Consider the following 121,906-nt stretch of genomic DNA (forward strand, 5'->3'; position numbering starts at 1 on the left):
AGGAAGTTTCCCTGAGCAAGTTTTCCCCCACCAATAATCTACTAAATTGCCTAAATCCTGAATTATAGTGACCTCGTGCTATTGGAGTTATGAATCTCTCTGCCACAGAATGTTTCAGCATGCCAAATTGAGTAGGGCTTCTGTGGTGTGGAACAATGGAGCCTATATCAGGCCTGCTAATTGTATTTAGATCCAAAATTGCGCTGAGCACTTCAAAAATACCAACCTAGTGCGCTTGTCCTTTACCTCACTGAGCTCCTCAAGAAACTGTTCTCGTAATAAAAATATGCCAGAGGGGTATTCTCATATTGAAATTTGTTATTGACCAGAAGGGCTTTAATGATTCACCATAGTAACACACTGAAATTTATTAAACTTGTTAGCCTTTTCCATCTGCAGTGAGTCTTGATGGCTGAAATAACAATTGAATTGGAGGATAAGAGAGTAAAGTTCCCTTAGCATAGAATTAACCTTGTGTAATTGACATTTCAGAACAGGCAGTATTCCCTAAACTTGTGTAAGTTTACAGTCATTTATATCATCATTTTGGGAGACCTGAAGTCCTTGGAGAGAACAGACAAGGATGAGTGGGGATGGGGGTACTTTAGTACATTTGGCATAAAATGCTATGCAAGCCCACAGTTTTTGACTCTTGGAATCCTTAAGAAGATATAGCTTGTCACCTGGTATCTCCCATCTCCATTATAAGCAGAAGCTTGGGTCTGAATAGAAATATACTGGAATTTGGATCCTACCCAACTGAAATTCCATTCCTAGTGTAATATAACCTTGTAATGTAAGTCTGCCCACATCGGGCTCTGTTTGGATACAAAATAACTCAGCACAGCCCAAAATAACACCTGATGATACTTTGAAAAACCTTTTGTAGAGCTCTTTGTAGCACATTAATAGGAAGGTGGTTCCCAGCCAGTGAATATATACCCCCTAAATACCTGAGATTGAGTCAAGTTTATGACTCATCTGCCTTAGCCTCTGTCTCTTAAATACCTTCCTCTGTTTTACATTATTGGTAGAGGTAATGGTAAGACATTACCCAAGATCAGACATGAAACCATACAAGACACTATAAGCATAACAATTAGAATCTCTGTGTGAAGCCCAATCGATTAAAGGGACCCATAAGTAGAAATGCAGTCATTCCAGCTACATGCCAAGATGTTAGTATTCCTGGAAATCTTGTGTCTGGTGTTATATTAGGCTGATGATGTGCTTTTAATATTTTCCTGCTGAGCCTAATTCCACCTATCCATTTTAATTAGGAGATATGCAGAAAAGGTAGCCCTTTTCATTCTCAAGAAGGGTACTTGGTAGGTAATAATTCCTTTACACTGGACCACCATATTTTCAGATGAAAAAGGTTTGAGCAAATCTTTTTAGCTCCAAAGTTTGTGTCTTATATATATGTAAAAATCATTGGTTGGTCCAATATGAAATATCCCATTCTGTACCATCTCCAATGAGATAGGCACTGATAGCAGTAGTAAAAGAAAGTGTGTATATACTTCAACTGCAGAGCAGGGTTACTTTACAGATAAACTCGTCATAGAAAAAAAATTCCTGTTACTGAGACAGATTTCATGCTTCCAGCCAAAGATCATACACAGCTCCCAAAGTCTAACAGGATGTCGGAATTCCTGCATCTTCTTCCCCACAAGGCATATGTGAGGTTAAGCTAAGTAACAATCTGGTCTCTTGTCATGGGCCAAATAGGTTGGATGGATTCTTCTCCTTGCAAAGTGATCTTGATGACTGCCCCCTTTCCATACGATTTCACAGTTTGTTCATATATGATGACACATCACTGTGGTGAGATCCCAGTGTTGATAAGATGGCTTCTCGTGTCCAGGGCCTTGAAGAGATTTTCACAAATGACTGAAATAAAATAATTGAAATTAAATTTGAACTTAAGGCAAAGATGAAACCTTGGATAAGGGACTGAGTGGCTGCTTCTTTACACTATCACTGCAGAAGTATTTTAGATCAAATGCCCAGATACATATTTGGTATGAATTAAAGTCTGAGTTGATATAATTTGAGTTGCTCTTTTTACTGGAAAGTAATAACAATATAATAATACAAATAATAATACTTTGCCCTTCTGCAGCATTTTTTATTTTGCCATTCTGCAGCTCTGAGAATCTCAAAACACTTTCCATACATTAGATTTTAAGGTCAGAAGGTACCATTATGATCATCTAGTCTCACCTCCTGCATTGCACTGGCCATAGAATTGCACCCAGTGATTCCTACAGGAGCAATTTGGGAGTTTGTATCTTCTTTATCAGCTATACCATATATTTTAGAAAAAACATCCAATCTTGATTTAGAGACTTCAAAAATCCACCATACCCTTAGATAAGTTGCTGCCATGGTCAGTTGCCCTCACTTTTCAAAATGTATGCCTTATTTCTACTCTGAATTTGTCTAGCTTCAGCTTCCAACCATTGAATCTCATTACACCTTTTTCTGCTAGATTAAATCTCTTCCCCAGGGAGTACTTTTAGGCTGTGATCAAGTCTCCTCTTAACCTTCTCCTGGATAAACTAAGTAGACTAAGCTTCTTAAGCCTCCCATTATATGGTATGTTTTCCAGACTTCCAATCATTCTCGTAGCTCTTTGCTGAATGCTTCCAATCTTTTTAACATACTTTTTTGACACAGCGTTCCAGAATTGGACATTCCAGTATTGGTCCCACTAATTCACATGAGAGATCGAACTGAACTCAGTGGGTTTTCTCATCTGAGTAAGGCAAGTAGGATTTGACCCAGTCAATAGCAGAACTGGAAATAGAACCCAGAAGTTCTGACTTCCACTCCCCTACCTTACCCGTTAAATATTCCCAGGGCCGTCCTTACCCATACACAAAGTACACAGCTGTGTAGGGCACCAAGAAATTTGGGGCACCAAATTTCCTGGTGCCCTGCATGGCTATGTGCTGCTCCAGCCCCTGCTCTGCCTCTTCCCCATGGCCTCCACTCCAGCCTGGCCTCTTCCTGCCCCTGCTCCGCCACAGCCCTGCCCCCACTCCACCCTGTCCCCAAATCCCCCACCTCTGCTCTGCCTCTTCCTGCCCCTGGTCCACCCCAGCCCTGCCCCCACTCCCCTGAGGACTGCAGCAGGGCTGGGCCTGCACTCACCGGTGGCGGGAAGTGCAGCAGCCCAGCCCCAGCCACGTCGCTGGTGAGTGCTGAGGGGTGATTCCCCCATCCCACAAGCCAGCCCTGCCTCCCCGGCGGAGGCCTGAATCCCCCCACCTCCATGGGGAAGCTGCGTAGGGCCCCAGAATAGCTAGGGATGGCCCTGGATATTCCTACCTCCATTCATTACAACAACATGATCTGATTTATTGTTTAGTGTCTTTCATACAAATGTATCACTATATACTTCACAGCCAGTTACAGTCTTTAGATCAAAGGTGGGCAAACTACGGCCCATGGGACCTTCCTGCCCAGCCCCTGAGCTCCTGGCCTGGGAGGCTAACCCTCATCCCCTCCCCTGCTGTTCTCCCTCCCCCACAGCCTCAGCTCACTGAGCTGCCGGTGCAATGCTCTGGGCAGCAGGGCTGCAAGCTCTTGCTGGGCAGCGCAGCTGCAGAGCCACAGCCTGACCCGGTGCTCTGTGCTGCACAGGTGGCGTGGCTGGCTCCAGCCGGGCAGCACGGCTGCCTGTTCTGGTGCTTTGGGAGGTGCGGCTGCAGTGCTGCCAGCCACCAGTGCTCTAGCAGCACGGTAAGTGGGCAGGGAGTGTGGGGGGGGAGTTGGATAAAGGGCAGGGGAGTTTGAGGTGGTGGTCAGGGGGTAGGGGTGTGGATAGGGATCGGGATGGTCAGAGGGCAGGGAACAGGGGGTTGAATGGGGGCAGGGGTTCTGGGAGGGGCAGTCAGGAAGGAAAGGGAGGTTGGATGGGGCAGCGGGGGGCAGTCAGGGGCAAGAGTTCCAGGGGTGGTCAGGGAGAAGGGGTGGTTGGATGGGGCAAGGGTCCCGGTGGGGGCAGTCAGGAATGAAAAGAGGGGTTGGATGGGGTGGCAGGGAGTCCAGGGGCAGTCAGAGGACAAAGAGGAGTGGAAGGGGCAGGGGTCCTGGGGGAGCTTTCAGGGGACAGGGGATTGGATGGAACAGGAGTCTCGGGGGAGGCCGTTAGGGAGCGACAAGCAGAGGTCGGATGGGGGCAGGTGCCAGGCCATGTCTGGCTGTTCGGGGAGGCACAGCCTCCCCTAACCGGCCCTCCATACAATTTCAGAAACCTGATGTGGCCCTCAGGCCAGAAAGTTTGCCTGCCCCTGCTTTAGATACTACTGTAAACAAACAATACAGATTTACAACTAGAACTGGTTGAATTATTAGTTGAAAAGAACTGATTCAGTACATTCCCCCCCTGCTTTATTTTCTTTTTTTCCAAATTATCCTTGAACAAGGCATGCATTTTATAAATTTGTTCATTAACTGCAATTGTTTGATGATTATTTGGTGCTAACAAATTTTAGTCTATGGTTTATTCATGAACTAGTCACTATAGGTATTCACTAATTCACACTACATTATTGATCTCCTAAGTCACATGGTATTGTTTCCATTCCTCACTCAGCAGTATATCCAGGCTTTGTGGGAATGCCTTCTGTGGTAGTGTGGAAAGTTTCTTGGGTACAGGACAGGGAGGCACAACCAATGGATACATGACTATACAAATTTACTGGTCTCTTCTAGTCCCATGGATTGGTTCTGCTCATCTTCAGCAGCCCAGGGAAAGATTCTGTTCCCTTAGCCTATGTGTAGAACCCGTTTAAATTAGTTCTGCACAGGAAAAGCTTTGGCCCTTAGTGATATTGTTTTGGTTTGTTTCCTCTAAACATAGAAGAATAGTGCCTCAAATTAAAGGCTGCAAGTTTTCTTCACAGTTAGTATAACTAGAAATTTAATTTTCTTCAGTGAAAATTTAGATTTTAGGGAAAGCAGTAAAATTCATGGAAAGACTTTAAACCCACAGCATTTCTGGATTATTGTCCCTGCCCATGAGTGTAGGTGGGATTAATCATGCCTCACAGGCTGATCATTTTCAACTAATCACTTTCCTCTGCAGCACTGGGCACAGGTCACTTGATAATATTATCTATGTATTAATTCCCTGCCATTGCAAGGGCCTCAGGCATTGATGCACCTTGGTCCCTCCTTTTATTTGCCTGTGGCAGACAATAGTTTCGTTTCCTGAGGACTTTACTACTTTGGTCTGGTTCTGGCTATTGGTTTGGTACCTGGCCTGTGATATACAGGTGAGACTAGATGAACTAGGTTTCAGAGTAGCAGCCGTGTTAATCTGTATTCGCAAAAAGAAAAGGAGTACTTGTGGCACCTTAGAGACTAACAAATTTATTTGAGCATAAGCTTTCGTGAGCTACAGCTCACTTCATCGGATGCATTTGGTGGAAAATACAGTGGGGAGATTTATATACACACACAGAGAACATGAAACAATGCGTTTTATCATACACACTGTAAGGAGAATGATCACTTAAGATGAGCCATCACCAGCAGCGGGGGGGGGGAAGGAGGAAAACCTTTCATGGTGACAAGCAAGGTAGGCTATTTCCAGCAGTTAACAAGAACATCTGAGGAACAGTGGGGAGTGGGGTGGGGTGGGGGGGAGAAATAACATGGGGAAATAGTTTTACTTTGTGTAATGACTCATCCATTCCCAGTCTCTATTCAAGCCTAAGTTAATTGTATCCAGTTTGCAAATTAATTCCAATTCAGCAGTCTCTCGTTGGAGTCTGTTTTTGAAGTTTTTTTGTTGAAGAATAGCCACCCTCAGGTCTGTAATCGAGTGACCGGAGAGATTGAAGTATTCGCCGACTGGTTTTTGAATGTTATAATTCTTGACGTCTGATTTGTGTCCATTTATTCTTTTACATAGAGACTGTCCAGTATGACCAATGTACATGGCAGAGGGGCATTGCTGGCACATGATGGCATATATCACATTGGTAGATGCGCAGGTGAACGAGCCTCTGATAGTGTGGCTGATGCGATTAGGCCCTATGATGGTGTCCCCTGAATAGATATGTGGACAGAGTTGGCAACGGGCTTTGTTGCAAGGACAGGTTCTTGGGTTAGTGGTTTTGTTGTGTGGTTGCTGGTGAGTATTTGCTTCAGGTTGGGGGGTTGTCTGTAAGCAAGGACTGGCCTGTCTCCCAAGATCTGTGAGAGTGATGGGTCGTCCTTCAGGATAGGTTGTAGATCTTTGATGATGCGTTGGAGAGGTTTTAGTTGGGGGCTGAAGGTGATGGCTAGTGGCGTTCTGTTATTTTCTTTGTTGGGCCTGTCCTGTAGTAGGTGACTTCTGGGTACTCTTCTGGGTCTGTCAATCTGTTTCTTCACTTCAGCAGGTGGGTATTGTAGTTGTAAGAATGCATGATAGAGATCTTGTAGGTGTTTGTCTCTGTCTGAGGGGTTGGAGCAAATGCGGTTATATCGTAGAGCTTGGCTGTAGACAATGGATCGTGTGGTATGATCTGGATGAAAGCTAGAGGCATGTAGGTAGGAATAGCGGTCAGTAGGTTTCCGATATAGGGTGGTGTTTATGTGACCATCGCGTATTAGCACCATAGTGTCCAGGAAGTGGATCTCTTGTGTGGACTGGTCCAGGCTGAGGTTGATGGTGGGATGGAAATTGTTGAAATCATGGTGGAATTCCTCAAGGGCTTCTTTTCTATGGGTCCAGATGATGAAGATGTCATCAGTGTAGCACAAGTAGAGTAGGGGCATTACGGGACGAGAGCTGAGGAAGCGTTGTTCTAAGTCAGCCATAAAAATGTTGGCGTACTGTGGGGCCATTCGGGTACCCATCGCAGTGCCACTGATTTGAAGGTATACATTGTCCCCAAATGTGAAATAGTTATGGGTGAGGACAAAGTCACAAAGTTCAGCCCCCAGGTTAGCTGTGACATTATCGGGGATACTGTTCCTGATGGCTTGTAGTCCATCTTTGTGTGGAATGTTGGTGTAGAGGGCTTCTACATCCATAGTGGCTAGGATGGTGTTTTTAGGAAGATCACCAATGGACTGTAGTTTCCTCAGGAAGTCAGTGGTGTCTCGAAGATAGCTGGGAGTGCTGGTAGCATAGGGCCTGAGGAGGGAGTCTACATAGCCAGACAATCATGCTGTCAGGGTGCCAATGCCTGAGATGATGGGGCATCTAGGATTTCCAGGTTTATGGATCTTGGGTAGCAGACAGAATACCCCAGGTCGGGGTTTCAGGGGTGTGTCTGTGCGGATTTGTTCTTGTGCTTTTTCATGTGCCATCATGTGCCAGCAATGCCCCTCTGCCATGTACATTGGTCAAACTGGACAGTCTCTATGTAAAAGAATAAATGGACACAAATCAGACGTCAAGAATTATAACATTCAAAAACCAGTCGGAGAACACTTCAATCTCTCTGGTCACTCGATTACAGACCTGAGGGTGGCTATCCTTCAACAAAAAAACTTCAAAAACAGAGAAACTGCTGAATTGGAATTAATTTGCAAACTGGATACAATTAATTTAGGCTTGAATAGAGACTGGGAATGGATGAGTCATTACACAAAGTAAAACTATTTCCCCATGTTATTTCTCCCCCCCACCCCACCCCACCCCACTCCCCACTGTTCCTCAGATGTTCTTGTTAACTGCTGGAAATAGCCTACCTTGCTTGTCACCATGAAAGGTTTTCCTCCTTCCCCCCCCCGCTGCTGGTGATGGCTCATCTTAAGCGATCACTCTCCTTACAGTGTGTATGATAAAACCCATTGTTTCATGTTCTCTGTGTGTGTATATAAATCTCCCCACTGTATTTTCCACCAAATGCATCCGATGAAATGAGCTGTAGCTCACAAAAGCTTATGCTCAAATAAATTTGTTAGTCTCTAAGGTGCCACAAAGAAAAGAAAATTCCTTTTCTTTTTAGATGAACTAGGAGTCCCTTCTGGCCTTAAACTCCATGCCTCTGTATAAAGACATAATATTCCAGGCTGGAATTACAAAAGGATTCACAAAGTGTTCACAATTCACAAGTAATGGTGTGCAAAAGCAACAATTTTATTGAAAAATGTCACAAAATAATATTGGCATACTAGTTCTGCACACTATTTCCCTGCTGCAGCAACACACTCTTGGGGGCCAGCCAGGTTTCACCAGCTCCCCCTTCCCTTACCTGGGCTGCGACTGCACCCCTCAGTGCCTACAGTCACAGGCTGACAAGGCCAGCCACACCACCTGTTTTGTGTGGCTGCTTGAAGTTCAGATTTCAGAGCCTCAGGCACAAACACACCCAGAGACGGCTGAGCTTTTCATATGCGCCAGGCAGGTTCCGGGCTGCTGAGGAGGCGGGATGTGCTACTCAGCTCCCGGGGTGCAGCAGCGACGTCCCCGGCAGGCCAGGGGCGATCACTGACGAAGCAGACAGGGCTCAGAGTAGCAGCCGTGTTAGTCTGTAGCCGCAAAAAGAACAGGAGGACTTGTGGCACCTTAGAGACTAACACATTTATTAGAGCATAAGCTTTCGTGAGCTACAGCTCACTTCATCGGATGCATTTGGTGGAAAAAACAGAGGAGAGATTTATATACACACACACAGAGAACATGAAACAATGGGTTTATCATACACACTGTAAGGAGAGTGATCACTTAAGATAAGCCATCACCAACAGCAGAGACTTGTGGCACCTTAGAGACTAACGAATTTATCTGAGCATAAGCTTCCCTGAGCTACAGCTCACTCCATCGGAGTAACACAGCCCGCCTCCTCGGCCGCCCCGGAATCTGTATGGTGCATAATAAGCAAAACTTCCAGGGGAAGCCCCGCCTCGCTCCCAGCCGGGCCAAGCGGCAAAGCCCCAGACACAGCGGAGCTGGACTAACAAGCCCCCAGACCCGCGACGCTGCGGCATTGGAAGCGGCGTTTCAACAAACCCCGGGATTCCGCTTCCCGCCAGGGGACTCGGCGATCGGAGCCCCCGGGGGCGGGGCCAGAGACCTGGCTCGCGGGCGCGGGCGCGGGCTGGAGCGGGGGCGGTGACGTTTCTGGCACGAGCGCGCGCAGGGCGACGGGAGAGGCGGCGGCAGCAGCGGCAGCAGCATGGAGGCCACCGCACGTGTCTCCGCGCTCTGGGTCTATCGCTTCGCGGCGGGCCCCGGGCTCTCGGTCTCCCTGCGGAGCAGGCGCATAAAGAAGCGGCCCAAGCAGAGCAAGAGGGGGATGTCTGGGGATTGTCCCGCTCCAGCGGGGCCCGGGAAGGGGAAGCAGCCCGGAGCCCCCCTACCCGGCCGGGGCGCAGCAGGAGGGAAGCTGGGAAGGAGCCGGAAGGGGAAGCAGAGAGAGGGGTACTTGGCCGCCATGCAAAGCCAAACGTCGGGGCTGCAGGGAATCCCCACACCGCCGCTGGCAGGGGTGGCACCAGTGGGAGCAGTGAGGGGGGCCAGCAGCCCGGGGCCCCAGGAGCCCATCACGGGCCCCTCTCTGCATGGCCTTCTCCAGGAGCTGGGTCGGGTCCAGCACAGCAGGCAGCGGGCAGCCAAGCTGTTTGAGTGGCTGATTGCGCCCATCTCCCCACAGCAGTTCTTTGAGCAGAGCTGGGAAAAGAAACCTCTCCTGATTCAGAGACACAACCCAGGATACTACCAGGGGCTCTTCTCCACAGCCACCTTTGATGCAATCCTGCGGGACAATGATGTCCAGTTTGGGGTCAACTTGGATGTAACAAGCTATGTGGATGGGACAAGGGAAACTCACAATCCTGTTGGCAGGGCACTGCCAGCTGTCGTATGGGATTTCTACAGGAATGGCTGTTCCCTGCGGATGCTGAACCCGCAGGCCTTCTCCACCACCGTTTGGCACTTCCTCTCCATCCTACAGGAGCAATTTGGGAGCATGGCTGGAGCAAACACATATCTGACACCCGCGGGCACACAGGGCTTTGCTCCACACTACGATGACATTGAAGCTTTTGTGATCCAGCTTGAAGGGAAGAAGCACTGGCGGGTTTATGGTCCTAGGGATGATACAGAGGTGTTGCCCCAGTTCTCGAGCTGTAACTTTGCTCAGGAGGTGATTGGAGAGCCCATTCTGGAAACAATACTCGAAGCTGGGGACCTGCTTTATTTCCCCCGTGGATTTATCCATCAGGGGGACTGTCTTCCTGATGCACACTCACTCCACATAACTGTTTCTTCATACCAGAGGAACTCCTGGGGAGATCTGCTGGAGAAACTCCTCCCAGCGGCCTTGCAGATGGCCATAGAGGAGGATGTGGAGTACAGGCAAGGACTCCCTATAGATTACTTAGAATATATGGGGGTCCTGAATTCAGATGTGGTTGATTCTCGCCGAGGTGCTTTTATAGAGAGAGTACAGAATTTGATAAAGAAACTGGTGGACTATTCACCAATTGATGCTGCGGTGGATCAGAAAGCTAAGTTGTTTCTTCACGACTGCCTCCCTCCCATGCTAACTGAACATGAAAGGGCACTGAGTATACATGGTGTTCCAGCCAGGTGGGAAGATGGAGATGTTCGTGATGCTGATATACCGATAAAGAAAGGGACTCAGGTACGGCTGCTCCGTCAGGGCATCATTAGGTTGTGTAATGAAGGAAATGGTGTGCTGCTGTATTACACAACAGAAAATTCAAGAGTGTATCACAAGGAGGAGCCCAAGTACTTGGAGATAGATCCTGAGTTTACAGATGGTATTGAATTTCTGCTTTCTTCGTATCCAAAGTATGTCTGTGTGGAGACCCTTCCATGTGACACCTTGGATGATAAGATCTCCTTAGCTACCTTCTTGTTTGAAAAGGGCCTGCTGATTACCAAGAAACCTCTGGTGCCTACATAATTGTTAAATTGTAATCAAAATAAATACACTGATTGTTTAGAAAAATTCTGTTGTTTGCTACCTTACACTTACTGGTAAATTTGAATCAGAGGTCCAGATCTGAGACTCCATCCTGGTGGAACAGCTTTGACCTGGGTAGACAGATTAAACACTTTCTAAAGGATATGTACACAAGAAGTAGGTATATAGCCTGTCCACAATAGCATAGAATTAAACTTTGTTTTCCCAGCCATATTAGTGCATCTGCAATACCCTCTGTAAGTTAGTTTTATATGTTCTTTTCTTTTTATGCGATAAGGTGTAGCAGCCTATGATTCCTTTATAGCAGGGGTGGCCAAACCGTGGCTTGCGAGCCACATGCAGCTCTTACAGTTAAAGTAATGCTTGTGGAGCCCCCCTCCCATTCTCCGCCTACCAGACTGGGGTCAGGGGGAGCTCAGGGCTTCTGCAGTGGGGTGGTGGGGCTAGGGGACAACTAGAGACAACTGGTGTTTCTCTCCCCCCAACAGCTTGAGTCACACCCTTCCGTGCAGCTCCCAGATGTTAGCTCCACATGGAGAGGCAGTGACAAACAGCTGTGAGCTGCAGGAAGGGGCCGCTGCTTTAGCTGCATGGGGAGAGGCAGCCGCTATTTTGCTGCGGCTCTCCCTGCAGCTCCTAGCTGTGTGCCCCTGCCTCTCCCTAGGATCCTCGCTTGCCAGCTCCAGCAGCTGCCATGCATGGAGGGGGTCTGGCAGCAGCATGTGACCGAGTGGGGCCAGCAAACCCTGGTAAAAATCTGGGGTCACATTCCCCCCCAACGTGTTCCTTCTGGCTTCTGCCCTGTGTGTGTGTGGGGGGGGGGGATGTCTCGGCGCTGCAAGAAGATCAGGGTATTGGATTACATATATTTTTATACCTTAATTGCACTGACTTAGTCTCATCTACTGATTGACTTATGCATTCATTATCACATTACAAAGGACCTCTGAATTTCTCCTATGGTGTGTATCAGACTATAGTAAATATGCACAAGCTTGTAACCTGAGATGTTAGCCGGTAAGAGTAAGAAGATACTATTAGCTTTTTATTTTAGTCTTACTCTGCGTTATCTGTAAAACCTTAGAAATTTGAAAAGTAACATCCTTGTTCCTGGTATCTCTCCTTTTTCTATTTTGTAAAGAAACACTCCTCCCCACACCATCGCTAAGAGTGGAGAATTTTTTCACATGGAAGCATCATCACTGATGTTTGCGTAGTAGTGGAAGTAAAGTAGCTGCTGCAACACCAGTGGAAGGAGCTCAAATTTTTTGCTGGTGCTAAGACAATGATGGGTTTTGGAAATGACAGAAATTAATTTTGTGAAGATGAAATATTTTGTGGCTTTTTTTTTTTAATGATTAAGCATTTTGAATCCAGATAAACCTCCCCATTAGTTCAAATGCGGAGCCCAAAGTACTACACAGTTTATAAATTTCTCATTATGGGTGAATTGGTTAACCAACGTTTGCAACTAGCAAATGTGAGTGCAGTCAAATCTATTTCATATACGGTAGAATTGAAACAGCTTAACATAAGCGTTAATGTAATGTAAACACCTAGAACATGCTGTTGATTGATAATTTTAGTACTGAAATGACAAAGTCCAGCCCAAATTTTTCTCTCCCTGTACTGCTGGTATTGTACCAGTCTAATTCAGAGCACAGGGACACCCCCCATTTACCTAAATCTCAACTTTGTTTGCCCTCTAGCCCCCACATAAAGATTGCATAAAGAGGGAGTGACAGGTTTCTCTGACTGATAGGTTTCTGGGTTCTGTTGATCTTGTCACCACTCTAGTGGCAAGCCTAATACGATCATTGCAGGGAAAAGGGTCATTGGGTTAGGGGAAGGAACCCACTTTTTATTGACTTGTTAGCACCATGGAAATTGTGGGACTTTGAGTTTGTCTCCTTCATGCTAGGACATCACTTGGGTCTTGTCAGATGCCCTGATCCCTCTGACCATTCCCTGTCCACGCTGTCAACCTTGTTCCAGTCCTCAAACCCACTTACTCAGCAATACTAAGATATGAGTGAGGAAACTCTTGACAGATCTGGGTTCTGTTCCAGCTTCTGTAAAGTGGGGGGATAGTCACTATCAGCAACTTTTTTCTATAAGGAATTGATTTATATGGATGGTTCCTTTTCTTCCTTCCTGATGACACTGGGCAGTTTCCCCTCCACATACCAGAACCTTTTTACTCAGCACACGGTACTCTCCTGACTGAGAAGTGCTTCTGTATGTGTTCTACCCAACACTGCACTAGCAAGTTGTAGTAGGAAGTCAGTGTTCTTGCACCAGTGGGTAGGGAAACAGCCATGAGTCTCCAGCCCACGCCTCTAGCTCCAGGTCTCCATATGGAAACTCTGAACACTTCTGAATGACAGCTGTTGCAGATCCTTAATCCTTGGCCAGAAGGAAGTTAGACTAGCAGGCAACCTACTCCTACCTGCACCACTGGGACAAACTCCAGAATAGACTTCATGCCAATGTGGAGTATCATTCCCTGTCCATGCCAGAACGTGCCCGGACATCCCCTGTCACACCAAGGGTAGGATTGTGGGGAGCAGCTAGTGTAGTGTAGCTAGGAGGTGATGGAGAGTTTTCCCTATGCAAGGAGAATTCTCTACTGACTAGCTCCAGCCATTTGAAAGCCAAGCAGTGCAAGGTAGCCTTAGCAGCTCAGAGAATTTTGTAATGACTGAAATCAAGTTTTATATCTTTTGCATCTACAACTCTCCTATCCTTTGAATGATATGCAGGATCTGCTGGGAGAGCTATTGAATGATATATCCTCCTCCCACTGAATAAGTAACTCAAAAGACTGGTATGATCTCTTCCGAAAGGAAGCGATCCATGTAACACATCCCTTCTAATACACACACACACACACACTACCAGAGAAAGTCAATCCAAGGACAGCCATGAGGTTCTGCAGTATATCCTTGTGGGCAGAGCTATGCTCCTTTGCATGATAGATTCGGTTGGCTTCCTGCCACAGATGACCTATAATCTCTTCGAGTTTCAGCAGTTTCCGGGTCACCAAGTCCTTTTGGCTTAGCCTGGAAATCTGGATAAAAAATGTGGAACAGGAGACCAGTTAGTCTGATGATAAGTCTTCAAATTTTTAATTGCAATATTCGACTTGAATGGCATGAGCAATTTTGGGGGCCAGGCAAATAGCAATTAGTTTTTTCCATTATCAATCATGGAAAAGGGGTGAACAAGTTTTTTTTTTTTGGCTGGACTGTTAAATCTTGCAAGGTTATTTTCATTAAGTCCTGGAGCCAGAAATTTGTGAGTAAGCACAGTGGATAGTTATGAGTATCTTTTGTGAAAGTGAGCGCCACATTTTCTTGCCCGTAAGAAACTCAGTTGCTCAATCAGAAAAATAAAAGTATATTAAATATGGGACAGGGGACTGCTATAGTTGCCATGACCTATAAGGAAAATCCACGAATGATAGCTTTTCCATTCAAACGAGCAAAAACTAATTATGTAAGGCTCCATATATTGCACAGGAAACTAGATACAACTTTTGGCATACTGGGCAGCAGACTGGAATTTCTGGAGCAGCTCCAGATTAAATTAACAAGAATGTCCATTCAAAACATAATATGAAAATAAACGAAAATACATTGCTATCATCCTTCTATTGTTTAGTTATTAATTTCAGTTTTTCGCTTGGTCCTTAATTTTTCAATATGCAAAAAGTGTTCGTATTGCCAAAGCACAGCTGCTTTGTAGAAGTTGTTAGGAGGAGCTATATAGGGGACAACTGGGGGTTTTGACACTTTGAAGATTATGAAATAAGCACACTGGCACTTCTGCAATAACATCCTGCTGGACTGTGATACACTAAGGCTATCTCTACACTGGCACTTTTGTTAGTAAAACTTTTGTTGGTCGGGGTGTGAAAAAACATGCACCACTGACTGACAAAAGTTTCACCGATAAAAGTGCCAGTGTGGACAGTGCTCTGGCGGCGGGAGACACTCTCCTGCTGGCATTGCTACCGCCACTCATTGGGGTGGTTTAATTATGCAGGCGAGAGAGCTCTCTCCTGCTGGCATCAAATGGCTACACAGGAGACTTTAGAGTAGCGCAGCTGCAGTGATACAGCTGTGCCACTGTAAAGTCTGCAGTGTAGACATAACCTTAGTGAGAGGGAGAGAGAATATGACTCTAGCCTGGTGGTCAAGGCAGCCGCCTGGGAGACTCAGAATCTAGTTCCCCTACTCCTATGACTCTAATGATTTATACAATGAGGGAAGTCCTGTAACAGAACATCTCAGTGGCTAGCGCACCCTCCTGAGAGATGTGGCAGACTCCTGTTCAAATCCTCTCTCCTCTGGCCAAGGTGGGAAATGAACCTGAGTTTTCTACATCCCCGGGGAATGCTCTAACTACTACTGGGCTGAAAGTTATAAGATGGACACCACCATCGCTGCCTACTGGATCAGAGCCCACAGGGGAGATTCGCATTCCTCTGCCTATCTGGTTAGCTAGGAGATAGGATGCCTAGTGAGGTAGCAGTGTGCATGCCCAAAAGGCAGCTGGGAACTTTTACAGTGAGTTTAGATGCATACAGGATTAGGCAGCAGCTGAGCAGGGGTTTGGTGGATCACGGTGGTACCAAAAACTGAGACTTAGGTGCTTAAATATGGGGTTTAGGTGCCAAGTCCCTTCATGGATCTGGGCATTACTCCCCACTTAGTCTTGTTGACTTCTATAGACCTACTCATGCTGTAAGTGCAAGGTACTGTTCAGCATGGGTAAATTTATCATAATCTGGCCCAAATTGAGCAGCAGTGAAACAGCCAAAAAAATGGTCATTTAAATTGTCATCTTGAGGTTTCAGAGTCAATACCCTAATGAGATGAATGGGGCAGCTCAGACTTTTCTTAGAGCTATTTGTACAGGATGACTACAGACCCAGGAAGACAACACTGCATTGGGTACATTCAGTAGATGTTTGAAAGGTTTTCATTGCAAGTTCAGATTTTGGAACATCTGCAGAATACAGCAGTGGTGTAGCTAGGAGTGGAAATCTGGGTGGGCCCCAACTTTTGGGTGCACAGGCAATGACAGACTGTGCTAGCTCAGCTTCTCCCCTGACACCACGTCCTCTTCCTAGCCCTGGTGCCCCCAGACACAGGGCTTCACCTGCCAAGCTATGTATGCGCATGGGGCGGCTCAGAAAATGGCAAGGCAGAGCTGCTGAAGCGTAGATTTCTGAAGGGCAGGTGCATAGCTCTGTCCTGGATTTCAGGTGTCCAAGTGACGCTCTGGACTGCTGTGGCAGCACTACACCCCTACTCAGATTTGGGTGGGCCTGGATGCTGAGTGGGTGGGCCGTGGCTCACCTAGCCCCACCTGTGGCTATGCCCCAGGGGGAAAAGATGGAATGATGAAGTACAGTCACATATTACACAGGGCCCTGAATATATTTTGAACTACATATAACTAGGAGAAAGCATTATTTGACAATTTAAAAAGAATCCCCATTTATAAGGAGGAAGATGAGAAATACTAGCTCTACCACAGGCCCTGCCCCCACTCTCTCCCCCACACACAGAGCTAATAAATTTGAGGGGAAGGAGGTGTTACCATCTCAGCTAGAGGATGGATGTTCCATGGGGTGGCCAACCTGTGGCTCCGGAGCCATATGTGGCTCTTCAGAAGTTAATATGCGGGTCCTTGTATAGGCATCGACTCCGGGGCTGGAGCTACAGGCACCAACTTTCCAATGTGCCGGGGGGTACTCACTGCTCACCCCTGGCTCTACCACAGGCCCTGCCCCCACTCCACCCCTTCCTGCCCCCTCCCCTGAGTCTGCAGTGTCCTCGCTTCTCCCTCCCCACCCCAGCCTCCTGCATGCCACGAGACAGCTGATCGGGAGCTGCGGGGAGGGAGGGGGAGGCGCTGATCAATGGGGCTGCCAGTGGGTGGGAGGTACTGGGAGCGGGTTGGGGGAGCTGATAGGGGGCTGCTGACATATTACTGTGGCTCTCTGGCAATGTACATTGGTGAATTCTGGCTCCTTCTCAGGCTCAAGTTGGCCACTCCTGCGTTAGAGCTTGGTCAAGAGATAGTAAATGACATCACTTAGGTGAGGGAACAAGATCCAACGTGGATAAAGTCTCACTGTGACATAATGCCCCAGCATCTGCAGCTCAAAACTGCATTGGCCTTTTTTTATCATCTTATCACACTGCAGCCTTGGATTAATTTACTGACCGTTTCTCAGAATTGGATTATTAAATATTGCTTCAGGGAAAAGTCAGCACAGAGAAGAATTTCAAGTCTCTGTCCCAGGTGCATGTGATCACTCATACTATGTGCACTATACAGCATTCTATCTAACATTAGGCACAACCACATTCAGAAAGAACTGAATATAAAATGACAGATTTCAGAGTAGCAGCCGTGTTAGTCTGTATTTGCAAAAAGCTAACACGGCTGCTACTCTGAAATCTGTCATTTTATATTCAGTTCTTTCTGAATGTGGTTGTGCCTAATGTTAGATAGAATGCTGTATAGTGCACATAGTATGAGTGATCACATGCACCTGGGACAGAGACTTGAAATTCTTCTCTGTGCTGACTTTTCCCTGAAGCAATATTTAATAATCCAATTCTGAGAAACGGTCAGTAAATTAATCCAAGGCTGCAGTGTGATAAGATGATAAAAAAAGGCCAATGCAGTTTTGAGCTGCAGATGCTGAGGCATTATGTCACAGTGAGACTTCATCCACGTTGGATCTTGTTCCCTCACCTAAGTGATGTCATTTACTATCTCTTGACCAAGCTCTAACGCAGGAGTGGCCAACTTGAGCCTGAGAAGGAGCCAGAATTCACCAATGTACGTTGCCAGAGAGCCACAGTAATATGTCAGCAGCCCCCTATCAGCTCCCCCAACCCGCTCCCAGTACCTCCCACCCACTGGCAGCCCCATTGATCAGCGCCTCCCCCTCCCTCCCCGCAGCTCCCGATCAGCTGTCTCGTGGCATGCAGGAGGCTGGGGTGGGGAGGGAGAAGTGAGGGCACTGCAGACTCAGGGGAGGGGGCAGGAAGGGGTGGAGTGGGGGCAGGGCCTGTGGTAGAGCCAGGGGTGAGCAGTGAGTACCTCCCGGCACATTGGAAAGTTGGTGCCTGTAGCTCCAGCCCCGGAGTCAGTGCCTATACAAGGACCTGCATATTAACTTCTGAAGAGCCACATATGGCTCCGGAGCCACAGGTTGGCCACCCCATAGAACATCCATCCTCTAGCTGAGATGGTAACACCTCCTTCCCCTCAAATTTATTAGCTCTGTGTGTGGGGGAGAGAGATCAGTTGCCTTCTAACCACCTCTAAATATGAAGTTGTATTCCCCTATCTTCCAAGCAAAAGCCCTGACCACATTTCCTCTATGAGCTAGACTCTCAATGTCTCTTCACCTCATTCTTGATCTTCTGAATCATTTTCTGTTCCTCTGTATGTTGAAAATTGAGAACCTTCATAGCTTTATTCATTTCCCTAAACAGAAGTGATAGAAGACTTGTTACTTATGCACAGCAGAAGCTTGAAGAAAAAGCAAGAGCCACAAAAAGCAATGAAGTTAACATGCTACCTGGGAACCAGCCAAGTCTTCCAATCCGTGCTGCCTTCTCTCATTTGCCTCACTTACACATGTGAAGCGGTACAAGCCGCAGCTATCACTGTGACCTGATGAAGGAAGGGATAGTGTTCCCACACTGGCATGGGTTGGCCCACCAGTTGGTCCGGGCTTCAGAGGATTGGTGGGGGAGCGAGTACAGAATTGCATAGAGGTAGTAGATGAGAGAGGGGAGCAAGGAGGTAAGATAACCAGCATTAATGATTTGTTAAGTGCTCCTGGAAGCAGTGTTAGTAACTCAATACATATATATTTAAAAATGTGATTTAACAAACATATTTAAGGATCCCCCCCTCTCTTTGCATTGGTACTGAAGCAAAGCCGTAGCATGTTAGGGGACATGATGCTGGGGCACACTTTCAGATGAGAAGTAAAACTGATGATCTTGACCACTTGTGGCCCTGATCTCAGTTACATAGGTATAGCTATGGTGTAACTATTGAAGCCAATAGAGTCACACTAATGTAAAACTGGCAACAATGAAAACAGAATAGGACCCTGGTCTTTAATGATCTGATAGCATCTTTTGTCAGCACAATTTAATAAAGAGATTTTCCTATACTTACCTTCCTGTTTGGGCCCTCAGAACATACCAGTGACTACTGTGACAATCATTTATATGAAAAAAAATCAATATTGGGAAAAGCTTTTTTGCTTCATTTAATGTTGGACAAAGATAATAGCTGACACCATATGAGTTGCCAACTCTCCTCAAACCACTAACAAGTGCTCCATGGACCACAGTTCAAGAATCATGGAATTGGGGTATTGATAGTCTGTCTCCCTTGAGAATTTATGTTCAAATAGAAAAGTCTGCCCAATCCTCCCTACTTTAGTAAGACATCCAACGTCAAGTGTGGAATGGGCTGGACAAGCTGAGTGAGAGGAGGGATTTAATTATGGTACCCATGAAACTATTTCCAGAAGTCTTGGCAGATATTGATTCTAAGAGCTTCATGAAGTGGGTGCGGAGAGTTGGAAGAATGGTGTGATAGAACACCTGTGCCTCCTTCAATCTTCTCCCAACCCCAGCTGCCATATGTCAGCTGCTTTGAAAGGTAGGTTTTAGAGACAGTAAGAGAAGAGTTAATGTGGGGGTCACTAAATTAGTCTTTAGAAACCCCTTAGCAATTGACTAAAGAAGCATCCTGGGAGGAAATTATATGTTGCACCATCCCTGCTATGTTGTGAGCATGCAGGGTTTATTAGGAAAGAAATCAGCATCCCTCAGAAGGAAGTAGAGCACACTGCATATGCTCAGAGTCCTGGGGAGTATCCACTGACAAAACCATAATGAGAGAGGGGATTTATTTTGCCCTGAGCATGTTTTCCTTTTGGAGCCTAGCTACTTACTCTCTGACCATCTCATTTGACTCCAGAATCAACCTCTCCAATAAGATGGCCCGAACAGTTTCATCTTGCAGCTGGAGGGTGACGATGCTACGACAGGCCTCTCTTCGTACTCCAGGTTCCTCCTCATGATGAACAGCCCAAAGAAGATGATGTTTCAGCTGGGGGGTCACATGGCCTATTTGGCCCAGTGCTGCCATAAAAGGGAAAATCAAGCTCTTTTCTTTGTTTGAATTTTTTCATGCCGGGGTTTGGTTGTGTTAACGGATGTGCTTCTTTCTATTTATTGGGATTGCTAATGGCTTCCTGCTTGTGGAATCTTAGGAACAGAGCATTTGCCAAACAGGGCAGAATAAACCTCCAACAAGTAGCTAATTTCTCATGCTACAGACAAATGTTAAAAGACAAAAACAAAAAACCCCCAATGTGCTTTGTCAATTGTGCAGTGTTGCTTGGGAAAGGGGAAGAGGTGGGGATTCTTTGCTTACCTCTGTAGCAATCAGCTTATATCCTGAAGCATGGAATTTTATTACACCTATTTTAAACTTACACCCACCTACAAATATCACCATCATAATGTTATCCCATTCTTATTAGAAATCCAGTTACAGTTTGATGTGTTCACATTCTATGGTATCAAAATCTTCAAGACTCTAGGGTGCTGAAAATAACATTTAAAAACATTTGTTCTAAATTTATTGCTTTCTAATTTTAAATTGAGTGACTGCCTATGAGAAGGAAGTTCTAAGATAGTAATACAATATGTAAATAATAGGCTGACAAGCAGACAGAAAATACAGAAAAATGAGGTGTTCAGGGATATGTAAAATACACCATTTTGACATTGAGTATTGTGGTCAAAAGGCTCAGCATCCTCCATGTCTAAAAATTGCATCTAGTGCAATCATAACATCATAGCTGTGTTATGTATTCCCCAGAGAGGAAGGATTTTCCAGTGGTTAGGGCACTAGCCTGGGATTCAGGAGATCTGGGTTCAATTGCTTGCTCTGCCACAGACTTTGTGTCTAACTTTGAGCAAGCTCTTTGTGTCTGTGTTGTGAGGATAAATACATTCAAGATTGTGAGGCACTCAGACACTACGGTAATGGGAGATCACTACTTAGGACAGACAGATGTATGTACCCCAAATCACCACCAGCCCATGGAAAAACACAAAATTATCCTGGAATTGTCCTCTCTGGTTTGAAGGACTGTACATTTTTGTTCCCTCACAACTCTATGGATCTAGGGGGGGCCACATAAGGAAGGGACCCTGCTTCAGTGTGAAAATAGGAGTTTGCCTGCAGGGACTGCTGCTGCTGCTCTTCTGGCTCCGTCTCCCTGGCAGCTGCCATAGCCCCAGGGTGATGTGCTTTTGATGGCTGGAGTTAGATAATCTGCTGCACTGAAGATTAACTGATATGTTTTTTTTTTAAAAGGTTTGTGGGTTCATCTTGTATCTAACTGTAGTGACCTGCAGTAAATCCAACTTGCACTCTACGTCACACAAATGTATGTATCATCATGGCCAAAGGATTGGGTGCAATCTTCTAACTAGCCTGAGGTGGAAGAAGGCATTTTTTGCAGCTGTAGCTCTTTGAGCCTGTGGTATTAATAAAGAACCCGAGGCTGCAAACTGATTTGACAATCTAGCAGCAGACAGCCTCAATAGAGGGGGATGGGATACTAACTCTTCAACATGTTTCCTTCTTCCATGCAATATCACCTCCATCGTGCCTGGGTTCAGCTTCAGCCAGCTGCCCTTTAGCCAGGCACTGGGATAGTTGGAATATGGTGTTATCTGCATCCAGATGAAGGAGATGTAGAGCATGGTTCTTTCTGTGTATTGTTGGCATTTGAGACCTGAGACATAGATCCTCATGCTTCCCCTCTTGGCTTCATGTAATGATGAAAAAAGAGAACTCTGAGGACCCCGACAGGTGAGCATTCTAAAAATGGAGGAACAATCACCCATCACCATTTTCTGGGAGGTGTCTGGAACAAAGGGAAGCCACATAAGCTCTCTTTATCTGTTTCCCCATCTACAATATGGAGATAGTACTTGCCGTAGGGTTGCAAGACTTAATGAATGTTTGTTGTGTACATTAAGGATTTGGGCCTTAAAGATATTTAAGTTCCTAACTTCCATTGACTTCAATGGAAGTTAGGAGCCTAACTACCTTTGAGGTTCTGGGCCAAAGCCCGTAGAGGAAAGCTGAGATAAAAGTATGAAGGATATTATCATTCATATGATATTTTTAGACTAATGCTTTCTGGCCCTGGCACATGCACAGTTTAGACTTCTCAGCCAGCAATAATATTGCTTCCTTGAGTCAATGTATTTTTAAAAACCAAAATAAATCTACCCAAGTCTTCTTGTGATGTTCTAAACCACTTACAAACTTTCACAGAAGGGAGAGAATGGCAAAGCAGATTGAGTTCATTTACTGCACTGGATCCTGATACTTAAATATTGGTTATTAAGGAATTTGGAGAAATGGAAGGATTGTTCCTCTTAGTGGATTGAGAAGTTTGGGGGTACCACTGTGCCCCATTTGCAAATCCACCAGTGAAGAAGCTTCTTCTTCTGGTATGGGATCCATGGAAGTAGTTACATTTAAAAAGTTAAAAGCTACTATTTGCTGGCCATGTAGCAGAGGTTCAGAATTTGTGTACTTTGTTAGACTAATATTCTATTTCAAAGATGCTGATGTAGTATTTCTATTACCGTTAGAATTGTTGTCTGTTCACATGTGACATGTCTGACATTAAACTTGCAAATTTTGAAACCTTAAATATAATTTAAAAAACTAAAATATTAAAATCCTCACAATAAACAAAAAATATCCTATTAAAGCAACGGGTCTTCAGCAACTAACTACAATACCTCTGATGGCAAAAGCCTTGATTTTCCAATGAGGGTCAGTCTGCATCATCTTAAAGAGGCACGTTAGCACCTGAGGTGGAAGGATATAGCTGTTAGTAGATATTATCATCATTCTTTATTATTTATATAGGATCATATAAATGTGTGATACTATACAGGATGTGACCCACACCAATTAATGAACAAGTCACTGTCCTAAAGAGCTAACAGCATAAAGGCACAAGTGAAAACAATACTGGACAGAACACACATACAGTCATACAGGGTAGAGATGGTGATTTGGAGAGAAGATCCAGAAGACCCCTCCAATTGGGTTGTATTCCAGGGGCATACCAGGTTTGTGTTCATGAGGGATGGCGAACAGTGTGACCTCATGAGTGTTTTAATTTTTACAGGCAGTCACTTATTCTAGTAAAAGCCCCCATGGCCCTCCAGATCTGGCACTGCTTCCTGCAGAATCCAGTACCTGCCTGGATAGTGCTAGAATTACCAGTCTGGTTTATTTTCCCTGTTTTAATTTGCAGCTGAAGGCCACCACCTGCATTTGATTTTACAGCAGGGCACACACATACTGTTCCAAGAGCCTCACTTCCAGGCTTCTGCTCCAGGTTCTAACCAGGGACTGCAGAAGTGAATGCCAACCTGAAAAAATGATGATTCTAAAAGTTAATCAAACTTTTCCAAGTCTTGAAGAAGTTCCTGTTTGATTAGTGTTCTAGGTGAAGGTTTGTGTAGGTGGAGTGAAAGGAGGCAGTTCTTTTTGGCACAAAGAGATTCATTGTCCACTAGATCCATTTTATGTACCTGTGGGCAGATTCCCAGCATTCATATTCAGGACCAATATTTTGGAGATACATGGTTTTCCCTATTCCATATGGGAAGAAATATTCACAACCCACAATAATTTGACTCTTTAGCACCCTCAGTCCCCATCATTTTGTAAGCTAGAAGCCTGCATCCCAAGAAAGGGGAAAAAATTATAGGCAGGAGTTGTAGACCAAGCTGGATGAGCAAGCATCTCAGAGAGGTGATTAAGAAAAAGCAGAAATCATACAGGGAGTAGAAGATGGGAGGGATCAACAAGGAAAGCTACCTTATTGACGTCAGAACATGTAGGGATAAAGTGAGACAGGCTAAAAGTCAAGTAGAGTTGAACCTTGCAAAGGGAATTAAAACCAATAATAAAAGGTTCTATAGCCATATAAATAAGAAGAAAACAAAGAAAGAAGAAATGGGACCGCTAAACACTGAGGATGGAGCAGATGTTAAGGATAATCTAGGCATGGCCCAATATCTAAACAAATACTTTGCCTCAGTCTTTAATAAGGCTAATGAGGATCTCTGGGATAATGGTAGCATGACAAATGAGAATGAGGATATGAAGGTAGATATTACCATATCTGAGGTAGAAGCAAAACTCAAACAGCTTAATGGGACTAAATCGACAGGCCCAGATAATCTTCATCCAAGAATATTAAAGGAATTGGCACATGAAATTGCAAGCCCATTAGCAAGAATTTTTAATCAATCTGTAAACTCAGGGGTTGTACCATATGATTGGAGAATTGCTAACATAGTTCCTATTTTTAAGAAAGGGAAAAAAAGTGATCCGGGTAACTACAGGCCTGTTAGTTTGACATCTGTAGTATGCAAGGTCTTGGAAAAAATTTTGAAGGAGAAAGTAGTTAAGGACATTGAGGTCAACGGTAAATGGGACAAAATACAACATGGTTTTACAAAAGGTAGATCGTGCCAAACCAACCTGATCTTCTTTGAGAAAGTAACAGATTTTTTAGACAAAGGAAACACAGTGAATCTAATTTACCTAGATTTCAGTAAGGCGTTTGATACTGTGCCACATGGGGAATTATTAGCTAAATTGGAAAAGATGGGGATCAATATGAAAATTGAAAGGTGGATAAGGAATTGGTTAACAGGGAGACTACAGCGGGTCATACTGAAAGGTGAACTGTCAGGCTGGAGGGAGGTTACCAGTGGAGTTCCTCAGGGATCAGTTTTGGGACCAATCTTATTTAATCTTTTTATTACTGACCTTGGCACAAAAAGTGGGAGTGTGCTAATAAAGTTTGCAGATGATACAAAGCTGGAAGGTATTGCCAATTTAGAGAGAGACTGGGATATCATACAGGAAGATCTGGATGACCTTGTAAACTGGAGTAATAGTAATAGGATGAAATTTAATAGTGAGAACTGTAAGGTCATGCATTTAGGGATTAATAACAAGAATTTTAGTTATAAGCTGGGGACGCATCAATTAGAAGTAATGGAGGAGGAGAAAGACCTTGGAGTATTGCTTGATCATAGGATGACTATGAGCCACCAATGTGATATGGCTGTGAAAAAAGCTAATGCGGTCTTGGGATGCATTAGGTGAGGTATTTCCATTAGAGATAAGGAGGTGTTAGTACCATTATACAAGACACTGGTGCGACCTCACCTGGAATACTGTGTGCAGTTCTGGTCTCCCATGTTTAAGAAGGATGAATTCAAACTGGAATAGGTAGAGAGAAGGGCTACTAGGATGATCCGAGGAATGGAAAACCTGTCTTATGAAAGGAGATGCAAGGAGCTTGGCTTGTTTAGCCTAACCAAAAGAAGGTTGAGGGGAGATATGATTGCTCTCTATACATATATCGGAGGGATAAATACCAGAGAGGGAGAGGAATTATTTAAGCTCAGTACCAATGTGGACACAAGAACAAATGGATATAAACTGGTCATCGGGAAGTTTAGACTTGAAATTAGACGAAGGTTTCTAATCATCAAAGGAGTGAAGTTTTGGAATAGCCTTCCAAGGGAAGCAGTGGGGGCAAAAGACCTATCTGACTTTAAGATTAAACTTGATAAGTTTATGGAGGAGATGGTATGATGGGATAACATGATTTTGGCAATTAATTGATCTTTAAATATTCATGGTAAAGAGGCCAAATGGCCTCTGATGGGATATTAGATGGGGTGGGATCTGAGTTACTACAGAGAATTCTTTCCTGGGTATCTAGCTGGTGAATCTTGCCCATATGCTCAGGGTTCAGCTGATCGCCATATTTAGGGTCGGGAAGGAATTTTCCTCCAGGGCAGATTGGAAGAGGCCCTGGAGGTTTTTCGCCTTCCTCTGTAGCATGGGGCACGGGTCACTTGCTGGAGGATTCTCTGCTCCTTGAAGTCTTTAAACCATGATTTGAGGACTTCTATAGCTCAGACATAGGTGAGAGGTTTATCGCAGGAGTGGTTGGGTGAGACTCTGTGGCCTGCATTGTGCAGGAGGTCAGACTAGATGATCATAATGGTCCCTTCTGACCTTAATATCTATGAATCAAAAGTGAGTTATGCACATAAGTACATCCCATCTTGAACAAGGGAACACAGAAATTAGAATTAGCATTTATAAAGAAAAGAAATCTTTTTTTCCTTTGTGTTCAGGATCTTTATCAGGCTTTTTTTTTTTTTTTAAGAAACACTCCTACTTACCATTTCATCTTTGATCCTGAGTGCTCCAGCTGTAAGGCAAGCTTGTCTTCGGACTGCAACAAAGTCATTGGAGAAGCACTGAAGGAAGCCCGGAAGCAACTTCTTTGTCATAAGCTGTAGCCAGCCAATCAATGAGAGAGCTTCCACCTTCATCCGGCAATCTCCTTTGTTCAGCTTCACCCTGAGAGTGCAAAGGAGTTTTGAATAAGCAACTGCTGGGCCTGGTCTGCATGGTCCAGATAGATGCACACAAAAATGGGAGGATTATCCTGAATGGGCAAAGCCCCTGAGACTCATTACATCCCTATTCAAAGGTTCCTCTCCTGTTCACTGCTCATTTAAAAAAAAATAAGACTCAGCCCTTTAGTCCCACTGTAATGAGTCCCAAAACTCCAGGGGTCACTCCATGTAACAGACCTATATTTAAACACTTCACATAGAATCAGGCCTGTTGTAGCATTGGTTATGCCTAATGTGAGCATTCACAGACTCCTTACTGCTGACAAGTGTCTTCTCTGAGTATAGAAGAGCTGCCTGTGAATACTTATCAATATATTCACGTATATCCCACACATAAATTGGACAGAGCCCATCATTTTATAAGATAGAATCTAACAAAAGTGAGTGATTCATGTAAGTGGGCTCCACAAAACTTGCCCCAAACTCCTCTCTCTTTTCAGCTGCTGACCCAGGACTTGTCTGACTTTCAGTGTTGCCTGGGTCCCACAGGTTTCTTTTCAGCCACTGGATTGGTTATTCCCCAACTCTGCCATCACCTTGCTCTCTCATGCTTCCGATCGGGGTGGTAAGTGGATCAATATAATTGATCTACAATACTAGGCCCCATTATAGGCTGAGCCCATGTTAGTAGGCTGAAATTTTAATGTAAATATCTTATGCACAAGTATATACAGTAACTGCTTTTCTATGATAGTTTCTAGGTAAAGTCAAGAACAGATGTACACGTGCAAAGGGATGCACTTGCAATTATTATGGCTGTAATTGTAAATAAAGAAGACCCTAAATACAGTATGTAATTCCAAATTATACAGTGCTTTAGCAGCCCTGAGGGTAGCCCATTGCCAATCTAGTGTCTAACTAGGTTCCACCATTTAGCAAAGGAAATACTAGTGCAATTGTTGCTAGGTAGTGCTACACTGATGGCACAAGTGACCAAGAAATATGGGTAATAGTAATTCAGAAATCCACATCCCCATAGCAAAGCTACCAAGATGGTTAACTTTCACCTGAGCTGGTCATGAACTTCTTTCCCAAGCTTCATCTGCCCCAGTGCCAGGGCAGCTGCCTGGCGCACCTCCACGTTCCAGTCATTCCACATCAGCTGCACAAGCTTGTTCTTCAGGTCCTATACACAAGATCATCACAAGGGCTGAGGTTGACTCACTGCAGCATTAATCAACCATTTTCTTTGATTCCAAAGACACTACTTGAGGATGGAATTTTCCAAAGGGCTTGGCACAGACCTAATTCTGCTGCCATTGAAGTGAATGGTGGAACTCATATTGGCCTAACTTTGTTCCCACTGAAGTCAGTGGGAATTTTACCATTGACTTCAGTGGAAGAAAAATTAGGCTAACACTGGGTGCTTTACAAATCCCACCCTTAATGCACTGCCTTCCAACAGTATGTGGTGAAGTCTGAGTCTATCCAGGCTCACACTGGCCAAGAACCCAAGGGTCACACTTGGAACTCAGTCTTGCAGGGTGGTGAATGTCCAGTTCCTAATGACATCAGTGGGCACTCATCACCTTGCAGCATTAGATCTCAAGTTTGTTTGTGTCAAAAATAAAAACCCCAATATGTTGGGAAACATTAGGAAAGGAATAGATCATAAGATAGAAAATATCATATTGCCTCTATATAAATCCACAGTACGCCCACATCTTGAATACTGTATGCAGATTTGGTCGCCCGATCTCAAAAAAGATATTGGAATTGGAAAAGGTACAGAAAAGGGCAACAAAAATTATTAGAGGTATGGAACAGCTTCCATATGAGAAGAGATTAATAAGACTCAGACTTTTCAGCTTGGAAAAGAGATGACTAAGGAGGGATATGACAGAGGTCTATAAAATCATGACTGGTGTGGAAAAAGTAAATAAGGAAGTGGTTATTTACTCCTTCTCATAACACAAGAATTAGGGGTCACCAAATGAAATGAATAGGCAGCAGGTTTAAAACAAACAAAAAGGAAGTATTTCTTTACACAATGCACAGTCAACCTGTGGAACTCTTTGCCAGAGGATGTTGTGAAGGCCAAGACTAACTGGGTTAAAAAAATAACAAGATAAGTTTATGGAGGATAGAGTCCATCAACAGCAATTAGCTAGGATAGACAGGGATACAAAACCATGCTCTGAAGTATCCCTAGCCCAAGTTTTCCAGAAGCTGGGAAGGGTGACAGGGGGATCACTTGATAATTATCTGTTCTGTTCATCCCCTCTGAATCACTTGGCATTGGCCACTGTTGGAAGACACAATACTGCTCTACATGGACCTTTGGTCTGATGTAGTATGGCCATTCGTATATTTGCTAGCACTTGGTTGATGACTAGAAACTTCTGGTTAAGTTCCATCCCCCTCCCCGCCTCAAAAAACAAAAGCAAACCCTCTGCAGTTGATTGCCTTGTTCTCAATTATACAGGCAGAATGGGGCTGTGACCACAATTTATTTGTTTATCAATTTTGAAACCTGTGCCTATCACATAAGTCCCTAGGCATTGAATAAAAGACATAACAGCACTTTCACTAAGCTCCTGAAAATAGACTGTGCACACCTTTAACATTCGCTATAGCTGGTCAGAAAATTTCCAGCAGAACGTTGTTTAAATCTATAAGTAAACAGACTATTATTGAAAAAGCCATTATAACTTGCTTTAGCAACACAAGTCACTGTGTACCAAACACTGAAGAATTAATCGCCATTCCTGTTATAATGAACATTCTTTTATAAAATTAAATCTGAGTTCTTCTAGTCAATGGATTGCATAAAAAATAAAAAGGGTTGGATGTACACATAGCTGTACCAGCTCAGGATGGAATAATTATTTATTTGTATTACCCTAGTGCCTAGGAGGCTTAGTCATGGACTAGGACCCCATTGTGCTAGGTGCTGTACAGACAGAGATCTCTATTCCTTCATGCTAATGCAATCATTCAGTGCAGAACTGAAAAGCCTTTCTTATGCAATTAGTCCCGAAGTTGGAGGAAAAAACATCAACACTTTTTGTGAAGTTGTGTTGAGGAAAGTCATAACAAGAAATGATGCCTATTTCATAACAAACAAGGAAAACAATTGCTGGGTTGTTTTTTGGGGTGCTTCTGTTGCAGGTTTTTTTTTAAAATGCCAACAAAAGTTTCTGAGCAGAAAACAGCATCCATATCTTGGCACCAAAGTAGGTGTTTTCCCTCCATATTTGATAACAGTAGCAAATTGGGTGTTGTTGGTTTGGCATCAGACATGTTGGCTTGTTGCCTGAATACACTAGTGAGGTGATCCTTTAACAAGAGATCACATCACCACCATTTTGCTTAGATTAAAACACAATTTAGTTGATATTTTTTACTCTGCTATGTAAACCTTTCCATTTAGAGGAACATAAAGAGAAAGCTGCTTCCTTTAGCAGCAGCTGTCATGAAGAGCAGCGTCCTGACTGAACTGTGTAACCTGCCGCTGAGAAGAAACTACTAGAAGCATGGGCAGTAAGAAGGCCCAGTCCTGTCCCTACTGAAGTCAGTGGGAGTCTTGCCACTGATTTTAAAAGGGAGCAGGATCAAGGCCATAAAAATCTGTGAGTAGTCAGTACAGGAGAGTCACAAGTGTGTATCTTTAACTTCACGTTTGTGGAAGGTCAAAAAAGGATCCATTTTTTCTATATCTAAAATACACTCTGGTCATAGCAAGTCAGTTCCATTAGGACCCAATCATGCAAGATATTGTGTACCTCTTGAGAGCAGCTGAGCACTCTCCACTTGACTGACTTCAGTAGGAGTGGAGGGTGCTCAGCCTCTTCCAGGTTCAGCCCCTTCAAACCACCAGAAAGAATTAAACTTTCCTTTTTCTTCCAAAGATCTTTGGACAAAGAAATTATCTAATTTTATTTGATGTTCATATTTGTATATCCCTCATTCTCAGTCTTCTATGGAATCATCTGTACCCAACAATGTGTGTTTTTAGTGAAACGCAATGAGGAAGACGGTCCCGGGGAAAATATTGATCAAGAAAAAATATTAAGTTGGTTGGGTTCAGCTATTTCCGTTAACACGCTGTGACAAAGCTCTGTCCTTGCCTCCGTGGATCCCGCATTTCCTGGCGGATTTCGCTAGCCTCAGAGGCTCACTGTGACCCTCCACGTAACCCTTCTTTCTCTAGAGACAAGGGTCACAGTCTACTGAGCCATTTTCATCATAAGCCAGAGAGGGAGGTGAGGAGAAGTTATCCTACCTTGCACAGTCTCTGTTGTCTCCCAGTCTCAGTGATTAAACAGAGGGCAAAGGTGGGGGTGGGGGAGCCCGGGGCAACCCTCTACTCCGGGTTCCAGCTCAGGGTCCCTAATAGTATCAGCTATGGTAGCTGACCTTTTAGAAACATGACATGTACAATTCCCTGGGCTACTTCCCCCACAGCAGCCCTCATTTCCTCAAGCTCCATTTCACCCTTACCTCAGGGCCTCCTTCCTTGTGCTGATATGGTGTGTACTACTCAGCCTCTCCAACAGCACAACTTCTTCCCACAGCTCCGACTAACTGGGAGGTTTTTAACTAGTTTCAGCCAGCCCCTGATTGGCTTCAGGTGTCCCAATCAACCTAGCCTTCTCCTTGTCTTCTGGAAAGTTCTTAATTGGCCCCAGGTGTCTTAATTGACTTGGAGCAGCTGCCATTTCACTTATCCTGGTACCAGGGATTTGTTTAGCCTGGAGCTAATATATCTATCTCCCACTACTCTTCCATAGCCATCTGGCCTTGCCCCGTCACAATGCCTTTCTCAAGCCTTCTAGGCCAATATGGAGATCTCCTCTTCCAGGTTAGGGAGGACTAACTGGAGCTTCATAGATACTGTCCTTTGTGTGTGTGGTGTTGGCAGGGGTTGCAAAAGAAGGTATCAATGCGTTTTTGGATAATCAGGAAGGCACTTAATCAGGATAGGTCGTCCACTGGACCCTCTTGATTAGAAGCAAATCCAGCCCTTCTTCCATGAGTGTGGAGGACTCCCAGGCTATAGCGTAGCACTGCTGTGCAAGAGAGGGCTGGATGCACTGGGGGGGCGGAGGGGGGGAGGTGTTGGAGGTGCAGTTGCCCCGCAGGAGCTCCCTGCATTCCAGCATAATGTTTAGTTATGTGTAGGAGGGGATGGGGCATGGGAAGCCCAGTGAAGTGGTAGAGTTGGAAGACCCGCTACTACATGATCCTTCCATTCCACCCTGGCAGAGCTGCATAAGAGGGTCAGAATGTACTGGCCAGAATGTCTGTAGGGTTGTTCTGCAGACTGGGGAAGGGGAACCTTCTCCCCAACCCCACATCTCACAGCAGCCACCTGTGTGTGAGAGGCCCCAGAAACAGGAATGGCCCAAATCTGGAGATAGTCCTCATGCACGAGGAGGCAGATTTTAGTTTGGAATTTTTTGTCTTGTGAGTCCTTGATTTCTTGTCCCTAATACTAGTTTTTGCATATAATTTAAGTTATAGATCAGCAGAGAGAGAAGCTGATCTGATTGGTTGAAATACATTACAAGTCTTTTCTCTAGGCTTAGTTCTAAGGGAAAATCTGAGCCCTTACCTTGCTGCACTGATTTCTTGATCTCCACAGCACAAGATTTGCAACACCAGTGCCTGAGGCCTCTTTGGAGACAGGCATTTGCTTCAGAAATTGACAGTGTTACACAGATATAGGAGGCAGGCTCTCCAGTTTCTGAAGGGCAATTTGGGAAAGGCTTAGCCAGGTTGCTAGTAGAAAGCACATTTTGTTGGTGGAAAGGAGAGGAACTACTGTGAACAGCTGAAATATGCTAACAGACTTTGAAAGTCACTTATGTCTAGGGAGCTTGAGACAAGACTTACCTGGCTTACATACCCACGGATACGAGAGAGCGCCCTGCAAGCCAAAATCCGATCTTTCCACTGGCAGCTGTTCAGTTTGGCTGCCAGTAGGGAGTAAACCAAGCTCTGGAAGAGGGGTAAGTTGTTTACAAACAGTGAAGGGTAAAACAAGCACAGTATGAACTGGCATATCATCCAGATCATAAAGGAAGAGCTAGTGGAGTGGGCTCAGGCTCACCCAGAAGGGTCAAGGGTTGCCCACAGTATTTTATAGAAATGTTGCCTTATGCTACTTTGCCTAAGACTATTGACTGACCCTTGGTTGGCTAGAGAGGGAAGGTTTTTATAATACACTGTATGGAAAAATCACCTAATAAAAAACTCCAATAAAGCCATCATGGCAAATGAGAAGAGGATTTTGGCTTCTTTAGAAAGACCAAAGTGAGGGTTATGAAAGAGGGTTAGAACTCTGCTAGAATCTCTTTTATTGTAAAGGAAGCATCATGGCCATGGCTCACAGACAGTTGGGGGAAGGAAATGATGAACCTTTGTACCTTTTAGGGCCTGGGAAATGAAAGCATCAGAAACTTTTGCTGTGGGGAGTGACAGATGGATAAATAGCAAAATTGGTTTTTCAATTTAATTTACTTTTATTTTATTTTTACTGTATTTTCCTATCCAATAATAAATTACATTAAATGCAGAACCAAGAGACAAGTTGTGCCTGCTCTCAAATGACTGAGGCTATGTTCTACACTGCACACCTCTGCCTCCCCTCAGCCAGAGCCTTTCCCTGCTGCCAAAGTCTTTCACTATGGCAGGGAAAAGCTCTGACAGTTTCCTGGGTGGAGAAAGACTCAAGAAGTGGGGAGACAGCAGGACACTACACTGCTAAAAATAGCAGTACAGAAAGGGGAGGCACTCCTTGGGCAAGTAGAGAGCCCTGTAGGGTAAATACCCGGGAACTTACTTATAGGGTTCAGATGTGTCTTTACTCACCTAAACAGTGCCTCACCATCTACACTGCTATTTATACTGGGGTGGATTTGATTTAAATCACTAGTCAGGAAGATTCGATTTAATCATGGATTTCTACATAAAAGTGCATTCTTGTTGGTTGTTATAACCTTAATACATATTCTTCACAACTCAGAGATAGATGTAGGCTTCATTTTTAGAAGGTACACACTATACATTTTTAAACAGTGATTTATTTTGAAAACTTTTCAGATTAGGTCTACAGCTATATCAGAAAATGAATGATTGTTTGGTTATTTCATTTACCAAAGGTAATTGAAGCAGATATTTATGAAGTCATTGGGAGGTGAACTATCTCCAATTCAACAGGTTAATCATTAATATTTGGAAGATTTTCTTGCCATTCTGTATTAGGGGGAGAACATCAGCAGACAGACATTTCAATTGTTTTATTTAACTAAAACAACAATGTTAAGTATTCTGGATTTTTTTCTTCAACAGCAAACATATAATATTTTAACAAAACAAGCATATGTCCCTTGCTTCTCACATTTATCTCCAGACTTCTTCTCCTTGTCCAGATCTATTCCGCCCCCAACAACCTTCTATTCATTGAACTTTTTGAAACTTTGCACTTTTAGAGAGAAGTAGGGGATTGACTCTGTGTATACAAATTTTCAGAGGGACAATAGAGTTGAGGTCTGTTATTTCTCACCTCTATATATTATTTATTTATTTTAAAACATTTTTGCTGTTAACAAGCATGTTACCTCTGGAGACACAAATCCACAGTTTGAGAACGGCAAAACTAAGCATCTCTGATGGTATCTTCTAGACTGAGCACTGAGTCCCATTGGGTAGATAGAAAGATTAACCTAAATAATCTATACAGAAGCCTGTGGAACCCCATAAGATTGGGTCCCTAATCCATGAACTATTGCAACTAATTTACAAAACTTTTCTTAAACATTACATGAATATATTGTCTCATATTATAGAATTAGAATTTATAATCTCCATTCCATGATGAGATATCTTTTAACTATAGCGTATCTTAGTTTTTTCCTCAAAAAGCATTTTATCAAAAAAATATGATTTAAATTAAAAAAAAATCCAATTTTTAAAAAAAAAATAATTGACTTTTATCCACCCTTATTTATACCCACGCTTGAGGAGGACATGCAGCATTTGTATTCTACACACCGCTGAAAGGAGCATGCAGTGTAGACATACCCTGAGAAGACCTGAGATAGAGCTTTGAATAAAGAAAGAAATAAACCATAGCAGAACAGACTCTGCCCAGTCACTTCTTGTTGAGTGTGAAAATCAAACCTGTGCAGAGGTTCAGGACAAGGGGTTAAGTGCTGCACAGGTCTTGTGCTGGACCTCTGCATGGGGTGAATTTCACCCAGGGAGATAGAGCCAGAAGGCAGGGCTGATCCCAGCCACACAGATCCTTCCTTTCTTTCTGTGGTGCTTCTCTCCTCCCCAGCAATGGTACCTACCGAGCATTCACTGAGCTGAGTTAATAGAAGACACGCCTGCTCCTCTGTGGTTCCGTCGTTCTTATCAAACATCTGGGAAAGGATCTTCTTTACTACAGGGAAAGTGGCAATGCCCTCCAATGCCAGGCACTGTGCTGCTGCCCAGCTGTCTGCAGAATTACCTACCAACAAGGGGAAAGAGAGAGAGGAAGTTACTGTACAGCAGGATATATGAAGTCAATGCTCTTCCCGTTGTGCTTTCTTTAGTACATCTCAAAGCACTGAGAGTTCAACCCCCCGCCTCCCCCGCAATGTTCCAAACTGCCTTGTACAACAAGTTTGGGCAAAGCCCCAGGCTCTCACTGCCCAGGTCCTGCGGAGTTGGCAAGCAAGTAGTGATGAGGGCAGAAATAGCTTATGCCACTCAACAGTGACCCCATGAGGCTGACTAAGCAACTCTGATGTGCTCCTAAGGGAGATATGCCCCATGACATACAGTAAAGTGAGGCCTCTTATTGGGTGGCAGGAAGTGTTACTGGGGTTACAAGAAGTTGTGGTGTGGGGAATTGTATGGGATCCTCTGTTTCTGATGTGAAAGCTCACAGTAGGAGGGTGGGAAGGAGGGAGTTAGGCCACACAGTGTAAGGCCTGGTCTACACTACGAGTTTAGTACCTGGTCTACACTATGAGTTTACGTCAAATTTAGCAGCGTTATCTCGATTTAACCCTGCACCCATCCACATGACAAAGCCCTTTCTTTTTTTCTTTTTTTTTTTTTTTTAACTTAAAGGGCTCTTAAAAAATCGATTTCTTTACTCCACTCCCAACGAGGGGATTAGCGCTGAAATCGGCCTTGCCAGGTCGAATTTGCGGTACTATGGACGCAATTTGATGGTATTGGCCTCCGGGAGCTATCCCAGAGTGCTCAGTTGTGACCGCTCTGGACAGCGCTCTCAACTCAGATGCACTGGCCAGGTATACAGGAAAAGGCCCGTGAACTTTTGAATCTCATTTCCTGTTTGGCCAGCGTGGCGAGCTCACCTGCACAGGTCACCATGCAGAGCTCATCATCACAGGAGACCATGCTGTCCCAGAATCGCCGAAGAGCTCCAGCATAGACCAAACGGGAGGTACGGGATCCGATCGCTGTATGGGGAGATGAATCTGTGCTGGCAGAACTCCATTCGAAAAGACGAAATGCCAAAATATTTGAAAAAATCTCCAATGGCAGGAGAAGGACAGAGGCTATAACAGGGACCTGCAGCAGTGCCACGTGAAAATTAAGGAGCTCAGGCAAGCCTACCAAAAAACCAGAGAGGCAAAAGGCCACTCTGGTTCAGAGCCCCAGACATGCCGCTTCTATGATGAGCCGCACGCCATTCTAGGGGGTATAGCCACCACTACCCCAACCCTGTGCTTTGACTCCGTCCAAGGAGTGGGAAGCAACACGGAAGCGGGTTTTGGGGGCGAGGAAGGTGATGAGGAGGAGGAGGTTGTAGATAGCTCACAGCAAGGAACCGAAGAAACCGGTTTCTCCAACAGCCAGGATCTGTTTATCACCCTGGCCCTGGACCCGGTACCCCCCCGAACCCACCCAAGGCGGGCTCCCGGACCCTGAAAGCGAAGAAGAGACCTCTGGTGAATGTACCTTTGTAAATATTATACATGGTTTAAAAGCAATCATGTTTAATGATTAATTTGCCCTGGCATTCGCAGCCAGTACAGTTACTGGAAAAGTCTGTTAACATGTCTGGGGATGGAGCAGAAATCCTTCAGGGACAGCTCCATAAAGCTTTCCTGGATGTACTCCCAAAGCCTTTGCAAAGGTTTCCGGGGAGGGCAGCCTTATTCCATCCTCCATGGTAGGACACTTTACCACGCCAGGCCAGTAGCACGTAGTCGGGAATCATTGCAGAACAAAGCATTGCAGCGTATGATCCTGGTGTTTACTGGCATTCAAACAACATCTGTTCTGTATCTCTCTGTGTAACCCTCAGGAGAGTGATATCATTCATGGTCACCTGATTGAAATAGGGTGGTTGTAGTAAGCAGACATTCAGAGGTGCCCGTTCCTGCTGGGCTGTTTGCCTCTGGCTGAACAGAAATCTTCCCCGCTGTTAGCCACGCGGTGTGGGGAGGGGTGAAGCCATCATCCCAGAGAATTGGGTGTGTGTGTGGGGGAGGGGAGGGTAGTTGGGTTTCTGCTGCACGTGAACCCAGAAACTACAGCCCCTCCTTTTAAATTGCCAACCTATTTTTAAATGGCCAACCAAACAGCTACTTTGTATGGGAAATGAGGGCGCTGCAGTTTGAAACCATTCCTACATGTTATGAAGGTTAAAGAAGCCAAAAGACTGTGGCTTACTATGGCTGCCTGCAAGCCGAATTCTGTTGCCCAGCCCTGCGTGAGTGATCTCTCACATCAAACCGGCATACCCTCAATAAGAGGCAAAATGCAACCTTGTAATGAAAGCACATGTGTGATGTAATGTTAAGAGCAAGGTTTACTGTGAAAGAGTGTACCCATTGTTCTATAAAACGTGCCTTTTTAACTACCACTCTCCCTTTTTTTTTTCTCCATCAGCTGCATATGTTTCTCCTTCCCAGAGGCTAGTGAAGATTAGAAGGTGAAACAAAACGCACTCGTGATGAAATGTTCTCTGACCTCATGCTGTCCTCCCACACTGACAGAGCACAGCAAAATACATGGAGGCAGACAATCTCAGAGTGCAGGAAAACACAATATGACCGCGAGGAGAGGTGGCGGGCTGAAGATGGTAGGTGGCATCAGCTTGCTGAAAGAAGGCAGGAGTCAATGCTCAGGCTGCTGGAGGATCAAACTCATATGCTCCAGCGTATGGTTGAGCTGCAGAAAAGGCAGCAGGAGCACAGACCACTGCTACCGCCCCTGTGTAACCAACCGCCCTCCTCCCCAAGTTCCATAGCCTCCTCACCCAGACGCCCAAGAATGCGATGGGGGGGCCTCCAGCCACCCAGCCACTCCACCCCAGAGGAGTGGCCTTGTCCTTCCCTCCTCCACCACTCCTCCTGGGCTACCTTGGCAGTTATCACCCTATTTGTGTGATGAATAAATAAAGAATGCATGACTGTGAAGCAACAATGACTTTATTGCCTCTGCAAGCGGTGATCGAAGGGGGGGAGGAGAGGGTGCTTATCTTACAGGAAAATAAAGTGAACCCAAGGCGGGGGCGGAGATTTCCATCAAGGAGAAACAAACAGAATTTTCACACCATAGCCTGGCCATTCCTGAAACTGGTTTTCAAAGCTTCTCTGATGCGTACTGCGCCCTCCTGTACTCTTCTAACTGCCCTGGTGCCTGGCTGTGCATAATCAGCAGCCAGGTGATTGGCCTCAACCTCCCACCCCACCATAAACGTCTCCCCCTTACTCTCACAGATATTGTGGAGCGCACAGCAAGCAGTAATAACAATGGGAATATTGGTTTCGCTGAGGTCTAACCGAATCAGTAAACTGTGCCAGCGCACTTTTAAATGCCCAAATGCACATTCTACCACCATTCTGCACTTGCTCAGCCTACAGTTGAACAGCTTCTGACTACTGTCCAGGCTGCCTGTGAAGGGTTCATGAGCCATGGCATTAAGGGGTAGGCTGGGTCCCCAAGGATAACTGTAGGCATTTCAACATCCCCATGGTTATTTTCTGGTCTGGAAAGTAAGTCCCTTGCTACAGCTGTTGAAACAGACCAGAGTTCCTGAAGATGCAAGCGTCATGTACCTTTCCCGGCTATCCCAGGCTGATGTTGGTGAAACGTCCCTTGTGATCCACCAGTGCTTGCAGGACCATTGAAAAGTACCCCTTTCGGTTTATGTACTCGCTTCCTTGGTGCTCTGGTGCCAAGATAGGGATATGGGTTCTGTCTGTGGGCCCCACCACAGTTAGGGAATCCCATTGCAGCAAAGCCATCCACTATGACCTGCACATTTCCCAGAGTCACTACCTTTGATATCAGCAGCTCAGTGGTAATGTTGGCTACTTGCATCACAGCAGCCCCCACAGTAGATTTGCCCACTCCAAATTGATTCCTGACTGACCGGTACCTATCTGGCGTTGCAAGCTTCCACAGGGCTATCGCCACTCGCTTCTCAACTGTGAGGGCTGCTCTCATCTTGGTATTCTTGCGCCTCAGGGCAGGGGAAAGCAAGTCACAAAGTTCCATGAAAGTGCCCTTACGCATGCAAAAGTTTCACAGCCACTGGGAATCGTCCCAGACCTGCAATACTATGCAGTCCCACCACTCTGTGCTTGTTTCCTGGGTCCAGAATCGGCATTCTACACCATGAACCTGCCCAATTGACACCATGATGTGCACATTGCAGGGGCCCGTACTTTGTGAGAAGTCTATGTCCGTGTCCTCATCACTCTCGTCACCACATTGCAGTCACCTCCTCCCTCGCCTGGTTTCGCTTTTCTTGCAGGTTATGGTTCTGCATATCCTGCTGAATAATGCGCGTGGTATTTATAGTGCTCATAATTGCCACGGTGATCTGAGTGGGCTCCATGTTCCCAGTGCTATGGCGTCTGCACTGAAAAAAGGAATAAAACGATTGTCTGCCCTTGCTCTGATGGAGGGAAGGGCAACTGACAACATGGCTTACAGGGTTGGCTAACAGGGAATTAAAATCAACAAAGGGGGTGGCTTTGCATCAAGGAGAAACAGAATGGCCCCCTCAAGGATAGAACTCAAAACCCTGGGTTTAGCAGGCCATTGATTTCACGGAGGGAGGGAGGGAGGGAGGGAGGAAGGGGGGAGAAAATGAATACAAAACAAATCTGTTCTATTTCTTGTTTTGATCCACTTCATCTATCTTTATACATCTTGCTGGCAGCAGATGGTGCAGTACAACTGCTAGTCATCGTCATCTCCTGGGTGCTCGGCCTAAGACGGGGCAGTATGACTGCTGGCCATCGTTGTCTCCTGGCTGCTCATTAGAAGACAGTGCATTGGAATCCTGCCAGCAGGACTGAATCACCATGAGACGAAACTTAAAAGGGAAATGACCTGGCTGAGTCACTCCCATGTTTGCCCAGGCGCCCCTGACTGACCTCACCGAGGTTGGCTAAAGGAGCACCCTGGAGTACAGCGATGATGGCTACCAGTCATATTGCACTGTCTGCTGCCAAAAGGCAATGAGCTGCTGCTGTGTAGCAATGCAGTACCGCGTCTGCCAGCACCCAGGAGACATACGGTGACAATGAGCTGAGTGGGCTCCATGCTTGCCATGGTATGGCATCTGCACGGGTAACCCAGGAAAAAAGGAGCAAAATGATTGTCTGCTGTTGCTTTCACGGAGGGAGGGAGGGAGGGAGGGAAAGGGGGGCCTGACACGCGACAATGTTTTTGCCCCATCAGGCACTGGGATTTCTACCCAGAATTCAAATGGGCGGCAGAGACTGCAGGAGCTGTGGGATAGCTACCCACAGTGCAATGCTCTGGAAGTCGACGGTTGCCTCGGTACTGCAGACGCACTCCGCCTACTAAATGCACTTAGCGCATTTGTGTGGGGACACACACAATCGACTATATAAAAACACTTTCTACAAAACCGACTTCTATAAATTTGACCTAATTTTGTAATGTAGACATAGCCTAAGTCTAGCCTTCTAGCAGTGATGTCATGATTCCCAAGGTTAATCAGGACCAACTTTGAATGAATCCTTGTTGCTAAATTCTGTTGCAAACGATAAATCCAGTAGTAGGTCTACATGTTAGGCCCACACACTAAGTCTTCCATCAATGTCAGGGGGTAAGCAGCATTAATGTTTAGTGGGGGAAATGCCTAATTCCTCTGCTCAGCACCAGGAAGGAGTGTTTAATGACTGCACTAGGAAACTGGTAGCCAGGATTTCCCATTTCTATTGCTGACTCTGCCAGTAACTTGGTCTGGGCCCTTGTACTCCATGATTAAGTTATGTGCCTCTGTTTACTCTTAAATAAAATGGGACTGATACTTACCAACCTCAGAGGGTATTGTAAACTGTAGTTCATTAATGTTTGTAAAGCTTTGGGAGATCTTATAATTAAAGATACTAGGTAAATGCAAAGAGTTGCTATGGATTGGGCTAAATCTTCTTATGGGTCAGGCACTGCTGCTGCCTTCCATTCAGAATAAATGTACAGAAGCCATTGTAACCTGGTAACTGAAACAACAGCATTAGCAACCAAAACACAGGCGCATGGAAACACCTAAGGAGAAGCTGAATCATGTAACCTAAGGGTCTTAAAATGCCAGGACTAGGCTTTGATTGGTGAAATTGTATGTGTGCATGCACACATGCACACCAGAGTGAGACTCAAGATGAACTGAAGCAAGACAGACTGGGAGAGACAGAGACCGCATGGACAAGCACAATGTATGACCCTGGAAGGAGCCAGAGAGGGGGCTCCTGAGTCTGAGCAAAGAAACCATCTCCTTTAGTTTTTGGTTCTTCGCATAATCACCAACTTCATGGGTGCTCCAGGAGTGGAGCACCCATGGAAAAAAATTAGTGGGTGCTCGGCACCCACCAGCAACCAGCTCCCCTAGCCCTAGCACCTACTGTCCGCCGGTCCCCACCGATCAACTCCTCCCCCTCCCTCCAAACGCCTCCTGCTCGCCACAATCAGCTGTTCCTCGGGGGGGGGCATCCTTGGGGGAGGGGCAGAACTGGGTGGGAAAAGGTGGGGCCAAGAAGAAGTGGCGTAGGGGTGGGGGCAGGGCCTTAGGCAGAGCGGGCAAGTTACATGCCCTCTCTTTGCCTTTGTGCACCCCCGGGGCCCAGAGGAAGCCAGCGCCTGTGGTTCCTCATCTGTTTGGAGAAGCAGGGGTTTGCACATTACTAGTAAATAACAAGATTGCATAAAAAACAACAACAACCCACCACCAAGATCCATCATCAATTTCTACTCCCAAGTGGAACACCCTCAAGGCTCCAAACTGTGACTTATGCTTGGGTCAACAGAATTATTAATAAAACAGTCCAGAAAATGGCACCAAGCGAGTGCCACTGCTTCAACTAAGCCTCTTAGAAATGACAGAGCACTAACCACAATGTCGCCTTTGAAATGTGACATGTGTGATGCACCCAGACTCCTGAGATAACTAATTTAAAAGGAGTTTCCTCTTTTCGTAGAGCAAAATTAATAAATACCAGACACCTGTTTCTCTTCATAGGAAAGTCACAGAAAATATCTGCAGTTAGTTGCTGGGGCCACAAACTTCTTTCCAAAGTATCACTGCAAGGTGTCAGCTGGACACAGAATTCTTCACTTCCAGCCTAAAATGTAATGCAGTATTGCTGTGCACAGCTGAACAGCTGAGAAGTCCCAGCCCAGGAGGAACTGAATGTCTTTCAAGGATCAACCAGATCACCTCCCTTCGATCTTGAATCAGAATGATATGAAATGGGTGTGTGGAAGAACTGGTGGTTTAGCACATTACACTATTTACAGAGGTTATCAATTCCAGTACCAGGCTCCTTGGGGCTGGCAGGGCATGTAATTTTCAGAGGCAGCACACTCCAAACTGGGACAGGCCCCCTTCCCTCGCTTTCCAGTGACCCACTTTGCTAATAAACTGAATGGCTCTGGCTGGTTCTAGAGGGAGCTGCATCTAGCTGTCTCAGGCTGAAGTGTGTAGCTGCAAAGCAGGGATTTTGAAGTTGATGAAGGTGTGTAGGAAAAAAGTAAACAACAGAGGGAAGCAGCAGTAAAGCCCTTACCATGTACCAGAGCTTCCTTCATGATCATTTGTGCCTCATCATTCCACATCCCTATGGTGTAGTGGCACACGGCAGCCGCCATTCTCACATGGGCATTCTCATCCCTCAGAGTCTTTCTAAGCAAAGGCAGTAGTTCCACAGGCACATCCTGAATAACTGGGGCCTTTCCAATGCCATGTTGTCCTACAACTCAGGAAATAACGAGCTCTGAATAAGACAGCAGCTTCTCTCTCTCTACCTCTATTACCCATACAGAAACAGCAACATGTTTTCTATGCATTTGCCATATGGAATGTTTGACTAAATGTTCAATTTACAAATATACTGCAGCAACAATACTCTGCCCTTCTCAAACACCCCCCCCCAAGGATCTCAAAGCATTTCACACCAATAATGAATTAAGTTTCACAACCCATGGAACGGTAGCAAAGCATGATCATCCCCATTTTATAGACAGACACACAGGCAAAGAGAGGGCATGTAACTTGCCCAAAGATGCATTAAGAAGTCTGTGGCAAACCTGGGGAAGCAATCTTATCTCCTCACTCCCACCCATGTGCATTAACCACGAGATCATGGCACCTCTCATATTTCAATATATGCAGGATATCACATCTGGAGCTGAGGGGACGTGTTTAGAATTTACATATATTTGAAAATAAGATTAATAAAATCATTTGAATTTAGGGTACTTAAAACATGTCATTTATGAAATGGCTTTAAAAGACTAGGCCCAAATGGAGCATTCTTATTGGCTGTCAGTGAGGTCCTATAACACTGCTTCCAATAATATTCAGTAACTTCAGGGTCAGGCCAGTCCCCTTGTTTTCATTCATAAACTATATTTCATAACAACAATATGATTCCTCACATTAACAATGCAAGTCAACAATGTCAAATTAGGCTTCTCTCACCTGACTCCTGACTGTCACTTTCTAGTCTGGGTCGCTCCAACACTGCAGTGGCACAGGTTATTAGAGCTGTGACCCGAATGACATCATGTATATCTGTAAGGGCCCTCATTAAGCCTTCAATAGTTGCATTCTGCCACCGGGGAGCTGTGCAGTAGAAAGGAAGGAGACAGAAGAAAATGTGTTCTGATAACAAAGAACGGGAATCTTTAACAGATCTATCAACTATGAAAAAGTCTCCTAGGGGAATTGGTGGAAGCCTCACCTCTGGATTAATTTTAAACTGGACAGAGCATTGGAGAATACACAGGAGAGAACAATCCTACACTGAGGAGACTGGACTACATGACCTCCTGAAATCAAAGATATTATTTATTGTTAACCTATGAATAGGAAAGAGTTTTAGAGAGGTGATCAGAGACTGCCAGTTCTTCTTGCATGACCCACCAAGCAGACTAACGGCTACCTTCAGCCACTATAGACTAGAAAGACTGGAATTTCAATAAGCACATCTACTCACTCAGCTTCCAGGCGTTCTTCCATTGCTCCAGCATAGTTTTGAGGATATGTACATGCTGAAGCAGGACTTCTTTAGGTTCCTTGTGCTCATTTCTCCCTCTCCTGGCCTTTGCAGGAGATGACTCCTGGCCCCTTTGTGCAAAGTCATCAGCAAGGGTAGGCAGAGCAATCCAACGGAAGGCTCCCCTCACAGGCCTCAGAGCTGCTCAGACAACATTATTAGAAACAGATTAGCACCAGCCCACTTTATCCCTTGCCCAAAACAATCAGCTAAGAAAGACCACAAACCTTAGTGCTTTTGAAACAAGTTGTACAATCAACTTCTTGTACCTAGCCTTCTCTCAGTAGCCTCACTGATATTAAATATTTTAAAAACAAAAAAAATCCCCTACAGAATAGGGGGGAGTGGGAGAAAGAGAGAGATCTTGTGTTCACTTCAGTAAATCTGTAGGGTGATGAGACAAAAATCTAAGTGGATGGAGAGATATAAAGGCAGGATACTGGATACTTTAACATAGGGAATTTAAGGGTGGATGAAGGCTTGGAAGTTGCCCCCTTCGAATAGAATTAAGAGTCAAACAGTGTGTTTTCCAAAAACATAGATAAGGCATTTTTCTAAGAAAAGAAAAAAAAAGGTGAATTTAGGGTTTGTTCAATAGCTCGGAAGACTGAAGCCTCCATACACTCATAGAACAGGTGCAGCACAGGTCGAAGCAGTGCAAGGGATACTCATGTGATTAGAGAGGTGTTTCCTCTGTCCCCATGAAAGCTTGTCCATATTTGGCCCAGTTTCAAGCTCCAGAAAATTGCCAGTTGCATATGTTTAGTAGAACTTGTTCAAGACTTGTCCTTAATTTTATGAACATTCCAATTGCACTACTTGTGCTTCCAGGCTCCAATGAGCTTCCTGCATCATTCTGGAGGGGTCTCAAAACACTACCTCCCTCCAAATACGACAGAAAAAGAAATGGACCCTCCTCCTTCTCCTCTTACTATTTGTCCCCCTTGAAATATTCTTTGACATAGGAGAGGATACACTGAACTGTCCAGAAGACCATAAGTTCTAGATCCACCTCTTCTACTGACTGATGTTAATAATTTTTCAAACTTAAGTTTTTATTGAGTATGGCCTCATACCTCTACAGTAAGAGAGAAGTCTGTATCAGTACCTTTTCATTTATAGAGGGAATGTAAAAAATTGCAAAAGCTCACAGAGCAGGGAAGGAATGGAACCCAGGTCTCTAATATGCAGATCCAAGTCACATCTATTTAGTCACACTACCTCTCTGAAAGAATCTGCCAAATCTGTGTACTTGGGTATGCTGGCTGTAACAGGGAGCTACTCCTGCATATATAACTCATTCTTTCAGTGTGCTTAAATATCCTCTTCAAGTGGCTATTTCATGGAGGATAAAAGTCTACTGCTGTTTCCAGCTAAGGAGTTATTCCTTTAGCTCCAATTGTAAAGATTTGTGCTGTGAATCTAAAGGTACTAGTGTCCAAAGTCTGATGATGACTCTTGCGGGGATCATTACAGTTGCACATAATATAATTTATTGTGGGTTCCTCCTCCATGCTTTTTATTATTACATTAAAAGAACATTATTAAGGTTGCAAACTCAAGCACTCAAAAGTTAGGAAGTGTCTATGTGATCTTAATTTTGCCCTTTTGTGGATATGCATACAATTTTCAATTACACGATAACATATTATTACAGGACTTGATACAGGATGGGGGTCTTGCTGTAAAACAGTGGATGAGTAAAAAACTCTTGCTGAAAGGAATCCTCCACTTCAACAGACTCTGGCTATAAAAAGCCAAATTCTTTGCTCAAAAGACTGTCACGGCAGGAATCTATATTTGACCTGTAGAGGTTCCTCAAAAATCAAATGGAGTTGAAAAGTCTAACCTACAGCAGGAGTACTCATCCTCTTTCATACCTTGATCCCACATTCAGCTCCTCTCAACTAATACTTCTCAAATGTACCCTAGAATCCTTGGCATTAGCTCGTCTGGCACTTCAAAGGCTATACCACAAAAGTCACCACATTGCTTTCTGTGGTACTGCTTAGGAGAACTCAGTTACAAGTAACCATGCAAGTCTACTTCAATGGAAAGCCAGAGACAAGAAATGGGAGTGATTGCCTCTAAACAATCTCCTTTGAGAGTCATGGTCAACTTGTTAAGAAGCAGTTCTCTATTCAGTGTCCCCCAGGCTGGCACAGGTTTCTTACCTGCCCCTTTCTGTGGCTTGAAACTCCAATGCTCTGGAGGTCTCGGGAACTGCTGCTGGAGGTGTTTGTAGTACTCATCACGATTCTCCATTATGAAGTGATCCTTCCCCCTCTCATCTACCTGATGGACAATCTTGACTGTCCCTAAATGTACATAGGCACAAATAACTACATCAGAGAGCTTCACTGTCTATGTACACTGTCAGGCTTTGTAGATCAGAAACACATATCAAGAGAGAGATAAATCCATTATTTCTCCCAGTATTTCTGAGAATGCTCTGGAACAGCTATTGTTGCTGCTGAGAGGGCCCTCACAATGTAGCCTAGGGAGAGTTGTAGGAATCAATTACAATGTAGCTGTGGTTTTGGAGCTGTTGGGTCCATTTCAGCAATGAATTTTACAACTTTGACCAGCATATCAACTTTGCAACAAAGCCAGTTCAGAGGTCAATTGACCAGGGGTCACTCCTGAAGCTAGATCTCTCTCCAGCAACACACAACTGGTAGGCTTGCTACCCACTATTTTGTCTCCTTTAAATATGGATGGAGGTCTTTTCCCACCAAGGAAATAAATAATAATAAGTAATAATAATTCCCAATAAGGAATTATCTTATCCTGTGGATGATGGGGCAGATCACAACTTTGCAGGGTCTACACAGATAAGAGTACAGGGCTCATATGTTAGCAATACCAAAAATAGTTTCAGGGACTGTCCCAGTGTCCCAGCCTCACCAATTTCTTTGGCTTTACAATTACATTTTTCTTGTTTCTTTAAAATGCTTTTCCCCCCGTGCAGCTGTGTGAAAGACCCACACAAGCTGCAGGGGAAACTGACTAAACATCCAGAGGAAACAGTGGATTGGACTATTCACAAAATGCTGCCAAATACACACAGTGAACAAACTGAAGAGAGAAAACATTTTCTTTAATCTCTTTTTGTTATAGTGGTCTTCAGTATTACTTGTTACCATAATAGAGAGATTTTGGACAGAAGTCTGGTTAAATTGATGGTGCCCCTTTAACAACTTCCTACCTCAATCTCTAGGCACTTGTTCAATTATTTAAAATACACACAAGGACCAATAAACATCCAAACAAACAACTTGTCCATTCAAATCTGCCTCAATTGCCAAATGATAGAATACCAAGGAATATAAGATTATCCAGATTCTTAATACTTTCTTCTCCCATCCCCATAAGCCTAGGAAAATAGACAGACCTTTCAGTGTATCCCAAAAAAGTAATCTGTAGGACCAATGAAGCATGTGAGTTCCAGAGTCAAGGATCCCTCACGGTGCATAGAGGTCTCTGCGTGCAGCAGCAAACAAGCAGGCTGCAGCATTCTGCACTAACAAGTTTTCCAGATGGCCCACATAGAGTGCTCTTCATTATGAGGCACTAGTCCTTTGGGATTAAAAGTGTTAATATAGTTAAATCAAGAAACTCCTACAGATTTTACAACAGTTGCCCATATTGTTTAGTTCATAACACTTGATTCAAAGTCACTAATCTTGTGGTTCCAGGCTGCTTCCTGCGTACTCGGGCCTGGCCAGATCATCCATCCACCACATAAAACCATGCACAGGAATTGGACATTACCAAAATAGAGCTCCTGCTCAAAGGCATTCTTAGTGGTATAGAAGTATTTCCCAACATGGGAGTTCAGCTGTTCCTGGTTCTTCAGAAGAGATGTTGGTCTAAGACACTTCTTTCCTATTATATGAGCTGTACTGTTGGTACCAACTGGGTCATCTGTCCAAAGCACCCTTGGGCAGTAAGCTGGTACCCTGACAGAAAAGAAACATGCTGTTAGCCTAGCATTGGCTTATAGCAGGAACAATTAGGGGGAAAAGGGGACAGTATGGGCAAGAGTGCCCTTTTGCTGTATTTATAAAAAATTGCATTTCATATCAATTGTATGCTGTTCTAAAAATATTCAAATAGCTCTCAGCTCAGCATTCCAGGAATATTTACATTACCAATCTCAGCTTGATATGCTGTTTCATTACACAAACACTTTTTTTTGCCACAGCACACCCCCCCTCTGCTTCATTCAACACAGTTTGGCTGGTTTGCAACAATCTGATATTTTTTGCTCACAGTTTAATTTGTGTTCCACAACCTCATTCCCTGCACTCACTTCAGAGACTTTTTTTTTCTTTGTGAGAAGGCAAGGATGTCTTGGGAGGAGAGATGGGGATACATTTATCTTCTGTGCGCACTTCACAATTTTGGGAGATGCTCAGATAGGTGATAGGCATCATATCAAATATACACATATAAGATCATGCTAGCCACTCTGGGGGGAACAAAGAGATCTCTTTAAGATGAATTTTAAATTGAATCCTTACCAGGATACCTATGCATGTCAGGGGGGTGGGGATGGGAAATGATCACCATAAACAGCTGGTCAGGATGGCTTCTTGTGAGTGTGCACTGTCACTACACCTGTCATAAATATAAAGGTAAGGGTAAACACCTTTAAAATCCCTCCTGGCCAGAGGAAAACCCTTTCACCTGTAAAGGGTTAAGAAGCTAGGATAACCTCGCTGGCACCTGACCAAAATGACCAATGAGGTGACAAGATACTTTCAAAAGCTGGGGGGGAGGGAGAAACAAAGCCTCTCTCTCTGTCTGTGTGATGCTTTTGCCGGGGACAGTACAGGAATGGAGTCTTAGAACTTAGTAAGTAATCTAGCTAGATATGCGTTAGATTCTGATTTCTTTAAATGGCTGAGAAAATAAGCTGTGCTGAACAGAATGGATATTCCTGTTTTTGTGTCTTTTTGTAACTTAAAGTTTTGCCTAGAGGGATTCTCTGTGTTTTGAATCTAATTACCCTGTAAGGTATTTACCATCCTGATTTTACAGAGGTGATTCTTTTTACTTTTTCTTCTATTAAAATTCTTCTTTTAAGAAACTGAATGTTTTTTCATTGTTCTTAAGATTCAAGGGTTTGGGTCTGTGGTCACCTATGCAAATTGGTGAGGATTTTTATCAAACCTTCCCCAGGAAAGGGGGTGTAGGATTTGGGAGGATTTTGCGGGAAAAGACATTTCCAAACGGACTTGTTCCCAGTAACCGGTGTTAGATGCTTGGTGGTGGCAGCGATAAAGTCCAAGGGCAAAAGGTAAAATAGTTTGTACCTTGGGGAAGTTTCAGCCTAAGCTGGTAAAAGTAAGCGTAGGAGGTTTTCATGCAGGTCCCCAATCTGTACCCTAGAGTTCAGAATGGGGAAGGAACCTTGACAACACCAGATGAAAGGCCATCCTGTCTCAAAGACGGAGAGTATTGCTTTAAACATTTCTGTTCCCTGGAGCAATCTGAAGATCATCTGCATCACTCCATTGGCTATCTGCCATCATAGCACTTTAGCATCATCTGGGTGGGTAGAATCAGTGAATCCATTTCCCTCTGCAGAGTACCTCTGCATGGAACTGCCAGCCAGGCTGAAAGCATCTCTCGGAGAAGGCTAACTGAGCATCTGTAACAGACCTCAGTAACCACCCAAACCCACTAGAACTATGTGTGTCAGAGCAATAACCAAGTTATATGATTCACCTGGGACCCCATTCCTTGACTGAGGATCTATGGAGTAACACTTGTAATGGCATCAGAAAAAGCCATGTTTTACCCCTCCATCTCCAAAAGCAAGGAAAGATACTGTGCTGGCAGTCACTATTAAATGAGAAGTCTTGCATCTCAGTTATTGCAACATGCTCTTCTCCGGCCTGAACAAATGAAAACTTCCCCTGCTAATATCCATTCAGAATGCTGCTATAAAGATAATTTTCCTAGCCTGTCACTTTGACCACATCACCCCTCTCTTTGCATCCCTACACTGGCTCCCCCTTCTCTATTGAATCAAATATAAGCTACTTGTCCTCACTTTCAAAGCCCTTCAGTCAATCCCACCCTTTCTATCATCTCTTATTCGCTATTGAGATGTTGATGCTTGCTTCCGATTGGCCTGTGAAGCCAGCCTCCACTGCCCACTTATTAAATTTTCAAACAAACATCTTCGTGCTTTTTCCCATGCTGTCCCTCACATCTGGAAGAAACTCCCCATAAACATCTGCAAAACTCTCTCATTGTCATCTGTCAAGACTCTCCTCAAAACTTTCCTTTGCCACGATGCATACAAAAAAACTTGCCCGCAGTTAGGCTGTTGGTGTGCTGAGACCACTGCCTATCATGCTGGCCAATATTGTCTTATTGTTTCCTCACAGTCCCCCTTCCCCCCGCCCCCATCTATCTATATCTATCTGTTGTCTCTTGTTTTATATTTAGATTATAAGGTCTTTGGGATGGGGCTCGTTTTTATGTTCTGTGTTTTTGCAGTGCCTAGCACAAAAGGGTCTCGGTGCATGACTGGGGCTCCTAGGCGCTATGGCAATATAAATAATAAGATAAGGAGATGGGGGAAAGGGAAGGATAATGTTAGTCTGACAATGAAAGATGTGGGTATTAGCTCACCTTGAAAAGCCTATATAGAATTGGTTGGGAATTTTCCAATGGAACATTTTTCTGTCAAAAAACGCTGATTTATTAAAACATTTTGTGGGAATGTGTCAATTTTGATGAAACTTTCATAGAAATCTATCTGTTCCCTCCCAGCTAGCCTGCCTCCCTGGTTCCTGGACACTCTAAGTGGATGACAGTTGGGCAACCTGGGCTCCTAGAGTCCCTGGCTCTGCAGCAGCCTGCTTGGTGGCTGCCAGACAGACAAATTCCAGGGCTTTCAGGACTTCCTGGCTACTGGACAGTCCCCCAGGCAGGCAGCTGTGGAGCTGGGAAGCCCTGGGAGCCTTGGCTACCAAACTCCCAGATGCCTTGGCAGCTTACTTGGTAGGCTGCCACAAAGCCACAGCTCTCAGGGAGCTTGGGGAACACATTTTGTTTCGGAAAAACCAATACATTCCTGTTTCGATGTTTCTGAAACAAAACAAAATGCACTCCCAGTTCCTCAAAGAATTTCTTGGTTTTGGATCTTCGAAGCATTTTCCAAAGCTGTGTATGTTTTCCTACAGAACTGGGACTGTATTTGCCACGCAGTTCTAAGCCAAAAGAGGGAATTGCATGTACTGCACTATTACACCTGTTGAATGAGTCCTTCTCACCTGTAATAAACAGGAAGCAGTGTCTCGGGTTTCTTCTCCACATGGCTCTGGGGACTGACTTCCACTGCATCTTCTTCTGCTTGAATTGCATCCAATAATCTCAACTCGCTTTCGGAAGAGAGTTCATCCCTGATTCTGTTCCAGTCAAACTTCTGTTTCTTGAAGCCATGGATATTCCCCTGAATCCAACCACCCCAGGCAGTCTGCTGATTCACAATCCACTGAGCTGTGGACCTATTCAGCTTCTCCAACAGGATTTGCTCCCATCCCCGGGCCTTGCTCTTTGATTCTTGGATGTTATCCATGGGCACTCTCTTTGCCTGTCTTCTGGTCATGGAGGATGATAACATTTCATAGGATTCTGTCAGGAATGTCTGTGAGGCAGGAGATTCACAAGGAAGAGAAGGAGTAATAGGTGGCAGAGATGACTCTTTGAGTGAGCTGTCCAGTTTGGTTCTCTGCAGTCTCTCTTTCATGGGGACTTTAACCCTGGTGCCCTTAGGTGGGGAAAAATCCAATTTCATATGGCGAGGTGGTTGCTTCAGAGGGCTAAGCTTGAATGGTTGTTGCCCTACTTTCTTAGCAATGGGTTCTTTCCTTTCTGGCTTTTGGATGATGTCAGAAGCATTGTAGAGATCCTTGAAATCACACTCTTTATATGGCAGGCTTTGCAGTCCTCTGTGCTTCACAACTTCCTTGGAGAACCTCAGGTCTGTGGCTATCTTCAAGAAATACTTTTTCTGGTAGAGCCTACAGTGCTGCTTGGAAAGGCAAAAGTCTTGCAAGGGCGTGGAGGCCTTTGTAGTCTGACAGCTCACAGTAGAGCTGCTGCGCAACACCAAGCCTCTGGCTGGGTCATCGCTGTCCTCAGAAACTGTGACCCTCAGTTCAGCATCAAGAGGGAATGGATTATTGCTGTTGTAAAAGGCTGATATTTTCATCCTGCCAGCAACAGTGAAACACCTCAGTGCAGCTGCAGACAAAACACTTTAAAACATAAAGATCAGTTTGAAGATCTATGTTAATACATCAGCGTCTCATGGTTCTCCAAGGGATTGCTGGAGTCCATCAAAATAATGAATATTACAAAGAAGAAGGCCACCCTATTATCCCATTCCATCATGCAGGAAAGGGGAGCTCCACCATAGCAACTTCTCCTATTGCCAGTTGAAGCATCTTTTAACACTGAAGATGCATTCAGTTTGCATTTCTACAAGACACACTTCCCTAGCATCAGCTGGTGTCAAGCTGATTTGGCATGGGAATAGGACAGCAGGTCCGCAGTGGTGCTGACAGAGCTGGTACAATTAACTCTTTACCCAGGTTCAGCAAAGCAATTAAATACATGCTTAAACTCCACTGAAAAGGGACTTAAGCATGTGCTTAAGTGCTTTGTTGAACTGAAGCCTACATTTCTGTGAATGGTAAAGGAAGGACAAAGGAGAAAAGGAATGGAGAATGGGACAAAGAGTGAGAGAGAGAAAAAGAAAATAAGCAAAGATCCACTCTCTTTCCCATTAACTTGTTCTCTTTATTCTTTGATACAGCCATTCCACACCATAGGCAGAGCATAGGCAGATGATATTCACACTACTCCCACATCATCTTGCCCTGACAGAGAGAAGCGCCCATCTACGAGTGAAAAAGACTAGTTCCATTTACTTTACTCATTCAGTCCTACCATATTTTATCACCCTTCCTTCCACCCCACCCCTCAATCAATACTGCTCTTCCATGCTGTAAGACTCACACAGATCTATTTTTTGACCTTTTTAGACCTTTTATAGGGAGTTGTTCCTGCTTGCAAAAGTTGCTGGATTGATAGCCTTGGAAAATGAAGGGCTCCCTTTGTCCAGAGAACAGGTGGGAGTCATGGAAGCTTTCCCACCCCATCAGGATGCCTCACCCAAACCTGAAGGGATCCCCACTCTGTCAGCCTTTCTGCCTATACTTCCATTTAGAAAGGTGGTTTTGTAACAGACAGTTGTCCAATAGGATCTCTGGCCTCCAATTCATTTAATAAAGTCCACTTCATCCACTCCGTGGTAACAACTTTTGTTCACTACTACTCTCAGCGGGATTTGAACCAGAAACATTGAGATGAAAGACTCAGTGCATAAGCAATTCCCTGAACCATCATACCCCACCTGATTTACTTTTCCTATCAGTCAGCACTTGCTGTTTGGCTCATATGATATCGGATTCCACTGATATTATATATGAACTCTACTGAAGCTAGCAAAAAACAAAAATCACCACGTAGAAAGGCAGGAAAGACTTTGTATTTACCTTACAGACTGGATCCTACAAGTCTTGGTCTTGTATAAATAGGCAAAATCAACTATTCCTTGCATGCTAAATCTCAGTTTCTTTGGATCTCAAAGGTCCAACCCCAAGCTGTTTACAGTAGTTGCCTGGCAACTGGTGATGTACCTCAATTCCACCAAGTGTCATTTGTCCCTATAGACAATCAGTTACTCATTTTTAAATAAAGCTCCCTATTTTTAAATAACGGAAACACTTACTTATTATTGAGAGCTACCTCATTTTGTTATGGATTTTTTTTAAATCTTCAATTTTACATTATCTTTTATTAATTGCTGTTAGAGCCTTTTATGCAACACTATATAAGGTCTAATGAGCATTCCTACATAAATCTGATTTTTATGGGACAAATATTTGTGCTTAGCATAAACACAGTGTAGAAGTTCTCATTCAGAGAACATTATCTTTGGCTCCCCACAGTATTGTGTTAAATTATGATCCTACGACAGATTGCAAGTTTTTCAGGGGAGAGATTTCTTATTATGCAGCTTGTGTAGTTCTGAACATGTTGTCAGCCCTTAACAAGTGAAAAAATAAGATAGGAATAACTGTTTGAATTTTTTTTAGACTAATTTCAAAATGGTCCTACTTTATTTTAAAACAAAACTTGCCTCACTTTTGTTATTAGTTTTTATTTGTGAAGTTTCAACAGTTTACAAACATTTACAAATAGAGAGACAGTCCCTGCCTTAAGTAGGTTACAGTCCAAAAGATGGACAGAAAGAAGACAAAAGCACATTGGAAAACCCAGAGGACAGCAATAACTTATCTAAGAGAGATAATACTGGAAGAGATTTGTCCAGAATGAATACAACTATATAATCCCCTTTCATTGCAAAGGTGCTGACCTCTCACTTACATGCTTATTGTAATTGCAATGGCCTGACAGTCTGTTCACTGTCTGAAAATAGCCTGAGAACATGCTCCAGTCACAGCCCCAGTATGCCCCACTTCACACCCCCAACACACACTTGACTTGTGGAGGTATCAGTACAGAGATATTCTAGCAGGTCTACTCAAGTCAGGCAACCCCCTTATCCCCATTTTGCTCCCTTTATGCCACCCAAGAAGTGTAAAGGGGAACGGGGCAGAACAGAGAATCAGGCCTTCAACCTTCAAATATTTCCTTTAAAAAGCACATTTCTTTCAATTAGCTGACCTCCACTTCAGTGCTATCCATTTCTCCTCCTTTGCCTTGCTTTGTTCTCCAGTGTAAAAATGTGTTCATTCATTCAAAACATTTCACCTTGTTTGTTGGTACTTTCACCCCTTCCTTCATTTGTTCTTCTTCTTTGTCTGTCATTTCCTCTGTTCATTTAATTTAGGCTGTAAGATCTTTGGGACATGAATAGTGACTTTACTTCTGGAGAGCACTATGCAAGCTTTTGTAGTGCTATATAGATATTTCATCCTCCTCATGCAGGCTGACTAGCTCTGTTTCTAATAGAGCAATGAATGCATAGCACCAGGAAACCTGGGCCCCAGTCTACAAGAGATTCATTTTCAGCCATGATCAACTGGAAGAAGTTTGCTTGAGCAGAATACAGTAAGGATAGAGCCAGGATGGAAAGGAGAACAAGGCAATCAATGCCTTCCTACACACTCTACCCTCTGAAACTCTGAGGGCTTGTCTACATGGTCAGTTAGGTCAGTTTGCCATGCAGTATAATTTACAGTGTGTTGCAGGCTAGAGCACTATGTCGTCATGTGAACCCTGCTACTCACACTAAAAGTTCTAGTGCGCTTTGATCAACTGCTGCTTTACACAGTAGTACATCAAAGTGCACTGAGGAACTTTCAGTGCACACCCTGGCTTGGTGCATACTAAGTTCCTGCGTGGACAAGTCCTGAGTTTTTGGGAGATTGGGGTTCAAGTCCACATTTAGAATTAGGCAGAATGGGTAATTGACTGGGTCTCCCACAGCCTGGTGAGCATTCAGACTGTTGAGCGTAAGCGGATGCTCCTCTCACAGCCAGCAGGTCTTCGGTAGCTTTGTGCAGAGCCACCAGCATAAAAGTCGGCACTTACGAGGTTAGATGGGTGTTTTGAGGATCTAAACTTTTGAGACGGTTCCTTCCCCACTCTGAATTCGGGAATCCGCATGAAAGACCCCCTAAGCTTATTTCTACCAGTTTAGGTTAAAACTTCCCCAAGGTACAAAGTCTTTGCCCTGGGATCAGGTAAAACGCTGGCACCACCAAGTGATTTAACAATCAGGAAAAGGACCACTTGGAGTTCCTATTTCCCCAAAATATCCCCCCAAGCCGTTACACCCCCTTTCCTGGGGAGATGTGAGAATAAACAAGATGAGCACAAACCAGCCTTGGATTTTTAAGACCCAAAAAACCCAGTCAGATTCTTAAAAAACAAAACTTTATTAGAAGAACAAAAAAGATAAGAGAACAACTCTGTAAGATCAGAATAGAAGATAATCTTACAGGCAGTCAGATTCAAAACATAGAGAATCCCTCTAGGCAAAACCTTAAGTTACAAAAAGACACAAAAACAGGAATATACATTTCCTCCAGCACAGCGAATTTACAAACCAAAACAAAGAAAACCTAACACATTTTCTGGCTAGATTACTTACTAACTTTACAGGAGTTGGAGGGCTTACATCCTTGATCTGTTCCCGGCAAAGGTATCACACAGACAGACAAAAGCCTTCCCCCCCCCCAGATTTGAAAGTATCTTGTCCCCTCATTGGTCATTTTGGGTCAGGTGCCAGCCAGGTTACCTTAGCTTCTTAACCCTTTACAGGTGAAAGGATTTTGCCTCTGGCCAGGATGGATTTTATAGCACTGTATACAGAAAGGTGGTTACCTTTCCCTTTACATTTATGACAATTTAGGTACCTGAGCCCCTTTTTGGTTCTAGCCCTGAGTGTCTTTCACTGAGTTCATGAAAATTTAAGGAACCATGTAGCTATTTCTTAAAATTGTACAAGGTGAATTGAAAAGGTGAATTTGAAAGGGATAATTTTAAAGTAACGCTTCCTTTGATATCTTTATGAACTAGCCCATTTTCTGAGATCACCAATATATATGGGACTGATGAGGGCCTATCTGAATGTAAAGCAAGTCTGCTGGCTAATCATGGCTCTGTCATGTCAGTTCTGGCTTATCAGGGCTATAAAGAGCTCCCTAAAGATATAACTGAATTCAACCTGGAGTATTCTGAAGAAGCTGTAAACTACGTGCCGTGACACACACAGATAGGTTGTTCATTGATATTCCCTTTTAACAGAGAGCTTTCATTATAAGGCTGTCGTAGAGCTGGGATTCCAAGCAGAATAGCCATACAAAAATAGCTGACTAAACTACTTGTTCCCACCTAACTCAGTCCCATGTTAGCAATTATCCATGACTGGCTACTTGATCTTTTTCTCTCTGAAAATCCCACATCTTTGTGATGACCTAATGATCCACAGCCGTCCATTCAGGCTTCCTATTCTAGCAGGAGCAGCAAAACTATGAAATCAATGTTTTTGAAACAAATAACTGAGAAGAAAACCTATAGAAATTATTAGAAGCCCAGTAGACTGACACTTGAGTCCTTAAACCAAATTTGGAAGTGACATAAATGGTAGTTTAGGTTGCTTGCACTTCTGAAATAGGCTAGCCAGCAAACTTGTTTAAGTGGCAAAGAAGTGTAACATGCTCTGATTTTGCATTAAATGAGTGTACCAAATGGATTCAACTTTCACAGACTTAGTATTTCCAAGAACTAAACTCAGGCCCTGGTAGAAGTGGTACAAATCTCAGTGCATTGAATGGGAATTGTGGGTATTTATAACAGGGTGAATTTAGCTCTGGAATATTTGTGATGATGCAATATGTAGGAGGACGTGGGAGAATTCCATTTTTGACTTAGACTCTCAATTTTTTTCTGCTATACCATCTTTCCCGTTCAGGATGAAAGTTACATTAATTAGACCAAGCCCTATCCCCATCAAAGTCAATGAGAGTTTTGCAATGGACTTCAATTATATAAGGATTTCACCGGTTTTGCTCTCCTATGGAATGCCAGATCATTGCAAATTGTACTACTTTATCCCTAACATGTTATGTAAAATTTACAACACTGCTTGCATCACAGATTATTGTGGCCCAGAGGTTTCACCCTTACACCAAGTTGAATTTGGCTTCCAGGGCAGATCCAAGCCTTTTTCCACAAATATCTCAATGGCAAACAGGGGGAACACACTGAAAGCAGAAACATGATGCATTGCTGAGTCTGTCTGGTTTGGGTTTTGTACATAAAGTGTCAAATTCTGCTCTCTGCTATGCTGGCTCAACCACACTGAAGGTCCTGTGTTTGCACAGCCATATCTGAGCAGCAGGTGGTTCAATTAATTTGCATTGTCAGGGGATTATTTTCTTTTAAAAATCTGAGAAGAGAGGGGCTAGGAGGTACTTCTGGAGAAAGTGACTGGCAAATCCTAACACTGATTTTATTTTACAGGAAAATAACTTTATTTCTGTCTTGATGTTTAAACCACTTGTTCACAGCCTAACTGCCTCCTTCCCAAATTAATACAACCCTTGCTCTCATGAATTTTTTATACATGCATCACCACTTTCCATTCTGCCCCAAATTCTACAGCTATAATCATCTTCCTTGTCCAATCCTTGATCCTGCTCCCTATTGGCTCCCTTTTGTCACCCATATCAAATTCAACAGTTTTGTTCTCACCTTCGAGACCTTACACCACTGTGACCCAGACTACATTTCTGATCTCATTGCTGACCGTGTTTTTTCCACCTCCTCTGCTCCGTCAGTTACAGTAGTTTCAACATCTCTTTGGCATTCTTCTCCCACAGCTTTCTCTGTCCCTTTCTCTATGCTGCCTCCCATGCATGAAACACTCTCCCAATCAGTTCACCTGGACACTGAGGTCCTCATTCAAAATGCTCTTAAAAAGTCACTTCTGCCATGTTACCTGCAGTGAGTTAATTCAAACATGCACAAACAAAGAAAACCAATCATTACATATGTGTAGAGTGGAACTATGCAGATGTGCACATGCCAATACTGAGCAACTGTGTGATTTTTATGTCACCTTTCTCCCACTCCCTTCATTATTAGTTTATCATAACTTGCCACAGAACTTCTATACATTGAGTAAAGTACCTATCACTTTAAAAGTAGCACTGAAAAAATTTGTATGTTAGGCTCCATATAGTGCATATGAATCTAATAGCTAACAATTTTCCATACCGCATTTTCAATGTTCCCATTTTCTTTCATGGTGACCAGTCATAGGAAAATGGATGAGAGGAGCTCCCATTAGAACTAGCCCAAACGTAATCTTCATATAATTAGCCACACAGTACAGGAGGGAAATGCAGTAAGTCAAGTTATTTACAGAAACGATGCTCTGATAGCCTTAGAAGAAAAAGATCATAAGGATATACACTGGAAAGATATGGATCCAAAACTTTAGTTCCTTTTTTTTTTTTTTTTTAAAAAAAGGTTAGCTCCCTGATCTCAGCAAACAACTTAAAAAAATTCCAAGACAGCCCCCCAAAATTTCTCTTAGCAAATTTCAGACTTGAATAGGATGTCATGAGAAAGATGAGGACTATGTCCATTTTAAATAAAAGGTATCTGGATTTGGATCATTTACATTTTGAAAGAAATCAGGGAGAAGGGATGACTTTGAAATGGCTCACTGGAAGAGCTATTACATACCACACTGATTTCATATGAAACCTCAGTCTGGCATCAGATGCACTAGATGTGTGCTTTACTTTCCTTGTGAAAAGAGACAAACCTCTGTGGCGTATTGAGAAAATAAAACAGTGGATTGGACAGAGTTGCTTTCTAACAAGGAGCAACATCTGCTGTGTAGATAAAGAGAATGAGGGGTAGATTTAGACCTTCCCTCATGATACTCTGAGGATTCTAATGATCCTACAACAATAACCCTATACACCTTCACCCTTCACATGGGAAAAAGGAAGCACATCCACAGCCAGCATCCTCACACACTCTCTGGTCTGTTTTACAGCCACAGCATTTATATATTTTCCCACTCTGACCATACTTCACTATGCTCTGTGATGCCGCTGGACTGAGCTGACAAAGTCATGAAAAGCGTTGGTGGTGTCACACTCAACCTTTGCTTTGTAGTACACTCAGCACCAGTTTCTACATGGTTGATCTGGGCATCGGTGGCATTGGGGATCAGTGAGCTCCTTTATGGGTTCAGTCATCTCTTAGTCCTGTGACCCTGGACAAGGGGAGAGTCTTGCCCATATGGGGTTCTAGCAAAAGCTCTTCAAAACTCTTCTTGGTCCTGTGACCTTGGGTGAGGGCAGAGGCTGTCTGAGGGGGCTTGGCCAGCTCTTTTAAGTTCTGTGGCCCTGGATGAGGAGAGTGTGTTTCTGCAGGGGCTCAGCAAGCTCTGGGGATCCACTGTCCCACATAGTGACCTCAGTTTTATATATCCTGATATCAGGACTCATTGGAAGGGGCCACCGTCTGATTTCTCAGTTGCTTCTGTCAATATTGAGTAGATGGCAAATTTCTTTGATTCTTCTTTTAGTCAGACTTTTAATTCATTTCATGGATTGTATTTCAGAATTAGCTCCAATTATTAATTGAAATGCCCCCGCAGAAGCAAATTATCTTAATATTCCAAAGTTATACTCTGGGTAGGTGCTTATATCTTTCAATGTTCCTTTTTGTGCCACAGAATACTTATGGTTTCTAAAGTGCAACAATCATTTTAGAAAGAAAACAAACAAAATCTCATATAAGTAGGTCAAATAACCTAGTTGGCACCTGACCAGAAGGACCAATGAGAAAATAAGATACTTTCAAATCGGGGGGGGGGGGGGATTTTACACCTACTCCTACTCCAATGTACAAAACTTATTTATAATACTCATAACACCCTTAAATACACTCAAGAAAGCATCCCTTTGTATCCCTTATTAACTCAATTCATTGGTTACATTAATACAACAGTCCCATATAGTCTTTAGAGAGAACGCTTCCCCCCAGCTACTCATGACTGAATGAGCAATGTCAGTCTACTCACTGGTCAATATGGGCAACCACCAAAACGAGGGCCTGTTACCAATGTAGTCCACACAGTTGCTCTAGTTGAACCTATATCAATGGCACAGTCCAGAGGAGCTCACTCAAGTCTGCCTCTCAGAGAGACTTCTGGTCTGTAGGTGGGTGCCAAGCCATATGCTACTGCTTACTCAGTTCTATCTGGTATCGAGTTCTCATGTCACAATATACCCTTTTAACATTTAAAGGAAAATGACTGGTCAATTGTATTTCAGTCTTACATCACAAGAAGACATCCACACCCTTTGTATTCAAGCTCATAGAGTCAACATTCAAAAGAAGACATAAACAAAAGGCAGAAACAGAAGACAGAAAATGCTATGCTCCAGGTAAATCACGGTGGTCTGACACTTTTTCTTGCTAAGGGTCAGAGGCTAACAATGAGTCTATCCTTGGACTTTTAGTGAAGGTGGGCTTTGAACCTTCCTTTTACACACAAGACGGTTTCTATGTTCTCTTGAACCCCACATTGGGTGCCAAATCTGTAGCCCAATCTGTAGTTTAAAGTTAACTTTAAATTGGCATGTAGTGGTCTGAAAGGGTTCAACCCTCAGATCAGCTACAGCAGTGAAGTTGTCATTAGAATGAGAACCCCCAGAAGCACATGAGAAACAATAACAGGTTTCAGAGTAGCAGCCTGTGTTAGTCTGTATTCATAAAAAAGAAAAGGAGTACTTGTGGCACCTTAGCGTTAATTAATTCCAATTCAGCAGTCTCTCGTTGGAGTCTGTTTTTGAAGTTTTTTTGTTGAAGGATAGTCACTCTCAGGTCTGTAATCATGTGACCGGAGAGACTGAAGTGTTCTCCGACTGGTTTTTGAATGTTATAATTCTTGACGTCTGATTTGTGTCCATTTCTTCTTTTACGTAGAGACTGTCCAGTTTGACCAATGTACATGGCAGAGGGGCATTGATGGCACATGATCGCATATATCACATTGTTAAATGCGCAGGTGAACGAGCCTCTGATAGTGTGGCTGATGTGATTAGGCCCTATGATGGTGTCCCCTGAATAGATATGTGGACAGAGTTGGCAATGGGTTTTGTTGTAAGGATAGGTTCCTGGGTTAGTGGTTCTGTTGTGTGGTGTGTGGTTGCTGGTGAGTATTTGCTTCAGACTGGGGGGCTGTCTGTAAGCAAGGACTGGCCTGTCTCCCAAGATCTGTGAGAGTGATGGGTCGTCCTTCAGGATAGATTGTAGATCCTTGATGATGCGTTGGAGAGGTTTTAGTTGGGGGCTGAAGGTGATGGCTAGTGGCGTTCTGTTATTTTCTTTGTTGGGCCTGTCCTGTAGTAGGTGACCTCTGGGTATTCTTCTGGCTCTGTCAATCTGTTTCTTCACTGGATACAATTAACTTAGGCTTGAATAGAGACTGGGAGTGGATGGGTCATTACATAAAGTAAAACTATTTCCCCATGTTATTTCTCCCCCCCCCCACCCCCTACTGTTCCTCAGACATTCTTGTTAACTGCTGGAAATGGCCCACCTTGATTATCACCACAAAAGGTTTTCCTCCTTTCCCCCCCTCCTTCCTGCTGGTAATAGCTCATCTTAAGTGATCACTCTCCTTACAGTGTGTATGATAAAACCCATTGTTTCATGTTCTCTGTGTGTGCATATAAATCTCCCCACTGTATTTTCCACCGAATGCATCTGATGAAGTGAGCTGTAGCTCACGAAAGCTTATGCTCAAATAAATTTGTTAGTCTCCAAGGTGCCACAAGTACTCCTTTTCTTTTTTATGAGAAACAATACAATACCTTTATTCTTATTAGCAAGACAAACAGCATACACACTGCAATATAGCAAAGGAGAGAGAAAGATAATACAGAACATCCAGCATTAGCATTAACCGCTAATGCAGCTGGGACTCGAGCTGCTTGGAGAATGAAATTTCCACCCCACAAAGAATTTCTAGGTGTCAGGAAAAAAAAATTGTTCCCATTTGGGATGAAAAGAAAAAACCTCAAATTTTTTACCTGGGATAGAAATTTCAAATCTCATTTGGGGTCTTGGGGAGAATCAAAATGGGATTTTTCAGTTTCCCAGCTGCCTGACTCAAAGACTCATCAATTTCATTTTTGCCATGCTTGCAGAAAGAGAAATGGACAAGAGCCTTCCAGGCAGCTACCAGATACCCAGTGTCCAGCATCTGAAGAGGCTGGAAGCTCAGCCCCCTCAAACACCCAGCCCACCCAGTTGCCTGCCTGGAAGGCTCTTGTCAATTTCACTTTCTCTGGCAGGGAGAAGATAATATTTACTAGAGCTTCCAGGTGGGTAACTCCTCTGCTGTCATTTCAATTTTCCTGACAGAAACTAGAATTTTTTGGAAAAATTTACATTTTTGCAAAAAGGACATTTGCCATTAGAAAATCATTCCAGTGGAAGATTCCCAACTAGCTCTCTCAAGACACTCATCTAAGTCTCCACTACGTTCAAAATAGAAACTGAACTGTATTTGCCAGCATCAATGCTGCTGTTTCCCCTTCCTCTTACATTCCAAAGGTTAGTTCTAAGCAATTAATTATATTGACTCAACAGGGAATAGTTATGAGACTCTCTCAGATTTTATATATACTTGTGTAGTACGATCTTCAGGTCAAGGACTGTCTTCGTCGGTGTTTGGAAAAAACCCAGACATGTTGGGCACTACTACAATTTAAATAATTTAGAAAATAGTTGTAACTGAGCTGCATTTAGCCAACATCAAACTTCTTATCATCCCCATGCTATGTAACCTGCAGGACTCCAGAAGATGCTGCAGATTAACATACCCTGGATACCTCTAGCATGATGAGTTTTAGAAAACTTAACTGCACTTTGTTGGCAATGATGACACACTTTTCTCATATACTATCTGACAATTTGGAGATTGATCTCCCACATTAAATTAGTCTGGAGTCCAGGACTTAGGATGTTGTAACTGTGAGATGTTAAGTGAAAAGTTGCTAAACTGTGTGGTAGCACTATGGGTATCACAAGAGGTAAGTGAATCTACTTCAGAGCTTCCTGATAGCATCCAGTCATTTGCAAAAACTTTCAGTTTTGCAACATTGGAAGGACTAACAGTAATTGCATATTAACATATCTTCCAGGACACTTAAGCCACCAAATGAGCAAATGGGTCAATAAAAAGGGAAAATTCCAATTCTGTAGTGAAAGTTCAGATAGAGAGAGAAGCTTGCAAGAGCCACCATGGGTCTGACCATGGAATTGTGGTTGTCAAAATCTAGAGAATTTCTAGTATTAGAGTTAGGGTCCCTTTTGCTTTTGGAGAAATCAGAATACTTTTGACCAACGTAGAACCCAAGAACCTTCTCTCAGACATTGTTTACACCTCAATTATGTTTAGTTGCCAGACAAAGTCACAGATTGACAGCAATGATAAAGAGGTAGCTAAGAAGAATCACATACCGCAAATGAAAAAAGAATTTCAACTTCTCAGTGTCATTCAGCTTCCTTCTTTATACATAGGAATTCTGAGAACATTTTTTCTATCTTCTTAAGAATACATCCAGGGATATTCAGTGGCACCATATCAAACCAATAATTTATCTTGGCATTATGTTCATTTCTACAGTGTTAACACATCCCCACAGAAAAAGATTTGAAAATGTTTACGTATTTTGAAAGAGTCTCACGCTATATCTAACGTCAGTATAGTTTGTGGGGTAGAAAGGGGTGGTTTAAATTGTTGAGCCAAGTAATTTTATGTCTAAAAAAATTATAATCTAAAGAGACAGAAAATGATTGGCCAAATCTTAATAATTACCTCTCAATGTCCATTTAGGGAGGTGATGTACTCTGTTTTAGTAATGAACAAGCAAAAGGATCTCAATAATTAACTATTTTCTTGTTAACGAACAAAAAGAAAATAAAAATAAACAAACAATGGTTACTTTGGTTACAACGTCTTTCATAAATCTCTCTGTAGAGAGCTTTTAACAGAGACTAGACCTTTTGACAGTGAGCCCACCTTTGGTAAAGGTGTTCCTCCCTAGATAAATTAAGACCAAAGTATATTATTTCCAAAATGAGTAACGAGTCCTGCTTTAACACAAATAACTAAAATAGTTCATAGATGCAGAATAGCATTTCATTTAATAGTAGGTGAGTCTTGTTTGGTTTATCATGGATAACCTAAATAGTTCATTAATGAGCAAAGGTGAGAGATCTTAACTGAGTCTTTTGAAACAAAGATGATATTTATATTCAGTTACTTAAAAGAAACCATTCAAGGATCCACCTTGAGACAGGCAAGTTAAAGAATATTAAGAATCTTCATATTAAAATTAGATCCACTATTTCTTTGGCTATGTCTACACTAGAGACCTTACAGCAGCACAGCTGTACCGCTGCAGCTACACCACTGTAAGGTCTTCTCTATAGCTGCTATATGCCAATGGGAGAGAGCTCTCCTGTCAGCATAATTAAACCATCCCCTACGAGCAGCGGCAGCATGTCGGTGACAGAGCATCTTCCTTCTGCATAGCACTGTCCACACTGGTGCTTCTTTCGGTGAAACTTATGTCCGTCAGGGGTGTGCTTATTTCACACCCTGACTGACAAAAGTGCTAGTGTAGACCTAGCCTTTGTTTACAAAGATTAGCAAATGTCTCCTTTTCAGCAATGTATTCTGGTGTGTTAAATCACAATAGCATTTCAATATCCTACTTAAATCATTACAAGAAAATTTATAAACTCCATTCCAGTCTATAATTGAACCTGGAAAAGATAACTTATGGGCAAGGAAGAGGTATTCTCCCTGAAGTTTCTGTACCTGTCACTTATTGGGAAAAAGAGGACATTTTCTGTTTCTCTAATTAGCCTGAATATTTCATTTAATAAAACAAGTAACTAAGACAAATAGGTAAGCTATTATTCTTCAAGCACCATGTATATACAAATATTTAAGTATTTAAATTTTAATAAAGGCACAGGCAAGTTTATAAAAATTTAACATAAGACTTCATTACAACAATTTTATTAATAATCATCTTTGCATCAATATTAGGAATCAACCCCTACAAATTACTATAATTTTCATCAGTATAAATGAGATCAGACTCTAGCCCAATGGCTCAATATTGCAGATTTTACACTGAGGGTATGTTGACACAGCAATTAAACACCCACAGCTGGCCTTGGTCAGCTGACTAGGGCTCAAGGTTGGGCTGCAGAGCTGTAAAATTGCTGTCCAGACATTCGGGCTCAAGCTGGAGCCCAAGCTGTGGGATTGTCCCAGAGTCCAGGCCCTAGCCCAGGGATCTCAAACTCAAATCACCACGAGGGCCACATGAGGACTAGTACATTGGCCCGAGAACAGCATCACTGAAAACTTTTCATACGATGATACAAAAGTATCGTCAAAAATGAAAAAAATGAATCGTAATATAGTATGCTATTAAAAGTCAATGTATTAACTTTTTAAAAACTGTAATGCGAAGAGGGGTTTTAATAAAATATAAACACTCAGTAATGCACCTCACTCAAATGAAAAACACACATTTACTTTTAGAATTACTTTGGTTAAAGCCCCCTCCATTGCCCTGGCCCTGCCCCCACTCCACCCCTTTGATGAGACCCCGCCCCTGCCCCACCTCTTCCCACCCCCATTTCAATCCTGTTGCCAAAGTCCCTGCCCCAACTCCATCCTGCCCCTCCGCCACCTCCCTTTCCCAAATCTCCACCCCAGCCCCGCCTCTTCTCCGCCTCCTCCCCTGAGCATGCTGTGTCCCTGCTCCTCTCCCCTCCCTCCTGGAAAGTCCTAAGCACTGGGAGGGGCGGAGCGCTTGGGGAGAGAAGGGAGAGCAGGGGGGGAGGGGAGCTTGGCAGCCGGTAGAGTCAGCACCTATGGTGGGCTGCAGGAAATAACTCCGCGGGCTGCGTGTTTGAGACCCCTGCATTAGCCCAAGCCCAAATGTCTATACAGCAATTTTTAGCCCCATAGCCCAAGCCCTGTGAGCCTGAGTTAGCTGACCCCGGCCTGCAGCAGCCATGCTGCAGGTCTTTTAGTTCAGTGTAGGTGTACCATGAAAAGCCTCAGGTCAAATATCTTACGTATTGTTTTTATAGTTATGTATGTTAATAGGCCATGTTCAGTTCTGCTGTAAATGGCTGTGATTCCACTGAAGTCCACACAGTTGCACTCGCTTGAATTTGGTCCCAGTGTTGTCTTTGGAGTTATTGGGATTTTGTTTATCTGTCAGATATACAAGTTAAAAGTGGAATTGCTTAGTTGAGGTAGTTATACGGTATAGTGCTAAGACTGTAGATTTCTGGGTATATGTTTAATAGTTTATGTTATGTGGAATCCAATACTCCAGACTGTTTATCTTGACTGCCCTTTCCGTTTGGTTTATGCTCTATTCCAGAGGTTCTCAAACTGTGGGTCAGGCCCCCAAAGTGGGTCATGAGCCCGTTTTAATGGGGTCACCAGGGCTGGGGCCCAAGACTAAAGCCCAAACCCAAGGGCTTTAGCTCTGGGCAGCAGGGCTCAGGTTACAGGCCCCATGATTGGGGCTGAAGCCCTTGGGCTTTGGTTTTGGCCCCCACTCCCACCCGGGGTAGCAGAGCTTGGGCGGGCTCAGGCTTCAGTCCCCCCTCATGAGATCCTGTAGTAATTTTGGTTGGGCGAAGGGGGTCATGGTGCAATGAAGTTTGAGAACCCCTACTATAGTCTATTTGGTCCACATGAGAAGGATGTACTAAGGCTAATAGAAAAGAAGTACTTGTGGCACCTTAGAGTCTCTAAGATGCCACAAGTACTTCTTTTCTTTTTGCGAATACAGACTAACACGGCTATGACTCTGAAACTAAGGCTAGTGACTCTGTGCTCTTGGCTAATTTCTGGCCAAACCATCCTGTAAATCATTGTGATGGAATGGTAGGTTGATACTTCTTCAATCATAGCTTACCACAATAATGCAGTGCCTTATTACTATTTTTCCATTTGAGGCAAAAAAATAAAATAAAATGAATCTGTGACCATACTGTGGATCATGGGTTTTAATTACTGAATTTAGATTTGTTGGTAGTATTTCTGTTTAAGGTCTAGTCTCATTGTCTCAGAAATACCGTGTTACTCCAACTACTGTATTGCCATGAGCTTCACATAGGCCTGGTCAAACTCAAGAGTTTGCAGATTGGGAGAGATTATCAAAATTGACCTTGCTGATGCCAAACCTGGCCCCTCTCTCACATGCAACAAGTTCTGGAACTTTTAAAAATGTTTTAGTGATCCTCCTCTTAAGGTTGGTTCCTAGACACCCGGGAGCCCCTGATAAAATCCTCATCAGTACTGAATTGCTTGCTGGAGAGTGTCACCCTGGAATGACATATGTAGGTGGGTGTTAACTCTTGGGATGTATGCTGGAGAGCACACCTGCACCCCAGACAAAAAAAATCTGAATTTTCAGATATAGACAGAGCAACTACTGGGCAAACTACAGAGATAGTTATTTGAGGTATTGGAAACAAAGAAATATATACAATTTTAAAAAATTCAAAGCAATTTTCAGAACGTCCTGACACTTTTTCAGTATTTCCATAACCACAAATGCAGATGGACTCTCTCAGGAGAAACTGCCTCTATTGATCTGTTGCTGAGGCAAGCAACAGCAGTGCCCGAGGCAAGCAACAGCAGGGTTCGTAGCCCGGTGTGCGTCGTCCAATAATCACAATGGGGTGGAGAAGTAGAAAAGTTTATTTGATGCTTCAAGCAGTACAGGGAGACAACAATCTCAAATCCTGCACACCAGACCAAGTAGTTACACATACTTTTATACATTTTTTCTTCAACATACTTATCCAATAGCAAGCTGCCCTGATTACCCATATAGCCAATCCGGAATACCAGCTAGTTCCCTTTTTCCTCATACCATCTATTTAACCATATATGGAGTTATTTTTGTTCGGCATTGTATGACATATCTGACCTAATCTAGTTTCAGCCAGTTTGTGCTTGCAACAAACTGTTGCAAAACCCCCAGCAAAAAGAAAAGGAGTACTTGTGGCACCTTAGAGACTAACAAATTTATTTGAGCATAAGCTTTCGTGAGCTACAGCTCACTTCATCGGATGCATTTGGTGTAAATTTTTCCACCAAATGCATCCGATGAAGTGAGCTGTAGCTCACGAAAGCTTATGCTCTAATAAATTTGTTAGTCTCTAAGGTGCCCCAAGTCCTCCTTTTCTTTTTGCGAATACAGACGAACACGGCTGCTACTCTGAAACCCTCAGGGTGGCTGCTGCGAGTGCCTCCGGGCGGAGGGGCCTAAGGTCACCTGGGCCTAGAGCGAGGAGGCTTCATCAACACTCGTGGTCTTCCATCCCCTCGAGTTACCTAGTGTCCAGGCCCAGTGTCCCCAACAGATCTTTCCCTAGGAAGCGCTCACAATTTGGAATGCGTCAGAGGGGCAAGAAAGAATGAGGTGTAGTTACTTACTACACTATATAAAGACCTTTTCAAAGGACACATTTAATTCGGTGTTTAAACTACTTATGTTAATTCGTTTTGATACTACAACACACTTTAAAACAAAACTTTTTACACGTGTTAAAGAAAGAAAGTAACGCAATCTAAATTCAGAACAGATCAGAATGACATGAATGCCACAACAACCGGAAGAGAAATACACAACAGTCCACCAAACAGCCAAAGGTGGCACGGGGCCCAGCTGTAAAAGAAAGACCCAGGTGCGACCAACCGGAAACTTCCTCCCTACTGGCTCCTCCACAGCGGAGAGAGGAAGGAGGCTGCCGTCCCCGCCCCACCCGCCAGCACTCACCCAAGCACCGCCCCTACGCGGGCCGCGGTCGGTGAGTCAGTCCTCTCGCTCTACTGGCGGGGTGGCCTGAACCCGTCTCATGGCATTAGCCGCCCGGGGCACGCTGCGGGCCGCTGGTACGTTCTGCGCGCAGAGGCTGCTGCCCCGATCCTGCCACCAGCTGCTCAGGCGCAGCCCAGCCCGGGCGCTGGGAGCCGCCGCCGCCGCCATGGCGCCGAGTGTTCGGTTCTCGCCCGCCCCTCGCAGCCTGTTCGATGAGCCGCTGGCTATCGCCGTGCAGGGGCTGTGCCCGCAGCAGGAGGTCACTCTCCGTCTGTCTCTGCGGGACGAGGGGGGCGAGCTCTTCCAGTCCCGCGCCCTCTACCAGGCAGAGAGCAGCGGGGCGCTGGAGCTCACCCGCTCCCCGGCGCTGCCGGGAGGCAGCTTCTCCGGCCTGGAGCCCATGGGGCTGCTCTGGTCCCTGCAGCCCCAGAAACCCTTCAGACGGCTGGTGAAGCGGGATGTGCGGAGCCCCTTCTTCCTGGAGCTGGAGGTGTTCGAGGGCCACGGGCCCCTCCCCAGCCGGCTGCTGGCCAGGGGAGCCCACGAGCGGCGCTTCCTGCGGGAAGGGGTGAGGAGGATCCCGGTGCGAGAGGGGAGGATCCGGGCCACGCTCTTCCTGCCTCCTGGTGAGTAACCGGCTACTGCCCCTACACCTCCCTCCTCGGGGCTTCCACCGGCAGCCGGGCAGGGCGCGGCCCCTCAGCCTGCTGAGTCCCGCGTTCCACAGGATTATCCGTCGGGATTTCCCGCCTCATTTCCAGACGGAGTCCCGGGGAGCCCCTCTCCCCCCGCTGAATGTTACAAACCACCCTGCCCCCCCGCCAGAAGCGAGTGGCCCAGAGCCATCCAAAAACATGCTTCGCATTAAAGTGCCGCCCCAAAGCAGCCCCCTCCCGCGTCCAGAAGCAGAGCCCCTAGCCCCCTCACCCCGCAAAGCCGCACATAATGTCCCTCCACTAGACCTTTATCTTCCATTCCACAGCAGTATAAACACCACACACGCAGGAGTTTTCAGCAGCCAGCTTCCAAAATAAACCTTCATACACTCTCTCAGAAGAGTAACCCAGTAATTGCCCTGTGGTCCAGGGAGCCCCTAACCTAGGGGACACACTCATCGCTATAGTATTTAAGAACCAGTGAGGCCAAGCCAAGGATGCAGGTCCTACAAACACCTTAATAACTTCACTCACTCCATACTCTGAGCACGGCTAACGCCGTACAAAACAACGGGGAAGGGAGGTGGCGGGGGCATCTGCAGTGGTCTCCTTCATAAATCTTTATCCTGTGGTTACTTATGATGTGGGAGACCCTGGTTCAGTTCACCCTTCTGCCTGATAAGGATTTCAATGGGGAATCTATGATCTCTCCAATGAGCATCCTAACCACTGACTATGGCAGAGGTCCTCAAAGTGTGGGGCATTTTACTTTTACTACAACCTTTACTTGTGACTGTAATGTCCTGCACCAAGGAGGGCTGCTCCAGCCGGGCAGGACATCCCGGCAGGGGATAGGCGGGTGGAGGTGTTCAGGAGGTTAGTGAGGAAGTATGGGGGATAAAGAGGGTTGAGCTATGTCTTCAATAACTAGTTTCTATATATTTACATCTCTTTTTGACTTGTTAACCTGGTGAAGTATCTTAGGCCATGATTAACAAAGACTGTGGCAAAGATGAGGGATGGACTGAAACTCAATCCAGCCAAGATGGTGCCAGAAATCATATTAGTAGCCTTGACGGGTGGGGTATGCTCACTCTTTATTTCTCAAAAAGAAAAGGAGTACCCGTGGCACCTTAGAGACTAACAAATTTATTAGAGCATAAGCTTTCGTGAGCTACAGCATCCGATGAAGTGAGCTGTAGCTCACGAAAGCTTATGCTCTAATAAATTTGTTAGTCTCTAAGGTGCCACGGGTACTCCTTTTCTTTTTGCGAATACAGACTAACACGGCTGCTACTCTGAAACCTGTCTTTATTTCTCAGATTCTTAACCTTGGGGTCTCTCTGAAGTCTACAGTTTCTCTTCACGTGCCATGGGAAGTGAAGTCCACTTTTTAATCATTTATACTTGATGAGGAGACTGCATCCTTTTCTTTTGCATGCAGACCTCACCATTGATATCCAGAAATTTATCTAACATACAAATTATCTGAATACAGGTCTTTCTGTGTAAGGCTGTACTTAATGGTTTGGGATATAGAGTATATAAGATACCAACTCTTCCCATGTCGTACCAGGGCCGTTGCAGGAATGTGTTGTGTGTTTGAATTTAATAATTTGAGATTGTCAAATAGGCTCAAATGGAATTATTTAATCAAAGATCATCAATCGGATTAGTACAACACTACACAGAATACAGGAAGACATACTTTACCACCCCACAGATGGTGAAGAGAAGGTAATTTGGTCCCTTCCTGTGTACCCAACGGAATGCTGGCATTGTTAGTTCCCAATCCAAGTTCCCAAACCTCTGTCCTTTTATAGAGTGTGAGACAAAGAAACTCCTTTTTGGAGGAAAAATACTTTTCCACAATTAATTGCACTATGTGTTCTGTTCTGACATTTTCATTGTACCAAATTATTTATGAGATTTCTTTTATGGTATCTTTAGGTTACATGATCGATAAGCCAAAGGGAATTCTAATTCGGTCATTATTACTGAGAGCTGTGACAACCAGCAGTTCTTACTGAGTTTATAAACATCTTTCAATGGATCCTTATTTCCTCCATTACATAAAACGTGCAATAACAAATATCCCTGATCAATCATCCAGTTTTGTTTATAACATACTTCTGTAGACACTTAGTAGTTTGAGGGCTATTTTCCCTGGACACCTGGCCTATATTAGTAAAGGCAGGGTAAAAACTAGTGTTAAAGGATTACACACTTTATAAAGTTTTACCATTATAAAGTTCATTTTCCCTTCACCCATTATGTTTAACTGAAGGACAAAGAACTTTTTAGTTTAAAAATATGTAGGGCAATAAATAGATGCACAGAATAAAAATGCATATAATAGAATTAAGTGTTTAACATACAAAAATGATAAAAGTTAATATTTAATAACACATGAGGGACTCCAGCTAACACTCACCACCTGATTATAAAAGGCAGGTAATGGCGTGTTCTCAGTGAAGTCCAAGACTCTGAAACTTGTCTTATGTCTTGGTGCACTAGATCTTGGATTTGATTACCCATTGTAAGAACCATCTGTTTCTGAGGCCTTCTCTAAGGATGGGGCAAGTTGGTGTCAACTAAGAGACAGATGAAGGTTTAAAGGAATTGGAGACTTGTGTCTGCGATACGGTTGATTTTTTTTTTCTTTTTGGTAATTTTATTGAATAATAGATTTCTGGTTTTTTAGCAATGTATGGCACCTAAATCGTAAGATAGACGTATGGGAGAAATCACAATCAATAATGGCTTTTGTCAAATAATCCTTGGTTTCTTCAGTAATTGCAAGAATATGTATTATTATCCAGACCTGCACATGACATAGCAGGCTTTCTATTATAATCTCTGAAGTATTTAGTAGTTTATGGAGAATGTAGTGAACCTTAATCTTGTAGCTTTCCTTTATTTAAAAAAAAAAAAAAAAAATTTAGAGCAAGGTAAAGTCCAAATGGTATGAAACTTGAAATGTAAAGGAAGAATTTTGAGCTAATTACATCCCTTTATTTGGTCTCCTACAGAAGATGGCCCCTTTCCTGGAATCATTGACATATATGGTACTGGAGGGGGGCTTCCTGAATATCGGGCAAGCCTTCTGGCCAATCATGGCTTTGCCACACTGGCTCTGGCTTACTATGGCTATGAAGATCTCCCCAAAGATATGAAGGAATTCCATCTAGAGTATTTTGAGGAAGCTGTGAACTATATGTTGCAACACTCACAGGTCAGTTTATTCATGGGTGTTCCCATGATACAGGGAGCGCTCATCATAAGACTGTTATAAAGCAATATTTGATACACAACTGCTGTGCTTAAAATCTCAGCTCTTATCAAAGTCCATTGTAAACAACTTGTATTGGTAATCCTCTATGACTGGTCAATTTGAGCTTTGCATTTTAGCTGGTACCATTTCCTGGAGGGAGTCTTACTGATGCCCCCCCCAACTCACCCACCCCACACATTGTTATCAAATTCTACTGAAGTTGTGTCTGTTTCTTTTGAGGGTTGTTGCCAGAGATTCTCAAGATTCCAAAAGGGGTTTTATTTTTATTTTTTTGTAGATTGGCCATGACACAGTGTGTTTATGCATGGCAAGCTTCTGTGATCCACAGTTCAAGGAAGTCCACAAATACTAAGTTATTGCCTTTTAGTTTAAGAAGCTGTTATGGTCACTACTAATTGTTAAAATTTTGTATTCTGGGACTGCATTTGTTTCCAGTACCTGGTGATTGATATTTTGAGGCCTTGTCTTTGTACGATTCATAATAGCCACAACCACTAGAGCCACTCTAATCTACCCAAAGTCTATTGGTAAAATCCCATTTCTCTCCCACCATACTGAGCACAGATGCCCCACCCTCTTTGAATGCCGTCAGTGCCTCCCTCCCCCATTATATTTTCTATCATGTTAAAATTCCATGCCCTTCATCTTTTGAAGGCCCTGCATAATTTAATCCCTTCCTCCAGTTCTTTGAAGCCAGTGGAGTTGCAGCCACTTATGCTAATGGTGAAACAGGTGGTGAAGGAGAGAAATCTTAGTAAACTATGGCACAGTCTTTAGTTAAGTGTTCATATTTGAGCATCTTACACTTGATGACCACTCTGGAATCATTATGGAGTTAGATTAAACCTTTTACAAATATTTTAACCAGGTTGGCTATCTTCCAAGATCATGCTGTTTTTTACTATTGTGAATTTGCATTTATAAATGGAAAAGTTTCTATAGGAAAGTACTCTAGAAGCACCAGTTACAGTTCCATAATTATGGTTGGGTATTTTGCACTAAAAGCAGGAATTCAACTATTTTAAAGAAAATTGCAGTGTATCCTTCCCAAAATCACAGCATTTATTCTTTGAGTAAATTCTCATAAATTTCTTTCTTTACAAGTACACTGTGAGTAGTTTGAGATAAAAATTAATTACAAATGGGCCCTTTTTAAGACTTTTTTTTCTGTGCCAAATTATCTTAATGGAATAATGCGGATTCTTCAAACTTCCTGAGTAGTTAAAATTCACTGAAATCTTGTGCATCAGCTACAGTTGAAGAAACATTCTTGGGATTAATGTTCATTTTTAGCATTATTATTAACTGAACATTTTCTCCTTCAGAAGCAGTAGAATAATAATGATGATCTACAGAGAATTCCATGAAGAACTGGCCCTTTTAAAATGGCTGCCATCTCTCATTTTCCCAATGAGAGTGAAGCCAAGCTGCTTTCAGCAGTCACCTTGCTGGTCAGGGCAGAAAACATTTTTGGTGCCTTCTCCCAAGCAGCTCGGGGGGGGGGGGGAGCCAACCAATCAGCAAAGCAAAAATGGCCAACCAGTTGGAGTGGAGGGGGGAAAAAAAAGCCAATCTGTGCCAGCACCCCTGGAAGAAGGTGCCTCAGGCAACTGCCCCTCCTACCCACCCCCTAGAACCAGTCATGGGTGGCTTCCACCAATGACGCTATGAGGAAGGACAAATTGAATGTACAGTATCTTTAAAAATTTAAAAATCTCATCTGGGGCTGCAAACCCTATTGTACACTAATTATAATTGTATGGTTATTGTATTGCATCAGTATAAACTGGAGTTAAAGTTGTTTGGGTGCCTTATCTGTGTTTTACTATATCTTAATATGTTTGGATTTCTTTAAGTAGAACCCTAACTCTGAATTTCCTCGGCTTGTAATACTTGGTGTGAGGATAATTAGTGTGACAACTGCCATCTTGCTTGACACCAGGATTCAACTGGGGACCTCCAGAGTTCAAAGTACAAATCTATCTACCGATTGAGCAAAAGAGCCAGGTTCCATAGCTGGGAGTTGTAAACAACTTGCATCCTCTTTCCCTTAGGCACAGTGGGGGAAGTATAACACACATGTCCAGTGGGTTACAACAGCATCTCTGAAATGTATTTTCTTTAAAATACCAATACGTACTTAGTCTTAACACCAGTTAATTGTAGTTTTTATCTGGGAATTAATATTCAGTATAGATGTCGTCCTCTTCCCCTAACACACTAGATCTGAAAACAACCTAGAATATAGTTGTTTTAAAATGTGTATATCTGTTTGTATGTGTTTTTTGTTTTTTTGAGAGTAAGCTCAAACCCAGCTAAAAGGCAAGGGACCCCCTCAACCTTAGAAGTGAAGTTGAAGTCATTCCTCAAACTGTGGTGATCTCATAAACTATGCAGAATTGGGCTGAGCTAATACTTGGATGGAATTATAAGGAAAACCTAGGCTACTACAGGAAAGAGTATTGCTGATTCAGTAAGTGACTTTTCTCCTGGGAGTTAATATTAATTAGCTATCTATAATACCATCACTTTGCAATATAAAAACAGTCACTCTACCCCACTCCAGATGTGGCAGCATTCACTAGAGGGTGAATAGATTTCTATGAAGTTCATACAGTTATCAGAGTTTGAACCCTTAGAGATCCAAATGGATAATAGGTGCTATAGAAATGTAAGATTATTAATTTCCGTTCAATGCTCATGACCTTTCTTTCTCTCCCAGTCAGGTTAAAGGTCCTGGAATTGGGTTACTTGGAATCTCCAAAGGCGGTGACCTATGCATCTCCATGGCTTCCTTCTTAAAAGGCATTACTGCCACTATCACCATCAATGGCTCTGTGGCCAATGTGGGTGCAGTGCTTCGTTACAAGGATATCACCATTCCACCTCTTGGTGTCAATCAGAAACGCATCAAGATTGATAAGTCTGGGATTGCAGATATTGTGGATGTCCTGAATAACCCATTAGAGGGGCCTGACTGTCAAAGCTTTATCCCACTGGAGAAAGCTGAGGGGCACTTCCTGTTCATTGTTGGCAAGGATGATCATAACTGGAAGAGTGAATTCTTAGCCACTGAAGCCTCCAATCGTTTGCAGGGTCATGGAAAGGAAAAGCCTGAGATAGTCTGTTACCCTGGAGCAGGGCATTATATTGAACCCCCCTTTTCCCCAATGTGCTCAGCCTCAATGCACCTGTTGGTTGGCAGACCTGTGATCTGGGGAGGTGAGCCCAAAGCTCATTCTGTGGCACAAGTGGATGCTTGGCAGCGAATCCAAGCCTTCTTCCACAAACATCTCAATGGTAAACAAGATGCAACACCCAAGTTGTGAGACACCTGGCTATAAGGTGCATTTTAAAGATAAAATTACTAGTTGTTAAAGTTTACTTGGGTAAAAGAATCTTTCAGTGAGTATGAAAGGGAATTTGAGTGAATAAATCTTTAAGCTGAATTTTTTTGTTCCTCCTCTCCACTGCCCAAGTTGCTGCCGGACCTTAGGGGACCGGAGGGTTTTCTGTTTTCTCAGCCCATTGGACTTGACCCACTTGCAAGTCACATCCCACCAGTTGAGGATTAGTGCACAGTAGAGTTAACTTTCAGCCTACTCTATGGGAATTTAGCCATTATATATGATTCTCATTATAGTCTCATGGCTTGGATTATAAGCAACTGAATTGAAATATTGTCACTGTTGCTTCTGAATTAAATTTACTTAAACTGTTTGTTGGTTTGATAAGTTTCAAAATCCAGTGCTTTGCAAATCCAAGCTAAAATTGATTGACTGTAAGACCAACTTAGTGTTTTATGGAGATTTTTTTCATTATTATTAAAATTAAATACATTTTTGAGGATTTTCATGCAATTGTATTATAGGAAGTGCTGGCAGCAACACAGGTTAAGGTTGCCAAACATATTCCATTATAAGGCCCTATATTCAACTGATTGATTGTAACTTTGCCAGACTTAAACTGTTTGGGCTGAAATTTTCTGTGCCAGTCATCTGCCTCAGTCTGATTTTTGTTTTGTTTTGTTTTGTTTCAGCTAAAATGGATCAGCCATTTCCAAGAAAAAGAGTAGTGAAATTTTTGTTTTTCCTGTGTTAAAATATTGCAACTACTTTATTCAGAAGTTGTAGTGTCTCAGTGGTTTGGAGCAGGGACTCAAAATTTGGCAGGTGGATCACCTTAGTATCAGGGATATGCCTCTTGTTGATTTGTACATATCTGCCCACATTTAGCTAAATTATAAGCCTGTAGAAATTGAAGTTTGCACATGTTCATTAGAGGTTTGTTAGAGGCTGACAGTATTAATATTTAAAGATTCATCTGCAATGAGCACACACCTTCCCCATACAGTTCCTGGTGCTGACCAGTCTGAGCATGATCCATTCCAAGATTGCATGGGTTGAGCAGGACTTTTCCTAAAATTGCTCCTCCTACATGCTGTAGCACTAAACACCAGTACAGAGAGCAGGGAGTTTGTCCTTTGATTTCAGTGACCCCACTGCTGGGGCGTTGGCTGTGTAGAGGGAAAGGAAGATGCAGTCTGAGTTGCTCAAATGCAGAGGGATGAGAAGAGAACACAAACAGTCTGTGGGAGGAGATGGAAGCAGGGGAGATAGAAACAGAAGGGGTCAGGCTGGGGGAGATGGAGCAGAAGGGTCTATAACCACTAGAGAGACCCTCATTTTCAGAACATGGAATACAGTCCAGAATTCCCGAGTCCCAGCAAAACTCTGCTGTCAGCAAATAGCTGTCAAACCCATTAACAAAGAGTGTTTCATGCACCTCTAGTGATTGGTCCACCTACAGGATAATAGCCTACTACTGCAACTAATTAATTAGTGCAAGTGATAGAGACCTGTGCTGTGGTGGATCTAAAAGTTATAATTCTGTTGATGACCTATGTTTGGGTCAATATGGCTTCACATGATAGATTTTTTGTTTTAGTACTTTGCTTTTAAAAAAAAAACCTCAGGAAATTATATAGGAAAAACACCCCATTATAAGAACATTCAGGCTGCAAGATCGAGCACTCAGAAGTTATGAAATGTCAGAAGTAGTGTTGCCCATGCATAGATTATGATCATACTATTTTTTCTTTTGGACTTCTGCCTCATTACCTAACTTCTGAGTGCTTGACTTTGTGACTTATTACTCTATTAATGTCATCTTCTTATATGTAAGTTTGTATTATTAAATGACAGGAGGGGCCTATCAGTCCCTTAACAAACAAGCAGCACAAGCAAGATCCACTTCCTCAAAAAGCCTGTCCATAGAAATAGATAAAAAGGAGCTGGAGAAAAGATTTGCTCACATGTGTCAGTCCAAATCAGCATGAATCCTGAGCACATTTGCTTCTTAGGGTACATCTACATAGCAAAAAAACCCAACAAGATGGCAGGGAGTCTCTGAGCTCTGGTCAACTGACTTGGGTTCATGCTATGGGACTAAAAATAATAGTGTGGGTATTTGGGCTTGGGTTGGAGCCTGGGCTCTGAAACCTGGCATGAGGGGAAGGTCTCAGAGCCTGAGCTCCAACCCAAGCAGGAATGTCTGTTGGTATTTTTAGCCCTATAGCGTGAAACTAAGTCAGTTGAGCCAGGCTCTGAGCCTCACTGCCACTGGGTTTTTTTTGCTGTATGTACCCCTAGTGTGTGTTTTGAGGTGCCTGTCTCACATTCACTCCCATTACTGTGGCTGCAAATACCACCACTTTCTTCAAATGGGCCTAATCTGCAGAGCTTGGAGATGTGTTGACAATCAGGAAACACTATTAAAGGTGACATGGCTGGATAGGGGCTTTGCTCCTGTGAGAGCTTAAAGTATATGCTGAGAATGGACCATGTGAAGTTTAAATGTGGGTAATCTGCTTGGTAGTAATCTCTTCTAGTCTATCCATCGCCATCCTTAAATATTAATATTGTCTATTAATCAGCAGGCAAAGCTTTGTCAATCAGCTGCAATATTTAAGCCTTGGTCTGCCCTCTTTCCCTCAGAGATTTTTCTAAGCAGGACAGAGTGGAACAAATAAAAGAGGAATAAACAACGTAGTTTAAATGAAACTCCCTGAGGGGAAATGAAAGGCATGTAGGTGGAAGCAGAGAGAACTAGAACAAACTGGTATACCTGTTAGTGATCTTCCAGTGGTTGCAGATGTCTTGGAGTGAGCAGCTGAAAACTTGGAGAAGGGCTTAACCTGTAGTGGAGTTTGAGGGCTGCTCTTTCAAATCTGTGGCAGACCAAGTAAAGGTGCTGGATGAGTATAAGAAGGAAGGTCCAACAGTTCATAAACAGTTCAATGCTCCAGTGGTGAAAGAATGCACATGTCCAAATGGCTCGGGAGTTAAAGTTCATGGAGAAATTACACATTTAAATAAAAGAACCAGGATTTTTTTCTGCTTTTTCTAAATCTTAGAAATATCAGGAATATCAAGTCTGGGATTCTTCTTAGGGTGCTGTCCCTGGCCCCTGCATGTAGGCACCATCTTTCATAATAGCCTCCAGCTATTTCTAAAAGATCATACACCTGTCTTCCCTCTTAATGAGACACCAGAGCCAAAAGTTATAGGCTGAAAGTGAGAGAAAAGATGGCTCAAGGTGTCTCCCTACATTAGATTTCCTCCTTTTGTCCTATTTCCGTTTCCTACAATATGAAAGTTGAATTTTGTTCATATCCTTATATATTTGGTTATATACAGATATAAACTGAGTTCTTAAAATATTAGTAAGGTAAGACCTTTCTCCAACCTAAATTGTCTGCTATGCTGATCACTGGGTTTTTGGATTTCAGTGCTGAACATTTCTAGGTGTCAGTTCCTTCTAAGAGGAATATTATTTTTCTTAGAAACATAAGCAGCTCAACTGCTTCCCTCTCAGCGCTCCGGGTAAGGACGTGCACTGCCAACACAAGGAGCCAATACTGCACACACGTAAGCAATGTAATAACTGTAGCAGCTGTATAGGGGCCTACCTTAGGTCAACATAATCGTCTAGTGTAGCCATAACCTAAGAAGGTTTTGCCTTAGCGGTGCTTAATTTGTAATTAAACAGGTGCTGGGCCTCAAGCAATGTTTTTACTTTAACAACTGACAAGGCAAGCCTGGAGGTACCAGGGCTATGAAATGCTAAGCCTGGAGGTACCAGGGCTCAGCCTGGGCACAAATTAAGCGCTGTTCCTTAAGCTCCTGGCAGTTGTGGAGGAGGTGGGCTACGCTGGACGCCTGGCTGGGGGCGTTTTTTCCCCTTCCCTCTTCACACCCCCTCTTCCCCCCCCACCCCCCGAAGATCATCCCGCCCCATCCGGCGGCTTATCTAGGCTGCGGCTTCCCCCTGCCTTCTCCTTCTCGCTCCAGGGGCTGGGCGCGGGCGCGCCCCCCAGCGGCAGGAAGCGGCGCCCCTGGAAGAGCCTCTCTGGCGGGCTGGAGGCGGCGCTGTGTCTCTGCGATCGATTGAGGCTGCCTTGGAGGTCTCCGGGGTGGGGCGCGGGCTGGTGCGTAGTACCCGCCTCCGGGCCGCCCCGTGGCTGGGGGAGCGGAGAGGGGCGGCGAGCGGGGTCGCCCTTACCCCGCCATGTGGCGAGTGGCCCGGGCCTGGACCGCCTGCTTGCGGCCTCCCAGGCAGTGCCGCCCCCCGGGGCCGCGCTCTGGCAGCAGGGGGGCAGCGACCGTGGCGGTGGAGCCCGCGGCGGGGCTGGCGGACGAGCCGGTGGCGACCAAGGTGCTGGGGCTCGCCCCGGGGCAGCGGGTGACGCTGAGGGGACTCGTGGCGAACGAGCGGGGCTGCCTCTTCGACTCCTGCGCCCACTACCTGGCGGACAGCCTCGGGGAGCTGGACCTGTCCAGGGACTCTGCCCAGGGAGGGGACTACACTGGGGTGGAGCCCATGGGGCTGTTCTGGAGCCTCTCCCCCGCCGGCATGGAGAGACCCTACCAGAGGCTCGTGCCGAAGCAGATTAAGACCCCCATGAAAGTGGAGGTATCAGTTCACCAAGGACACAGTCAGCCTGGCGGCATCCCGGGGCAGGTCCTCGCCAAAGCCAATGTGGAGAGATGGTTCACTGCCCCCGGGATACGAAGGATTAGGCTGAAAGAGGGCAGTGTGAGAGGCAGCCTGTTCCTACCCTCAGGTGAGTGAGGGAAGCGCTGCCTTTTGTGGGCTGACGCATTGAATCTCCGGTGGCTTCCCTTTTCCTACATGTAAAGTGTGATGGTGACAATCACTTGCTTCTGTAAAGGGCTTTGACAGAAGGTGCCTATAGATGCAAAGTGTTGTTATGCACAGAACTGTCTCAGCTGATTAGTGTGTATGGGGGAGAGTGAAAGCATATTTCTTCTGACTCAGAGTTCAATGGAGGTTTATAAAATTGGACCCTTTCGTTGTGTAAAAATAGTCTAGAAATTGCCCTGAAGCCTTTATGGTTATTCCAAAAAGCTGCTTTAAATAACTGGAAGACACAATGTAAGTGCAAAATATAATTTATTATCTGAACACAATTACACAGGATTTCTGCTTGCACAAAACAAGACTGAAAAATAGTCCATGTCCTCCCACACATACTTCAGCAAGATTTTTTTTTTTTTAAAGTTCACAAGAATAAGATGAATGCTGAAAATGAAAAGGACTAACCCATGTATATACTACTATAAATAATTCTGCTGTATATCTTAGAGGTTTATTATAAGAGGACAATTTATTAATGCATAACAGAGCAAGAGAAAGGCAGTTGTTATAGATCAGCTCATCACTCCATCTGTATCTGGGATTCCCCATAACTCTGAAGTAAGGTAAAGTGTGGTGGAGTTTCCAAAATTTGTAGAAGGGTGACTGAATTAGTGAGATGTCATATTTTCTTCTTAACAGAAGATAGTTATGGGCCCAATTCTTTTACCATGCTAACACATGGTAGCATCAAAAAACAGGAATGTTTAAAGAGACAAATTTAGTTCTAGGTTGCAGACTTGTGGATACCACTAAGTTCAGTGGAAACCCTGTACATGCCTGTAAAGTGGATGTAGCTCTTAGCAAAATACCCTGGCTTCAATAATGGTGAATCAAGAGTGCTGACTAAGGGCCTCCAAAGTCCATTCAGATCAATCTGAGGCTTTCTGCTGACTTCAAGGGATCTTGGATCACCTTCTAAATTAACCAGAGATCGCGATTTAGGATTTCTGCTTGCACAAAACAAGACTGAAAAATAGTCCATGTCCTCCCACACATACCAAAACCACTCATGAGTTTTATACTATAAAGGAAGTATTTTGCTAGACTGAGGCCTAAATCGCGATCTCTGGTTAATTTAGAGGGTGAAAAGAGACAAATTTAGTTCTAGGTATGACCCACCTTTTAGTATTGCTTTGATTTCTGATGTAGGCACTGTCATATTGTACGTGCAACATTTGAGTACCTCTGCAGCTGCTAGTAGCAAATGCCTCCAATAGCCAGAGATGGGACACTTGATGGGGAGGGCTCTGAGTTACTTCAGAGATCGCCTAAATCGCGATCTCTGGTTAATTTAGAGGGTGATCCAAGATCCCTTGAAGTCAGCAGAAAGCCTCAGATTGATCTGAATGGACATACTATAAAGGAAGTATTTTGCTAGACTGAGGGTTTTGGTATGTGTGGGAGGATGTGTTCAGCCTAATCCAAGATCCCTTGAAGTCAGCAGAAAGCCTCAGATTGATCTGAATGGACTTTGGAGGCCCTTAGTCAGCACTCTTGATTCACCATTATTGAAGCCAGGGTATTTTTCTTATAGTTAGAGGGTGATCCAAGATCCCTTGAAGTCAGCAGAAAGCCTCAGATTGATCTGAATGGACTTTGGAGGCCCTTAGTCCCTTGAAGTCAGCAGAAAGCCTCAGATTGATCTGAATGGACTTTGGAGGCCCTTAGTCAGCACTCTTGATTCACCATTATTGAAGCCAGGGTATTTTGCTAAGAGCTACATCCACTTTACAAGTGCAAGCAGAAATCCTAAATCGCGATCTCTGGTTAATTTAGAGGGTGATCCAAGATTCCTTGAAGTCAGCAGAAAGCCTCAGATTGATCTGAATGGACTTTGGAGGCCATTAGTCAGCACTCTTGATTCACCATTATTGAAGCCAGGGTATTTTTCTTATAGCGCAGAACCAAAACTACTCATGAGTTTTATACTATAAAGGAAGTATTTTGCTAGACTGAGGCCTAAATCGTGATCTCTGCCCTCTTTCAGCCTAATCCATACTGGCCATCTGAAGAGATTATAGCAAATACATGCATACCAACTCTCTCTTATAGCGCAGAACCAAAACTACTCATGAGTTTTATACTATAAAGGAAGTATTTTGCTAGACTGAGGCCTAAATCGCGATCTCTGGTTAATTTAGAGGGTGATCCAAGATCCCTTGAAGTCAGCAGAAAGCCTCAGATTGATCTGAATGGACTTTGGAGGCCCTTAGTCAGCACTCTTGATTCACCATTATTGAAGCCAGGGTATTTTGCTAAGAGCTACATCCACTTTACAGGCATGTACAGGGTTTCCACTGAACTTAGTGGTATCCACAAGTCTGCAACCTAGAACTAAATTTGTCTCTTTAAACATTCCTGTTTTTTGATGCTACCATGTGTAGCCTAGATAGTACCTTTGCTTGAATTACATAGTGGCCTCAGTCACAAGCAGTGGAGATGGTGTATCTTATTCATATACTCAGAACTTCAAGAGTTTCCAAAATTTATAATAAACATTTAATGCATCTAAAATGTTTGTTTTACTATATCCTTCTTCATCTTCCCCCCCCCCCACTTACAATAGGAATGTTCTGTTATATTTCACAAGACACTTCATCTTTAACTTCTGTTTTTATTAAATTTGTCATTAGTACCATTGTGGAATAGGAAAAATCTTGCATTTAACTGTTGTTCACAGAAGCAAAGTGTTTGCCCTCCTGAAAACTATATCCAAATATACAGGTTTACTATTCTATTTTGATTCTTCATTTTCTGTACCCAGATGGAACAAAGAAGTCAGATATACATTTTATAAAAAGGGTCTGCCTCTCCTGCAATTTGTCCTGCTGTCGTCAATGGTAGGGTGTAATTTCTTAAAGCCCCAATTTTGCCCATTGAAATAATTATGATTTTTTTGCCATTTAATTCAATTTGAGCAAGATCAGGACCTAAGATTCTTGGTTTTTTTCCTGTATTTTCTGCAGTCTATATGTGGAAAATTGGCGATTCTTTCTCTAACTGAAGAAGAGCTATAGGTTTCTTTGCTGCTATCAATAAAATTGGAGATAAATATATTTTGTTTTAAGTTGTGTTCCATTCAGTTTGGTACACAACACAATCTAATGACACACATCAGGGCCAAAGCAGATTCCATCTGCAACCTGTGCTTTCTTTAAAGAAATCCATGGCCAAGATTTTCATTAACTGATGCCTGAATTTAGGCTCCTAATTCCATAGTTAAGTACCTATATGGGAGCTTGTCTACATAGGCAAATTGACTGACAATAATTACCTGTGTGGGCACCATTATGGAATAATAGTCACTTTATTCCAGAATAATTAGGGTGTATCCAAATCAGTGTAATAATTTTAGAATTAAAACACTTTTATTCCGAAATAGTGTCTCCACACAGGGAGCTATGCTGGAATAGCTATTCTGGTCCATTTCCCTAAGTGGCCTAACTTTCAAAAGAACTGAGCACTCAGAAGCTCCCATTAAAGTTACAGTAAAATTGATGTTTGAGTCAGAGAGCTGCTTCATGCTCAGTGTTTCAGAAAGTCAGGACGTTTATATAGGCCTCAGGAGCCTCAGTTTTGGCATTTATGAAAATCTTGGCCTGTAATTTTGGGCCAGAAGCTATGTAAATTTGCCATTATCCTGCTGCATTCCTCTCATGCAGCCTTTAAAAAAAAATGTAGTTCCTTTTTGTTAGAAGCCACCTATTACTTACTCAAAAAAAAAAAAAAAAAGGGTTTCTGTTAAGGCTTCTGTGATTACCCATGGCTTGCACTGTGAGAATCCCAGAGTTGGACAGAATACATGACCTTAAAATGAATTAGACTTCTGTTAGAAGGCTAAATTTACTAGCAAGAGGCTACTATAGAACATAGGGGGGAGGTTCAGGGGGAAAACATCTGTAGAGCCTTAGCTGTTTATAGAAAAGGAGTATTTGTGGCACCTTAGAGACTAACAAATGGTTTCCTCAAGTAGTGCCATGGTGAAATTTACAATACTTGTCTGTTTCACAGCTGCTCAATGGGCTGATAGTAGCAACAATGAAACTGTTCAGTGATTTCCATTTCAATCTGCTGCTTTCATTAATAACTTTATTGCTGAGGAAAAATGAGAACTGTTAGAATCACAGAAGTTGGAAGTGGAACTAGCTGACCTAGTCCATCCCTTGCACTGCCTGATTTTTCCTTACAATATATTTTCAAAAACAACAAGGAGTTCTTGTGGCACCTTAGAGACGCACATCTTTTCATGTATTTATACCTGCTCCTGTATTTTCCACTCCATGCATCTAGCCCATGAAAGCTTATGCCCAACTAAATTTGTTAGTCTCTAAGGTGCCACAAGGACTCTTCATTGTTTTTGCTGATATAGACTAACACGGCTACCACTCTGAAATATATTTTCAGTGCTTTGTCTAATTTTACACATTCCAAGCAATGGAGCTTCACTGTTCAGTAGTCTAATGAGTCTTGCTCAGAGCTTCCATTTCCAAAAATCCCTTAAGAGCCAAGAGGTCTGTTCTTCCATCAGTGCATTATGTGCAACTCTTATTAATGTTAAGGTGCATTCACATGAGAATAGACCTGTTCCCTCTTCCAACTGCAGATCATTGCAGCCACCTGGATTTGAATGGATCAACCATGCCATCTGATGGTCAGTCAGAAAAATATCGAGATTGCCTGTGCTTCTCACAGACCCAGGGGACAGTATTCTCAAACCCTAGGCCAAAGTCAGGTATCCGCTCTCTGCCATACTGGCACATGCCACCGTGCAGTAATTGTGACCCAGATCCACAAAGGCATTCAGACTCCTAACTTCCATTGATTGCCTTTTACTTTTGAGGATCTGGGCCAAAATGAGACCGGCTGCAACAACACATTGGTTTAGCGTATGATCTGCTTCTTCAGGATGAAAAGGCAAAGCCTTTGGAAAGCATACTGGGTGCAGTTAAAAAGTATGTTTACTTGTTTGAGCAGGCATTCCATATAGCTGTAATGAGAAATATTACTAGTACTGATAATATCTTGCCAGTGAAAAGGTAATAAGTTTTTGAGTAATCATGCCTACTGTATTTTGCAGTTCATTCTTTACGATATTACCTCTAATATCTTGGCCTGATAACAATATTGTTCTTTTTCTCATTTTTGTAGGGGACGGCCCCTTTCCAGGAGTAATCGATATGTTTGGTGATGAAGGTGGATTGATTGAGTTCAGATCCAGTCTCCTAGCCACCCGTGGCTTTGCTGCTCTTTCTCTGCCCTATTTTGACTTTGAGGATCTGCCCACGGTCATGAAGGATTTGCACCTCGAATACTTTGAGGAAGCAGCTAGATTTCTACAGCGTCACCCAAAAGTGAGTGTAATGAGATAAATTCATGTAGACACATTCCTTTGGATGTGGGGATTGGAGAGAAGACTCATCAACAGTTCTGTGTTGGTGGCAATGTGTGTGTGTATGTGTGGGGCGGGGGGCAGGAAGAACAATAGTACATTAATTTCCTTGGTACTCTAGGAAATAGCAATTTGTGCTGGCTAGGTCTGAATGGTTGTATTATAGAGTGCAAGAGTTCACAATATTTTAAATGAGTAGGCACCTTTTGTGTTCTCTGAAAAAAATCAGACAAACGGGGAAACAGAATTATGATCCTGGTCTGCATTAACAGTTCCCATTTGTAATTTTCCAACAGGAAAATAATTTTGTACAATGTTCCTGGAAGAATCCACTCCAAATATATATGATGTCACAGTCTCATTAATGCATGTGCTTCTGTTTGCCTCCACTCCTTTTCTCCCTCTCTTTGTTTATCTGCAGGTGAAAGGGCCAGGGATTGGAGTGATTGGGACAGGGAAAGGGGCAGAATTGGCATTTTCCATGATTACTTTCCTGCCACAGGTGGTAGCTGCTGTCTGTATCTCTGGCTGTAGCTCCAATACGGTCACTGCTCTTCACTATGGTGAGCTGACTCTGCCTGGGCTGCACTTTGACATGAGCAAGATCAGCATTTCTGAGACTGGTGTGTTTGATATTTTTGATGCTCTGGATGACCCAATGGATCCAGCTAATTCCCACTGCCTCATCCCCATAGAAGAAGCAGAAGGTAATTTTCTCTTGGTGGTAGGAGAAGATGATCGCAATTGGAAGAGCTCTTTATTTGCCAAGATGGCAATTGAACGCCTGCGCCAACATGGGAAGGACAACTTTAAACTCTTGAGTTATCCAGGAGCAGGCCACCGAATCGATCCACCCTTTTTGCCATTTTGCTCAGTAGCCCTGGACCGTGTCCTCGGGTTGCCTGTTCTGGGTGGTGGGGAGGGAAGAGCACATGCCCATGCACAGGAACACTCCTGGGGGAAGATCCAGGAGTTTCTGCGCTTTCATTTGGGATGAACACCTCACCACCTGAAAGCTGCCACTAAATTGCAGGGAGCGGAGAGATGAGCCACCCAAGGGAGCAGAGGACTGGAGGGACTGACTTAGAAAGATCGAAAAGTTAAATATGCAGTTCTTGATCAAATGACAACTCAGTGGCAGGTGTAAACACTGAGGAAGGTGAGGATTTGTTAATGGTCATGGAAGGGGCTTTAGGTAGGAGTATTGGGGAGAAATGGAACAATGGAGAACTTCAGGGTTCATGTTAATAAAGATTTCCTGATGCCAAGATCAATTTAGACTGGGAAATAATCACCCAAGGAAGGTGGTAGAAGTTCCCTCGCTTACAGCATGTGAAGGAGCCCAGCAACCTGGCCAGGCCTGCAGAGAATGACAGGCGAGGAGACTGGCCTGCACCTAGTGGAATGATGGCAGCCCAAGATGATAAGATTTTGAAACAGCCATGCCCTGTGAGCTGGACATGTTTGGCTCACTCTTTGGGACTTGAATCCAGCTAGTTCAGCTCAGGTGTCTTCCACTAGTGCCCCCCCGAGCATTCTATTTTAAAGCTGTGACTGTTTGCTGTGCCTGCTTTGGAAATCATTTCTATTTGAACTTTATCTGGGATGCATACATGTGTCTGACATCTTGATGTTGGTTATCAGCTTTCAGCAAGCACAGCCAATGGCTCCTTACACTGCCAATCGGTTGCAGAGAAGAAAGATCAAGTGTTTTCAATGCCTGCTAATGAGAGGGGGTAGTGCCAGCAGTGATTTACTAGTGGGGTATTCAAGAGGGACTCATTTCTATCTGTGGCGTCATAGGCTGGCAGCTAATACTTGGTTAGCGTATATTACAGTTCCACTGGATAGCTTAGTTAAATGCAGTTTTGTTATATGCATTGATATATTTCCTTCTTTCTTCCTGCAGTTAAGTCTAATTGCCTGTTTTTAAAGTAGTAATGACAATTAAACGAAGGTTGTGAGGAATTGAGTTTTTGGAATTGCCTAGTATGGATAGTGACCATCAGTAGCCATTGGATGGATATTAAATGGCGGATACTGATTGCCACTATGGAGAGAGCAGATGGGGGATTTGAAAGGAAGGAGAGAGCCTAGCCAACAGGAGGCAGTAGAGTCATACATTAAATGGCTGTCGTAAACAGCAACCAGCTTAAGTGTCAAACAATCAAAAACAAAAAAAACCTGGGATAATTCTCCCATAGGTGCCCAGGTATGATGGAGCAACTGTGCCCACAGCTGCCAGGGGATTGTTTCCATTCGGATTAATTTTAGGCTAGTGCCTCCCCTCTTGCCTGCTTAGGGGGCCTGCCCCCTCCCATCATCTTGAGGGAAAGGAATCACAATTTTTTCTTCAATATTTCAGACCTCAGCTAGCCCTCTGAAACAGCGATAGTGCTGGAAGCCTGGTTCCTAAGTGCCACTGCCAGCACAATTCCCTTTCCAGGGTCCCTGTTGTCAGAGCATCTTAAAAGAGCTGCCCAGGAGGAAATGGAGCTTTGGCTTGTGACCTTGACTTTTATTTAGTGTTATGGAAACTCCTGGTCAGCATGCTGTTGCTTGATGCTCATTAACTTCAAATCATCACACATGCTCCGTGCACATCATCAGTGCCAGTCTCATTCATGCTCAGTCCACAGACATCATCCAATCATACTCCACAACAGATAACTTCACTTGTGTTCACTTCCCCCATACCACCTACACAACTGGCATGTCACTCTCTCCCAAGTTGGTTATGGTTAAATGGGTCCTGCAGGGGGTTCTGGTGCCTAAACCTTCCCTGAAAATAGATAACAGTAGTACAGGCCTGCAGCTAGCTCTGATAAGCACAGTAGTGCTTTCTGCACCTATGTTATTTCCTCTTCACCAAAGCTACTCCAGGTTGTGACCAGAGAAGGAGAGGTTGGCCATTAGTTTCCCCTGTCTGCACTTTCTAACACTCCTTCTCACATGTACCTCCACCAATTTGAGCAAGATGCCTGAGTGCCTTAGGTTGTGCAGTGCTTCCTGCCAACCTGTTTTGTTGCCCTCTCAGTGTTGCCTACTGAATTTCCATTGTGTTGTCTTACCTCTGCAGATCCACTATTGCAAGTTCCTGGGACAGGTTTCTAAAATCTAGTGCAATTCTAGTCAAACTGGGCCAGTTAGAGGTACAAGTCCAGTCAAACTTCTGGGTTCATGTATAAATAGATTCTGAATGTAGATAGTTAGATTTCTCTAATTTTAAATGAATATCACATTTTTCATTAATTATCCAAAAGCCAGTGTCAACAGTTGTAAAACAAAAACCAAAACCAGGTGGTTTAAGATGCCCTCACTTTATTCATAAAGCAAAATCCTTTAACATTTCCTTTTAAAAAACAGTAAATGGGCAGGAAAACTGTTTTTAAAACATTTAATATTGTGTAGAAATTTGGCTGCTGCTTTGTTTTTTTTAAATGGTTCAGATTTTTCAAAAGGGAGAAGGAAAAAAAACCCTAAAAGCACTTAATACTGCAATCTGATTGTGTAAATACATCTCACACTCAAAAGATACTAATGACCAAATAACAAAGACACAATGATCTGTAGCAAATTGGTTGTTTATATAATTAAATATTAACAACTCAAATTCTAAAATGCATCTTATTTACACTGCTGATGGAATACCATTATAAACATGCAGTATGCCTTAAAACAGAGTGCCTGGTTGTGGCCATATTTAAGGCCTTATTTTTAGGCCGAGTCTACATTCTTTACTCGGAAAAAAAACTCAAAGAATTTCAGTGGAAGTAGTGTCTGAGTAACAAATGCATGATCAGGGATTTTGGGATCCCCAGATCAAGGTAAAATTAGTATTGGTGTTGCAGAATTGTTTCAGAATTTCTTTCTGTGCAAGAGAGGCTATGGTTCAACCTTTGCACTAGGCTGATAATGCCATAAGTATAACTTCAACAGAGCTGAAACAGGAGTGGCTAAATTCCTATTGACTTCAAAAGGGAGCAAGATCAATGCCAAGGTGTCATATCAGCTCAGCTGATGTTTATGCAGTCCATGACAAATAAACTACATTGTTCAAATAAGGAGGTTTGTTCAACAAATTAATAGCAATATGTACGTTTGCAAGTGGGATGATGGAGCTAGTTTGTGTGAACTGACTTTATTTGCAATATTTTATCTTTTTGTCTATTTTCATGAATAGCTTACAATAAATTTCTAAAATGTGTGGCTAATGTGTTTTTTCTTTTAAAACAAAAGGTTTGGGGGAGGAGGCAGTGAAGATACTCTGCTCATGATCCTGTACCAAATATGTTTCTGCTGAAAAGATCAGCAATGAAATAGTTAAATGATTACATTAATTTTGCCCCCACAAGGCTTCAGAGATGAATGAAGCAGTTCATACTTCTTGGAGCTTTTGAATTTTTCTTGTCAGTCTCCAGACCAAGATAACACTACCTCAGTTACAGTTCTGTTCCCTTTTGCGAGATTTTCTACTTTCCAGTTCCTTCCAAACTTACACAAATACATCTTGCTTTCTGCCTCAGAAGATTCTGTGGGATCCAAGCAAAAGGTCCCTAGTTTCTATACTACTTCATCTATGTTACAATGGCTGATTTTTATGGAGATGAGCTTTACTCTTGTCAGTGTAAGATATCCCTTTACTGTTAGATGTCTGTAAAGTGCTTTAAACATGAAATGTGCTGCAAGTATAACCACTACAGAGAAGCGTAACTTGCATGACAATAGGATACTCTAACCGATATACTTTGACATGATGACATGCAGAGGGAATGCCACCAAACCATCAAATTCTGCTGCAGCAAAAGTGCTGAAGTAGAGACTTGCATGTCTCCCCCACTAAAGAAATCAAAAGTCAACCAAATGAGTCAGTCTGTCACAGGCAGCACATATACTACGGGACAGACCACCTTGTTCTCTCCTTTCCACCCGCTGTAAGACGCAGCACCTGAAACTGCTGTCAACCCAACGGCCGTACCTGCTAGCATGCCATCTTGGCCACTAGGCGCGGTAGCAATGTCAGCCAAGCTGGGTGGGGGTCGCTGGCCTGTCCCCCAGAGCAGCCGCAAGTGACAGAGTGAAGGGGGCCCAGCAAAGTGCACAGGGCCTGTCAGGATGGGCAGACAGCAGCCCTCCAACACCCATTGCACACTCACCACGGACCACAGCAGAGAACTGGAAAGACAATACCCGGTATCCCACAACGCACTGAGCATGTCTGGTGAGCGTTGCCAAGTCTCACAAAAAAAAAAAAAAAAAGTGGCACTACATTTCAAAACAAGCCCAACCCATTTCAGAGGGGGTGTTTTTATACAAATGCCATGATTTTTTTTTTTTAAAAAGTAATAATGCAAGTACACACAATTGTATGCAACCCTTCTTCGGAGTTGGCAGCAACCAGGGCCAGGTTCAGTATCTAGGGGGTTTTCTTTAACAATACAACACAAAACTGGCTCAAGCCCTCACCCAGTACCTGGGACAATTACATGCTGCCGCTCCTGATGTGGTGTTATCTTGGTCTGGAGACAGAGAAGAGAGATGCAAAAGCCTAATCAAAGTAAACTAACTGGAGAAGTAGCAAAAAGAAAATGCGCTAAACTCTCCCTTACATTAATATGAACTGTAATCAGTTAAAATAGTAGGCAAACAGTTTTCAGAAAGATTTTTTTTAAGTTCATAATGCCCCTTTAAATGTGCTTGTTAAAAAATAAAACAAAACTCTTCTCTTGGGAATACTAACAATAAGCGAGTATGAATGTGAATCTTGTGTTAACTAACAGGGAGATTTGTGAAGAGGGGTGAGTGTATGACTAAGCAGTTGTCTGTGTTTAACCAGCTATGCTATGGCAAGGAAGAGTATCTCTCACTTTGAGATTGTGGGAAATAGTTGTTTGTCTGTGCAGAAAAGCAGTTTTTATATAGAAGGAATTTCTGAATGTTCATCTAATATCTCAGAAGTGAATGTGGAATTAGATGAAGCACAGGAAGAACTCATTGCTCAGGAAAATGTTTCTTTAGAGCAGATTAAAGTTAATAGTCAGGTTAAAGCTCTAATTGAGGAAGTGAAGGGCAGATTTTTTTGTGGGTGATGGAATGCTGACAAGTAAAGCTTGTGCAAGTAAGCCAGAACAAATAGAAGCAATTCGCTTAAAGTAGCTCAGTATGATGAGCCATTGTTTGTGGTAAACAACTGTTTATCTGTTGAGGGAGAAACTGTCTCCAATTGTTTGTCTGTTGGGAGTGGCAACTTGCCTGTTAAGGAACCCTTCCCACTCTCCCAGTATTTGTCTGTAGTCAGCCAGGAGTGCTGGGATAAAGGAAGAAAAAGGCAAAGAAAATTTAGGTGAGTCTAGGCAGCCTTGTGAGCCGATGGCTTTGGGCCTGGCTACACTTGCAGATGTAGAGCGCTTTGAGTTAAACCAGCCTTCATAGAGCGCAGTAGGGAAAGTGCTGCAATCTCTCCATGCTGACAGCTACAAGCACATCAGCCACATTAGCAGCTCTTGCAACAACCACAGAGAGCAGTGTATTGTGGTAGCTATCCCAGCATGCAAGTGGCTGCAATGTGCTTCTCAAATGGGGGTGGTGTGAGACAGAGGGAGCGTGTTGTGTATATGTGCAGGGAGAGAGAGTGGGTTTTTGTGGGGGCTGAGAGCATGTCAGCATGCTGTCTTCTAAGTTCAGACAGCAGCAGACACCCCCCCACACACAAATAGAGCATTCCACAGTAATGGCTGCTTTGTTTCAGAGCAGATAAGCATGCTGGATGTCAGAAACGGAGCTTTCAAAGGGCATATCCACATTCCTACAGCGAGTTCAAAACAATGGAAAGAGTGGTCACTTGACTTAAGGGGATTATGAGAAGTTTCCGGAGGCTGATCAGAGCGCAGTAATGCAACACCTCGTTCACACCGATGCCCAGGTGTTTCAGCCAAGGCGCAACAAACATTAATCTTCTCACAGAGGTGGAGTACCAGGAGCACTGTAGCTGTCGAGTCAGAGCACTCTACGTGCCTTGCCAGTGTGGATGTGTAGTGAGTTAGGGTGCCCGGGGCTGCTTTAATGTGCTCTAACTCGCAAGTGTAGCTTGAGTCTATTGGGAAGGCAAGGTTAGTGAAACATGAGTATCTCTATGCCTTATCTGTTACCAGCGTGAAGAGTTGTGACAATGAAGGAAATGTTCCTGTGTCTGTTAGTGGTAATGACTCGCCTATGGAGGGAGCCACCCCCATCTCCAAGCAGTTATCTGTGAACAGCCATGTGTGCTGGGACAAGGGAAAGGAAATACAAAATTGTCTGTCTGTTAATAGCAGCATGCCTGCTGAGGGAAAGTTTGTCTCTAGTCTTTTGTCTGTGGAATAGACAGAAAGTGCCTCTCAGCTTATGTTGGTTGTGGAGTTCTCAGTTGTCCCAGAGTTGGTTCTGGACTTAAATGTCTATTTCCCTCCTGGGTTTCAGTTGCCTGTGGTCCCAGAATTGGTTCTGGACATAACTGAATCACAGAAAGAATCTGTTGCTGTTCAGGATCTTTTAGAGAGGGAAGATTTGGTAGCTAGTTTTGCAAAGCAGAACAGTCTTATTTTTGAACCCTCAAGAATACAAAGCGGAGAAGACAGAATCTCATCTCTAGATCTTTTGAGTATGTCCTGTAGTACCCTAGTGGGCTCAGGCACAGCTGTTCCTGTGTGGAACCAAGAGTTGAAAGTGGGGAATAAGCAGAATTCTGATTCTGACTTGTTAGTAGGAATTGAATTGAATTATGTTCCTGTAAAAGGTTTCAGAGTAGCAGCCGTGTTAGTCTCTATTCGCAAAAAAGAAAAGGAGTACTTATGGCACCTTAGAGACTAACAAATTTATTTGAGCATGAGCTAAAACAGAGTCCAGTCCCTAAGCTGGTGGTGGATCCAAAAGCAAGCATGGGGGTAGGGTGGGGGAGGAAGGGAAATTACATCTGCCTTGTGCCACACCAGTCCTCTCAGGAAGAAATAAAAAAGAATCATAATCCTGGGGGTGGGAAAGGGACTGGGAGAGGGTGCTACTCAATGTCATCATGGGGGAAGGAGAGATGTAGGCTGCTCCCAGCCTCCCCGCTCCTTGATGCTATCCTGGTATTGGGCATGGGGCAACTGATCCCCTCCACACACAGTAGGACTATGGTGGAACAGCATTGGGGTGGGAGAGAACAGCCCCTCCCCCACAGTGCAGCAAGGAGCCTAGTGCCATGTGTATGTCAAGGCAGACACCCCCTGCCAGAACCCCAGATGGGGGGGAGCAGAGGGGACCCTCACCATGCCAGAGGACAGCAGACCCATGGAGGAGAGGCGCAGGAGATTAAGACAAAGGAGTTGATGCTAATCCCTGTGAAAATGTGTAACATACCTGCTTTTGGAGAAAAAAAATTGTACATTAGGGATGGTGACAAGACAATCCCACAAGCATGTTGCTTTTCAGCTTATACCTGTAAACAATCTGGAAACTTGGCACAGCAGCAAAAAGCATAACAGGCCTACATTGCTGTGTGGAAGGGGAATCTGAGGCACACCACCTCATGGCACTGTGGCTAAATACCAAGACACCTACACTTTAACAGATATTGCTATCTGCATTCTGTTAGAAATGCTACACCCCAGCACATTTTCAGGCACCTGGGGACCAGGAACCCAGAACTTTGCAAGAACCCCTATGAACAGCATTATAGTGTTTAATAACATTGGATGGAGGTATGACCACAGCTGAACCAGAATTTTAAAGGTACTGCCTCCGCCATGGACAGTTTCCAAGTCTCTGGCAGTAAGTTCAGGAGGAGGGTGTGATGTTGCACTCCAGATGCTTTATGGAAATATGCTTATGAATGACATAACTGGAATATGCTTTATGCTAAATACCCCTTGTATGGTGTCATTAGAAAGCCTGTAATCTATTAAGTGTGTTCATCCTATTTGTTTGCATATATTACTTCTATATCTGGAGTTAAGAGAATAAGATATAAATTAGTTTCTGGAGCATCTTTAATGGCAGTGATACAATCAGTTGTAAATGGCCTTAGTTACTTGAAAACCTTCCTGTGTATGTGTGGGCCAGTCCATGGGGAATGGAGACTAGGGGTCTTACAGTGTCATGTGACCATGTCACCTGATAATGAAATCCATCTTAAATCTGGCACTTTTCCACTTAGAAGGAAGGGTGGGGACAAGCAGAGACAAAAGATTCCCACCTTGTGCCAAAGCTTTAAAAGGGGGTGGACACGGACAAAGTGGGCTGCCAGTCATGAGAAGACCCTTGTTTACCACCCAAGATGTCTGCTGGAACTAATAAGGACTGTACCAGGGGAAAGGATTGGGCCCTGACTAGGAAAGAGTCTGGTCTGTGAAAGAAGCTTATTGGAACATCTGAGGGTGAGATACTATTGTAATCAATTTCTTAATGTATTAGGCTTAGACTTACATATTTTGTTTTATTTTGCTTTGAAACTTATTTTGTTCCATCTGTTATTACTTGAAACTACTTAAATCCTACCTTTTATACTTCATAAAATCACTTTTATTGATAAATCCAGAAAAAGTGATTAATACCCAGGGGAGCAAACAGCTGTGCCTCTCTCTCTATTCGTGATATTGAGGGTGAAAAATTTATGAATTTACCCTATATAAGCTTTATACAGAGTAAAACAGATTTATTTGGGGTTTGGATCCCATTGGCAACTGGGTTTCTGGGTGCTGGAGGCAAGTAACCTGTTGAGCTGCTTTCAGTTAAGTCTGCAGCTTTAGGGGCATGGTTCAGACCCTGGGTCTGTGTTGCAGCAGGCTAGCACATCTGGCTCAACAAGGCAGGGTTCTGGAGTCCCAAGCTGGCAAGGAAAATGGGCTCCGGGGTAATTTCGGCACATCAGGTGACAGTCCCAAGGGGATCTGTGTGACCAAACCCATCCCAGGGACCCTCACCAGTGCCGGCAGAGCCACCAGAGATTCACCAGCACTCACACGGGAGGGGCCCACTGTGGCCTACAATGCCCTCCCTGGTCAGCGTAGCAGGGCACGATCGGCGCAAAGCCCTGCCCCACCACACCCACGCGCAGGCATACAGCCCCAAACCAGCACCCAGCCGTGCCGCCCTGTCTGCTGCAGCAGAGCAGTTCCCCTCCCCTCACAAATCCTAAACCAGACAGCAATCGACCAACGAACACAACCGCGCTGCCCCGCGCCCCCCAGCCGTGCTCCGCTCCTCGCACAGCCCCGGGACTGGGGGGGCACAGCCGCCGCCCCAGGCTGGGGCGGCTGTCACACGGCCCTCCACGACCCCCCACAGTCCCTCCTGCAGCCCCCCACCCAGCTGTGCCGCTCCACACAACCCCCCCCCCGCGCGGCGCCCAGCTATGCTGCTGCCCCTCATAGCCCCCATCCGTGCCATCGCCCTCTCCCCCCCGGCACAGCACCACACACGGAGCGGCGGTTACCGGCCGGGCCACGCGGCGCCCAATTCGCGAGAGACAGAGACCCCGACCGTGTCCTCCAGCGCCCCGCTGCGCTCAGCGACACAGGGGCGCTCTGCGCAGCGGGGGGGGGGGGGGACAGCGAGCGAGGAGCGGGCGGGAAAGGTCATGTGATTTCCGGGCTAGGGACTGTCTAGTTGCCGTGGTGTCTCTATGATCCCCGGCTCCTCGCCTTTACTGCTGCTGAGCATGCGCAGGAGACTGGCGTGCCATAGCAACCGGATCAGCGACAGTAGCAACCGTAATGGTGAGTCTGTTCAAAGGCGGAGGGGGCGGGGAGGGGCTGGGGTAAGGGGAGAGGCGGCACCTGGCCGGCTGGGGTGGCTGAGGGGGAGAGGAGGTGACTCTGCTGGCGGGGGCAGCGAGGCGGGATTGAGGAGACGGGGGGGGCGGAAGGAGGAGCTGGGGCACCTAGTGGGCCCCCTGGCTATGGGAAGGGGAGGGAAAGGGGCCTGGGGAGCCTGGCTTGGCCATTGGAGCATATTGCACTGAACGTGGCAATGTTGGGCCGGACTCTCCCTGTTTCTCGACCCAGAGAGGAGGAGCCTTTGCCCCTCCTGTGTTCTGAGCCCTGCGAGGAACCCATCTGGCCCCCAGCATAAGTTAGAGCAGTCTCAGGGTTGTTTTAACTTGCTCTCAGCTGCAACAGCATCCTAGAGGGTGTTTTGCAGTCCAGAATAGACAGAGAGCAACTTCTTGTCGCTGTTCCCCCTTTCTCCTTGACAGGCCCCTGCAATGGGAGCTGCAAGGGGTGTTGGTGTGGAGTGAACTGCTTGGTAGCAGAGCCAACTCTTGGAGAGGTATAAATGGGCCAGAGGGCAACACATAAACTGGCCTGCTATCTAGGACCCTGGGGTTATTTCCTGCAATTGTGAATGGTTGTTATAAAGAAACAAATAAACCAGAAAAAGGTTGTGTCTTGGAAAGAGAATTATTCCAGGGCTAGATCAGAATAGCAGGAGCAAATGATCTTATGCCTCCTCCTGGAGCTGCTTGAGTGCCAGGAATCACCATCATTAAAATGCTGAATTAATAGATGTTTTGAAGACTGTAGTAAATACATAATCTATTTTGACTAGCCTGATTACAGCTCCCTTTCCTGTGAAATTTCATGTGGTTTTATTTGACTGAAATGACCAAGAAGCATTAAATGCATAAAAATGAGGATGAACCCGAGTTATCTATTTTTCCCCTGGGAACATTGCTGTATGTGTTGAATTTTTGTAAATGTTCTGTAATGATCCCTGGTAAGAAATGATTTCACTGAGGGGGCAGAGCATGGATTATTTAATATTTTTCTATTATATTTTACCAATCCTCTGCGTGTGCAGACTTCTGTTTTTTTCCTTAGATTATTTGTTGTTGTTCTTGTTCCTGTAACATCAATGTGAGCTGTCAAAGGTGACATTTTCAGCCCTTGATCATTTGGCATAATCAGCAGTACAACATTTTGATTACTTGACATTCCTTTCAGCAATCTAACCTCCTTTAACCTTAGTCACTCTGGGAAAGCAGCCAGTTCCCAGGTGAAGGATGCCTAGTATTGGGCTGGTTCATGTCAGATTTACAGCAAGGCTAGTTGGTGCACCATGCCTGGGATCAGTGAAGCCTTCCAGTAGCAAGAAGGCAGGCCATATTGGTATTCTTGCTGAAGTGAATTTGAACCTACTCCAAGAAACCCTGATCTGTGCTACCAAGATGACCTATTTTCCTGTTACTGGTTTTCATCCTCACCATCAGCATCAAGCCAGGTGTCAGCAGTGGGAGAGGCAGGATGGTTAGGGGTGCAACTCTGAAGAAGTCAGGAAAGACACTTGTCACTATATTTAAATTATATCACATGGATTATTTAAATTTAAAATTCAGTCAGTTTTTAGGCTAGAGTATGGGAAAGAAACTGTACTAGTCATCTTTTTGTTTAATGGTGAGTGATACAGATCAAGAGTTCATGTTGATTTTATTATATCTGTCACCTCCCTTTGAACCAGTTATTTAATATTTATTATTGCAGTAGCATTTGCATGCTGCAATCAAGTTGGGCCCATTGTGTTAGGCATCGAACAAGCATATAATAAATGACAGATCATGTCCCAAAGAGCTGAAAATCTAAAAGACATGTACTTTTGTTGGCTCATCTGTGGTCCTTCACAGGGATTGATAGAGTTGTGAGAGTTAGTGAGGGAAGAAGGGATGCAGTGTTCTTAATTCAGGAATGATTCTCAGCCCTATAATGCTCTTGGTGTTTGATTCAGCTAGTGTGGTGGAACAAATTACCAAAGTCTTTTAGGTGATTGGAGATTGATAAAGGCTAGATGGCAGTAGCTTAACCTAGATAACAGGTTTCAGAGTAGCAGCCGCGTTAGTCTGTATTCGCAAAAAAGAAAAGGAGTACTTGTGGCACTTGTAGTACTTAGAGACTAACAAATTTATTTGAGCATACGCTTTCGTGAGCTACAGCTCACTTCATCGGATGCATTCGGTGGAAAATACCGAACACTCACAGCTCACGAAAGCTTATGCTCAAATAAATTTGTTAGTCTCTAAGGTGCCACAAGTACTCCTTTTCTTTTAATCTAGATAAGATTGTGTTGATAGTGGTAGGTTGGGGAAGCAACTGGAAGAATTAGTGAAGTTTATATCTGCATCCCCAAATGAAGGAACATACCTGCCAGTTGAGACACAGGTTCACAAGTTTGGAATTTTGTTAGATTCTGGATCACTTTGACCACTCAGCAGTTTTAGCCATCATATGTTCGGTAGTCTGACAAAAAGCACATGTACTTTCCTTTTGTATCTAGAGCTGCTGCTGCTGTTGTTGTTGTTATCATTATTAGTTATTTGTATTACCATAATGCCTAGGAGTCCTAATTATGACAGGGACCCTGTTGTTCAAGGCTCTGTACAAACACAGAACAAAAAGATGGACCTTGACCCAAGGGTCTTACAATCTAATCTTTCTACTATTATAGATGCTTTCCACTAGCATAATTCTAGAACATAATAATAGCATACTATTATAGAGATTGCACTAGCATAATATGCTCTACATGGGGTTACATGATGAGACCATTCAGAAACTAAAGTCAATCAGAATGGGATGACTCTTGCTGAGTGGAGCACTGGACATAAAGTACATAACATTAGTGTTCTCTGATCTGTTCAGCTACCAGAAAATCTCTCCCTGTGCTGTACTGTACAGTTAAGATTAACAGAGGTGTTCAAGCTGGAGTCCTCTTGATTTTAAAGTGAGGAAGCAGTTGACAGGTTGTTTTCTCTGAGAGATCCTTGACTCTGAAACATTTCTCCCTCCTTTGTCCTTTAGAGCCTTGATTTTTTAAAACTTTTTGGACATGCTACAAAATTTCTTTCTTCACTGGCATTAGGATAGAAATAGGTAGAGGAGTTAGTGGGGTTTTGCAGTGGGCCTCAATATGGTGGCTGGGGTATTTCAGTCAGGTATACCAAGTTTCTGCTGTTATTGTGGGTCAGTCCATTAAGTGAATATTGTATGGTAGCTTTCACACTTCTTTTTTTAATTGAACACAGTGTGACTTTCAATAATTTGAGGTGCTAGAAGCATAGCATAGTTGATGGAGAAATAAAAATAAAATAAGAAAATCCCACAGGCTACACCTGACCCTGTGCAGAAAGGACAAAGTTTTCCTTAGTATGTTTCAAAAAGGCTTAGCAAATTTCCACATGTGAAAGCTCTGTGATAAGTGTGATCTGCTAAGGCATTAAGCCAAATTCATCAGCAGAATCTTGGTATACCATACTGCAATACCCCAACCAGCATATAACTTCTTTGGCTTCAATAGACATTCACCAGAGATGCAGAGAACTTGGTCCAGTATTCCAAGCCCTGAGTACCCATGCCTACAGAGAGCAGGCAAGATCAAGAAGATGATGTGCTTGGTGTCCTGGAGAAATTGTGCATGTATGTTCAAACTTATTGCACCACCTCTAAAATTGCTATTGAACGACTCACTGAATAAAATTAAAAGTAGCTTTTGGAAGGGGGTTCTTCAATTCTGCGTCTTAGGATCAGTTGTAGGAAGAGAGACCATGGAACTTAAGGGGAAAAAACTAGCTCTGCAATGAACAATTCAGCCAAAAAAAATTATAATGATTCTTCTTTTGATTTTTGTTTAGGCAAAAGCAACAACTATTAAAGAAGCTCTAGCCAAATGGGTAAGTACAAGAGAAGTATCTGTGGTTGTCTCGGTAGTACTCTGTGGTTTGGATCTCAGTTGTAAATAGGATGGTTTTATCCAGTTTGATTAAATTCATTACAATAATGTAGAAAAGGTAATTTCCTTGAAACATCTGCCACTAAAAGAAGTTTCATGAAACAACATTATTTTATTAGTGTCTCACTGAAATCAATTTCATTTGAACCTGTGTGTGCTATTCCTATTAAATTGTCCTGACCATGAAAGCTGTATTTTAGTATCTGGCCTAACACTGCCAGATTGTACATTGACAGGAGATCTGATACTACAAAGAGGTTTTTCTCAGCAGTATGTCTTTTGATTGTCTCTGTCTAATTATACTCTGTTCAATTTTGATCACCTAATTAGAGTTTATCCCTAGGGCAAAATTATCAAGGATGAAATCCTGGCCCCCTTGAAGTCAATTGGAATTTTGCCATTGACATAGTTGAGCCAAGATTTTATCTGAACAGTGCATGAAGCAAAAACTCCCATAAGTAACTTTAAAAAAAGTCTGAATTCAAAACTAAGTCTCTGTTTATAGTGTTTTAACCGTGTAAAGGTTAAAGATGACTTACATTAGTATTATCCTAAGTGTTTTTCCCCATGCATGCAGATCCATTGCATTATTCCCTCTGCAAAGTTTAAATGAGCAACAAGTTTATTATATATTATTCTTTTTCGATTAGACTTAGTATAGATCTCCATTTCGTGGGATGTGCCTATGGACTAAGTGCCTTCACACTAAGCCAGGAACCCTCTAGAAAGTTCTGTTTGTTGGAGATCACACAGTTGTGATATTAGACAATGGTATAGAAAATAATCCAGAGACCTTATCCAAAATCCATGGGAATTTTTCCACTGACGTCAATGTGGAAATCATGACATAGGTGTGACACACATGCTCAATTCCTTCCAGATACTAGAGAAGTTATTTATACTGTTTTACTTTCTAGAACAGTGGTTTTCAAACTTTTTTCCTGGTGACCCAGTTGAAGAAAATTGTTGATGCCTGCGACCCAACGAAGCTGGGGATGAGGGGTTTGGGATGTGGGAGGGGCTCAGGGCTGGGGCAGAAGTTTGGAGTGTGGGGGTGAGGGGCAGAGTGGGGCTGGTAATGAGGGTTGCAGGGTTTGGGGGGGCTCTGGGCTGGAGCAGGGGGTTGGGATGCAGGAGGGGGTCAGGGCTCTGGGCTGGGGGTGCAGGGTCTGGGGTGGGGCTGGGGATGAGGGGTTTGGGGTACAGGACGGGGCTCTGGGTTGGGGGGCTCAAGGCTGGGGCAAGGGATTGGGGCGCAGGTTTGGGGCGCAGGCTTACCTGGGGCGGCTCCCTGTCAGCAGCGCAGTGTGGGGGCTAAGGAAGGCTTCCTACCTGTCCTGGCACCACAGACTGTGCTGCGCCCCAGAAGCGGCCAGCAGCAGGTCCAGCTCCTAGGTGGAGGCTCACAAGCAGCTCCGTGCTTCTCTCACCCCTAGGCACCACCCCCTTTAGCTCCCATTGGCCGGTTCCCGGTGCTTGGGGCAGGGATGCTACACGGAGCACCATGACCCCCTCGCTTAGGAGCCAGACCTGCTGCTGGCCCCTTCTGGGGCACAGCGTGGTGACAGAACAGGTAGGAACTAGACTGCCTTACCCAGGCAGCACCGCCAAAAGGACTTTTAACGGCCTGGTTGGCAGTGCTGACCAGAGCCACCGTGACCCAGTGCTTTACATTCCGTGACCCAGTACTGGGTCATGACCCACCGTTTGAAAACCATTGTTCTAGAAGGTTCAGGGCTTGGTGTGGAGTGTATAGGCACAACCTAAGAGTAGGATAATAGAGCTTTGTTACCATGTTTGGATTTTCAGTTCAGGATACCCCTTTTTCTTAACTATTCTTCTCTCTACTCCCAATCTATGTCCTTGGGAGATGTGATAGAATCTGACTGAGTCCCTCCTGGTTTCAACCTGTTTCTCCTTTTATATGCAAGTTTATTTTGTGTACAATATTAACTCTTCAGAACAGGGACACTGTCAAAATAATAGCTAAGCATATAAACATTCTGATACTGGGCTAACATCACCATAGTAGCAACAGCAGAGACCTTTTATAGCAAACACCCAGCTACAGCAGTAGAAAGAGGGAAAGAGAGGCAGCCTGGGTTTTCTCACACCCCAGGACCTGGCATGTGGACCAAGTGGCCAATATACCTTTCTGGAGGCACCCATGGGAGAGGAAACATGCCAGACTCCCCCCTCCATAAATGCTTACCTAGCAGCCCTAGCACGTGGCCCAGCATCCCTTTCCAACCTCTCAGGGCACTACATGGACCTGGAGTTCCCCACAACTCCTGGAGGAGAGTGGTGGGAGAGAGCTGGGTTAGTCTATGCTCCGTCTGCTTCCCATGACCTACCCCCAAGACCTAGTACTTGGACCCAATGGTCCTTCTTCCTCTGGAATAAATGCCTGCTCCTGCTTCTAGTATGTAGTTAGTTCAGTAAGTCAAGTGGTGAAGGTCTGTGGTTCAAATCGTGATGCTGATGGCATTTATAACTTCTTGTTGCATGTAATTAAACTCAATTTTACCTTTTCCCTAACCCCCCCCTGCCCCCATCACCACCACCACCAAACCCTAGGAAATTGCATAGAAAAAAATTACATTAGAGGAACATTACTTGGGTTGCAAAGTCAAGCACTTGAAAGTTAGGAAATACCAGTTTTTTATGGTTGCCTACGCAGCCTAAATCCGGCCCCCTTCTTCATATGCTTTAAGATAGTCTTTAATGACATGATCACATACTATTTTCTCAAAGACCCCTGCCTTATTCAGTGCACAGGATCAGACCTCCCAATAGTCTTGGGTGTCATGGGATCTAAGTTCCCTCTAAGCTGTGTGGCCGCGCAGCAGGCTATAAAGGACCGCGCAGGCGCACAGCCACAGGGGTGTGGAGAGGGGAGCAAGTTGGGGCATGCAGCGCTGCCGCAGGGAGAGGCGCCTCTCCCCGGCCCCATAGCTCCTGCCGGTGGGGAGAGGGCAGCCTGCACCCCAAACTCCTCATCCCTGGCCCCACTCCAGAGCCCTAACCCCCAGCTGGAGCCCTCACCCCTGCACCCTAACCCTCTGCCCCAGCCCTGAGCCCCCTCCTACACCCCAAACCCCTCAACCTCAACCCAGAACCCTCACCCCCAGCCAGAGCCCTCACCCCCCTGCACTCCAGTTCTCTGCCCCAGTCCTGAACCCCTCCACACACACTCTGAACCCCTCGGGCCCACCCCCGCTACATGTCACCTCCATATGGGTGCACATAACAAAATTAATTCCACGTATGGATATAAAAATTATAAAAATATATATATATAATAAAAATAAAAAGGGAACATTGCATGGGACTGCCCTGCTTGACCCCCCCAAACTCCCAGTCCTGGTTGAAATGGCTCCTGTCCCATAGGGCTGGCTGGGCTTGGCACCCCTCTCTGGTTTGGGCCATCTGATTCTCTGTCTCTGTCTACAGTGGGTCAGACAGGCCAAACCTGAGCGGTGCTGCAACCTCAAGCACCAGAGACCAGGTCATAACACCAAGAGCAGGGAGCCAAGCCCAGGCAGCCCCATGAGGCAGGAGCCACTGCTGCAGGGTGAATGCAGGGCAGGCTCACTCTGCAACACACACCCTGGGCCCCTCCTCTCCTTCCCCCCTTCCCCCCAGGGCAGCACCTGTCCTATGTTAGCTATTTCAAATGCTGGGAGATGTGCGACGTGGATGCAGAAGGAAGCAGAATTAAGTCTACACAAGCATTCATAAATCTGGCATTTCCTAACTTTTGAGTGCTTGACTTCAATGTAAATAATATTCCTTTAACACTGGGGGGTTTTTTTGTTTAATTTTTTTAGCACCAAAAGTGAATGTTCTTCAGTTTACTGTTTAACAATTTTTTCTATGCTTTGAGACTTACTGATTTCAGATTGTGATTTGAGACTTTTGTGCCTTACACCTAGATCTTTTGGTAGATGATTTGTCACTGATCTGGAAACATGCATTCCTCAGAACTATGAGGAGCGCAGATTAATAATACAGTTTAAGTCTGAGTTCCCCTTAAACTGACCTTTAGGGATGTAGTGGGAAGTAGGTTTTCTACAACCCTAGCGCTACTGTTAGGTATATATTTTTGCTGTGTCTGGCCCCTAATTCAGACCGAGATGAGTAGGTGTAAAGGGCAGAGAGGAAGAATAGATGCTAAGGGAAACAACTGAGTTTGCTGGAGACTTGAAATCCTGAATCTGATCCAGGGATCCTCCCTGTAAATTTTTTTAAAAATACATGCATTGATAAGCATTTTTATATCCTGGAAATAAGCCAGTCTTCTCTTTCTTCTTTTTCTTTAAATTAAAGGGTTTTTGTGTGTGTGTCTGTTATCATCCCTGTTAATTACACAGTTGAGTGAGGGTCTGGGTTGCTGGAAGTGAGATGTAATTCAGATGAACCACAACACCAGGAAATACAAACAAGATTTTAAACCCTTTTTCTTCTGTTTTCTTGAAGATTAGGAATAATTTTTTTAACAACTGCAGATTCCAATCAGTGTCTCATTTTTTTGCCCTTTCTTTTCATTCTTTGTTTTCCTCAGGAAGAAAAAAATGGCCAGAAGGCATCGGAGGCCAAGGAGGTGAAACTATATGCCCAGATTCCTCCTGTAGAGAAGATGGATGCATCTCTGTCCACACTTGTTAACTGCGAGTAAGTTCTGTTAAACAAACAAACAAACCTGGAAACACTCAATTTTAGTCATCACTTCTGGTTTTTTGAAGTCTAGGTTTTCTCTCCTCTACCTCTACTACCTCTAGATGTGAGCATAATATCTCTTCAGTCCAACATCGCTCCTTTCTCCTAAGCTCTGTTCTTTCTCCCACTGAAACATACATCAGTTCTTCTGCTTAGTAATATCATACCCACTTACTTGAGAAGGCAGAACCTAGTTCTCTCAGACATTAAAGCAAACTCAGCATTAATACCAGTCCATTGAATGGCTGGTAGACGGCATCGAAGTGAATAATTTCTGTCCCATGTCTGGAGTCCATCAGGCCGTGGACAATCATGTGGTCCCTTTGAAGACTCCTGAACTGTTGTGGCTGCTTAACCTTTTTGTGTGAAATTGTGAGCCAAAGTCTACACCACCACATCCAGATGCTCAGGCTTTCTCTTGGAACTGCTGTTCAGAAATAAAAGTCTTGAGATTCAATCTCATATGGTAATAGTACCGAAATTCATTTGCTGCAGTATTACCTTCTTAACAGCTTAATGACTGACTTGTGCTGAGGTCCTGGTTCTCCAAAAGAGTAGGAACCCTAGTATAAAGGCCTAGAGCATCCATGACAGTTCATAGTGCTGCTGCTCCTGGCATTGCTCTTGACCAAAATATGTCCAAGAGAAACATTTGGCTCCATATGAATGAGGAAGGAGGAGCACAAAATAGAGCTAATTGGTCGCGTCAGAAAGAAAAGTTTGGGAAATATTATAACCTATCTTTCGTTTGAGTCAGGCACACAAAGGAGGATGCCACACATATGGTATAAAATTGGTGGTGGAATCCCAAAAAAGTGAAATTTAAATCTTAGAGAGATGGATGATTTGAGGAGAACAGGATTGTGCATGTATCCAGTGGTTTACTACATAATAAGAGAAGAGTAAAATGTGATTTCATTCTAACAAAGTGTTATTTGTAAGAGGGCCTTCTTCTGATCCAGTGATTCCTGTTGCTCTGTTAATATAAGCTGTTAATTATTCTTGCTTTTAAAGGAAATTGTCTCTGTCTACAAACTGCATTGAAAAAATCGCCAACCTGAACGGCCTAAGTAAGTGATATGTCAATGACTGATTGTGCTTATATTCTAGCTGCTTGGATTAGATATGTTCTATAGTTTATGACGCATGGCCAACTATTGACATCCTGTTCTGATATCACCTTTCATTTCCCCGCTTCTAAATAAAATAAATAAATAAAGGGGACTCACCAGGAAGGTGGGAGACCTTGGTTCCAGTCCCCATTTCACATCAGGCAAAATGGGAATTTGAACCCACATCTTCCCACATCCTGGTTGAGTGCTTTAACCAATGGGACATTGGCTATAGGGAGGCACTGTTGTCTCCATTTTCCTTAAGAAAGTGCTGACCTGGCTGAGACACCTAACTCTATGGGAGAGTTCAGGATTGTACATCCTGAGTGGTGGGGAGGTGCCTCCCTCCAGCCTGGACTTAGGTGCCTAACTCCCTTTGAGGGATGAGGCTTAGGCCAAGTTGAATCATTTAATTTTGTTTTACTTAATGTCAATATTACATTGGGGAAAATCTTGCTTCCTGCAAGGTTTGGGATTTTTGAGTACAAGAATATTTACAGAGTAATATTTTTCCCAGTTGGACGTCATTTCGAGTAACATTAGTTCACTAATTTTATATTTTAAGGTTTATAATAACTGAACAGATACTCAAAAGTTCAATATTAAGTGCTTTTGGAAAACATACCCATAGTTTCTCATCATGGTTTCAGAGAAGATGAGGATAATTTGGCTAGATCAAGTCTTTTTCCATGGGATGGGGAGTTTGGGAAATTCAAGGTAACATGGTTCCAATAGGCTTCAGATTTGCTGTATTATGAGTGGCATTTACTTTTTCCCTTCCAAAGACATCACCTAATCATCTTTTGACATTCTATGGTATTCTTCTCACAGAAAGTAATATGTCCAGGACTTGTACAGATTCTGGGATTTCATTAAGAATTCCAGTTGCACCTGAATTTCTTCATGAAAGCCCATCTATTTCCCCTTCTCTTCCACCTCTTGTTAGGCCTTCTGTCATCACAACCTTCCTTTACTTACAGATGTGGCTGGCCAGGACAGGTCACTGTTGACCAACCCAAAGCCCATCCCAACCACTCTAAACAGCTGATGTGCTTTCTCTGCAGCAGCTATTGGTACATGAATGGAATATTTATTTGCCTCATCATTAAATAGTACATACCGTATTTCTCATCACTGTGCAAACAGGAGAAAAACAAGATCATTAGGTAATTAATGCCTAGTTCAAATGCACACCGTGAGAAAGGGCTTGAAATAGCTGTGGAAACCATTGATTAGAGGTTAACCTAATTAGACACTATAGAATGTTTTTGTGCATATCTGGAAGAACAGCTGGAAATGAAGTTTCATGAAAAAGACTCTTTGTTTTTGATAGCTTCAGGTGTTCTGGCACATCACAAGAACAATTCGTGATTGAACAAGAATAGGCAATTTGAAAATAAATCTCATCAGAGTGGCTGTATTACTACTAGAATCACACAGGCCAAAATTGTTGACCTCTTTCTAATCAGACACGAGTTGTTATAAAGTGACACCAGGTATTGCCTCCTATTCAGGAACTGAGTCTGCCTCCTTAGTAGTGGTCCCAATCCCTCCTGGCCTGGGAAGTAAGATCAGGACCAAAAATTTAATCTTGCTTCACACACATGAGCACTAGCACACCAGAATGGCAGCCTGTTTTGTTTAATCCTGGACTGGATGTAAACAGGCAGCCTACAGATGAGACTTTCTAATACCCATACTTGAGCCATCCACTCCACCCATTCATTACAATCTATATCTAGAACAGTATGTAGTTTGCTTCTGACATGTCATTCTTCCTGAATATAGCCTGTTCAGAATACAAACCTCTCTTGTCTGTGGTATACAGAATGTTGTCAGATTTCCAACAGCTCTTTATATTTTAAGCACCAGTCATTTGTTAATAAGAAGCTCTTCTCCCTCCATTGCAGAAAACTTGCGGATTCTTTCATTGGGGAGAAACAACATAAAGAATCTGAATGGGCTGGTATGTCCCTTTTTGTAGTTTACATTTATTAAACTGAGCAATGAAGTGCTACGTAATTCTTGCATCAAGGCATAGGGGAAGAGTAATTTCCCTACCCTTGCATCTCTCTTCACATAATTCAACCTTAGCGCCTAACCATTTATTTTGTTTTATTTACTTACTACATGTTGCTCATAATGCGTGGAGTAATCTCTCATTTCCCTTGTGCCAGTCAACCACCCTCTCTTCATTGAAATCTCTCCTTAAAATGCCCTCCCTCTTTACAGACTTTAAATGCTAATCCACCAAATAAAACATTTAAATCCACCAATAAGCTTAAGAGGAACATTTTTCATTTTAAATATGCATTATCTGCTACCTATATTGTCTCAATCAGCCAACTTTCCCAGACCCTTTTGCTGTTGCTTTTGCTATTTTTCTAACCTGGGATATGATCTTGTAAGGCCCTCTACACACGACTCCCATAACATGAGATTCCACATACAAGAGCAGGCCCTTAGATTGTAAGATCTATTGGTAGAGAGTCTGCATTTTCTATCTATGTGTAAAGCACCATAAACTCCAGTGGCATTATATGAATTATAACTTCTGCTCCCTTTGCTTATATGAATCTCATCTCCTGCCAGAAGGTGCTTTTGATATTGTGGTCAATCACTGCACACATTGGCCTGCCTGTAAATCACATTGTGACTCTACCCATCACAGGGGTGATTGGCACGCTGAACAATGGGATAAAAGGCATGTGGCAGAGAGGCAAGGGTAGAAATATAGATAACAAAGCAAAGATCTAGATGAGAGGAAGCATATTTTATTACCTCTGTTCTAAGATGTCTGTATAATTAAAACCAAAGAAATAAAGGAACAAGTTTGTTCTTCAAGAGCCTCTGTGCATTCCTGCTTGCAGGATATGGCTTTTCAAGGCAGTTCCTCCACTCAACACCAGGGCTGCTGTATCCCACAGGTGTGAATGCACAGAGGTGACTCTGAAGGAACAACAGTTATGGTAAGTAACCTCTCTTTCTCCTCTTGCTGGAGGATTGCTGAGGACAGAAAATGAAATTTGAAACCTGCAGATATAAGCATGCACTTGTCTGAAACTGTGCAATCCCTTATATTACATACTAAACCCTCTAAAACGGTTGATGAACTGCAGTCATCTAGCACTACAGAACTCTCCACATGCAGCTAAAATAGCTCCTTTCTCTCCATATGCCTTGAGTAGAACTCTGCTCTGCTCAGATGTTCAGTATATCTTGCTAGTGTCTTGATTTATTTTTCTAAAGAAGCTGAGAGATTTATTTCAAAACTTGGGATTTTCTTTCCTTGAAGCTTTGTCATCCAGAATTAGGAACCTGCTTAAAAGAAAACAAGGAATATTGAAAGATATGGTTCTATTTGTTTTGTGACATAGTATCTGGAGGGGAGAAAGGGAGCAGAGATAATCTGGGAAATATAGGAAGACTTACTCTCACTTTTCTGAGAGGTGTTATCATTTTCCAGGAGGCAGTTGGAGATACACTAGAGGAGCTGTGGATCTCATACAATTTAATTGAGAAGCTGAAGGGCATCCATGTCATGAAGAAGCTGAAGATTCTCTATATGTCCAATAATTTGGTGAAAGATTGGGGTAAGCCTAGGCCCCTAGGTTCTCTTCTGAATTTTTTTACTGAGTATGATGAGTGTGCATAAGCTGAGACAGCTTGGGTCAAAGTAGGGAAACTGGCTTCTAAGGTTCTGAGTGGGCAAGTTTAGCATGGAGCCTGCAGAGATGAACAAGCTGTTCAGATTGCCTGCTCAAACAAGAGAATTAAAAAAATATTGAGAAAGTCTGTTTATTCAACTTCTGTGTCATGGGTTTGTTCTTTGAACAATCTATCTGACCCATTGCTTTTATCATCTGTCATCTGCATTCTTCATCCTGGTACCCAGTTCGTACCCAATAAATCCATATCCTTCCTCACCTAAAAATATCCTGGCTGTATCTGTCCAGGTATTGAAAAGCAGCCTTAGTGCAGATGTGCTTTTTGTGTTCCGCAGTCTATTTCTAACATCTTCTTTTGTGATTGCAGCAGAGTTTGTGAGACTTGCAGACTTGCCATTCCTGGAGGATCTGGTGTTTGTGGGCAATCCACTGGAAGAGAAATACTCTGCCGATCAGCAGAGCAGCTGGGTCGAGGAAGCAACCAAACGAGTGCCCAGGCTGAAAAAACTAGATGGTGAGCTTTAAGCAGCAGCTGGGTGGCATTTATTATACAAGATCTTTTGTTTAGTGTAATGAGAACAGTCGGGTATTGGCTCAGCACCACAAAAGTACAACTGTGAGATCTGGAGGAGGGGTGGGAACCAACTCAATGAGCGGCATTCTTTATTTTTCCTTTCAACACTTACTCCACTATGTGTTCACCTCTGCACAAGCTAAATTGTTCAACCATAGCCTCAACTTCTTCTGAGAGTGGATTTTCGAGTCTTTGAAAGAAGGTGAGTGCTGTGGAGCTCCTCTGAATTGGCTTCAGCCTTCATAGTGACTTCATTTACAACAAAAGCTGTTTCAAATTAGACCTGTCACTTTGCATCACTACAGCTTCAGAGAGGGTCTTGCTCTGATGTTTTGAACTAGTACCCAGTCAAAGTACTCATAACAGCATAACTTAGAGGTGAACTGAAATGTGTTTTGATTTTTTGAGAGACAATATCTGTTAAGATTTTAAATCTCTTGTAGAATTCACATGTTGACTTAATGATGAGACCCCAGTAATGTAAGTGGATTTATCTCCTAATGCCCATGTTCAGGATTCTAGGTTTTCCCACAAGAGATGGTGAGAGGGAAAACACCTAAATCATAGCAACGCCGTATGTTCTTTACCTTGATTCTAGGGCTAGGGAAGTCATCAGCTCTTTCAGGGGAAACATAGAATTCCAAGCTCTTGTCCTGGCTGGTAATAAAAAGGGGAAATGATTTTCAAATATTGTGTTTTGTTTTTAAACGTATTTAATGTTATGTTAATGGCTGATGATCATAAATCTTTCTGGTATTTATTTAAAAAGCAGCTCACTTCTCCTTTAAGGCAAATCTAAAGAGCTTCTCTGTTTGAATGGCTTCTAAAGGATGAAGGGTTGGTTGAGTAATAGTGGACAGCACGAGGGAGAAGTGGGCAGGGTGGGCACCAGCTGGGAGGTGAGTGGTGGGGAGAAAGCAGAAGTAAGAGAGGCAGGCAAATGGGTGAAGAATAGAGTATCAGTGTAGGGAGCAAGAGCAGAGGATGAGACGTCAGAACCTGAATTATTGAAGAGGTGGGAGGAAAGAGGACACTGAGACATGGCTAGAGAGAAATGTTGATATGAAGAATGGGCTGGAGCAACAGGTGCTGTGTGAGAAGAGTAGACAGCTGAATAGAGAAGCTGGTGTGAGGCATGTATTTGTATGATCAAAGGGGTAACCGTTGTTTACATAACGACACCAGTGCACTGTTAGAATGGCACACACCAAGGTTTAAGAGTTAATCAGTGTTCCTCATACCCTGTCAGCACGAGATCATGTACCTCCAAGAAGAACGTGTGCAGCTCTCCTCTTGGGATGGTTGCATTATGGTGTCTCAGCACAAACACTGTGACCCAGTTGGGCAGAACACTGACCACTCATTATTGGGAAGCCATGCTCTAATATACTGTAGTCCCTGCTACTCAAGAAATGGAAGCAACAACGTAGAAGAGAGTTCTTAAGCTGAGGCCTGGGGTAGTGAAGGGAGAACCAATAGTTAGAATCAGGACGGGAAGAAGATACTCAGACGCATGGGAAGCTTGATTTGTTGTCTTCAGTTAAAAAGCAGTAGCAAAAGCCTTTTTTGCTGGTGGCAGCTTAAACTCGTTCTTGCTTCTCCTCTGAACTCCTAGTTGACTAGCATTTGTGGATACTGCATCAATGATTCTTATCAGGCCTTTTCTCTCTCTGTTTTAGGTGTCCCAGTTATTAAACAAGAAGAAGGTGAAGAAGGAGAAAACTAACACAACTCTTTCTTGTGTGGTATTATATTATTTAAGTTTCTTCAGAGCAATTCAGCACACAAAGCTTTTGTATAAATGTTTGTTTCAAAGAAAATATTTGGGTAATTTTTTTTAACTAACTCATCTCCATACTCTCCTTTCCTCACCCAAAGAGTTAATTACCAAAACATGGGGACACTAACTTTGTATATTTCATGTGCTCTTCTGTGAGGACTATTGAAAGTGAGATTGTCTGTCTGATTAATTTAATGAGAGACCTTAACTAAAACTACTTACTGATTTTTATCCTGTTTAGTGATGCTTGTAGAGCTGTCTTTCTGGTTATGATAGAACAGTTTTTCTTGTTAACTGTCTGTTCAGTTGAACTTTTTTTTTTTTAATCATTTGAAACATGGAGACCAGAACAACAGTGTTTTGTTTTACAGACTCTTTGCAGGCTAGGCTTTTTGTTATTTTTTTAATACTGTCACAGGTAGAAACAGTTACTAACTGTAACTGGTTCTTCAAGATGTGATGCAGATGTGTGTGCACGCCCCACACGGAGCCTTTTGCCTAGCAGTACCTGTAGAGGGGCAGCACTCGCGTCTTGTGGCTGTGGGCCCTCCCCTGGCTATAGAAGGCGGAGCCGCCCTGACCCCACTCAGTTTCTTCGCACCAAAAGCCTATGGGAGGAGACTCCGATGCAGAGGGAATAGAGGGTCAGTCATAGAATACATGTCTGCATCACATCTCTAAGAGCCACACTTACAGTAATTAACCATTTCTTTTTCTTCAAGTGGATGCAGATATGGATTCTGCTTTGGTGACTTCTAAGCAAGTACCTCAATCTGGGAAGTGGGGCTTGGAGTCTACTGCAGTAGGGATTGTTTTTAAATCTTCTGCCCTTCCCAGACCTTAGTTCCCTTTGGAAGATATAGTAGTAGCATAATGGTCCATAAATGTATGTGTGGACAACCACATGGCCACCCTGCAAATGTCCACTATGGAAATGTCACTGAGGAATGCTATGGACATCACTTGCACCCTCTTGGAGTGAGCCCATATCCACAGAGGAGGTGTAGCTGAAGCTATCTCATACTCAGTCTTGATACAGGATGTTATCCATCTAGAGATGGTCTGTGTGGAGACCACTTGCCCCTTCATGAAGGCTGCATGTGACATGAACAGGCGAGGCGAAGTATGAACCGGTAGTCCTGTCAAGATAAAAGGCTAGACATCGCCTGACATCCAGAGTATGGAGACGCAGTTTTTCTGGGGAAGAGTGCGACTTAGGGAAAAACACAGACAGTGAGAAGGAACTGAGGGGGTTGGGGGAGCACCACCTCATATAGTCAGGGGAGGGGCCACAGCCACAAGCGCATGCACTGCCCCTCTACAAGTACTGCTAGGCAGAAGTCTCTGGTCCAGTATGCTAAGCACACACCCACCAAAGTGGAATACATATCTGTATCTACTGGAAGCAGAATCACTGCCCCCAACACTTCAAGAACATGTGAGGCTGTCTTTTCTGCCCTTCAGAGCTCTGCCAGTTACCTGTAGCTCAGTAGGACCAGTAGTTGTCATGGGCTCATGTTAGAAAAGACAGTGAATGGTCTAATGATCTCCTGTTGTTAGCAGTGGACCTATAACTAATCATCTTGAACTGCACTGGAACTCAATGCTTCATTACTGAGAAGGCCATGATATATTTATTTGTTTTTAAATGAAGCAATGGAAACTCTTTGCATAGTTTTTGGTGGAATTTAAGTACTTATTGGCTTTTTTTTTTTACATTGTTATAAGAAATTAGGCACTTTAGATTTGAATACATAGACTTCTAGTAGCCAGTAGCTAGCTTGTGGTACTAGCCTGAGCATGACTTTCTTTTTAGCTGACTGATTAATGTAGTTCTTCGCAGCTCTGGAATATTCTACTAAACTAAGGAGGTTGATAGCTGTTCAGAAAAAAACAAATGTACAAAAGACCTGGACTTGAGGGTAATTTTATAAGCTCTGATTGCAGGGTATTCATTTGTTTCTAAAGCACAGACATAGGCAGCCGACTAAAAGGTTTAGGTAGCTGCTGGGGAAAGGACAGAAGAGATTAGACGTAGGAACTGGAAAATAAATATTGATAAAGAGCTAAATTGCTTTGCCACATGGTGACATCTTAGTGAAGTCCCCAGATATGACAAGTAAATATTTTTTAAACGAAATGCATGAAATGATGATTAGAGAAAGCACCACGGACCCCTAGAAAATGGATAAAATGACCTAAACAGGCCTTTTATCAGCTCAGATTGCTAAAGTTCTGGGTTTACTTTCCTATTCCTGGTACTAATTCAGTTTAATCAAATTAAAATGGCAGCAATGAGCATATTGCTATATGACAGAGGTGGGCAAACTGTGGCACCAGGCCACATCCAAGCAACGGGACCCTCCTGCCTGGCCCCTGAGCTCCTGGCCCGGGAGGTTAGCCCCCAGCCCCTCCCCTGCTGGCTCAGTGCGCCACTGGCACAACGCTCCAGGCAGCCGGGCAGCACAGTTGCAGAGCCGCGGCCTGACTCGGTGCTCTGGGTGGCGCGGCTATTGCACAGCAAGCCACCGGTGCTCTGGGTGGTGCGGCTATTGCGCAGCCAGCCACTGGTGCTCCAGGCAGCACAATAAGGGTGCGGGGGGGGTTGGTCTGGATAGTGGGCAAGGGAGTTCAGGGGTATGGCTAGGGGTCGGGGTGGTCAGAGGGCAGGGAACAGGGGGGTTGGATGGGGCAGGGATCCCAGGGGGGCAGTCAGGAATGAGAGGGGAGGTTGGATGGGGCAGTCAGAGGTGCAGGGTCCGGGGATGGTCAGGGGACAGAGAGCAGGGGGTGGTGGATGGGGCAGGCGTCCCGGCGGGGGGGCCATCAGGGGACAGGGAAGGTTGGCTGGGGCAGAAGTCCCAGGGGAGTCGTCAGGGGGCGAGAAGCAGGGCGGGTCAGATAGGAGGCAGGGGCTGGGCCGCGCCTGGCTGTTTTGGGAGACACAACCTCCCCTAACTGGCCCTCCATACAATTTTGGAAACCTGATGTGGCCCTCAGGCCAAAAAGTTTGCCCTGCCCCTGCTGTACGAGGAGCAGCATGAATGTGGGAGAGAAGCAGAACCTCACTCGTAATTAGTCTTGTGTTCTTAAAGCTGAAGTTGTGGTTGTGTTTTTAGAATCCATGGTCAAAGATAGGAAAGTGATGATGCAGTTGGCCCCAGGCAACAGCAGTAGTCAGCTCCTGTTATGATAGGCAGTACCATTACTTTCCCCCAGTCTAACTTTGGTAGAATTCCAGCTCTGACAATCAATTTCTAAGTGACCAGTGTGAAGTAGAAGACTATAGGCAAAGCAATTCAATGCTATTAACTTCTTTATAGATACTCTCTACATTCCCACAGGAATAATGTATGCCATATTTGCCCAGTCATTGCAGGTAAGACTCAAATCTAATTTTAGGGTCTTTTCTTCCTTTTTAAGGAACAGATGCAGAGTCCTCTACCTTTGACATTTTTCACCTACTATAAAACTTTTCCAGATAGCCCGATGTGCTGCCTTGAATGCAATCTGACTCCATTTTCGGTGGTCCTGTTGGTCATCCTTTAGCCAACTTGCTATTCAGTAGTAATTTTCCAGGATTGCAGTCTTTACTGATGATCAGGACAAGACAGCACTGGCCACAGACAATACTGTTGGGAGATGGGCGAAGTTGGGAACTTTGTAGACAGCTAACTGTTGTTACCAGGCTTGTCGTTTTGGTCCCTTTCAGCACTAAATTCATTAAGAGTTAGTAATTAACAATTCTTTGGACAGGAGGTGACTTTACACATTATTTTAAACCCTATATTGATGATATATGCAGTCTCTGCTGCTGTCAACTCTTGTGTACAAGAACAGTAGGCTAGATTTGTGCCCTCAAATACTATAGTTAAAATATTAGCATTTCTCTGTGCGAGGCAAAGCCTGGGTGAGTATGAAACCTGACTTCTAAATATGCTAGCAAATGGAATTACCAAGTAGGAACAGTCTTCACATATTTTACAAACTCCTAGGGAGGGTTGAGGAGGATTTTCAAAGTAATCTCTTAAGGAAAGCATCAGTTAGTGGGGACCTGCTTTAAATTGATTCACTCCTAGTTGCTGAAATGAATTCCCTTCAAAAGTCTTGGTGTCCAGGTTTCCTAAAGTAACATATTCTGAAGCTGTTTGCACATGTGTAACTTCAGTGCTAGTAGTATGAGGTGGTTAATTGTAGTTTCTGTAATTCCTTTAGAGCACTGCACAGCACTTCCAGTTTGGGTTGTTTGCTGCAGAGCCATGACCAGAGCACAGCTAGCAAAAGTGACTCTGTCAGAGAAATATGCCCTCAGGCACACTGAGCTTTAAGGCTGCCTCTGATGTATTCATGTAATGCTATCGCTCTCTGCTTTCCTTCTCCTTCTACCAATAGTGCATTCTCTGGCAATAGGTGGGAAGGAGGGGAAAATAGCAACTCCAAACAGTTGACGACAGCTCTAATACACATTTGAGAAGAATATGCTATCATGTAACCTGTAAGTATGGCCATCCTCAGAACAGTGGGCACAGAAGTAGCCATTTGGCTGTCATTTTAGTTAAGAATTCACCAATGGCATTAAACTAGCTATAGCCTCTTAACTTCCTTTTTTGTGGATGAAGGGCAAGTATGAAAAACACTTTTGGATACTACCCACAGTCCTGCTGGTTGATTTATCTCCATGTAGAGTTGTCGTAGTGTGCAAGTACACAGGCAGAATTTCCCAAGGCAGCGACAACATTTGAGAACAGACTAGAAAGGTGCAAGAGTGGGGATTAGCACAAAACAGCGATACATTGAAAAGATTTGCAGGATAATCCAGGGTGATGTTTACAGAACTAAGTGCAATTCCTGCCGCCTCTGACTTAAACATTAACAGTAGCTGTACAGCAAAGTCCAAGTGCAGCTCTTACAACCATTAAGGAATTGGTAGAATTGTGCTGGCCTTTTTGTGTTGCTGCTTGTGAATACAATGAAAATTCATGTTGATGGGGTTGGGCATCCAATCTCATTGACATTAAAGTACATTTTATAGCACAAAATTTATCCTGTAATAAATGTGAAATGGTAATTTAGCTAGAGTGGGAAGAGGAGGGGGATTAACAACACAAGAACTGAAATCTCAGAGTGTTTGCTAAGGAACGCACCAAATGGGTTTCCTTTATTGTCAGCTGAAAAAGTGTTTACCAAAATCTGATATTTTTTTCCTAACAGTTGGCAGGAAAGCCCAGCTAAAGTCTTGCCTTGCCTAATGGATTATGGTTACTCTTATGAACAAATCAAAAGCAGCCCACTCACCAAACTTTACTTTTACAAAATAAAGTGAAGGGGGTTGATTTTTTTTTTTTTTTAAAAGAAGATTTGCACTTTAAAAATTATGCACTGGATGTTGGTGAAAAGTACTTGCAGTATGACAGATATGTAGCCGTAAGGAGTAGGGCATATCAGTTAGGAGCCTAAGTACCTTTCAGGATCTGGGCCTAGCAGAGCAGGCTGTGGAAAGGATTTCCTTACTCTCTGATCTGCCATGTCTCACCACATCTGTTATATCTAGCACCTAGTGATTTGATCATGGGTGAAAGGAGCACCCATGTAAAATTCTCAAGCCATGTGGAATCCTGCTCTTCCCCACTGCAAACATAGTGGGGTCTCTCCCCACACCTCCCCCCTTTTTTCTTCTTATAGAAATTTGCAACATTAAAATGGAGTGTCAGTAAATGGATGGGTGTTTCCATGCTTGCCAACATATTGTCAGTCTCCAAGCAGCCAATGCATTCAGTGATTACACTGAAAACTGTTGCTAGAATGTGAGAAGGGAATTTAAAGCCAGCAGTGCTCAGTCTGTGTGGTCAGGTTACACGAGGGGTACTCGTGACTAGCCCAAGCTGCTGTACATGCCAGCACAGCCACACTGCTATTTTTAGCATGCTAGCGTGAGCTAAAATAGCACCGCTGTCTAGTTGCGCTGGGAAGCATGCACCCAGCTGCAGTGCAGACACGCAAGTCTCCAGTTCTAGAACAAACTCCAAGTGGGAGAGCAGTTTTAACACCTAGTTTGTTGGTAATCTTTTATATACAAGTAATTTTGTAGTATGACAAAATTGTTAAACTTGCTGTGTATTAAGTTATTTAGGCCTAAATTCTAAATGTTACTTTGTGAATTGTGTTTATAAAAATAGTAATAAATGTTATTTTATAAAGAAAAAGTGCCTTGCTGTTGTGTGTGATGATAAGCAATAGTTTGGCTTAAGGACAATGTATAGAACCTTATATGTTATCCTCTATTTTTGCTCCCATCCCTGTCCTAACTTTACAGCATAAGGCTTTAGTGAAATGGTCTTACTCTTAATCCTCCTTATCCCTTTACCTTTTGTAATAGAAAATGTGACTTTGGCCCAATCCCACTAACCCATCACCACTTCCCCTCTCACAGAAAAATCCTCCATTTAATATTATGAAAAGATTGTTAAATGGTCTGTAAAGCTTACAGAGCCTTGGTTTATTTCTTTAAGTTTATACTGCCTTAGTGGCTCTTGCAAAGCCAAACCTCATACTCCTCCATTACCTCAAATTTCCTTTTAAGGTCTTGTCTACATTAGAAAAGGTTTGCTAGGATAGCTATGGCAATAAATTGTCCTACTGAGAACACAGCTTATACCAGTTCCCTGAATGAACTAAGGTCTACTAGCAAAAACATGTTTTTGCCAGTACAATGCCTCCTAAACTCTGGGTGTTGATGGTATAAAAATGTCATTAACCAACATTACTAGATTGACATCATTTTTAAGCACAGCCCTGGCCTTAGTAACCAGCCTAAGTATGGAAAAATACACAAATTAGGTGGGGAAAAGAATGGGAATGGTTGATTTAACCAGTTGCTTCCTTTTCTTAAAGGAAGTGGGTCCCATTTTGAGACTTCAAAATTTGATCTCTATGACCCTTTGTAATGGTCCAAAAACTTAGCTAAATAAAAAATCTGCATGGTTTAACCATTTCAGGGCTACACAGTCTACTTTTCAAGGCTGACACTGGACCCATTCTAATTTTGACAAATGTCCCTCAGACTTTGACTATATTGTTTTAAAAGCCACACTGTTTAAGTAAGCACTTTGTTTTGGGATCAATAGCAATTCTGCTCCCTGTAAAACAACAGTTAAACAAAATATCACTTCTTTAACCACTGCCCTTGATTAGAAGCTTCCCTCATTTAGACCCCATCTACATTGCAGCTGTAGAGCAATGTCTAAGCTATGTTGTAGATAAACTTTCTTCTAACACAGCTTGGCCATCTGCCATGGAATAAAGGTTTTAGGTAGCTACACATTTACTATACAAGCCCAGGGGAAAGTAATTTAAGTTTAACTGTGTGAGGCACCCTTGTTTACTCAGTTTATTTATTAGCATGCCAGCAAGACACTGACTGTATAACATTTTAATGATGCACCTGTTTTGGTGACTCTGTTGATTTTAAATAGAATACAGGCACTTAGATGCAATTACAATGAGCATTATATAACCCCCTAAATAACTACAGTAACTAAAGACTCTTTTTTTTTAAGCCACAGGAATTATTATATTTATGAGGCATCACAGCTAAGATGAGACCAGCTACAGGCAAAGCTGTGCTAGTTCATCAAGTAAACAAGATCAAAGTCCTTCAAAGAGACATAATGATGTAATTTCCAGATAAAAGAACACGTGTATTTCCAAGTGGTTATTTGCCAAAATGGAAAAGTTAAAAAAAACAAAACAAACCCAAACCTGACACTAATGTAGAGGAGCAAATTATGGAGCAATATGTAGTTTGCAGCTGGAATACCTCAAGCATCAAACATGGGAGATGTGTTACTGTTAGCTCAAGTTATTCTAGCATGTTTTTTCCAATGCTACCAATTTACTGATCTTTCCTGGATTGCGCCTGTCACTGAAATGGAGTCAAGCCACCACCATTTTGTCTCCCCTAGCACTTGGCACGTAGCTGTGGTTTTAGGTGCCTGTAATGCCAGAAGTAGAATCCTATCACTTATTTACATCTTGGGAGTTGACCTGGAACTGCTTTTCATGGGCTTCTGTAACTGCACTAGGCTTTCTACTTTGCATACATAAACTGAAAGCCTATAATTTTAGAATACCAGAATTGGCATCTCTGAAAAGGGCGGGAAAGAACAGCAAACTCCTA

The 121,906-nt window shown here is 43.7% G+C and overlaps 6 protein-coding genes and 1 long non-coding RNA gene across 10 annotated transcripts; 5 read left to right on the forward strand and 2 right to left on the reverse strand.

Moving 5' to 3' along the window:
- Window positions 1-335: 335 nt before the first annotated feature.
- HEATR4 (HEAT repeat containing 4) lies at window positions 336-52,302 on the reverse strand. Of its 2 annotated transcripts, XM_038405549.2 has the most exons (16): window positions 51,336-52,302; window positions 47,815-48,002; window positions 46,215-46,358; window positions 43,981-44,181; window positions 43,464-43,607; window positions 42,550-42,732; window positions 34,831-34,991; window positions 32,369-32,473; window positions 27,538-27,656; window positions 26,291-26,471; window positions 22,802-22,871; window positions 19,918-20,107; window positions 18,347-18,425; window positions 13,806-13,977; window positions 10,959-11,017; window positions 336-1,893 (listed from the first exon to the last, which is right to left on the reverse strand). In XM_038405549.2, the coding sequence occupies exons 1-16, from the start codon at window positions 52,274-52,276 to the stop codon at window positions 1,792-1,794; spliced, it is 3,039 nt and encodes a 1,012-aa protein (XP_038261477.1). In that variant the 5' UTR covers window positions 52,277-52,302; the 3' UTR covers window positions 336-1,791. The 2 variants fall into 2 exon arrangements, with proteins under 2 accessions (XP_038261477.1, XP_043373451.1); XM_043517516.1 differs by lacking the exons at window positions 336-1,893; window positions 10,959-11,017; window positions 18,347-18,425 and having other exon boundaries at window positions 13,834-13,977; window positions 51,336-52,277.
- Window positions 8,876-10,931, forward strand: RIOX1 (ribosomal oxygenase 1). Its single transcript, XM_038405550.2, has one exon. It carries the CDS (start codon window positions 9,132-9,134, stop codon window positions 10,884-10,886), a length of 1,755 nt encoding a protein of 584 aa, XP_038261478.1. The 5' UTR covers window positions 8,876-9,131; the 3' UTR covers window positions 10,887-10,931.
- A 17,193-nt stretch (window positions 52,303-69,495) lies between the features above and the next one.
- LOC119857116 (acyl-coenzyme A thioesterase 1-like) lies at window positions 69,496-77,378 on the forward strand. Its single transcript, XM_038405552.2, has 3 exons — window positions 69,496-70,204; window positions 73,267-73,469; window positions 76,256-77,378. The coding sequence occupies exons 1-3, from the start codon at window positions 69,616-69,618 to the stop codon at window positions 76,856-76,858; spliced, it is 1,395 nt and encodes a 464-aa protein (XP_038261480.1). The 5' UTR covers window positions 69,496-69,615; the 3' UTR covers window positions 76,859-77,378.
- A 2,229-nt stretch (window positions 77,379-79,607) lies between these two features.
- On the forward strand, window positions 79,608-95,878 carry LOC122460818. The gene is made up of 3 exons (XM_043517518.1): window positions 79,608-79,620; window positions 94,178-94,905; window positions 95,007-95,878. The coding sequence occupies exons 2-3, from the start codon at window positions 94,522-94,524 to the stop codon at window positions 95,637-95,639; spliced, it is 1,017 nt and encodes a 338-aa protein (XP_043373453.1). The 5' UTR covers window positions 79,608-79,620; window positions 94,178-94,521; the 3' UTR covers window positions 95,640-95,878.
- Window positions 80,936-91,439, forward strand: LOC119857616 (acyl-coenzyme A thioesterase 5-like). 2 transcript variants are annotated; one of them, XM_043517517.1, is made up of 4 exons: window positions 80,936-81,654; window positions 86,898-87,100; window positions 87,560-87,845; window positions 91,378-91,439. In XM_043517517.1, exons 1-4 carry the CDS (start codon window positions 81,099-81,101, stop codon window positions 91,413-91,415), a joined length of 1,083 nt encoding a protein of 360 aa, XP_043373452.1. In that variant the 5' UTR covers window positions 80,936-81,098; the 3' UTR covers window positions 91,416-91,439. The 2 variants fall into 2 exon arrangements, with proteins under 2 accessions (XP_043373452.1, XP_038262730.1); XM_038406802.2 differs by having other exon boundaries at window positions 80,944-81,654; window positions 87,560-91,439.
- A 1,861-nt stretch (window positions 95,879-97,739) lies between the features above and the next one.
- DNAL1 (dynein axonemal light chain 1) lies at window positions 97,740-116,005 on the forward strand. Of its 2 annotated transcripts, none has more exons than XM_043517520.1 (8): window positions 97,740-97,874; window positions 101,780-101,818; window positions 106,442-106,551; window positions 107,611-107,666; window positions 109,619-109,674; window positions 111,175-111,301; window positions 111,744-111,890; window positions 112,549-112,817. In XM_043517520.1, exons 1-8 carry the CDS (start codon window positions 97,872-97,874, stop codon window positions 112,584-112,586), a joined length of 576 nt encoding a protein of 191 aa, XP_043373455.1. In that variant the 5' UTR covers window positions 97,740-97,871; the 3' UTR covers window positions 112,587-112,817. The 2 variants fall into 2 exon arrangements, with proteins under 2 accessions (XP_043373455.1, XP_038263712.1); XM_038407784.2 differs by lacking the exon at window positions 112,549-112,817 and adding an exon at window positions 113,630-116,005 and having other exon boundaries at window positions 97,757-97,874.
- On the reverse strand, window positions 105,858-111,232 carry LOC122460819. The gene is made up of 2 exons (XR_006282336.1): window positions 111,141-111,232; window positions 105,858-111,026 (listed from the first exon to the last, which is right to left on the reverse strand). It is a non-coding gene; the product is annotated as an uncharacterized LOC122460819 (long non-coding RNA).
- Window positions 116,006-121,906: the final 5,901 nt, after the last annotated feature.

Source organism: Dermochelys coriacea, chromosome 6 (genome assembly GCF_009764565.3).
Source record: "Dermochelys coriacea isolate rDerCor1 chromosome 6, rDerCor1.pri.v4, whole genome shotgun sequence".
In the NCBI taxonomy this organism is placed as follows: domain Eukaryota; kingdom Metazoa; phylum Chordata; order Testudines; family Dermochelyidae; genus Dermochelys; species Dermochelys coriacea.

Excerpts from the sequence above, each read along its gene's own strand:
- LOC119857616 (XM_038406802.2), top strand. The coding sequence starts at position 81,099 with ATGTGGCGAGTGGCCCGGGCCTGGACCGCCTGCTTGCGGCCTCCCAGG. Across the intron at positions 81,655-86,897 it reads CAGCCTGTTCCTACCCTCAG|GGGACGGCCCCTTTCCAGGA; the intron begins GTGAGTGAGGGA and ends TCATTTTTGTAG. Across the intron at positions 87,101-87,559 it reads TTCTACAGCGTCACCCAAAA|GTGAAAGGGCCAGGGATTGG; the intron begins GTGAGTGTAATG and ends GTTTATCTGCAG.
- LOC119857116 (XM_038405552.2), top strand. The coding sequence starts at position 69,616 with ATGGCATTAGCCGCCCGGGGCACGCTGCGGGCCGCTGGTACGTTCTGC. Across the intron at positions 70,205-73,266 it reads CACGCTCTTCCTGCCTCCTG|AAGATGGCCCCTTTCCTGGA; the intron begins GTGAGTAACCGG and ends GGTCTCCTACAG. Across the intron at positions 73,470-76,255 it reads ATATGTTGCAACACTCACAG|GTTAAAGGTCCTGGAATTGG; the intron begins GTCAGTTTATTC and ends TCTCCCAGTCAG.
- DNAL1 (XM_038407784.2), top strand. Across the intron at positions 106,552-107,610 it reads TCCACACTTGTTAACTGCGA|GAAATTGTCTCTGTCTACAA; the intron begins GTAAGTTCTGTT and ends TTGCTTTTAAAG. Across the intron at positions 109,675-111,174 it reads TAAAGAATCTGAATGGGCTG|GAGGCAGTTGGAGATACACT; the intron begins GTATGTCCCTTT and ends ATCATTTTCCAG.
- LOC122460818 (XM_043517518.1), top strand. The coding sequence starts at position 94,522 with ATGTTGGTTGTGGAGTTCTCAGTTGTCCCAGAGTTGGTTCTGGACTTA. Across the intron at positions 94,906-95,006 it reads TTGAATTGAATTATGTTCCT|CTAAAACAGAGTCCAGTCCC; the intron begins GTAAAAGGTTTC and ends TTTGAGCATGAG.
- HEATR4 (XM_038405549.2), bottom strand. The coding sequence starts at position 52,276 with ATGAAAATATCAGCCTTTTACAACAGCAATAATCCATTCCCTCTTGAT. Across the intron at positions 44,182-46,214 it reads CAAGCCACAGAAAGGGGCAG|CTCTGAGGCCTGTGAGGGGA; the intron begins GTAAGAAACCTG and ends TTGTCTGAGCAG. Across the intron at positions 42,733-43,463 it reads AAGTGACAGTCAGGAGTCAG|GACAACATGGCATTGGAAAG; the intron begins GTGAGAGAAGCC and ends CCTGAGTTGTAG.
- RIOX1 (XM_038405550.2), top strand. The coding sequence starts at position 9,132 with ATGGAGGCCACCGCACGTGTCTCCGCGCTCTGGGTCTATCGCTTCGCG.